The sequence below is a fragment of the Ranitomeya variabilis genome, chromosome 1, assembly GCF_051348905.1.
Source record: "Ranitomeya variabilis isolate aRanVar5 chromosome 1, aRanVar5.hap1, whole genome shotgun sequence".
NCBI classification, from domain to species: domain Eukaryota; kingdom Metazoa; phylum Chordata; class Amphibia; order Anura; family Dendrobatidae; genus Ranitomeya; species Ranitomeya variabilis.
The window spans coordinates 223,195,537-223,339,715 of NC_135232.1; the positions used below are offsets into that span (position 1 = coordinate 223,195,537).

The following is a 144,179-nucleotide window of genomic DNA, read 5'->3' on the forward strand; positions in this document are numbered from 1 at the left end:
AATCTTTTGACGTGAGATAAGCTTTTGATTTGTATAATATTTCCCTTCTTATTTATTTAACTATTCTTGGTCTTTTCCTCTCTTCTTCCAACTTTTAGCAAAATGTAACAAAAGTCCAAGACGGATTTGAAGGAGTAATCCATGATCTTGTCCTTGCCGTTTGGAAACTGGCATGTAAAACTCCCTTACACATTATTTATTCACTGCTGCAATTGGGAAAAGGCATCATGGTGCCGTGAAAGAAGCAAAGTTGCTGCGTAGTGCAGGGACTTATGTGGATGTTTATAGTACAGCAAAGATGATTGTGACTTTTGTAAGCGCTTTCCATAGGCTGTAGGTAGTGACCATTTACCTTTTTACAACAATCAGTGCATCTCAAGTAACTTTGATTCGTGGTATAGATGCCCATGTGTATGAATGATAACTAGGCCACCTTGGAATAAGTCAGAAATATGGGCCTTGCTTTGTGCTATGACCACATTCACATTGGCATCTGGTGTACCAAGGTGTAGATGATAATGGGAGAACTTAAAATAAAATGTGTGACGTTTTTCATTAAGTTTATGCTATTCTAATCAAGTGTTTGTCCAGAATCCTGTCGCTCACAATAGGTCGGAGATGTGTAGCTCCTAGCAGTTAGCGTTTCGGACTTGCCACAGTTTGAATACTATTCTCCTCCATTCTGTGATGACTATTCACAGGGTGTAAATGAAGCTTGGTTTCTCTGTATGCAAGCAATAAGTCAAGCGTCATTTACCACATGAATGGTGATGTAACGTGACAGAAGGAAGCAGTAGACTGCGTGCCATAAGGCTGAGGCAGGATGGCTATGGTGAGTGACACAGGATATGGGACGAAAAAAATCTATTTAGATGTTAAGTGGTAAGTAAGCACCTTTGAAACATAGGATGGGGTGTTGGTGCACGTAAGTTGCTTAGAAGAGATGGTTGGGAATAATGAGTAGGGTGACTGCTTTCTCTAGTAAAGTTATACTTTAGCTTTCCACATTGCAGTGTTGCGTATTGATAATCTGCGTATTAGGTCATCTACAGTTGTCCATGGTCAGGAAGGACTTGAGATCTAACTCGCTGTTCTTTCTCTCTATATTTACCATACCGGGGTGACCTGCACATTTCTGGCACCATGAACAGGTCCTTGTCACCTTTAGGGTCAAATTTTTGTTCTGTTGGCTTCCCAGACTCTCTCTAATGTGACGGAGTCATTGTTTACTTGCACACTAGTGGCAACTGATTGCTTGATATGGGCAGCAAGGTGAAAAGTTTTCACAAATCTTTTCTTCCTTCTGTAACGGCATTTCATGAAGTATTAGCTGATCTTGTGCATTGTATTTTGGTACTTTATTCTGCTAGCTCAGCATTAGTTTGACTTGGACAGTGCCCTTTTATCCTTCTTTTGACCGGTGCATTCTTACACATGGGTATTTTTGAACGGCATCTATAATATAATGATCCTATTTTTCAGATGCTTCCAAAACCAATAGCGCTTCTAAGTGTAATATTTAAGCTTTTGCAAAGCTTAAGGTGTTTTGTAGAATTAAGAGTAATGGAGCTTCAAGGTAATCGATCAGGAAACATGTCCATAGTTTTAGCTCTACTGAAATTACACAGTAAGTGTCAGGTACTCCCCTTCTCATCCCGCCCCACATTAACTTGGTGTTTTATTTGCTTGACTGGAATTTGTCTTCCAAAGGTTTGCAGTTAAGTGGCACAATAGATGTAAAGTTAGGACCATTAGATTTCACCTGTCAGTATTTGCAAAATAAGAAGTATGCAGGTTACATAGTGATCCCTAAAACCCAACATTGCTCTAAAATGAAGAAGAAGGTCATCACAGATATTGAAATAGTATGTAATTGAATCATGGCTTGTTTTTTCCAAGATGTCTGGCTGCTATACATATTTCAAACACTCACTGGTAGACATTGTTCTTTGACATTGTCATGAAGTTGACCTATCCGCCACACTCCCAGTTTAGCCATTTCGATTTCTTTATCAGTATGCAACCTTTTGTTTTACAGCTTTAAAAAACAGACTAGAGATGAATGAATCGATTTCTCAAGACCTTGATTTAACACCCACATCATTGATCTGTGGCTGTAGAACAGGAGCTCTGCGAATCGCCTTTTAACTGTCGGCATCCCCATTTCTTTTGATTAGCCAGCTAGGTGTGACTGTTCGTCACACTGCAATGTTGACATCGAGCTAGGCTGTCTGATCAAAAGAAGAGTTGGGGATGCTGGTCGGAAGGAGGTAGTTTGCGGGGCTTCTGCTCAGAGGCCACTGATTGTTGATGTGGTCCCTGGACACATGCTCCTGCTAATTTGTTAGTTCATCTTTAAAACGGGTTCAAATGAAAGCTATTCATTCACATCAGATTGACATTTACAGATTTGTTTGAGACTTGCCATTTAATGCTTGGCTTTTCTCAGATGCTCATTTGTTGTTGGGGATAAAGTGAGAAGTGAGAGAAGTCCAAATGTTGCAATGGAATTAAATATATAAAATTAGGGCAAAATCAAGGATATCGTCATAGCAGGAAAGCAGATCAGTTCTTCAATATCTTTACTTGTTCAACAGAAAAATGTAAGACTCCGATGTTAAGTACATTTTAGACATGGGGTCCAATGTACTATTGCCAGTAAAAATGGACGAGTCTTTGCTTTCTCTTTTTATGTAGTTGATAGGTCAGATTTAATACAGGTTATACACTAATATTTACAAGCATTCGTGATGACTTGATTTAGGCCCCAAAGGTGAATTGTGATTCATCTTAAATAGGTTCATCACCAAGATTTATTGATACAAAAATTTGGTTACTGCTGTCCTAGATGGGACATGGCATAACTGCTATCAAGCTGCTTATCCATCTCTCCCATCAGTACAACCTAGCGGTGAGACAGTGCTTTACAATGTCTGTACATTACATGGATAGTCCATTTGCTTGCCTAGGAATGGTGTAATTCTTGGTTTTCCCTGTAGTGGCAGGGTAAATGAAGACTTTCTACTGGATTCCTATGCAGATTACAGCTGATTAATTATGTATCCCAGCTCACCCCGTAGTTGTCCAGGCATAGGTATTTAATGACCTATTTACAAGTTAGGTCATCAACACTGGATCGGTAGGGTCCAACACCCGGTGCTCCTCACCAATCAGCTGTTTTTTTGCCTCGGTGGTGGCCATATGTAGACATTTTGCCAGCTACTGCAGTACTGTTTCTACTCAGAACTACAAACTCTTCTGCACTTTGAATGGAGCTGCATTTACTGTCTCTGTTCAAAGTGTTCACACCCAACCGGAGCAAAAAGTACTGTTTGGTTGGGGCGGAGGGAGTCAAATCCCCACCGATCTGGTACTGACAAAGAGTCTAATAATCATCAAATACCTGTGTTTGGACAACCCCTTAAGCTAAATTTAAGGAGGACCGTTTTGAAAAATGTCTTCTTAAAAGTGAATGGCCAGATTTAAAATTAACAATGGGTGAGGAATGGTGACTTGGTAAGGCTATTATCTGTCTTACAATCTCCTACTGCTGCATTAACCATGTTACTGTAAAATAAATCTAGGTGGGAAACTTCTTGACTTAAGCCCATTTGAAGACATAAACATCTCCAGGTGAAATGCATAGGGTAGGCAGCTATATAGCCAGCGATGTATTTGGCTCAGTTTAATACAAAAAGTGCTAGATTCAGCCAAATACAAGACTACTATTCTTTTTTTTGCCCTTCATGCAAATTTCAAAAGATATTCAAAATGGTTTCAAGTAAGACGGGTCCCATTTTTCAGATGCTTGGGAAAGGCGGCCAGCCTCTTCAATACAGTAAATACATTTTAGCTTTCAAAAAGTAAATGTGAATGTTTATTTTGTATAATAGAGAAATGTAAATTAAGAACCATGTGTACGTGTTTTGTCTCCTGTACATAATTTAGCAGCTTCCCTTCTTCCCAGTTTTTTTTTTTTTATTTTCTTCCTTTTTTTTTCTCCTTTAATAAATGCACTCGCCTCAACATCAAGGTCACTGTTGCCAGTGTAATATTTTTATACAGCATCTTTGAATTTCTTCCATTTGTACCTGTTTTTGCACAAGGTAGCTGTTCACCAGAAGATTAAAAAAATTTTTTTTTTTATTATTATTATTATTATTAATTCAACAAAACAGCATTAATGTTGTAACGGTTTTTGAAAATCTCGCAGGGATAATATCAGTGCATTTGTGTTAAGAGAAAAAAAAAGGAAATTTAAAATCTTTATGTGCTTGTGTGTATATAGCTATATATAAATGAAGAAAAGGTTTTCAGTGTACTTAGAAACTGCGTATCCTGTACAAGGTTTCACACAAAATCTCGAAACATTTGTTTCTTGTAGAAACAAGTTGACTTCTTTTTTTTTTTTTTTTTGCCGAATTCTTTGTATCTGAAACAAGTATGTAAATAATTTAAGCTGAATATTGTAATTTCAATTTTCTTTTTTGAGTTACAGCTTAATGCATAAGGATTTCTGTTCAATATTATGGATGTTATCCTGCCACAAAAATGCTGGCATCTGTCTACCATATTGAAAAGGAATCTGCAGCAAAGCAGCATTGTATACTGGCGTGAACGAGTAGAAGATTTTAGCTTGTGTCAAGCTTTATATAACATGTACATTCTGTATAAATTATTATTTTTTTTTTTTGTCAAGCTAGGTTTGATTTAGAAGCATTAACAAATTGAATGGAAGAAATGGAGATTCCTTCCTCCCCCTCTCACTAAAAGCATTGTGTACTTATCACATAGCAACTATAAACCATATATATTAACACGTTTGTGGCCAGAAGCCTTGCAGAGCATAAGCTTCTCACTGCAAAAGTGTTGGCCCGTGCAGTCTCGTTGTTACAGATCGGAGAGGTTTCACTCTTAAAACTGCCAGAAGCAAGGGCAAATCATCTGCAAAGCAAATCCAGCAGTTGCGTCGACAAACAAGTGAATTTTCAATATTTCATAAATATATTTTTGTTTAATTCGTCAAATATTGCCATTCTAGTATTTGTTAAAATAAAACACTATAATGAATATTTTAAAGGGGTTGTTAAAAAGAAAAAAAAATCTAATGGCACACTGCTGAAAGTTTCATGGGATTATTTTGTATATAAGGATATTTTTAATTCACAAAAATCTAAGGAAGAAATAAAAAATCAACCAAGTGACAGGTTTTGCAATAAAAGAACTTATTTTTTCATTAGCTCCATTAGCTTTTGTTTTCAGATCTCTTCTACGGAGATTTTGCGGGTTCAATAAAATTATTTTTTAAGAATGTTCTACATTTAGGGATTTTTTTGTGCATATGAAAACTGCCTTGGATATGTACTTTGTTTTTGAAGAAAGTGTTTTTTGTGGGTGTGTCTTGCCTGTATATATTTGTTCATATTTTTGTGAATTCAATACTCTGTACCATTGTATTATAGTAATTTTTATAAAGCAAACCATAAATATACTCACTTTTCTTAAAGAAAACCAAAGTCTTATTGTGTATTTGTTTTCTTGTGTACAGTTTTACCTGTATTATTGTTCTATATATATGACCCACCCACTGGAATGCATTAATAATTATGTAAGGACAATTGGTCTGGATTATGGACAGCTCAGAATAGACCATTATAGGATTGAACAGTACCTCAATAATATAGTTGCTGGTCCCTTTAAGGGTAAGGCCAAGCTAAACAACCGTGGTGCAAATCAGATCTCAAACCATCATTGACTTGATTTTCTGTCATCTGTAATTATACACTGCTTAAATGGAACTAATCTTAATGTCAATCCATTAACACAAAACGACTGTTCAAACTAAGCACAAGCACTCAGTGCACTCTTTCCCACTTAATGTTTTCTATCTACAGTACAGACCAAAAGTTTGGACACACCTTCTCATTTAAAGATTTTTCTGTATTTTCATGACTGGAAATTGTACATTCACACTGAAGGCATCAAAACTATGAATTAAGACATGTGGAATTATATACTTAACAAAAAAGTGTGAAACAACTGAAAATGTCTTTATATTCTAGGTTCTTCAAAGTAGCCACCTTTTGCTTTGATGACTGCTTTGCACACTCTTGGCATTCTCTTGATGAGCTTCAAGAGGTCGTCACCGGGAATGGTTTTCAATTCACAGGTGTGCCCTGTCAGGTTTAATAAGTGGGATTTCTTGCCTTATAAATGGGGTTGGGACCATCAGTTGTGTTGTGCAGAAGTCTGGTGGATACACAGCTCATAGTCCTACTGAATAGACTGTTAGCATTTGTATTATGGCAAGAAAAAAGCAGCTAAGTAAAGAAAAACGAGTGGCCATCATTACTTTAAGAAATGAAGGTCAGTCAGTCCGAAAAATTTGTAAAACTTTGAAAGTGCCCCCAAGTGCAGTTGCAAAAACCATCAAAGAAACTGGCTCACATAAGGACTGCCCCAGGAAAGGAAGACCAAGAGTCACCTCTGCTTCTGAGGGTAAGTTTATCCGAGTCACCAGCCTCAGAAATTGCAGGTTAACAGCAGCTCAGATTAGAGACCAGGTCAATGCCACACAGAGTTCTAGCAGCAGACACATCTCTACAACAACTGTTGAGAGGAGTCTTTGTGCTGCAGGCCTTCATGGTAAAATAGCTGCTAGGAAACCACTGCTACGGACAGGCAAACAAGCAGGCAAGACTTATTTGGGCTAAAGAACACAAGGAATGGACATTAGACCAGTGGAAATCTGTGCTTTGTTCTGATGAGTCCCAATTTGAGATCTTTGGTTCCAACCACCGTGTCTTTGTGTGACGCAGAAAAGGTGAACGGATGGACTCTACATGCGTGGTTCCCACCGTGAAGCATGGAGGAGGAGGTGTGATGGTGTGGGGGTGCTTTGCTGGTGACACTGTTGGGGATTTTTTCAAAATTAAAGGCATACTAAACCAGCATGGCTACCACAGCATCTTGCAGAGGCATGCTATTCCATCCGGTTTGTGTTTAGATGGACCATCATTTATTTTTCAACAGGACAATGACCCCAAACACCCCTCCAGGCTGTGTGAGGGCTATTTGACCAAGAAGGAGAGTGATGGGGTGCTACGCCAGATGACCTGGCCTCTACAGTCACCAGACCTGAACCCAATCGAGATTGTTTGGGGTGAGCTGGACCGCAGAGTGAAGGCAAAAGGGCCAACAAGTGCTAAGCATATCTGGGAACTCCTTCAAGATTGTTGGAAGACCATTCTCGGTGACTACCTCTTGAAGCCCATCAAGAGAATGCCAAGAGTGTGCAAGCAGTCATCAAAGCAAAAGGTGGCTACTTTGAAGAACCTAGAATATAAGATATAATTTCAGCTGTTTCACACTTTTTTGTTAAGTATATAATTCCACATGTGTTAATTCATAGTTTTGATGCCTTCAGTGTTAATGTACAATTTTCACAGTCATGAAAATACAGAAAAATCTTTAAATGAGAAGGTGTGTCCAATTTTTTGGTCTGTACTGTATTTCCACCCTCATCCGGCTCCTGTAAAGCTATAGTTGTCAACAAAGAAGATGAGGGTGGAGATAAAGGGAGACAAGTAAGTGGAAAGGTGCATTAAACTCCTCGGCCTTTTTCAAGAGTCTAACAAGTGCCAGTGCTGGGTTTGAACCGTCATTCTGTGCTGACAGATTCTCAGATTTGTGTTTCTATGCAGCGTCAATTATAAATAGATATGGAGAGTATAAGTGAAGGGTAGAACAAGAGCCACTGAGACAGGTACATGACTTGTATTTCAGACGTCCTGTACAGCTTGTGCTATCACACATCTAAGCTCTTATTACTCATCAGAGCTGTGAATCTTTTAACCCCTTTCTGCCATTGGATGTACTATTCCGTCCATGTGGGGTGGGCATTACTTCCCAAGGACGGAATAGTACGTCCAGCACGATCAGCCGCGCTCCCCCCGTGACTGACTGACTCACTATCGCAGCTGACATCCGGCACTATGTGCCAGGAGGGGTCACGGACCACCTCCGGCACACTGCGATCAAACATGATCGCAGTGTTCCGGTGGTATAGGGAAGCATCGCGCAGGGAGGGGGCTCCCTGAGAGGGCTTCCCGGAGACCCCCGGAGCAACGCGATGTGATCGCGTTGCTGCGAGGGTCTCTTACCTCCTCCCTGCAGCAGGCCCGGATCCAAGATGGCCACAGCATCCGGGTCCTGCAGGGACGTGGCTTCACAGCGCCTGCTCAGAGCAGGCGCCGGGAAGCCTGAATCTGCACCTCAGATCGCTGATCTGACACAGTGCGCAGCAAAGTGTCGGATCGGAGATCTTACACTATAACATCATGCGCCCCCCCGGGGCAATGTTATAGTGTAAAAAAAAAATATATATTCACATGTGTAAAAAAAAAAAAAATTCCCAAATTTTTTTTAAAAAAATATATATATACATTGTTCCTATAAATACATTTCTTTATCTAAATTAAAAAAAACAATAAAAGTACACATATTTAGTATCGCCGCATCCGTAACGACCCGACCTATAAAACTGTCCCACTAGTTAACCCCTTCAGTGAACACCTTAAAAAAAAAAAAAAAGAAAAACGAGCCAAAAAACAACGCTTTATTATCATACCGCCAAAGAAAAAGGAGAATAACACGCAATCAAAAAGACAGATATAAATAACCATGGTACCGCTGAAAACGTCATCTTGTCCCGCAAAAAACGAGCCGCCATACAGCGTCATCAAAGAAAAAATAAAAAAGTTATAGTCCTCAGAATAAAGCGATGCAAAAATAATTATTTTTTCTATAAAATAGTTTTTATCGTATAAAAGCACCAAAACATAAAAAAATTATATAAATGAGGTATCACTGTAATCGTACTGTCCCGAAGAATATACTCAAGCTACTTACCAGGTAGCGGTGTTTTTCAGGAGTCCATGACAGCACTAACGAGAGAGAGGATCCGCCCTTCAGGGACAGGAAACCTACAGAGATAAAAGGGCGGCACCTCTCTCCCGCATCAGTTGGATTACAGAGCATGAGAGGACCTCCATTGATTAGTAACACATAAATATCTTAACACATTTCACCTTGTGACTAAATTTTGTAGAAAATTAACCTACATGAGAATATACTTATCGTGAAGAAAACCATACCAGTAGAAAGGGAGGGAATATAGGAGTGCTGTCATGGACTCCTGAAAAACACCGCTACCTGGTAAGTAGCTTGAGTATTTATTCAGTCGTCATGACAGCACTAACGAGAGAATTACAGAGAAAAGAGTATTAGGGTGGGATTACTGCTTCCAGCACCCTTCTACCAAATGTGAGATCATTGGAGCTACCAAGATCTAATCTATAATGATTCAAGAAAGTAGACGGAGATGACCATGTGGCCGCCTTACATATGTCCTCAATTGACACCTCCGATCTCTCTGCCCAGGAAGATGCCATGGCACGAGTGGAATGAGCCTTTACGCCTTCCGGGACTTCTAGGCCACCTGCTGAATAAGCCAGAGAAATTGCCTCCCTAATCCATCTACTCAAGGTGTTTTTGGACACTAAACCCTTTTTTGACTCCCTGATAGGATATAAACAGGGAATTGTCTTTTTTCCAGGGATCTGTTAAAGAAATATATTTAAGAAGGCATCTTTTGACATCTAATGTATGGAGTTTGAGTTCCTTTGGGTTTTTAGGATTAGGACAAAAGGTAGGGAGATTTATCTCCTGGAGTCTGTGGAACCTAGATGCTACTTTTGGGAGATAGAGGGGATCCGTTCTTAATACTACTCTATCTTCTCTAATCTGCATATATGGAGTTAGTCTAGAGAGGGCCTGCAAATCACTAACTCTCCTAGCTGACGTAAGAGCAATCAAAAGAGCAGTTTTTAAGGACAGGATCTTTATAGATGCAGATTCTAAAGGCTCAAAGGGGGGTTCCGTTAACGCTGAGAGGACTAAGTTTAAGTCCCACGGGGCTAGTTTATTCTTAACGATGGGTCTTGATCTAGCGGCCGCTTTAATAAACCGAGCAATCCAATAATTTTTAGCTAACCCACAATTATACAGTGCCCCCAAGGCTGAAACTTGGACTCTGAGGGTGCTTGTAGCTAGCCCCATTTCGAGACCTTTCTGCAGGAACTCCCAAGATCTTTGGAATACTAGCTTTCTGACTGATAACCGATCCTGAGACTGAAAGGAATTTTCTCCAGATTCTTACATAAATATTTGTAGTGGAGTTTTTTCTGCTTTTTAATAGGGTATTAATAAGTCCCTCAGAAAATCCCTTTTTTCTTAATAATGACCCTTCAAATCCCACGCCGTCAGATGTAAACTGGCCACTCGTGGATGGAAGATCGGACCCTGTGAGAGGAGGTCTGGGAGTTCTGGGAGAATCCATGGTTGAGAAATGGACATTTTCCTCAACCAAGGAAACCACGGCCTCTTGGGCCAGAATGGAGCTATCAGAATCACATGAGCTCTGTCCTCCCGAATCTTTCTGAGGACTATCAGGATCAAGTTCAACGGGGGAAAGGCATAGGCTGTTTCGAAGTGCCAAGGAATCAGGAGAGCGTCCACCGCCACCGGATTGTCTCTGGGATTTAGGGAACAAAATCGACGACATTTTTTGTTTTCTTTGTTGGCGAAGAGGTCTATTTGTGGGTATCCCCAACGATGGGTGATCTGATCGAAGATGGTCTGATTGAGCACCCACTCTCCTTGCCCGAGCTTTCTGCGACTTAGAAAGTCGGCTACAACGTTGTGCTTCCCCTTTATGTGCAGTGATGTTAGTGACCGTAGATGATTCTCGGCTATCTGTAAGATACGACCCGATACCTCCATTAAGGACCTGGATCGGGTTCCCCCTTGGTGGTTAACGTAAGCTACCGTTACCTGATTGTCTGAGAATATTCTGACGTGATGGTCCTGTAAGGATATAAGGAAATATCTCAGAGCTCGTTCTACGGCCAACAACTCTTTGAGGTTAGATGACAAACTCTGTTCGGAGGGTGACCAAACCCCCTGGACCCACATCTCGCCCATATGCGCCCCCCATCCCGTGGGGCTAGCGTCTGTGGTTAATACTCGTGATATGTGGTTTATCCAGGGTACCCCCTTACGAAGGTTTGGAGCGTGTAACCACCAACGTAAGGACTGAATAGTGGCAATTGACAAGGAAAGAAAACTGTCCAAGTGACCTTCTAACCGACGAGTGTTGTACAGAACCTCCCACTGTAGGACCCTGGTGTGGTACTGGGCCCATCGTACTGCCGGGATGCACGACGTGAGTGAGCCTAACAGTGACATTGCTCCCCTCAATGTTATAACTGGATTAGCAATCACTCCAAGAATCTGTCGTTGGATCTTTTCCAACTTAACGTCAGGTAGACGGCATTCTTGTAACCTTGAGTCCAATATGAGACCCAAGAATTCTTGAATCTCTAGAGGCTGCAACCGTGACTTTTTAAAATTGATTATCCACCCCAACCTTTGCAAGGCTGCGATTACTTTGTGTAGTTGGGACGTGCAGTGTGATTCGGAGTTTCCTATTATTAATAGGTCATCGAGATATGGAACTATGAGAATATCCTGCTCATGAAGATGCGCCATAACCTCCACCATTATTTTAGTGAACACCCGAGGGGCCACCGCAACACCAAAGGGGAGTGCCCTGTATTGGAAGTGTCTTACTGATTCTCCTAAGAGGACTGCAACTCTTAGATAACACTGGTGATCTACGTGTATGGGGACGTGATAATACGCGTCTTTCAGATCCAAGACGACCATAAAGCACCCGCCAAACAATAACTTTATTGCAGACTTGACCGACTCCATTTTAAATGACGGGATCCACAAAAAACTATTTAGGCCTTTCAGGTTTATAATTGTGCGAAAAGTGTTATCTGGCTTCTTAATCAAGAAGAGGGGAGAATAGAATCCTTTACCCCTCTGTATTTCAGGAACCTCCACCAAAACGCCTTTCTGTTGGAGTTCCTGGACCTCACTCTCTAACGCCAGCTGTTCTGTGGAGGAAGAACGCAATGGTGTTACCAGAAACCTGTCGTCAGGAGTGAATCGAAAGTCAAACTTTAAACCAGACTCCACAATGTTCAAGACCCACGGGCTATTGGATATAGTACGCCATGCCGGATAGAAGGCTAGAAGCCTGCCTCCTACCCGGTCCGCCAGTCATTGTGGCTTCCTGTTGTCTCTAAAGGAGCTAAACATGTAGCCTCTACCTTTCTTTTTGTTGGCATCATATCTGGATCTTTGTCTATTTGGTCTTGTTCGATCAAACCACCTCCTATTAGTGCCTCTTCTGTAAGAAGACCTACCGAGGTAGGGAAACCGTTCCTTACTGTCTCCCGCTTTTTCTAATAATTCGTCCAGAACCGGACCGAATAGGTGTTCTCCCACACACGGGATGTTGCACAATTTGGATCTGGCCTGCATGTCTCCTTGCCAACATTTCAGCCAGATTGCTCTACGGGCTGAATTAGAGAGCGCGGCCGACCTAGCCGCCAATTTAACTGAGTCCGCTGAAGCGTCAGCAAGGTAAGCCGCAGCGCCCTGAATCATAGAGAGGGAGGATAATATTTCATCTCTCGGCGTTTTGTCCTTCAGCTGACTCTCCAGGCTATCCAACCACACCATCATAGACCGTGCCGTGCAGGTGGCAGCGATTGATGGTCTGAGAGCCCCTGCTGAAGTTTCCCAGGCCCCTTTGAGAAACACATCTGCCCTCCTGTCCAGTGGATCCTTTAAAGTACCAAGATCCTCAAACGGTAGAGAGGACTTTTTTGAAGCCTTGGCAACAGCCGCATCAAGCTTCGGGGCTTTATCCCACGTGGCCGAAGCAGACTCCTCGAACGGATACTTCCGTTTGAAGGATGGAGGAAGAGAACCTTTTCTTTCCGTTTTTTTCCATTCTCTGGAAATTAGGGCGCTAACTTTCTCCACTACCGGAAAGCATCGGCGGGATTTACGGTCCAGACCTCGGAACATGACATCCTGCATGGATCTCTCTGGTGTCGTCTGCTCAATCCCAATTGTATTATTTACCGCTTTAACTAGGCGGTCTATGCGGTCAAAAGAAAAACAAGAATGTTCGTATTCAGAACCTGAGGAGGATACTGACGAGAGAGAGACTTCCGACTTCAGATCTCCTAAGTCACTATCCTCATGTGAACTTGGGGATCCAGGGTCTGTTATTTTAGACCCCCTATGAGATTGAGATCTTGTAGAGCTTCTAATCTCCTGTCTAACAATCTGTCTTAGACTAGAAGCGAAATCTGGTGTTTCTTCCGCTATTAGACGCTGGATACACGGACCACATAGTCTCTTAACGTATTCGTCAGGGAGAGGAATACCACATTCTGCACATTCCTTGTGCTTGGATTTAGAGGACCGCTTTTTTCCCTGATGTAAAAAGAGGGAATAAGGAGGGACACCAATCACTAAGTGAACTTTCACGATGATCACTTACCCCTACAGTGTCCAAATGGTACCGAAGATTGCGGGGGGATCCTCTCCACCGAAGCAATATCCATCCGGCTCGAGGACTTTCCGGCTTTATCAGATTGATCAGCTTTACCTCCAGGACGACTACTGCCACTAGAACGTCGCTGGGTGTTCGCTGCATGGGGCTTCTCCAGGGTTAAACACTGCTGCGCAGAAGGCAACTGGTCCTGCTCCTGAGACTCCATTGTAACAATGGACATGAAGCATGAAGCAGCCATCATTGAATCCTTAAATAGCCGGCCCCCTAAAGGTACCTCCCCCTGATGGGGGACAGCCGGCCAATTCCGGTGAACTGCCTGGTACAATCTGGTGTGTGGGAGGCCCCTCCCCTTCCAAGACCCCCGCCAATGGCACCACGATCCTCGTCTGGAAGCAGCGCCGCCCGAAATATCCGAAAAATCCCCGCACGCCGACTATACAAAAGAGACCGACGGGCGCCGCCATGTTTTCCCCAGCGCGACGCACTGCGCATGCGCCGAGCGTCATTGCCTGCTGCCGAATTAAGCCCCGCCCCCCTATGTGCGTCACCTCCGGTGCGACGCTTCCTGGACGCTGAACGCAGCGCTCGTGCTGCTTAGGATGCCGGTGAAGAGGGAACGCTCCAGCGCAGTGCCGGCAGTAAGAGTACCGCTGCCGCGCTGTGTGTGTTGTTTAGACGCCGATGAGAGGGGACGCTCCAGTGTAGTGCCGGCCGTAAGAGTACCGCTGCTGCGATGTGGGTACCGTTTAGAACGCCGGTGAGAGGGGACGCCAGGGAATGGAGGGCCTCCCACAGTATACTCACGCGTACCTGGCGATGGGACACCCCTGGAGACAGCACTCCCCCTGAAGGCTGCTCCTGCCGTGCTGTTGCCTACCCCCACAGCCCTCTGTGGTGCGGCACTTCCAGTGTCGCGATCAACACCGGGGAAGGGGCCATCCCGCCTCCAGGATCGGTGAGTCGGACCTGGGTCAAAATTTCTTCGCCTTTCTTCCAAAGGCCTCTGCAGGGTCCCCTGTCAGGGACAGGAAACCAACTGATGCGGGAGAGAGGTGCCGCCCTTTTATCTCTGTAGGTTTCCTGTCCCTGAAGGGCGGATCCCCTCTCTCGTTAGTGCTGTCATGACGACTGAATAAAAAACTGCTTTATCCATTTTACCAAACGCGGAACGGTATAAACGCCTCCCCCAAAAGAAATTCATGAATAGCTGGTTTTTGGTCATTCTGCCTCTTAAAAATCGGAATAAAAAGCGATCAAAAAATGTCATGTGCCCGAAAATGTTACCAATAAAAACGTCAAATCGTCTCGCAAAAAACAAGACCTCACATGACTCTGTGGATGAAAATATGGAAAAATTATAGCTCTCAAAATGTGGTAACGCAAAAACTATTTTTTGCAATAAAAAGCGTCTTTCAGTGTGTGACGGCTGCCAATCATAAAAATCCGCTAAAAAGTAAATCAAGCCCCCCTTCATCACCCCCTTAGTTAGCGAAAAATTAAAAAATTACAAAAATGTATTTATTTCCATTTTCCCATTAGGGATAGGGTTAGGGCAAGAGTTAGGGTTGGGGCTAGGGTTAAGGCTACAGTTAGGGTTGGGGCTAAAGTTAGGGTTAGGGTTGGGGCTAAAGTTAGGGATTGGATTACATTTACAGTTGGGAATAGGGTTGGGGTTAGGGGTGTGGTTAGGGTTACTGTTGGGATTAGGGCTAGGGATGTGTTTGGATTAGGGTTTCAGTTATAATTGGGGGGTTTCCACTGTTTAGGTCCGATCTCAATTCCAGCCAATTCTGCGTTGAAAAAGTAAAACAGTGCTCCTTCGCTTCCGAGCTCTGCCGTGCGCCCAAACAGGGGTTTACCCCAACATATGGGTTATCGGCGTACTCAGGACACATTGGACAACAACTTTTGGGGTCCAATTTCTCCTATTACCCTTGGAAAAATACAAAACTGGGGGCTAAAAAATAATTTTTGTGGAAAAAAAAAGAATTTTTATTTTCACGGCTCTGCGTTATAAACTGTAGTGAAACACTTGGGGGTTCAAAGTTCTCACAACACATCTAGATAAGTTCATTGGGAGGTCTAGTTTCCAATATGGGGTCACTTGTGGGGGGTTTCTACTGTTTGGGCACATCAGTGGCTCTCCAAACGCAACATGGCATCCCATCTCAATTCTTGTCAATTTTGCATTGAAAAGTCAAACGGCGCTCCTTCCCTTCCGAGCTCTCCCATGCGCCCAAACAGTGGTTTACCCCCACATATGGGGTATCAGCGTACTCAGGACAAATTGTACAACAACCTTTGGGGTCCAATTTCTTCTCTTACCCTTGGGAAAATAAAAAATTGGGGGCGAAAAGATAATTTTTGTGAAAAAATATGATTTTTTATTTTTACGGCTCTGCATTATAAACTTCTGTGAATCACTTAATGGGTCAAAGTGCTCACCACACATCTAGATAAGTTCCTTAGAGGGTCTACTTTCCAAAATGGTGTTACTTGTGGGGGGTTTCACTGTTTAGGCACATCAGGGGCTCTCCAAACGCAACATGGCGTCCCATCTCAATTCCAGTCAATTTTGCATTGAAAAGTCAAATGGCGCTCCTTCGCTTCCGAGTTCTGCTATGCACCCAAACAGTGGTTTACCCCCACATATGGGGTATCGGCGTACTCAGGACAAATTGTACAACAACTTTTGGGGTCCATTTTCTCCTGTTATCCTTGGTAAAATAAAACAAATTGGAGCTGAAGTAAATTTTTTGTGAAAAAAAGTTAAATGTTCATTTTTATTTAAACATTCCAAATATTCCTGTGAAACACCTGAAGGGTTAATAAACTTCTTGAGTGTGGTTTTGAGCACCTTGAGGGGTGCAGTTTTTAGAATGGTGTCACACTTGGTTATTTTCTATCATATAGACCACTCAAAATGACTTCAAATGAGATGTGATCCCTAAAAAAAAATGGTGTTGTAAAAATGAGAAATTACTGGTCAACTTTTAACCCTTATAACTCCCTAACAAAAAAAAAAATTTGGTTCCAAAATTGTGCTGATGTAAAGTAGACATGTGGGAAATTATACTTATTAAGTATTTTGTGTGACATATCTCTGTGATTTAATTGCATACAAATTCAAAGTTGGAAAATTGCGAAATTTTCAACATTTTCACCAAATTTCTGTTTTTTTCACAAATAAACACAGGTAATATCAAAGAAATTTTACCACTACCATGAAGTACAATATGTCTCGAGAAAACAGTGTCAGAATCACCAGGATCCGTTGAAGCGTTCCAGAGTTATAACCTCATAAAGGGACAGTGGTCAGAATTGTAAAAATTGGCCTGGTCATTAACGAGCAAACCACCCTTGGGGGTAAAGGGGTTAAAGTACAATATGCTGCTTCAGATGAAAAAAAACAAAAAAAAAACGTCAGGAATCAGTTTATTAATATTATTTATTTTACCAGAAAAGTGGCAAATATTGTTATTCTCAATACTAAAACGGCTAACCTCAGTTGCATCTAATCGCAATTAATAAGGTTATTAATGGAAAAGTTTGTTCACTGCAGAGAAAATCAAATATGGTTGTTCAATTGAAGCAATATTTCTCAAAAGTATAACTTCTAGCTTGTTTAATCATCAATGGCCGACTGGTTGCAATTTCCTGGAATCCGCTCTAGAGCACATACTTGCTGCTCGAATGAAAAGCTAATAGACTTGTAGTCTTGATATAAATAAATAAGTAACATCTTTGTTATATACTCTTAGTGGATAATATCACATCTCACACTTTTTCTGGTCATATACTTGAAATTTCTGTTATAAAGAAGTTTTAATACCTTTCTAAAAGCATTGGGAGGTTGTACAGCTTCATAACTAATTTGTCTTGTTAAAAGGAACTTGTCAACAACGTTTTTAATGGGGCGAATATATGTAGTGATATATAAAATATATATATGTATATTCAGCAATTGAAATTGTCCTGATCCATTACTACATTTCAAATAAATCCAATCCATTCTTTTAGCCAACTATATATTATACTGCAAGTGCACTGGGAATGGCCGGTGCACTTGCACACTACAGCTCCTCTTCAGTTGTCCACGCCTCGAGAGCTTCTATCTCTGCTGCTAATCAAGCAGCCATTGACCGCGCTAGACTGCAAGAACTGAATAGCAGCCGAGGACCGCAAGTGCTCTTGCCATGTCCAGTGCACTTGCAGTCTAAATTCCATATGAGTAAAAGTACAGATTGGTATGACATGGTGACATTTACATCACTACCTCTGGTTGCCCCCCCCCCTAAAATATTGCTTATCGGTTTCCTTTAAATATAATCTAGTTTACATATAGGGTCACCTTTACAATATGATATACTGTATATGTCATGCAACTCTCCCAAAAATTCCTAGTAGAGCCAGTTATTCAATAGATCACGTGTACATAGGCTGTGTGGACCTTTAAAGTAAATTTCCACCTAGTTAAAATGCTTTTATTTTTCATAATCTACTAATATAACATATATTTTCTGTAGTCATTCACATACATAGTCTGCGCCACCCTACAGGCTTTCCATTTCCCCATTTGCAGTTAGTACTGTGAGGTTTCCTCGTGCTGCCTGATCCTGTTCAATCGCTTCAAATAGTGACTTGAAATTTCCAGCTCCAAATCCCTAAAATATAAAGTAAAGTAAAGTTGTTAGATATTGTACATGGATATATTTGTGCTGAGACTGTGTTTACACTTTTTCTCTTTCCATCGCTGCTTAAGTATTTTTGATGGCTGGGATAGCTTGGAATGTAAAGCTATTACTGCCGTCACTAGCACCAGAAACCTGATGGTAATAGGGGTAAAATGGATACAGTAGTGTGACCAGAGCCTAAGATTTAAACAATGTTTGGTATCAGTTTAATATCTGATAATATTTAATGTGCTTCAGCTTCCAAGTCACAGGTAGTCGTAGGGAAAGGGCAGTACAGCAGAGCTGACCGTTTTGTGAGAGGACAACTCCAAATGTGCTTGTTGTATTTGTAATGAGACAAGGTTCAACTCTGCTGTACTGTGTTGGCTGTAATAAGGCATAGCTCTGGAGCAGAGTAGGCAACACTAGGAGAGAAGTGCTGCTGCAAATATTTGTAATGAGACAAGGTTCACCTCTGCTGTACTGTCGGCACTCATCATCACATGCCTCTGCAGTGAGATCAGAACTGTTAGTTATTAAAAGTCTCGCACTGCTTATGCCTCCTTACTCTGTTGCCTCATTGGGGGACACAGGACCATGGGTGTTATGCTGCTGTCCACTAGGAGGTGACACTATGCATAATCTGAAAAAGATTAACTGTGGCTCCTCCTCTGCAGTATACACCCCTGGACGGAGTCAGCCTCCTCCAGTTTTTGCTTAGTATCGCATAGGAGGCACACCTAAGATTTTTTTTTTTACTCTGTTTTTTTCCGACGGATTACAGATGAAGAAAAGTGGGTCTCCTGTGAGACTCCGGCATGGCTCCTTCCTCGGCCCCCTATTACGGGGTGCCCGGTTGAAGTAGAGATGGCTATTCCCCATGTCGCTCCTTCCCCAGTCCCTCGGGTGCTGGTTCGAAGTCGAGACTCCCCCTCCTTCCCCAATTCCTTTTGGTTTCTGGGTTGAGGTCGAGGCGAGGATAAAGGCCCCTGAAGGTGACAACAGCACCCTCCCTAATCCCCCTCTGGGGGCATTAGGTTGAGACGCCTCAGGTAGGGCCTGTACAGGCAGCATTCTACAGCTCCCAGCAATGGGCCAGCACACTGCGCCTGCATCCAGGGACCCCAGCCCAGGTGCGGGCTCCTGTCGGGGCCGGGGGGAGTGCAGGCAGGCATGGCACATACAGACACAGGGCTCCCTGCGCCCCTGTCTCTGCGGCAGCACCAGCTCTATACTGCCTCAGGGGGACCCTTCACAGGGCCCCCCTCCCGCTTACAGCCCCACCGCTATCCTGCCTTTAAATCCGGGGGGGTCCGATTCAGATCTAACACTCCTCCCCCCCCCCCGGACTTCTGCGCCGGCCTGGAGCCTTTCTGGGCATCAGGCATCTAATTTAGGCCCCGGCTTCGGCCTAGACGTAGCCGCCGCCTCCTCTCCGCCCCCCGGCCCGTCCCCCAGATGACAAATATGACACTCTACAGTGTCATAAAGGGGGTGGGTCGAGACAGAAAGGGCGCGTTTTTTACACAGCTTTGCTGCCTTTTTCTCAGCTCTCCGCCCCCTTCTTCCCCTGCCTCTTCTCCTCGGCGGCCATTTTCTGCTGCAGATTAACCCTGCATCTCCCGGTCTGCAGGACCAGGCCAGCCAGTCTCCGGGGGGCACAAGACTGTGGATCTTTGGCGCTGGACCTAGGGGCATACTGGTGGGGTAAGATCACAGCTGGGTTGTTTTACTCGGCTGTGAATCCATATTACCTATAAGACTCCCCTATAGGTTTCTCTACCCCTGTAAGGTCCTTTGCATCGCAGCCCTTCTGCACTCTGTGCACTATGCCGGGCTCAAGGTCCAAGAGAACAAGGCAGGACTGCTATTATGCATTCTGTACTGCCTGCTGGACTGCTCTTCCAGGTGGCAGCATTTAACGTGCTGCCAGGACTGCATCCAGACTTCTGCGCCAGAACCCCAAGAAGCCCCTGCCAATGCCTCAGTGTCTAATGCCACGCCGGAATGGGTCACTCAGAGGTCGCAATTTATGACGCAGTCTATAGATAACCAAACCTCCACATGGCTTCAGGCTCTGCAGACTCATGCCACGGCTATGACCGCTACCCAGCAAAGGGAGAGCTTGACTCCGGAACAGAACGACCTGGCACATCCACGTCTAGGTCAGGAGGCAAGCGGACCCATAGGTCAAGTCAATCTGTGTCATCCCATAGCACACGGTCATCCCCTTCTAGGGAGAGACCATAGTTCCAAGTCATCTAGACCGTCCCCTTCCAGGGGCAGACAATGCAGATCTCCGCAGTCCCCGACCAGAGAAGGCCTCCTCCCCAGCTCACCCAGCAGGGGACGCCTCAGGATACACAGGATTTGGAAGGCATCTGTGACTCCGACTCAGACAGGGAAACGGAGGGGTCCCTGATCCCAATCCCCCCTAGCAATAAGCGCTAGTCGAGGACATAATCTCTTCCATCCATCGGGTGCTAGACATTTCTAATCTGTCACCAGAGGATTTCCTTTGAAAGACCTCTGAAGCCGCCTAAGGTTTCCTCTAACCACCCAGAGTTTAAAGCGATTCTTATAGAGCAGCTTTCACAGCCTGACAAAAAATTCGCTAATCGCAAATATCTGGAGGCAAGGTACCCTTTCCCACAGAAGGACCCCAAGGAATGGACAGATCCACCCGAAGTGGACCCCCCAGTCTCTAGACTAGCAGCACTGACTCTCCTTTCACTGCCAGATAGCTCAACCCTCAGGGACGCAGCAGACCGGCAGTTGAAATGCATGGCTCGTTCAATTTTTGAGGCGGCAGGGGCCTCCCTGGCTCCCGCGTTCGCTTCAGTTTGGGCTGCCAAGGCCATACTGGCTTGGGCCAAAAATTTTACAAGCTGGCCTCCAAGCATCTGCTCCTGAGCTGTCGGACCAAGCGGTTCAAATAGCAGTTGTAGCAGATTACATGCTTCATGCAGCTCTGTATTCAGCAAGGGGCGTAGCGGGGATAGCATCAAACGCCATCCCGATTCGGCGTATCCTCTGGCTGCGGAATGGAAAGCGGACGCAGCCTCAAAGAAGTCCCTCACACACCTCCCGTATCTCAGTGGGTGACCTTTCAGTGAAAAGTTGGACACAATGATATCAAACGCCACCGGGGGGGAAGAGTACCTCTCTCCCTCAACTGAAACCTATACGCACTTACAAGACGTGTAACAAAACCGATTCCGATCCTTTCGGAATTCCTCGGGCTGGTCCGTCTCGCGTCCAGCACAAAATCGTAACCGTTCCCCACACAGGGACAATTCATGGTCGACGCAAAGGTTGGACAAGATCTGGCAGTTAAAAGCAGGCCAGTCAAAGTCCAAAGGAGGTAAACCTCAGACTTTTTCCTCATGACTCACGGACCCCGGAAGACATCCCACCCGTAGGCGGCCGACTTTGCTCCTCCAGCAAGTCTGGATGCCTACTACAGAAGACAGGTGGGTCAGGAAACTAGTGTCTTCCGGATACAAGATAGTGTTCAACCTCCAACCCACCAAACCGAGTCTTCCTCTCTGTTCCCCCAAAACCGCCAGCTAAGGCTCGTGCCTTCCACCAAGCGGTTCCATCGCTTCTTCAAGCAGGAGTCATAGTACCGGTTCCCACGGCCGGGCGCTTCCGAGGGTTCTACTCCAATCTATTCGTAGTCCCCAACAAAGGAGGCAGCGTACGGCCCATACTGGACCTAAAACAACTCATCAAATATGTACGGGTTCGTCACTTCCGCTGGAGTCCCCTTCGGTCCTTAATTGCGTCCATGGAGAAGGGAGAATATCTCGCCTTCATAGAAATACAAGATGCATACCTGCATATACTGATTGCACCTGCTCGTCAGAGTTTTCTCAGGATCGCAATCGACCAGGACCACTACCAGTTCGTGGCTCTTCCATTCGGACTCGCCACGGCTCCCAGAGTGTTTACCAAGGTCATGGCAGCCACCATGGACATCCTCCACACCAGAGGCATAGTAGTCGTTCCATACCTGAACGATCTACTCATCAAGGCTCCTACCTTCAAGGACTGTGAGCTCAGCGTCTCAATCACAATCGACACTGAGTCGCATGGGCTGGTTAGTCAACCTACAAAGGTCATCACCAACCCTGAGTGTCTCTGACCTTCCTGGGAATGCTATACAACACCTCCAGGGGTCTAGTGCTCTTTCCTAGGCACAAGGCCCTGGCTCTCCGTCTAGGAGTTCGCACCCTCCTCCGCAAACCCCATCGATCTCTCCGGTTTGCCATGAGAGTCCTCGGCAGGATGGGGGTAGCAATAGAAGCCGTCCCATTTGCCCAGTTTCGCCTCAGGCCTCTCCAACTAGCCATCCTCAAGTCCTGGGACAAGAACCCTTTCTCTCTTGACAGGGAGTTCCGGCTAACGTCGTCAACCAAGAGGTCCCTGCACTGGTGGCTCAAGCCAACCTCGCTAGCAAAGGGGAAATCCTTTCTCACAAGTCATTGGAAAGTTCTGACCACCAATGCGAGCCTGAAGGGTTGGGGTGCAGTGCACCTACACTACAGGGCACAGGGCAAGTGGTCCCCAGTGGAAGCGACCATGCCCATCAACATCCTGGAAATTCGTGCCATCCTCCATGGCATTGAGGGCCTGTCATCACTTACTGGCAGCCTCTCACATCAGAATACAGTCGGACAATGCCACGGCTGTGGCATATGTCAATCACCAAGGGGGAACCCGCAGTACCCAGGCAATGCGAGAAGTGTCACATATCCTCCACTGGGCGGAGGACACAGGGTCGGTTCTCTCGGCGGTCCACATTCCAGGTGTGGACAACTGGGAAGCAGACTTCCTAAGCCGACAAGAAATAGACTCGGGAGAGTGGTCTATCCATCCCGAAATTTTTCGCCAGATCTGCCATCGCTGGGGGACCCCGGATGTGGACCTAATGGCATCCCACTTCAATGCCAAGGTCTCCAACTTCATGGCCAGAACACACGATCCGCGGTCGCTCGGAGCAGACGCTCTGGTTCAGGACTGGACCCAGTTCCAGCTTCTGTATATTTTTCCACCTCTCCTCCTGATATCCAGAGTGGTGAGGAAGATCAAACAAGAGGGAGTTCCAACCATCCTAATTGCACCGAACTGGCCCAGAAGTACATGGTATGCCGACATCGTACAACTTACAGCAGACACCCCCTGGTGTCTCCCCGACCGCCACGATCTTATATCACAAGACCTGTTCTACCACCAGAACTCAGGGGCTGTCAGTTTGACGGCGTGGCCCTTGAGACCTGGGTTCTATCCCAGGCAGGGCTCTTACCGGACGTCATTGGAACCATGATCAGGGCACGGAAGCCAGCCTCTGCCAACATTTATTACCGTACCTGGAAAGCTTTCTTTACCTGGTGCGAATCTCGTGGCCAGACCCCACTCCCTTACTCCCTACCCAAAGTACTTGGTTTTCTCCAATCGGTTCTGGAGACCAGGCTGTCATTGGGCTCGCTTAAGAGCCAGGTGTCAGCCCTCTCAGTGCTTTTTCAAAGGCACATTGCTACCAAGCCGCAAGTAAGGACTTTTCTTCAGGGGGTTTCCCGATTGGTTCCCCCCTACAGACGACCACTAGAAATGTGGGACCTCAACCTGGTCCTGACAGCATTGCAAGAACCACCCTTCGAACCCCTTAAAGAGGTCCCGCACCGCCTTCTCTCCCAGAAGGTGGTTTTCCTGGTGGCAATCACTTCGCTATGCAGGGTGTCTGAACTGACAGCACTCTCCTGCAGACGGCCCTTCCTGGTTTTTCACCAGGACCAGGTAGTTCTTCGTACGGTCCCATCCTTCCTTCCGAAGGTTGTGTCCAACTTCCACCTCAATGAAGAAATTTCACTACCATCCCTTTGTCCGCTTCCGGTTCATAGAGTGGAGAAGGCTCTGCATACGCTTTACCTTGTCAGGGCATTGCATATATACGTGTCTAGGACTGCGTCCTTCCGGAGGTCTGATTCTCTTTTCCGCCTTCCGGAAGGCGGCCACAAGGGTCTGCCAGCTTCCAAAGCTACCCTTGCCAGGTGGATCAAATCCACCATACAAGAGGCCTACCGCCTTAAAAATTCTCCTCTTCCAGCCGGTATTACGGCACACTCTACACGGGCGGTAGGGGCCTCCTGGGCCATTCGGCACCAGGCTTCGGCACAACAAGTGTGTAAGGCGGCCACTTGGACTAGCCTACACACGTTTACTAAACACTACAGGGTTCATACCCAGTCCTCAGCGGACGCGAGCCTGGGTAGATGTGTTCTGCAGGCGGCGGTGCCCTAAGTATAGGGGCCTGTCTGCACAATATTCGTCCATTGCTTCCCACCCAGGGACTGCTTTAGGACTTCCTATGGTCCTGTGTCCCCCAATGAGGCGACAGAGTAAAGGAGATTTTTGTGTACTCACCGTAAAATCTCTTTCTCTTAGCCTCTAATTGGGGGACACAGCTCCCACCCTGTTGCCCTTTCCGGGCCGTTGTGACTGTTGAGTTCTCATATTGTTTTCTTGAGCTCGTACATAGTTGCCTTCTTACAGGCATAATTATGTTATTCATGTTACGTTCCTCCTACTGCTTTTGCACAAAACTGGAGAAGGCTGACGCCGTCCAGGGGTGTATACTGCAGAGGAGGAGCCACAGTTAATCTTTTTCAGATTATGCATAGTGTCGCCTCCTAGTGGACAGCAGCATAACACCCATGGTCCTGTGTCCCCCAATTAGAGGCTAAGAGAAAGAGATTTTACGGTGAGTACTCAAAAATCTCCTTTTCATTTATAATAACCTCTGGGGACAGATTCTCATGCAGATCAGTATCCGGCCCACAGCTCATTTACATATAAGAAAAATGTGGATTTCTCTGGATCACAAATTTCATGGTGTCCTTTTATTCCGCTTCCTATGACCTGCGTGCGTGTATAGATGGGTTAGGAGGGTTGAACCTACTGTCAGGTTCCCTTTAAATGCTACAGCAGGATTTACCACTCTTAAAAATACTAATAAATGGGTTGCTTTATCCCTTTCAGATAAAGCTGCACTAGCAATCATCTTATCACTGCAAGTCTAGCTTCTGAAACTCTGACAATTAGCAGCTATGACTACCAGGTAAATGATTGACTCTAAAAGATTATGGTCAGCCCGACCCCCAAACATAGTGGTCCCAGCCAGCCATCTTGTGTATGAGTGTGTACTGATTTCCACCCAAGAGACGGTGCAGGGAGCTATAGAGTGAAGTAAGCGTCAATTTAAATTTCAGCCCCATATCCTATAATTTTCCCCATTGACATGAATACTGCGCCACACTGAAGGTTCATGTGTGTGGGGGCTTTGAATGCTAGACAATATAGAATGTGCATTTATACGTAGAATAAAGGGGGGATATTGTGACTTTTGTTGAATTGTGGTTTTTAGTAATATTTAGGGAATTTTCTTCATTATGATATTGCCATTGACACAGAGCAGAAGAATTGGTACTACTGGGGTGTATTTGTTCGTTTGGCTATTTCTACTACTCACCAAACTGCCATAAGTTACATACCTGATGATTATGACGTTGAATGACTTCAAGAAACAGGGTTGGTCTGTCTTGGACTGGTTTAGTAAAAATCTGCAGCAAATAGCCTTTCTCATCATAATCCACCAAGATCTTCAGTTCCTAAAAACAAGTCCTTATTGTTAATAACGAATCGCACGCGCAGTGTATTTTATCAACGTCAAATGTCTGCGAACCTCCAGCTTGTCAAGGTTTTCTTTTACTTGTATTTTTGCTGTTTGCAAATTTTCTCTCAGTGTCTGATAATAGGTGGATGGGACAGACATAAACTCCATACCCCTTTCTTTTAAGTTGGTGATCTGCAAGAGAATTTTATTAAACTGACTTATTTTTCTATCTAAACTGTACAATTTTGATAAAAAGCTGTACGACACCTACCGCACTTATGATATCTGAACTGTTTAAGGCAATGTGCTGGACTCCAGGGCCACCGTAATATTCCACATACTCCTATAGTGAGAAAACAATAATAATCATGATGATGGCATTGAACAATATTGCTTCTAGGTTTCTTCTAAGTGCAAATATGCAAATTCCCTCTCCTCCAGAAGGAAGAAAACTGTAGTCACTCTAGTGCCACCTACAGGTAGCTACCATGCAGGTTTAAAATGCAAATAACCTCTCCATCAGGAGGAAGAAAACTATTCTCTCTAGTGCCACCTGCAGGTAGCTACCATGTAGGTTTAAAGTGCAAGTATTAAATTATCTCTCCTCCAGATGGAAGAAAACACTCATCTCTCTACTGCCACGTACAGGTAGCTACCCTGTACGTCAGTGTCTCACTAATTAATATTGTAGATTGTAAGCTCTCACGAGCAGGGTCATCTTATTTTGTCTTATTTTGCTTTATTACTGTATTGTTAACGTTGTTACCTATGACTGTTGTGTTTGAAACTGTTAAACTGTAAAGTGCTGCGGAATATGTTGGCGCTATATAAATAAAGATTATTATTATTATTAATTAATGTCTACCCATTAGAAATATCAACCACAGACATCAATCTATAGACAGAGAGGTTATTAGCATATTTTTTCCAAGCAGCATTGGCCGAAGCATTCTCCACACCAGGATTTCTACAAGGACAGCCAGTACCCACCTGAAAGTTGAGACTTCCATAATCTTTCACTACTGGCTAAAGTATTGCCAATTTTAGTATTGGCCATGTTAATACAAATTAACTTTCTAATTTCTACATGCTAAATATCCTGTGTTCTTCATGTCTCCTCTGGACATATGACGCATGCAGCAATGGATCAGCCTTTATATTGCCTCCCCCTCTTCTCCCCGTGAGTGGTAAGCCATCTGCGTACGTCATTATTTTGTTTTTTTAACATTGTTCAGTCACATTGACTTTGTACCTGAATCTGAGATTTCCTCTTTCCTACAGCTGGCTCATTTATGGGCATCTTGATGGTCTCCTCATAGTTGGCAACCACAATAGAACGGAGCGCACTGAAGTCTGTGTAAAGTTGTTTGTCATCTACAGACCAAAAGCGATGGAACAACAGATTTTTCTGGTACCTACAAAGTTGTGAAAAATGTTTTGGTTGAGTGGAGTTTCTCTTTCTCAGTAAAATTAAGACAAATTTGTACCATAGATTGTTATGATTAATAATTGTTCGTTTTGCACTAGATTGTCAAAACAATTTTTATTTTTGACTATTTAATGTAGTGTGAGCTTGCTGCTCTATGCAAAAAACAAAAAAACAAAAACAGAAGGTTCAATTCATCATTTACCCAACTTTTTATGCTGTGAAATAGCTTGAAATATTGCAATTTATTTTGCTCAGGTACGAGTAGCACAAACATTTTGAGACTTTTCCGGATTTTAGGACCGTTCTACAAACTTTTTAAAAACTGGGCAGTTGGCGAAAAGGTGTGTGGTCCTGCAAAGCCAGTCTGATTCACCAAAATGTACGCGACAAAAGTGGAATCCATTTCTTCTACTTGCACACACAAGTTGAGAAATGCCCCATAATCATTAGGAAGAGCACGACTTCATCAAGACTGGTGTAGTAAATGATGAACTGGGGCCAGAGAGTGCTTCCTAATGTAATATCTTTGCAAAATTGAAATAAGGGTCAGATATTATTTGTGTTGCATGAAGCTGATGGGGTTTTCGCAGTAAAATGGGCACAATATTAAAGATCACAAACAGTATATAGTAGAGTCGTACACTCAAGAAACCAAAGGGACTTCCACAACATAGACATACCTTCTAGCCAGTTGTCTGGTTCCCACATGTATGTTCTTATTATCATACACAAAAACACAATAACGGGACCCCACAGGCGCTGCAAGGAGGGCACAAGCCGGTGCCAGGTCAAATTAAAAACTTTAATGGACCATTAAAGATTTTCATCCAACCTGGCACTGGCTTGCCTCCTTCTTTTAGCACCCATGCGAACCCGCTTTTCCTTTATTCGTATGGTCCAGCTCCATGCCTTGGGCATTGTGTGTCTGCAGGTTGGGGCAGTCCGGGGTGTTCTAATGCCTTGTCCAGTGTTGTGCGTAGTCAGCACAACCATCGAAGGTGAGCACAGTTTGCATCAGTCCAACTTATCCCACTAGTGGATTTACGCATAGAACTGTTTTCTCTATTATTTCTCCTACATGTTGTTGTTGTCAGAAAGACCAAGAAAAATGAGTTTTGATCCTACTCGCACCATTAACAAACGTCCCCCAATGTAGTCCCCTGAGCACTCTGTATTGGACACTCCCCAGCCCCACTGCATTCTGAGTGATGATCTAGTTATCTCCTGGTTGGATGCTTTAGATGGCACACATGCGCCTAAAGGGATATTCTAAATATGAAAGCTATTATCTACGGATAGGGAATAACTTGCAATCTTGAAAGTACCCATTTAGGAGCATCTTTCATGTCTGATATACACAGAGCTATGACAAACTGAATTGAGAAATAGGAGTATAAGAAAATTTTACAAATCAAGAAAATCCCTTAAGTCCATAGGTTTAGGGAGGAGCAAGTCCAACTTTAAGAAAGCACAAAGGTTGTACAAGCAATAAAAGCACTGATTGTATGATTTTATGTATGATGGCCATTTTGTTAGATATATTTACCAGTCAACAATTGACACCATTTCATTATCGGGTTGATTTCCCACCACGTGGTCAATGAAATTTAGTTTGCAGCTGGGCCTACGATATTAACAAATGACAGCAATATCAGCTGGAGACTTAGAAGAAATCTGATCAAAATCTATACACATAGATTACTATTGTTTTATCAACAGTTAGAAATAACCAGTTAAAGGGAACTGTCATTTAAAATAATGCTATCAACCTGCAGAGATGGGGTTAATCTGCAGGTTAATAGCATTTTGAAACTGCCTGGCACATGCACGGAGAGCGGGGGAAATGAACTTTATTATTGTCACCAGAATAATTTCAGTCACCACTCTGTGTATAGAGAGCGATGTCTGTAAACACGCTCCTGCACTGACTGACAGCAGGCTCAGCACTAAGGCTGGCTGTCAGTCAGTGACGGGAGCAAGATTACAGCCAACGCTCTCTATGCACAGAGCTGTGACTGAAACCATTTTGGCGCCAGCCCCATGACTCAAAGAGCAAGCCTGCCGGGAGGAGTAAAGTTCATTTCCTCAGTGACGGCTCCGAATGGTGTCAGAACGCTATTAACCTGCAGATTAACCCTATATCTGCTAGTTAATAGCATTATTTTACATGACAGGTTCCTTTTAATTCTGTGCTAAGCAAAACATATATTTTCAGGTAACTGAGACATACAAGGCTTTAGAAGGTACTGATATTCTACAAGTAATTTCCTTTTGCATAGCTTACTGTTCCTGGTCGTGTTTGGCATCAAGATCCCATAAAACGTCTAAATTAGTTATATGGATATACATTGGCTGCTTTATATAAAATCCACACATACCATTATTCCACATACTTACAGCTTCAGGAGCAGAGGATCCTTCGATAATGGGGCTTGAAACCCTGGTAAGAAGATGCCACTGTAATCCATCCTTTCCAAAAGTGTGTGAGTTGTATCTCCATACTGGGTGCAGACAGGTAAAATGTAAATGTAGGAAATGTCACAGCTTCTGACAGATTTATTTTTACCATTCTGGTAACACTTTTTTGCATTTATCAAATTTAATAATGGTTTTTCTAACACATTGATGGAATATAAATTCTTAATCTAAGATCTTCTACCTAAGAAGAAAACTTGGCAGTACAGAGCTGTAATTCCTTTTTAAATATTCTGTCCCAAACGACTTAGTTAAACCAAAATATATAAAATATTACACTGATCAAAGGGTAGGTACATACGACATTTTAATTACGACGATGATCGAGGTTTATCCAGGCAAGACACTTCATGAAAGGCCAGCCTTTTTTTTTTCTTGAAGCAGCTTTGTTGATGGTTATACCATCGTTTTTGCAGCTGCTCCAACATTGACGTCTCTTTTTTCTTTAATGTTTACTATAACTTGTGGGTGGCTAGAATGAACATGCTACTTCTTTCAACCGCTTCATGGTTTTCGAACCCTGACGAAGTTAAGAGAAGTGACAGAAGGCTGAGAACATGCACAGCAATGTCATTTTTACATTGCTGCACGTTATGTTTATTTTTTGCGACAATTTTTGAAGCAGAATCCACCAGTAAGAAAAGACATAGTGTGCACATACCCTAACGATTCTATGTGAAATTACTGTTTCTGTGACAAACATAACAAGTAGGACTACATTGCATGAGAAATTCAGAACATACAGTGAAAGTTGCAGATTTTAACAGCAATTTTTATATAATAATATTTATTCAATTTATAAAGCACACATAAAGGTTACAGCATATACAGCGAACGAAATAAGTATTGAACACGTCACCAATTTTCTAAGTAAATATATTTCAAAAGGTGCTATTGACATGAAATTCTCACCAGATGTTGGTAACAACTAGGGATGAGCGATCACTAAAATGCTCGGATGCTCGTTACTTGAACCAAGCAATTTCTAATGCTCGGATGTTCATTTTGCGCAATGAATATAATGGAAGTCAATGGGAAATCTGAACATTTTTCCGTCAGACCCCACAAGAAGGTCAAGGGAGCAGTGAAAATTTTTAAATGGATGGCAAATATGTTGAACTAGATGGTGGCCCGATTCTAACGCATCGGGTATTCTAGAATATGCATGTCCACGTAGTATATTGCCCAACCACGTAGTATATTGCCCAGCCACGTAGTATATTGCCCAGCCACGTAGTATATTGCCCAGTTATGTAGTATATTGCCCAGTGACATAGTATATTGCCCAGCCACGTAGTATATTGCCCAGTGACGTAGTATATAGCCCAGCCACGTAGTATATTGCCCAGTGATGTAGTATACAGCACAGAGCCACGTAGCATATTGCACAGCGACGTAGTATACAGCACAGAGCCACGTAGTATATTGCCCAGCCACGTAGTATATTGGCCAGTCAGGTAGTATATTGCCCAGCTACATAGTATATTGCCCAGCCACGTATGTCACAGGTTAAAAAATAAAAAATAAACATATACGGTACTCACCTTCCGAGGGCCCATTGTAGTACTGTCGCCTGTGTGCGGTGCACTCGGCAGCTTCCGGTCCCATGGTTGGTATGAGCGCAGGACCTGCGAAGATGTCGCGGTCACATGACCGTGACGTCATGGCAGGTCCTTCTCGCACAGGCACGCAGGACTTGTGATGACGTCTCGGTCACATGACTGTGACGTCATGGCAGGTCCTTCTCGCATACCATCCTTGCCACCGGAACCTGCCGCTTGCATGGAGCGGTCACCGGAGCGTCGCGAGGAGCGGGAAAGGCGGCGGAAGGTGAGTATATAATGATTTTTATTTTTTTTTATTATTTTTAACATTAGATGTTTTTACTATAGATGCTGCATAGGCAGCATCAATAGCAAAAACTTGGTCACACAGGGTTAATAGCGGCGTGAGTTACCCGCGGCATAACGCAGTCCGTTACCGCTGGCATTAACCCTGTGTGAGCAGTAGCTGCAGGGAGTATGGAGCGGGCGCCGGGCACTGACTGCAGGGGAGTAGGGAGGGACTAATCGGACTGTGGCCGTCGCTGATTGGTCGCGACAGCCATGACAGGCAGCTGGCGAGACCAATCAGCGACTTGGATTCCATGACAGACAGAGGCTGCGACCAATGAATATCCGAGACAGACAGACAGACGGAAGTACCCCTTAGACAATTATATAGTAGATGATAGAACAATATGGGGAAGACTTCTGGAAGTATCTCTGACTCCCAGATCACTGCTGAGAACAATAGTGCTACACTTTTACTCTACTTTAAGGACTGACAATAGAACATTCAAAATAAACGAGAAATTGTGGTTTACAGAGAAAAAATGTTAAGAAACATTATTTCCTGTATAATGACTTGTATATAAGGAACATTTTAAGCAGATTATAAAAAAATAATAATTTAAGTAAACAAAATATTTTTTTATTAATTTTTAATACATTTTTATTATTTTCTTGTTAAGAAAATTGGAAATTTCAGTGTATTTTATAAAGGAAGCAAGGACTGCTAAAAATTTGAAAAATTAGATGGAAGATACACCTTTTATTAGACATAAACCAGGGCCTCATACACATTTTGTTCAAGTTCAAAGCCTGCCAAAAAATACAAGCAGGGTGATCCATACACCCTTGAAGGTGCCTCATTAAAATATTGTGAACAAAGTGTAGTTGTTGTCCTTCTACACTCATAACGACTTTGCACACTGTGAAAAGCCAGGAAAAAATTATAAGGAGGGTCATCCATACATCCTTGAAGTCACCAATTGGAGTGCCTCATAAAAAAATTTACAAAGTATAGTTGATGTACTCCTACACTCATAAAGGAAAAAAGTTATAAGGAAGGTCATTCATAGACCCTTCAAGGTAACAACTGGCGGGCCTCATTCAAATATTGAAGCTTAAAAACACTTTATGTGCATCAGCATTTTCTGTAAACAGCCGAAAGCGCCTGTCTGTTTTGACCTCCCCAACGGCACTAAAATCTGCTTGGACAAGACGCTAACAGCAGGGCAGCACAACACCTCCAAGGCATAGAGGTACAACTCATGCCTAGTGTCCAGCTTTGAGGCCCTATAGTTGAAGGTTGCAGAGGAATTAGGGAGTACACTGGTTTTATCGACCAGGTATTACTTGTACCCCTGCCTCTGCTGTACCTGGTGTGTGTCTCCCTTGTCGATCCTCCTTGGTTGGGCAAGGTAGCTTGACCCCTGCCATTAGGATTGTCTGATGGGATTTTTTGCAACATATTTTCCATGATGGCCTTCTGGTATAGGACCATTTTAGTAGAGCTCCCCACCTCAGAAAGAAGAGATGCAAGGTTCTCCTTGTAGTGTGGGTCTAGCAAGGTGAACAACCAGTATTCTTTTTTTTTTTTTGGGCCAAAATGAATGTAACGCGAGGGTCATGGGAAAGGCAGCGGTACATAAAGTCGTTCATATGTGCCAAACGCCCTACTTCCCCACACTTCCCTGTCTACCCCATGATGACAACTATCCATCTACTTTTTCTCCTCCATCTCCTCATCATTCCCCTTATCAACTCATCCATGCCCACTTTTCAGTTGTTATGTGTGGAGGCTGCCCAGAATACTGACGGGCATGTTGGAGCTGGTATTCGACAACTGGCTTCTGCTGCTCCCAAAGCCTTGCCAGCATGTGCAGTGCGGAGATCCAGGACGTGATGACCTGAGCTGTAGCCGACTTGGGGAAATGGGTGCTGGCATGGCGCACCTTGTCCTGAAGCTTTGGCAAATCTGAGAAACCACTGAACCACCAAATTGAGCACGTAGGACAAGCTTCACAGCTGCCACCAGGTTGCGGCCATTATCACACACGACCGAGCCTGGTTGGAGGTTCAGCAACGAGAGTCACAGATCTGTCTGGTCTTTTATTCCTTTCCATAACTCTGCCGCTGTGTGCGGTTTGTCTCCTAAACAACTTAGCTTCAGCAGAGCCTGTTTGCCACTTTGATGACGTAGTGCTGCGGAGCTTCCAGAACAATGTGTTCTGGGATACCGAATAGGAGATGGATGATTATGAGGGGCTGCAGGAACTACTGTAGGAGGTGGAGGAAACCCTGATCGAAGTAGGGCCAGCAATCTTCGGCATTGGTAACACATGTGCTGTTCTAGGGTTGGACTAGGCCCAGGCCTTCACAATATTCACCCAGTATGCAGTCAGGGAAATGTAACGTCCCTGGCCACAAGCACTTGTCCATGTGTCAGTTAGTAGTGTACAATCTCAATAACTGCATTGGTAAGGGCACGGGTGATGTTCCTGGACACCTGCTGGTACAAGGCGGGGACTGTTGTGATTTTGCTTTTTGCTCCCTCTAGTGGTCATTAGTGATTTGACTCTGGAGCGTCTGTCTTTTCCTATATCCTCACCTGGGCCGTTAGTTCAGGGGCGTTGCTATATAAGCTCCCTGGACCTTCAGTTCAATGCCTGGCATCGTTGAAATCAGAGCTAATCTGTTGTGCTCTTGTCCTCTGATCCTGGTTCCTGTTTTTCAAGCTAAGTCTGCTTCTTTGCTTTTTGCTTTTGTTTTGTTTGGTATTTTTGTCCAGCTTGTTCCTATCTGTATCCTGACCTTTGCTGGAAGCTCTAGGGGGCTGGTGTTCTCTGTTGTGAATTTGCTTTTTGCTCCCTCTAGTGGTTACTAGTTTTTTGACTCTGGTTTTTCTGTCATTCCTTTTATCCGCACCTGGGTCGTTAGTTAGGGGTGTTGCTATATAAGCTCCCTGGACCTTCAGTTCAATGCCTGGCAACGTAGTTATCAGAGCTAGTCTGCTGTGCTCTTGTCTACTGATCCTGGTTCCAGTTATATCAGCTAAGTCTGCCTTTTGCTTTTTGCTATTTGTTTTGGTTTTGTATTTTTGTCCAGCTTGTTCCAATCTATATCCTGACCTTTGCTGGAAGCTCTAGGGGGCTGGTGTTCTCCCCCCGGACCGTTAGACGGTTCGGGGGTTCTTGAATTTCCAGTGTGGATTTTGATAGGGTTTTTGTTGACCATATAAGTTACCTTTCTTTATTCTGCTATCAGTAAGCGGGCCTCTCTGTGCTAAACCTGGTTCATTTCTGTGTTTGTCATTTCCTCTTACCTCACCGTCATTATTTGTGGGGGGCTTCTATCCAGCTTTGGGGTCCCCTTCTCTGGAGGCAAGAAAGGTCTTTGTTTTCCTCTACTAGGGGTAGCTAGATTCTCCGGCTGGCGCGTGTCATCTAGAATCAACGTAGGAATGATCCCCGGCTACTTCTAGTGTTGGCGTTAGGAGTAGATATATGGTCAACCCAGTTACCACTGCCCTATGAGCTGGATTTTTGTATTCTGCAGACTTCCACGTTCCTCTGAGACCCTCGCCATTGGGGTCATAACAGTTTGCCAGGCCAGTATTAAATGTTTAATGCATTGCAGAAGAGGGATTATAAGAAAGAAGATTCTGAGTTTTTTTTTTTTTTTTTTTCTTTCTCCTTCCCCTTTACCTCAGAGTGGCTATGCTTGCTGCAGACATGAATGTCCAGACCTTGATTACAAGTGTGGACCAGCTGGCTACTCGTGTGCAGGGCATACAAGACTATGTTATCAGAAATCCTAGGTCAGAACCTAAAATACCGATTCCTGAACTGTTTTCCGGAGACAGGTTTAAGTTTAGGAATTTCGTGAATAATTGTAAATTGTTTTTGTCCCTGAGACCCTGTTCATCAGGAGATTCTGCTCAGCAAGTAAAAATTGTTATTTCGTTCTTACGGGGCGACCCTCAGGATTGGGCTTTTTCGCTGGCGCCAGGAGATCCGGCATTGGCTGATCTTGATGCGTTTTTTCTGGCGCTCGGTTTACTTTATGAGGAACCCAATCTTGAGATTCAGGCAGAAAAGGCCTTGCTGGCTATGTCTCAGGGGCAGGACGAGGCTGAAGTGTATTGCCAAAAATTTCGGAAATGGTCCGTGCTGACACATTGGAACGAGTGTGCACTGGCCGCTAATTTTAGAAATGGCCTTTCTGAAGCCATTAAGAATGTTATGGTGGGTTTTCCCATTCCCACAGGTCTGAATGATACTATGGCACTGGCTATTCAAATTGACCGGCGGTTGCGGGAGCGCAAAACCGCAAATTCCCTCATGGTGTTGTCTGAACAGACACCTAATTCGGTGCAATGTGATAGAAAAACCGCAAATTCCCTCATGGTGTTGTCTGAACAGACACCTGATTTAATGCAATGTGATAGAATCCTGACTAGAAATGAGCGGAAAATTCATAGACGCCGGAATGGCTTGTGCTACTACTGTGGTGATTCTACACATGTTATCTCAGCATGCTCTAAACGTATAGCTAAGGTTGTTAGTCCTGTCACCGTTGGTAATTTGCAACCTAAATTTATTCTGTCTGTAACTTTGATTTGCTCACTGTCATCTTATCCTGTCATGGCGTTTGTAGATTCAGGTGCTGCCCTGAGTCTCATGGATCTCTCATTTGCTAAGCGCTGTGGATTTACTCTTGAACCATTAGAAAATCCTATTCCTCTTAGGGGTATTGATGCTACACCATTGGCAGCAAATAAACCGCAGTATTGGACTCAGGTTACCATGTGCATGACTCCTGAACACCGCGAGGTGATACGTTTCCTGGTTTTACATAAAATGCATGATTTGGTCGTTTTAGGGCTGCCATGGTTACAGACCCATAATCCAGTCCTGGACTGGAAGGCTATGTCAGTCTCAAGTTGGGGCTGTCGTGGTATTCATGAGGATTCCCTGCCTGTGTCTATTGCTTCTTCTACGCCTTCGGAAGTTCCGGAGTATTTGTCTGATTATCAGGATGTCTTCAGTGAGTCTGAGTCCAGTGCACTGCCTCCTCATAGGGACTGTGACTGTGCTATAGATTTGATCCCAGGCAGTAAATTTCCTAAGGGAAGACTGTTTAATCTGTCGGTACCTGAACATACCGCTATGCGTTCATATATCAAGGAGTCTCTGGAAAAAGGACATATTCGTCCGTCTTCTTCCCCTCTTGGTGCGGGATTCTTTTTTGTGGCAAAAAAGGACGGATCTTTGAGACCTTGTATTGATTATCGGCTTTTAAATAAGATCACTGTCAAATTTCAGTATCCTTTACCGCTGTTGTCTGACTTTTTGCCCGGATTAAGGGTGCCAAGTGGTTCACCAAGATAGACCTTCGTGGTGCGTACAACCTTGTGCGCATTAAGCAAGGTGATGAATGGAAAACCGCATTCAATACGCCCGAAGGTCATTTTGAGTACTTGGTGATGCCTTTTGGGCTCTCCAATGCGCCTTCAGTTTTTCAGTCCTTTATGCATGACATTTTCCGGAAGTATCTGGATAAATTTTTGATTGTTTATCTGGATGATATTTTGGTTTTTTCTGATAATTGGGATTCGCATGTGGAGCAGGTCAGGTTGGTCTTTAAAATTTTGCGTGAAAATTCTTTGTTTGTCAAGGGCTCAAAGTGTCTCTTTGGTGTACAGAAGGTTCCCTTTTTGGGGTTCATTTTTTCCCCTTCTGCTGTGGAGATGGACCCAGTCAAGGTCCGAGCTATTCTTGATTGGACTCAGCCCTCGTCAGTTAAGAGTCTTCAGAAGTTCTTGGGCTTCGCTAACTTCTACCGTCGTTTTATCGCTAATTTTTCTAGCATTGTGAAACCTTTGACGGATATGACCAAGAAGGGCTCCGATGTAGCTAACTGGGCTCCTGCTGCCGTGGAGGCTTTCCAGGAGTTGAAACGCCGGTTTACTTCGGCGCCTGTTTTGTGCCAGCCTGACGTCTCACTTCCCTTTCAGGTTGAGGTGGATGCTTCGGAGATTGGGGCAGGGGCCGTTTTGTCGCAGAGAGGCCCTGGTTGCTCTGTTATGAAACCTTGTGCCTTTTTCTCTAGGAAGTTTTCGCCTGCCGAGCGAAATTATGATGTGGGCAATCGGGAGTTGTTGGCCATGAAATGGGCATTTGAGGAGTGGCGTCATTGGCTCGAGGGTGCTAAGCATCGTGTGGTGGTCTTGACTGATCACAAAAATCTGATGTATCTCGAGTCTGCTAAACGCCTTAATCCGAGACAGGCCCGCTGGTCATTGTTTTTCTCCCGCTTTGATTTTGTTGTCTCGTATTTACCAGGTTCAAAGAATGTGAAGGCCGATGCTCTTTCTAGGAGCTTTGTGCCTGATGCTCCTGGAGTCGCTGATCCTGTTGGTATTCTTAAAGATGGAGTTATCTTGTCAGCTATTTCTCCGGATCTGCGACGTGTGTTGCAGAGATTTCAGGCTGATAGGCCTGAGTCTTGTCCACCTGACAGACTGTTTGTCCCGGATAAGTGGACCAGCAGAGTCATTTCCGAGGTTCATTCCTCGGTGTTGGCAGGTCACCCGGGAATTTTTGGCACCAGAGATCTGGTGGCCAGGTCCTTTTGGTGGCCTTCCTTGTCAAGGGATGTGCGGTCATTTGTGCAGTCCTGTGGGACTTGTGCTCGAGCTAAGCCTTGCTGTTCTCGTGCCAGCGGTTTGCTCTTGCCCTTGCCTGTCCCGAAGAGACCTTGGACACATATCTCCATGGATTTCATTTCTGATCTTCCGCTATCTCAGGGCATGTCCGTTATCTGGGTGATATGTGATCGCTTCTCCAAGATGGTCCATTTGGTTCCTTTGCCTAAGCTGCCTTCCTCTTCCGATCTGGTTCCTGTGTTTTTCCAGAACGTGGTTCGTTTGCACGGCATCCCTGAGAATATTGTGTCAGACAGAGGATCCCAGTTCGTTTCCAGGTTCTGGCGATCCTTTTGTAGTAGGATGGGCATTGATTTGTCGTTTTCGTCTGCTTTCCATCCTCAGACTAATGGACAGACGGAGCGAACCAATCAGACTTTGGAGGCTTATTTGAGGTGTTTTGTCTCTGCTGATCAGGACGATTGGGTGACGTTCTTGCCGTTGGCTGAGTTTGCCCTTAATAATCGGGCTAGTTCCGCCACCTTGGTTTCGCCTTTTTTCTGCAACTCTGGTTTCCATCCTCGCTTTTCTTCGGGTCATGTGGAGCCTTCTGACTGTCCTGGGGTGGATTCTGTGGTGGATAGGTTGCAGCAGATCTGGAATCATGTGGTGGACAACTTGAAGTTGTCACAGGAGAAGGCTCAGCGCTTTGCCAACCGCCGCCGCGGTGTGGGTCCCCGACTACGCGTTGGGGATTTGGTGTGGCTTTCTTCCCGCTTTGTTCCTATGAAGGTCTCCTCTCCCAAATTTAAACCTCGTTTTATTGGGCCTTACAAGATATTGGAAATCCTTAATCCTGTATCTTTTCGTCTGGATCTTCCTGTGTCGTTTGCTATTCACAATGTATTTCATAGGTCCTTGTTGCGGCGGTACATTGTGCCTGTAGTTCCTTCTGCTGAGCCTCCTGCTCCGGTGTTGGTTGAGGGCGAGTTGGAGTACGTGGTGGAGAAGATCTTGGATTCTCGCCTCTCCAGGCGGAGGCTTCAGTACCTGGTCAAGTGGAAGGGCTATGGTCAGGAGGATAATTCCTGGGTGGTCGCCTCTGATGTTCATGCGGCCGATTTAGTTCGTGCCTTTCATGCCGCTCATCCTGATCGCCCTGGTGGTCGTGGTGAGGGTTCGGTGACCCCTCACTAAGGGGGGGGGTACTGTTGTGAATTTGCTTTTTGCTCCCTCTAGTGGTTACTAGTTTTTTGACTCTGGTTTTTCTGTCATTCCTTTTATCCGCACCTGGGTCGTTAGTTAGGGGTGTTGCTATATAAGCTCCCTGGACCTTCAGTTCAATGCCTGGCAACGTAGTTATCAGAGCTAGTCTGCTGTGCTCTTGTCTACTGATCCTGGTTCCAGTTATATCAGCTAAGTCTGCCTTTTGCTTTTTGCTATTTGTTTTGGTTTTGTATTTTTGTCCAGCTTGTTCCAATCTATATCCTGACCTTTGCTGGAAGCTCTAGGGGGCTGGTGTTCTCCCCCCGGACCGTTAGACGGTTCGGGGGTTCTTGAATTTCCAGTGTGGATTTTGATAGGGTTTTTGTTGACCATATAAGTTACCTTTCTTTATTCTGCTATCAGTAAGCGGGCCTCTCTGTGCTAAACCTGGTTCATTTCTGTGTTTGTCATTTCCTCTTACCTCACCGTCATTATTTGTGGGGGGCTTCTATCCAGCTTTGGGGTCCCCTTCTCTGGAGGCAAGAAAGGTCTTTGTTTTCCTCTACTAGGGGTAGCTAGATTCTCCGGCTGGCGCGTGTCATCTAGAATCAACGTAGGAATGATCCCCGGCTACTTCTAGTGTTGGCGTTAGGAGTAGATATATGGTCAACCCAGTTACCACTGCCCTATGAGCTGGATTTTTGTATTCTGCAGACTTCCACGTTCCTCTGAGACCCTCGCCATTGGGGTCATAACAGTTCTCCCCACGGACCGTTAGACGGTTCGGGGGTTCTTGAATCTCCAGCGTGGATTTTTATAGGGTTTTTGTTGACCAGATAAGTTATCTTGCTATATTCTGCTATTAGTAAGCTGGCCTCTCTTTGCTGAACCTGGTTCATTTCTGTGTTTGTCATTTCCTCTTACCTCACCGTTATTATTTGTGGGGGGCTTGTATCTTGCTTTGGGGTCCCTTTCTCTCGAGGCAAGAGAGGTCTTTGTTTTCTTCTCCTAGGGGTAGTTAGATTCTCCGGCTGGCGCGAGTCATCCAGCGATCACCGTAGGCATGATCCCCGGCTACTTCTAGTGTTGGCGTTAGGAGTAGCTATTTGGTCAACCCAGTTACCACAGCCCTATGAGCTGGATTTTTGTATCTTGCAGACTTACACGTTCCTCTGAGACCCTGTCCACTGGGGTCATAACAGGGGACACCACATCTGGAGAAAAGTGGCAGATCGGGACCGAGTACCGAGGGTTGGTTGCCGCCATGAGTCGGTGGAAATTTTCCATGTCTACAAGCCTAAACAGCAACATTTCCACAGTAAGCACCCTATCATTTGAGCCTGTGGGTGGATGGGAACTTTCTTTTTCATTGCAAGGCCTGGGGTAGGGACAGTTGAACAATGTGCTGCGCCAATTTTTTGTCAGTGCCTGATGATTGTGCCTCCAAATGTGCAGGTGCATGGCGGGAGGCAAATGCACCAGTGTCAGACAGGGGATTGGGAAGCAACTAGCACATGGGATGAGGCAGTGGTGTCACTCGCTGGCACCAATCGTGGATCCAGGCATTCGGCCCACCAAGTCGAGTGCTTAGATGACATGCCTGATCATGCTGGTGGTGGTTAGGTTCTTGGTGGTCAGGCCCCTGATGATCATTGCATGGAACAAGTTTCAAATGACCATTTTTTTGTTTCTGAACTATCTTTAAAAAAGTCCCAGACTGGGGAACGCCTAACTCTTTGACGAAGAAATTAACGAATTTCGGTGCTCTGTGGAACACTTGCCTGCCTTCTCCCTCTGGTCCAAGTATCACCGAGCACATTTTCTCATCCCTAGTAACAACCCATCCAATCCACACAGGCAAAGAAATCAAGCCATATATGTGCATAAATTAAGTTATGTGCATTAATGAGAAATTACACAGGAAAAAGTATTGAATATGCTTACTGAAATGTATTTAATACTTTGTACAAAAGCCTTTGTTGGTGATGATCTTCAAGAAGACTCCTGTATGGAGAAACTAGTCGAATGCATTGATCAGGTGTGATTTTGTCTCATTCTTCCACACAAAGACTCTTCAAACTCCTTTTATTAACTCTGAGCTTTGGTTCCTTCCATACATTTTCTATTGGATTCAGTTCAGGTGATTGGCTGGGCCATTCCAGCAGCTTTATTTTCTTTCTCTGAACCAATTGAGAGTATCCTTGGCTGTTTGTTTTGGATCATTGTCTTGCTGAAATATCCACGCTTGTTTCATCTTAATCATCCCAGTAGATGGCAGCAGATTTTTATCAAGAATGTCTCGGTACATTTGTCCATTCATCCTTACTTCAATCACATGAAGTTTGCCAGTGCCATATGCTGAAAAACAGCACCACACCATGATGTTCAGACATCCAAACTTCTCTGTTGGTATGGCATTTTTGGGGTGATATGCAGTGCCTTTTGGCCTCCAAACAAGGTGTGAATTATGGCATGTAAAGAGTTCAATTTTGGTCTCCTCTGACCAGACTATATTATCCCAGTATTTCTCAGGCTTGTCTAAGTGTTGTTGAGCAAACTTTAAAAGCACTTGAACATGCTTTCTGTTCAGCAATGGAGTCTTGCTTGGTGAGTGTGTATACAGGCCATAGAGATTAAGCGCATTGCTTATTATTTTATTTGAAACAATTGTACCTGCTGATTCCAGGTCTTTCTGTAGCTCTCCACAGGTGGACATTGGCTCTTGAACAACTCTTCTGATAAATCTTTTCACTTTTCTGTCTGAAATCTAGCGAGGAGCACCTGGCCGTGGCCAGTTTATGGTGAAATGATGTTTTCTCCACTTCTGGATTATGGCCACAACAATGCTTACTGGAACCTTCAGTAGGTTAGAAATTCTTCTGTAGCCAATGCCATCAGTATGTTTTGCAACAATAAGTTTGCAAAGGTCTTGAGATAGCTGACTGGTTTTAGCCATCATGAGATGTTTCTTGTGTGGCACCTTAGTAATGAGATACCTTTTTATAGCTCATCAGTTGTTGAACCAGCTGATATAATTTTTCACTAAGTGGCAGGATTGTTTTCAAATTACTGACAGATTTCAACTGGTGTCATGACTTCTCATAGCTTTTTGGACCTCTCTCATTTCATGTGTTCAAATCCTTTTTCCTGTGTAATTTCTCATTATTTCACATAACTTAATGTATGGACATCTAAGGTTTGATATATTTGCCTGTGTGGTTTGGATGGGTTGTAACTTGTTACCTGACATCTGGTGGGAATTTCATGTCAATAGCACCTTTAGAAATATATTTACTTAGAAAATTGGTGTTCAATACTTATTTCACGTGCTGTAACTTTAATAATATTGCTACAGCTAATAAGAAAATAATAGAAAAGTGAGAATAAAAGAACTAAGGAAAGCAGAATCTTATCTTACATCCAATGTTAATCAAAACAAATTAGCGCTGACAAAAGCATGTAGATACAGTACATGTATGTAAGTGAAAGTTCAAAATGCTCCTAAAAGTCATGGATCAAAATTAAGTTTAAATTTAATAACCATTTATTCATTTTCTAGTTTTTTTTTAATTGAATTGAATTTAAAAAAATTACAGTATAAATCAGATCTACCAATTCCAAAAACTATTATTTTTTTTTTCAAAATTACAAATCTCACATAATTTGTACAATTCTCATTTGGTAGGAACACCCTCTAATATCTGGGTGTTCATATCTTGCCGCAATGTGTCCTTACAATTCATAATGTATTTTAACATTCTTATTTCAAAAACTGATCTAGTCTCAGCCTGGCTTTTTAATGGAAGTAAAACTGATGTCACTGGCTTTCATCATGTCCTCTAAACAAGGTAACCATACCATTGAGTCAAATTCTGCCCAAAGGTCACAGTATACCACAAGAATGGGCCCTGTTTTATTGGGTTACACCAAATATAATTTATGTGAATGAAATGGAACATAAATACTGTATAATATCCTTTCCATTCTACTTAAGGGCCCAAATATTACAATATACTCACTTGCCCCTTCTCCCCATGTCCACTAAATGTGCAAATTAGGGCATAAGATAAAAGAGGAGACACATACAAAAAAGCAAAAGGGGCCCAGATAATCCATACTGCTGCCCTGGTACATAAATACAAACACAATTAAATAAAAACAGATTGAAGATATAATTACTGTCTGAATGACTGCAAATTTGACTCTTCCATATTTATCTTCCTCGATCCAGGGCTCCTTTACTATTACTGCACCCCTTTCTCTGGCTTTCTGATAAAATAAAAACAAATTCTGTAAATTATTAATTCAATTACTTAAAACTAAATGTGTACACTGGTTGATCCTACACTTTACATGAATGCTCATTAATAGGGGGTGATGAACGGCTGAATAACTGTTTGTATGAATGTTTGTTTGCAATCAGGAAAGATATATATCTTGGTACCGTGTTAGCCAGTAGATAAAAAAATTTTTTTAGAATTGAGAGTCCTCAGTGGTTGATACCTTTTAATGGCTAACTGAAAAGATGGTAACAAATTGCAAGCTTTCGAGACTACACAGGTCTCTTCATCAGGCATAGACTAATACAAATTCTGAAGAATCACATATTTATGCACAACATAGCACAGAAAAACAACCAACCATGGATAAGACAGGTGGCATGAAGCAGAATTAAGGTACCGTCACACTAGGTGATATCGCCAGCGATCCGTGACGTTGCAGCGACCTGGATAGCGATATCGCTGTATTTGACACGCAGCAGCGATCTGGATCCCGCTGTGAAATTGCTGGTCGCTGCTAGAAGGTCTGCACTTTATTTGGTCGCTAGGTCGCCGTGTATCGCCGTGTTTGACAGCAAAAGCAAGGATACCAGCGATATTTTACACTGGTAACCAGGGTAAACATCGGGTTACTAAGCGCAGGGCCGCGCTTAGTAACCCGATGTTTACCCTGGTTACCAGCGTAAAAGTTAAAAAAACAAACAGCACATACTCACCAGCGCGTCCCCCAGCCTCTGCTTCCTGACACTGACTGAGCGCCGGCCCTAAACTGAAAGTGAAAGCACAGCGGTGACGTCACCGCTGTGCTGTTAGGGCCGGAGCTCAGTCAGTGTCAGGAAGCAGAGGCTGGGGGACGCGCTGGTGAGTATGTGCTGTTTGTTTTTTTAACTTTTACGCTGGTAACCAGGGTAAACATCGGGTTACTAAGCGCGGCCCTGCGCTTAGCAACCCGATGCTTACCCTGGTTACCCGGGGACCTCGGCATCGTTGGTCGCTGGAGAGCGGTCTGTGTGACAGCTCTCCAGCGACCAAACAGCGACGCTGCAGCGATCGGCATCGCTGTCGCTATCGCTGCAGCGTCGCTTAATGTGACGGTACCTTTACCATGAGTGATAAACAGTTATGTCCATAAATGTTGGGCCAGTTCTTAGATAAGGAATGTTTTATTGTCCTCTGATTGGGGTCTCTGTTGTGATGACCCCTCATAGTCTGAGGGGCAAGTTCCTTAGTTGATGTAAAAAGACATAAATCCATGCAACACATTCATTCCACCACTAAGACAGTCAAAGGTTGTCATCAGTTTATATTCCCAAACTCTTCTGTCTCTCTGAGTTTTAAAGTTACCCTTTAACACAAGTAATTTCATGTCCATAATGCTATGATTTGGGAGACAAAAATGTATTGCCACAGGTAGATCCATTCTTTTTTCTCTTATTGTATGGCGGTGAGAATTCATTCTTGTTCGAAGCTTTTGCCCTGTCTCCCCCACATACAGACCCCCAGTTGGACATCTAGTACAAATAATTAAGTACACCACATTAGAAGTGACGCAGCTGAAAGTACCTGGTATCTTGTAGTCCTGATGTGAGTTGGGGATCTTTATCTTGTCCGTGGTCATTATAAATGGACAGGTTTTACATTTTTTCTGATTGCAGGGAAAGGTACCTGCAGCTGTTCGAGAGGACAGGAAGCTCTTGACAATGATGCTTCTTAGATTTGGGGTCTGCCTAAAACTCAGCAGTGGGGGGTCTGGAAAAATGGATTGTAATCGGGCATCTTTTTGTAGTAAAGGTTGTAATTTCCGTGCAGCTCCCCTTAGCATCTCCAGATTTGGATTGTAGGTAACTACTAGACTACTAGATGTACCCGGTTATTTTCTTCTTTAGCTTTGTAATGTAGCAGGTGATTCCTTGATATTCTGGTGGCTCTTGTAATCTGGTTTTCAATCTGATTCAAAAAGGTCTTTCTGAGGCGATCAAGGTGTTCACCCCTATCCATTGGATTGGAACATATAAGATTGTATCTGATGGCTTGGCTGTAGACAATGGAGTTTTTTATGTGTTTTGGATGGAAACTGTCCCATTTAAGGTATGTTGGACTGTCGATTGGCTTCTGCTACAGAGATGTCTCTATTTTATTGTTCTGCAGCTTAATGATGGTGTCCAAAAAGTTAATTTCAGTACAGGAGTGTTATGATCCTTAGTGGTTGAGGATCACAAATTACTCCAGCTAGGTAACAAACATAGGACAAGCTCTAGGGAGGTGGCAAACTGGACTGACCGCAAATCTGAACCTATCCAAACACACTAGAAGTGAACGTGCCTAAAATTCTAGACGTCTCGAGCCAGCCTGAGGAACTAACTACCCCTAGAGAGAGAGAAAGACCTCACTTGCCTCCAGAGAAATAATCCCCAAAGATAAAGAAGCCCCCAACAAATAATAACGGTGAGGTAAGAGGAAGGCACATACACAGGGGTGAAAGCAGATTCAGCAAATGAGGCCCACTAATACTAGATAGCAGAAAATAGAAAAGGGGTCTGTGCGGTCAGTAAAAAACCCTTACAAAATATCCACACTGAGATTTCCAGAACCCCCGCACCAACTAACGGTGTGGGGGGGAGAACATCAGTCCCCTAGAGCAACCAGCAAGCGAGGAAATCACATTTTAGCAAGCTGGACAAGAAACATGATGAATGCTGATAATCAAAAATGAACAAACAAAAACTTAGCTTGTCTTGGAGAGACTGGGAGCAAGGTAGTCACAAGGAATCTGAAGAGCACTGAATACATTGATAGCAGGCAAGGAACTGAGTATCCAGGTGAGCTAAATAGGAAACCAGCCAAGGATAACTAACCAGCTGATGCTGCCAACCTGCAGAAAGACAACACTACACAGTACCGCTTGTGACCACTAGAGGGATCCCAAAAACAGAGTTCACAACAGTATCCCCCCCTTGAGGAGGGGTCACCGAACCCTCATCAAGACCCCCAGGGCAATCAGGATGAGCCGCGTGGAAGGCACGAACCAAATCGGCTGCATGAACATCAGAGGCGACAACCCAGGAATTATCTTCCTGACCATAGCCCTTCCACTTAACCAAATACTGAAGCCTCCGTCTGGAGATACGAGAATCCAAAATCTTCTCCACCACGTACTCCAATTCGCCCTCGACCAGCACCGGAGCAGGAGGCTCAACAGAAGGAACCACAGGTACCACATACCTCCACAACAAAGACCTATGGAACACATTATGAATGGCAAACGATGCTGGGAGATCCAAACGAAAAGACACCGGTTTAAGGATTTCCAAGATCTTATAAGGACCGATGAAGCGAGGCTTGAATTTAGGAGAGGAGACCTTCATAGGAACATACCGAGAAGACAGCCACACCAAATCCCCAACACGAAGTCGGGGACCCACACCGCGGCGGCGGTTGGCAAAGCGCTGAGCCTTCTCCTGTGACAACCTCAAATTGTCCACCACATGGTTCCAAATCTGCTGCAACCTATCCACTACAGAATCCACCCCAGGACAGTCAGAAGGCTCAACCTGACCCGAGGAAAAACGAGGATGGAAACCAGAATTGCAGAAAAAAGGCGAAACCAAAGTAGCAGAACTAGCCCGATTATTAAGGGCAAACTCGGCCAATGGCAAAAAAGTCACCCAATCATCCTGATCAGCAGAAACAAAACATCTCAAATAAGTTTCCAACGTCTGATTAGTTCGCTCGGTTTGGCCATTAGTCTGAGGATGGAAGGCCGACGAAAAAGACAAATCAATGCCCATCTTAGCACAAAAAGTCCGCCAAAACCTGGACACAAACTGGGATCCTCTATCAGACACAATATTTTCAGGAATACCGTGCAAGCGAACCACATTCTGAAAAAATAGAGGAACCAAATCGGAGGAAGAAGGCAACTTAGGCAAGGGCACCAAATGGACCATCTTGGAAAAACGATCACACACCACCCAGATGACAGACATTTTCTGAGATACTGGAAGATCCGAAATAAAATCCATGGAAATGTGCGTCCAAGGCCTCTTCGGAACAGGCAGAGGCAAAAGCAAACCGCTGGCACGAGAACAGCAAGGCTGTTGTGAATTAGACTTTTTGGCTCCCTCTTGTGGTTACTAGTGATATGACTCTGGGATTGTCTTTCCTCAGTTTGGCACCCACCTGGGTCGTTAGTCCAGGGGTGTTGCTATATAAACTTCCTGGATCCTTAGTCCAGTGCCTGGCATCGTTGTAATCAGATCCTTTCTGTTTGCTCCTGTCTGCTGGTCCTGGTTCGTGCATAATTAAGCTAAGTCCTGCTTCTTTGTTTTTTGGTTATTTGCTTTGCTCTTATTTTTGTCCAGCTTGTACTAAATGTGATTCCTGACTTTGCTGGAAGCTACAGGGGGCTGGTGTTCTCCCCCCGGGCCGTTAGACGGTTCGGGGGTTCTTGAATATCCAGCGTGGATATTTTGATAGGGTTTTTGCTGACCATATAAGTCATCTTACTATATTCTGCTATTAGCTAGTGGGCCTCTCTTTGCTAAATACCTAGCTCATTCTTACGTTTGTCTTTTCCTCTTACCTCACCGTTATTATTTGTTGGGGGCTTGTATCCAACTTTTGGGGTCTTTTCTCTGGAGGCAAGAAAGGTCTTTCTTTTCCCTTCTAGGGTTAGTTAGTTCTCCGGCTGGCGCGAGACGTCTAGAACCAACGTAGGCACGTTCCCCGGCTGCTGCTATTTGTGGTGCTAGGATTAGATATATGGTCAGCTCAGTTACCACTGCCCTATGAGCTGGTTTTTTGTGTTTGCAGACTTAGTAATTATTTCTGAGACCCTCTGCCATTGGGGTCATAACAGTATGCCAGGCCAACATTGAATGTTTAATGCATTGCAGAAGTGGGATAATAAGAAAGGAAATTCTGAGGTTTTTTTTTTTTTTTTTTCCTCTCTTCCTCCCCTTTACCTCTGAGTGGCTTGTGCTTGCTGCAGACATGAATGTCCAGACCTTGATTACAAGTGTGGACCAGCTTGCTGCTCGTGTGCAGGGTATACAAGATTTTGTTACCAGTAGTCCAATGTCTGAACCTAAAATACCTATTCCTGAACTGTTCTCTGGAGACCGATTTAAGTTTAGGAATTTCAGGAATAATTGTAAATTGTTTCTATCTCTGAGACCCCGTTCATCTGGAGATTCAGCTCAGCAAGTTAAAATTGTTATCTCTTTTTTACGGGGCGACCCTCAGGATTGGGCTTTCTCGCTAGCGCCAGGAGATCCGGCATTGGCAAATATTGATGCGTTTTTTCTGGCGCTCGGATTGCTTTACGAGGAACCCAATCTTGAAGTTCAGGCAGAAAAAGCCTTGCTGGCTATTTCTCAGGGCCAGGATGAAGCTGAAGTGTATTGCCAAAAATTTCGGAAATGGTCCGTGCTTACTCAGTGGAATGAGTGTGCTCTGGCCGCAAATTTCAGAAATGGCCTTTCTGAAGCCATTAAGAATGTGATGGTGGGTTTCCCCATTCCTACAAGTCTGAATGATTCCATGGCGCTGGCTATTCAAATTGACCGGCGTTTGCGGGAGCGCAAAACCGCTAATCCTCTGGTGGTGTTGTCTGAACAAACACCTGATTTAATGCAATGTGATAGAATTCAGACTAGAAATGAGCGGAAAAATCATAGACGTCAGAATGGGTTGTGTTTTTACTGTGGTGATTCTACACATGTTATATCAGCATGCTGTAAACGCCTAACCAAGGTTGTCAGTCCTGTCGCCATTGGTAATTTGCAACCAAAATTTATTTTGTCTGTGACTTTAATTTGCTCATTGTCTTCTTACCCTGTTATGGCGTTTGTGGATTCAGGTGCTGCCCTGAGTCTTATGGATTTGACATTTGCCAAGCGCTGTGGTTTTGTTCTTGAACCGTTGGTAAATCCTATTCCTCTTAGAGGTATTGATGCTACGCCATTGGCGGAAAATAAACCGCAGTTTTGGACGCAGGTAACCATGTGCATGACTCCTGAACATCGGGAGGTGATTCGTTTTCTTGTTCTGTGTAAAATGCATGATTTGGTCGTTTTGGGTCTGCCATGGTTACAGACCCACAATCCAGTCTTGGATTGGAAGGCAATGTCTGTGTCAAGTTGGGGCTGTCAGGGAATTCATGCTGATTCCCCGCCGGTGTCTATTGCTTCCTCTACTCCTTCGGAAGTTCCTGAGTATTTGTCTGATTATCAGGATGTATTCAGCGAGTCCAGGTCCAGTGCTCTGCCTCCTCATAGGGACTGTGACTGCGCCATAGATTTGATTCCAGGTAGTAAATTTCCTAAGGGAAGACTATTTAATCTGTCTGTACCTGAGCATGCCGCAATGCGTTCGTATATCAAGGAGTCTCTGGAGAAGGGGCATATCCGTCCATCCTCTTCCCCTCTTGGTGCGGGATTCTTTTTTGTGGCCAAGAAGGATGGATCTTTGAGACCTTGTATTGACTATCGGCTTCTGAATAAAATCACTGTTAAATTTCAGTATCCTTTGCCTCTGTTGTCGGACTTGTTTGCCCGGATTAAAGGTGCCAAGTGGTTCACCAAGATAGATCTTCGTGGTGCGTACAACCTTGTGCGCATTAAGCAAGGAGATGAATGGAAGACAGCATTTAATACGCCCGAAGGTCATTTTGAGTACTTGGTGATGCCTTTTGGGCTCTCTAATGCTCCCTCAGTGTTTCAGTCCTTTATGCATGATATTTTCCGGAAGTATCTGGATAAATTTATGATTGTTTATCTGGATGATATTCTGGTTTTCTCTGAAGATTGGGACTCACATGTGGAGCAGGTCAGGATGGTGTTTCAGGTTTTGCGTGAGAATGCTTTGTTTGTTAAGGGCTCAAAGTGTCTCTTTGGAGTACAGAAGGTTCCCTTTTTGGTGTTTATTTTTCCCCCTTCTGCTGTGGAGATGGACCCAGTCAAGGTCCGAGCTATTCATGATTGGACTCAGCCCACGTCAGTTAAGAGTCTTCAGAAGTTCTTGGGTTTTGCTAACTTCTACCGTCGTTTTATCGCTAATTTTTCTAGCGTTGTTAAACCTTTGACGGATATGACCAAGAAAGGTTCTGATGTTGCTAACTGGGCTCCTGCAGCCGTGGAGGCGTTCCAAGAGTTGAAGCGCCGGTTTACTTCGGCGCCTGTTTTGTGCCAGCCTGATGACTCACTTCCCTTTCAGGTCGAAGTGGATGCTTCTGAGATTGGGGCAGGGGCCGTTTTGTCGCAGAGAGGCCCTGGTTGCTCGGTAATGAGACCATGTGCTTTCTTCTCTAGGAAGTTTTCGCCTGCTGAGCGGAATTATGATGTTGGCAATCGGGAGTTGCTGGCCATGAAGTGGGCATTTGAGGAGTGGCGTCATTGGCTCGAGGGTGCTAAGCATCGTGTGGTGGTCTTGACTGATCACAAAAATTTGATGTATCTCGAGTCTGCTAAACGCCTGAATCCTAGACAGGCCCGCTGGTCATTGTTTTTCTCCCGTTTTGACTTTGTGGTCTCGTATTTACCAGGTTCAAAGAATGTGAAGGCTGATGCTCTTTCAAGGAGCTTTGTGCCTGACTCTCCTGGAGTCGCAGAACCAGTTGGTATTCTTAAAGAGGGAGTTATCTTGTCGGCCATTTCTCCTGATTTGCGACGTGTGTTGCAGAGATTTCAGGCTGGTAGACCTGACTCTTGTCCACCTGACAGACTGTTTGTTCCTGATAAGTGGACCAGCAGAGTCATTTCCGAGGTTCATTCCTCGGTGTTGGCAGGGCATCCGGGAATTTTTGGCACCAGAGATCTGGTGCCTAGGTCCTTTTGGTGGCCTTCCTTGTCACGGGATGTGCGGTCATTTGTGCAGTCCTGTGGGACTTGTGCTCGAGCTAAGCCTTGCTGTTCTCGTGCCAGCGGGTTGCTCTTGCCCTTGCCTGTCCCGAAGAGGCCTTGGACACACATTTCCATGGATTTCATTTCAGATCTCCCGGTGTCTCAGGGCATGTCTGTCATCTGGGTGGTATGTGATCGCTTTTCTAAAATGGTCCATTTGGTGCCTTTGCCTAAGCTGCCTTCCTCTTCCGATCTGGTTCCTGTGTTCTTTCAGAATGTGGTTCGTTTACACGGCATTCCTGAGAATATTGTGTCTGACAGAGGATCCCAGTTTGTTTCCAGGTTCTGGCGATCCTTTTGTGCTAGGATGGGCATTGATTTGTCGTTTTCGTCTGCCTTTCATCCTCAGACTAATGGACAAACGGAGCGAACTAATCAGACTCTGGAGGCTTATTTGAGGTGTTTTGTTTCGGCAGATCAGGATGATTGGGTGACCTTCTTTCCGTTGGCTGAGTTTGCCCTTAATAATCGGGCTAGTTCTGCTACTTTGGTTTCGCCATTTTTCTGCAACTCTGGTTTCCATCCTCGTTTTTCCTCGGGACATGTGGAGCCTTCTGACTGTCCTGGGGTAGATTCTGTGGTGGATAGGTTGCAGCAGATCTGGAATCATGTGGTGGACAACTTAAAGTTGTCACAGGAGAAGGCTCAGCGTTTTGCCAACTGCCGCCGCGGTGTGGGTCCCCGACTTCGTGTTGGGGATTTGGTATGGCTGTCTTCTCGATTTGTTCCTATGAAGGTCTCCTCTCCTAAATTTAAACCTCGCTTCATCGGTCCTTACAAGATATTGGAAATCCTTAATCCTGTGTCCTTTCGCTTGGATCTTCCGGTGTCGTTTGCCATTCACAACGTGTTCCATAGGTCTTTGTTGCGGCGGTACGTTGTACCTGTGGTTCCTTCTGTTGAGCCTCCTGCTCCGGTGTTGGTTGAGGGCGAGTTGGAGTACGTGGTGGAGAAGATCTTGGATTCTCGTCTCTCCAGACGGAGGCTTCAGTATCTGGTCAAGTGGAAGGGCTATGGTCAGGAGGATAATTCCTGGGTGGTTGCTTCTGATGTGCATGCGGCCGATTTAGTTCGTGCCTTTCACGCTGCTCATCCTGATCGCCCTGGTGGTCTTGGTGAGGGTTCGGTGACCCCTCCTTAAGGGGGGGGTACTGTTGTGAATTAGACTTTTTGGCTCCCTCTTGTGGTTACTAGTGATATGACTCTGGGATTGTCTTTCCTCAGTTTGGCACCCACCTGGGTCGTTAGTCCAGGGGTGTTGCTATATAAACTTCCTGGATCCTTAGTCCAGTGCCTGGCATCGTTGTAATCAGATCCTTTCTGTTTGCTCCTGTCTGCTGGTCCTGGTTTGTGCATAATTAAGCTAAGTCCTGCTTCTTTGTTTTTTGGTTATTTGCTTTGCTCTTATTTTTGTCCAGCTTGTACTAAATGTGATTCCTGACTTTGCTGGAAGCTCTAGGGGGCTGGTGTTCTCCCCCCGGGCCGTTAGACGGTTCGGGGGTTCTTGAATATCCAGCGTGGATATTTTGATAGGGTTTTTGCTGACCATATAAGTCATCTTACTATATTCTGCTATTAGCTAGTGGGCCTCTCTTTGCTAAATACCTAGCTCATTCTTACGTTTGTCTTTTCCTCTTACCTCACCGTTATTATTTGTTGGGGGCTTGTATCCAACTTTTGGGGTCTTTTCTCTGGAGGCAAGAAAGGTCTTTCTTTTCCCTTCTAGGGTTAGTTAGTTCTCCGGCTGGCGCGAGACGTCTAGAACCAACGTAGGCACGTTCCCCGGCTGCTGCTATTTGTGGTGCTAGGATTAGATATATGGTCAGCTCAGTTACCACTGCCCTATGAGCTGGTTTTTTGTGTTTGCAGACTTAGTAATTATTTCTGAGACCCTCTGCCATTGGGGTCATAACACAAGGCTTAGCCCGAGCACAAATCCCACAAGACTGCACAAAGGAACGCACATCCTGCGACAAGGAAGGCCACCAGAATGACCTAGCCACCAAATCTCTGGTACCAAAAATCCCAGGATGACCCGCCAACACCGAAGAATGGACCTCGGAAATAACTCTGCTGGTCCATCTATCCGGGACAAACAGTCTCTCTGGTGGACAACGGTCAGGTCTATCCGCCTGAAATTTCTGCAGCACTCGTCGCAAATCTGGGGAAATAGCAGACAAAATCACTCCCTCTCTGAGAATACCAGCCGGCTCAGAAACTCCCGGAGAGTCAGGCACAAAACTCCTAGAAAGTGCATCAGCTTTCACGTTCTTCGAACCAGGCAGGTATGAGACCACGAAGTTGAAACGGGAGAAAAACAACGACCAACGAGCCTGTCTAGGATTCAGGCGCTTGGCAGATTCAAGATAAATCAGATTTTTGTGATCAGTCAAGACCACCACACGATGTTTAGCTCCTTCGAGCCAATGTCGCCACTCCTCAAATGCCCACTTCATAGCCAACAACTCCCGATTACCAACATCATAATTCCGCTCGGCAGGCGAACACTTTCTTGAAAAGAAAGCACATGGCTTCATCACAGAGCCATCAGAGCTTCTCTGAGACAAAACAGCCCCTGCTCCAATCTCAGAAGCATCAACCTCGACCTGGAAGGGGAGAGAGACATCTAGCTGACATAAGACTGGAGCTGAAGAAAACCGGTGCTTCAGCTCCCGAAAGGCCTCCACGGCCGCAGGAGACCAATTAGTCACATCAGAACCCTTCTTGGTCAAATCCATCAAAGGTTTAACCATGCTAGAAAAATTAGCGATGAAACGACGGTAAAAATTAGCAAAACCCAAGAACTTCTGAAGACTCTTAACAGACATGGGCTGAGTCCAGTCATGAATAGCCTGGACCTTGACTGGGTCCATCTCCACAGTAGAAGGAGAAAAAATAAAACCCAAAAAGGAGACCTTCTGTACTCCGAAGAGACATTTTGAGCCCTTCACAAATAAAGCATTAGCACGCAAGACCTGAAACACCATCCTGACCTGCTTCACATGGGACTCCCAATCATCAGAAAAGACCAAAATGTCATCCAGATAAACAATCATAAATTTATCCAGATATTCTCGGAAGATGTCATGCATGAAGGACTGAAACACAGAAGGAGCATTAGAAAGTCCAAAAGGCATCACCAAGTACTCAAAATGGCCTTCGGGCGTATTAAATGCTGTTTTCCATTCATCTCCCTGCTTAATGCGCACAAGGTTATACGCACCACGGAGATCTATCTTGGTGAACCAACTGGCACCCTTAATCCGAGCAAACAAATCAGACAATAGTGGCAAAGGATACTGAAATTTGACTGTGATTTTATTCAGAAGACGATAATCTATACAAGGTCTCAAAGAACCATCCTTCTTGGCCACAAAAAAAAATCCTGCACCAAGAGGGGAAGAGGATGGGCGAATATGTCCCTTCTCCAAAGACTCCTTTATATAACTCCGCATTACGGCATGCTCTGGTATAGACAAATTAAAAAGTCGTCCCTTAGGTAATTTACTACCAGGAATTAAATTTATAGCACAGTCACAATCCCTATGAGGGGGCAGGGCACTGGACCTGGGCTCATCAAATACATCCTGGTAGTCAGACAAAAACTCAGGGACCTCAGAAGGAGTGGAAGAAGCAATAGACACCAACGGAGTATCGCCATGAATTCCCTGACAACCCCAACTTGACACAGACATAGCTTTCCAATCTAAAACTGGATTATGAGCCTGCAGCCATGGCAGACCCAAAACGACAACATCATGCAAATTATACAAAACAAGAAAGCGAATCACCTCCTGATGTACGGGAGTCATGCACATGGTCATTTGCGTCCAATACTGAGGCTTATTCTCAGCCAATGGCGTAGCATCAATTCACCTCAGAGGAATAGGAAATTCCAAAGGCTCCAGGACAAAACCACAGCGCCTGGCAAACGACAAATCCATCAGATTCAGGGCAGCACCCGAATCCACAAAAGCCATAACCGGGTAGGACGACAAAGAACAAATCAAAGTAACAGACAAAATAAATTTAGGCTGTATAGTACCAATGGTGACAGGTTTAGCGAATTTTTTTAAGCGTTTAGAGCATGCTGAGATAACATGAGTAGAATCACCACAGTAAAAGCACAACCCATTTTGACGTCTATGACTTTGTCGCTCAATTCTGGTCAGAGTTCGGTCACATTGCATAGACTCAGGTCTCTGTTCAGAAAATACCGCCAAAGGATGAGCAGATTTGCGCTCCCGCAAACGCCGATCAACCTGAATGGCTAAAGCCATAGAATCACTCAGACTTGTAGGGGTGGGAAACCCCACCATAACATTCTTAACGGCCTCAGAAAGACCTTCTCTGAAATTTGCAGCCAGGGCACACTCATTCCATTGAGTAAGCACCGACCATTTCCGAAATTTTTGACAATACACCTCTGCTTCATCCTGACCTTGAGAGATAGCCAGCAACGCTTCTTCTGCCTGATTCTCAAGATTAGGCTCCTCATAAAGCAGTCCAAGAGCCAGAAAAAATGCATCTACATTAAAGGGAACCTGTCACCCCGTTTTTTCGGTATGAGATAAAAATACTGTTAAATAGGGCCTGAGCTGTGCATTACAATAGTGTATTTTGTGGACCCCGATTCCCCACCTATGCTGCCGAAATACGTTACCAAAGTAGTCGTTTTCGCCTGTCAATCAGGCTGGTCTGGTCAAAAGGGCGTGGTGTCTTCCCCCAGATTTTGCTTAGTTTTCCGTTGGTGGCGTAGTGGTGTGCGCATGCCCAAGGTCCCGAATCCTCTGCCAGGGGATTGAAAAGAGCGCGATGTTCGTTATTTCATTGGTGATCGGTGGGCGCGGCCATCTTCCTTTGGCCGCGCGTGCGCAGAAGCGGCGCTCTGCTGGCCGCGGCTTCAGGAAAATGGCCGCGGGATGCCGCGCGTGCGCAGATGGATATCGCGGCGGCCATTTTCCTGAAGCCGAGATGCGAACTCTGCTTCAGGAAAATGGCCGCCGCGATATCCATCTGCGCACGCGCGGCATCCCGCGGCCATTTTCCTGAAGCCGCGGCCAGCAGAGCGCCGCTTCTGCGCACGTGCGGCCAAAGGAAGATGGCCGCGCCCACCGATCACCAATGAAATAACGAACATCGCGCTCTTTTCAATCCCCTGGCAGAGGATTCGGGACCTTGGGCATGCGCACACCACTACGCCACCAACGGAAAACTAAGCAAAATCTGGGGTAGACACCACGCCCTTTTGACCAGACTAGCCTGATTGACAGGTGAAAACGACTACTTTGGTAACGTATTTCGGCAGCATAGGTGGGGAATCGGGGTCCACAAACTACACTATTGTAATGCACAGCTCAGGCCCTATTTAACAGTATTTTTATCTCATACGGAAAAAACGGGGTGACAGGTTCCCTTTAAGCAATGCAGGATCTCCTGGCGCCAGAGAGAAAGCCCAATCTTGAGGGTCGCCACGCAACAAGGAGATAACAATTTTAACTTGCTGAGCGGAATCACCAGAGGAACGAGGTCTCAGAGATAGAAATAACTTACAATTATTCTTAAAATTTAGAAACCTAGATCTATCTCCAGAAAACAACTCAGGAATGGGTATCTTTGGTTCTGACATAGGGCTATGAATAACAAAATCCTGAATACTTTGCACCCGTGCAGTAAGATGATCCACACTAGAAGTCAGAGTCTGAACATTCATGTCTGCAGCTGAGCTCAAAACCACCCAGAGTTCAAGGGGATGAAAGAAGCTAAACAGACTGCAGCAAAGGAAAAGCGGGAGGAGAAAAAAAAAATGTACTCAGGTCTTCTTTTTATCCCACTTCTGCGATGCATTAAACACTTTTTGGCCTGCTATACTGTTATGATCCTTAGTGGTTGAGGATCACAAATTACTCCAGCTAGGTAACAAACATAGGACAAGCTCTAGGAAGGTGGCAAACTGGACTGACCGCAAATCTGAACCTATCCAAACACACTAGAAGTAGCCGGTGAACGTGCCTAAAATTCTAGACGTCTCGAGCCAGCCTGAGGAACTAACTACCCCTAGAGAGAGAGAAAGACCTCACTTGCCTCCAGAGAAATAATCCCCAAAGATAAAGAAGCCCCCAGCAAATAATAACGGTGAGGTAAGAGGAAGGCACATACACAGGGGTGAAAGCAGATTCAGCAAATGAGGCCCACTAATACTAGATAGCAGAAAATAGAAAAGGGGTCTGTGCGGTCAGTAAAAAACCCTTACAAAATATCCACACTGAGATTTCCAGAACCCCCGCACCAACTAACGGTGTGGGGGGGAGAACCTCAGTCCCCTAGAGCAACCAGCAAGCGAGGAAATCACATTTTAGCAAGCTGGACAAGAAACATGATGAATGCTGATAATCAAAAATGAACAAACAAAAACTTAGCTTGTCTTGGAGAGACTGGGAGCAAGGTAGTCACAAGGAATCTGAAGAGCACTGAATACATTGATAGCAGGCAAGGAACTGAGTATCCAGGTGAGCTAAATAGGAAACCAGCCAAGGATAACGAACCAGCTGATGCTGCCAACCTGCAGAAAGACAACACTACACAGTACCGCTTGTGACCACTAGAGGGAGCCCAAAAACAGAGTTCACAACACAGGAGTAGTTGAGTGTCAAATTGATGGTAGGGTAAAATTGATTAAACTGTTCATGGAACATCTTTAGCTGTAGTTCAGACTCTGTCCAGATGATTAAAATGTCATCAATGTAGCGGTAGTACTCCAGAGGCCTGATGGAACATGAGGATAAAAAGTCGCTTTCAAGCTTGGCCATGAAAAGATTTGCATACTGTGGGGCCATTTTACTTCCCATTGCTGTGCCAGTCTCCTGTAGATAGATCTTCTTGTCAAATTCAAAGTAATTGTGGGTGAGGATGAATTTTATAAGTTTCACCACAGAATTTGCATCAGTCCCTGTGTTTTCCAGGAAGAATTTGCAGGCATTTAATCCATCCTGGTGTGGGATATTGGAGTACAAAGATTCCACATCCATGGTGGCCAGGATGGTTCCTTCTGGTAGAGGACCTATTGCTGATAGTTTATTCAATAGGTCAGTTGTGTTCTGAATGAAGCTGGGTGTATCCTTTACCAGGGGTTTAAGAATACCCTCTACCCATCCAGATACCGGCTCAGTAAGGGTGCCCACACATGAGATAATTGGTCTTCCTGGATTTCCAGATTTGTGGATTTTGGGAAGCATGTAGAATGTCCCTGTTCTTGGACTTTCTGGTATCAGGTCATTGGCTCTTATGGATTCGTCAGGCAGACAAGATACCAACTTGTTTAGTTCCTTGTAGTTGTCCTGTGTAGGATCCGACTCCCAATTTTTTGTAGTAGCGTGTGTCCATAAGTTGTCTGTTTGCTTCCTTCATATAGTCTGATGTGTTCATCATGACTATTGCACCACCCTTGTCAGCAGGTTTGATGATAATTTCTTTGTTGGTTTTCAGAGACTGTATGGCCTTTCTCTCCTGGGCACTGATGTCGGATGCTTGTCTCCTGTTAGTATCTATGATGGTGGATTTTATCAAATGTCTGAAGGAGTCTATATATTTATTTAAGTGAGGGTTGCGTCCAGGTGGAGGTGTCCAGTTTGACCTCATCTTTGTTGTTAGGATCCCTTTTACTTCAGTCCAGGTGGGTTCTGAATCTTCTGTAACATTGAAATATTCCCTCAGGCGCAGTCTCCTGAAAAACTGTTCCATATCACTGCAGAGTTCAGTTTTATCCAGGGCCTTAGTAGGACAAATTATTTGTACTAAATGTCCAACTGGGGGTCTGTATGTGGGGGAGACAGGGCAAAAGCTTAGAACAAGAATGAATTCTCACCGCCATACAATAAGAGAAAAAAGAATGGATCTACCTGTGGCAATACATTTTTGTCTCCCAAATCATAGCATTATGGACATGAAATTACTTGTGTTAAAGGGTAACTTTAAAACTCAGAGAGACAGAAGAGTCTGGGAATATAAACTGATGACGACCTTTGACTGTCTTAGTGGTGGAATGAATGTGTCGCATGGATTTATGTCTTTTTACATCAACTAAGGAACTTGCCCCTCAGACTATGAGGGGTCATCACAACAGAGACCCCAATCAGAGGACAATAAAACATTCCTTATCTAAGAACTGGCCCAACATTTATGGACATAACTGTTTATCACTCATGGTAATTCTGCTTCATGCCACCTGTCTTAGCCATGGTTTTTTTTTTTGGTTTTTTTTCTGTGCTATTTTGTGCATAAATATGTGATTCTTCAGAATTTGTATTAGTCTATGCCTGATGAAGAGACCTTTGTAGTCTCGAAAGCTTGCAATTTGTTACCATCTTTTCAGTTAGCCATTAAAAGGTATCAACCACTGAGGACTCTCAATTCTAAATGTTTGCAATCATTCATTCATTCATTGTTTGAACAATTTACATGTTAGGAGAAATTCACCGCACACTCTTAAGGTACCGTCACACTAAGCGACGCTGCAGCGATAGCGACAGCAATGCCGATCGCTGCAGCGTCGCTGTGTGGTCGCTGGAGAGCTGTCACACAGACCGCTCTCCAGCGACCAGCGATGCCGAGGTCCCCGGGTAACCAGGGTAAACATCGGGTTGCTAAGCGCAGGGCCGCGCTTAGTAACCCGATGTTTACCCTGGTTACCAGCGTAAAAGTTAAAAAAACAAACAGTACATGCTCACCTGCGCGTCCCCCAGCCTCTGCATCCTGACGCTGACTGAGCTCCGGCCCTAACAGCAGAGCGGTGACGTCACCGCTGTTGCTTTCACTTTCAGTTTAGGGCCGGCGCTTTAGTGTCAGGAAGCAGAGGCTGGGGGACGCGCAGGTGAGTATGTACTGTTTGTTTTTTTAACTTTTACGCTGGTAACCAGGGTAAACATCGGGTTACTAAGCGCGGCCCTGCGCTTAGTAACCCGATGTTTACCCTGGTTACCAGTGTAAAATATCGCTGGTATCGTCGCTTTTGCTGTCAAACACGGCGATACACGGCGACCTAGCGACCAAATAATGTGCAGACCTTCTAGCAGCGACCAGCAATTTCACAGCGGGATCCAGATCGCTGCTGCGTGTCAAATACAGCGATATCGCCATCCAGGTCGCTGCAACGTCACGGATTGCTGGCGATATCGCCTAGTGTGACGGTACCTTTAGATCGGGTGATGCAAAGTAGGATTATTATCTGTGAAAGCAGACATATGCAAAAAAAGGTGTGAGATAGGCGACAAGGTTACATAGGACGTTTTCGACCCGTCCAGGCTCTTTATCACAGTGTCGCTGTGATAACTGGGCTCCATGAGGCGCTCCTGCACCTAAGGTTGCTGCATATGGCAACAAACCCGTGATTTCAGATTTTGCTGCGGATTGTAGATCAATAGATAAATATGCAACTCCCGAGAAGGAGAGTAAGAAAAAAACATAAAAACAATAACATTCTATACTCCCTTATTAGCCCTTCCATGTCTCCCCTGCCCACTCCTCTGCCAGTCTTTGTGTAACCCATCCTATCTGACTGCTATCTTGCCCTACTTGACTACAGTCAATCACATACTGCAGACAGTCATGTCTGATGACAGATCATCTCAGGAGGCCGGCTTGGCCGACTGGCAGAGGACCAGCCAAGGGAGCCTGAGAAGTGCCACAGAAGACAAGTATTTGGGACACTGCGGCTTACGCCGCTGTCCCCTGACTGCTGCGCCTTCCCCTGTGTAAAAAGCAGATCTCCCATTCTGTGGCCAAATGGAATATGGGGTTAACTCCCCGCAGAGGGGGCGGGGCTTATCCCCTGCTTCTGGCGCCCGGAAGTGCTGATAGCACATCCGATCCCTGGACCCGGACCTGTTTGGGCTGCCGGATCATGGACCCGCTGGAACATGCGGTGAGGGATAGGATTGGCAGGGAAGGAAGCGCTTGGTTAGCAGCTTTGCTGACTGGAAGCGACTCCTTCCTTACTATGGTGCAGGCGGTGCCGCCGGAGGGTCGGCGCTTTCGCAGAGCCACCCGGCCTCCGGCACGGCTGAGCCCGCCATTATATTCAAACAAGGGCGCGCGCAATTCGCGTGCGCGCGCTTCTTCTGACTCGGGCGCCAGGCGCGTTAGTACGGCGGGAAGCAGCGTCGTACCTCAGGTGGGGGAGGCTCAGGGATCGGCGCTGCGCGGCACGTTTAGTTGTACAGCCCCTGCTGCCCCAGTTACTGTAAGAAGGAGTGCAGGTCTGCAAGTGCCTGCTTTAGTATCTGGCACTGCAATCTTACTTGGAGACAGCATGGGGGGAGCCCTGGGAACGTCTGCTTCCTCACAGGATGCAGGCTCTGCAGAAAAGGAGACTGAGGCTCCGCAGGGGGGCATCCCACCACTTTCTAGGAACAGGGGGGAAGTTATGGCCAATACTGACAGGAGCAGGGATACGGCAGCTCCAGTGCAGCCAAATGTGGGTTCACCTCACATAATATCAGCGCCCGGACAGCATAGCGCATACTCCCAGTCTAATATAGGGGGAGAGTCACAGTTTCCATCCTACCCACTCATCTTTAGTACCCCGTATTCGCAAATACCAGGCGGGCAAATAACTCCCTTTCAGGCGGCGGTAGTCGAACATCAGAACGCCTCAGCGTCGCTATCGCTGATGGCAACCGGTGTTCGTCCCCCAATTCAGGGTGCTGGCACACCGGCTCTGGATAACAGACAGAGTGCGGGTATCCGCTCCGCGCGCAGATCATCATCGTCATCATCGTCATCCCCCAGAGGGCACCGCAGAAATAGACATAGGAAGCGCGGTCGTTCTGACAGCAAGCGGCGTTCGTATCGATCCAGGTCCAGCCGGCGCAGTAGGCGGTCTAGAGCGTCGCGTTGGCGCTCGCCTTCGTCATCCGGTAGTTCTTCAAGCAGGTCGCATAGGCAGGAGTCTTCTCGTCGTAGGTCCATACATCTCACGGAACGTCAAGGTTCGATGACTCCCGTGGCACGGGACACAAGCCGTACGGATGTCGGTGCACCAATTGGTGAGTACCCCTTTGTTGGGGCTTGGGGGGGGAGAGAACCAACACCATCCTTTCAGATACAGTAGCCAATGCGGCCACAGGGAATAGGATTTATGTTAATCCAAAAATACTGCAACCGTCAGGATCGTGCAGGCAGCCCCTCCCTCCTCGCCCGGACGTTTATAAGGATGGTCTGTTTTGTGGTGTCCCTCCGTTAGGGGCTCACTTGGACAGCGTCATCAAGGAACAAATTTGGGCCAATGAGTTCGTCGATATATGGTCCCTGGTTTCCACGGACCAACATTCAATTGATAGAGAGAGACGTTTGGGTGATAAGACATACGAACGGAAGCAAAAAGTTGCAAAAACCATTAATAACTGGTTGCAAGCTTTTGCGGTCCTAGGATGTGTTATGGGGGAGAAGCACCCCGAGAGGTGCTCTGAGCTTTTTATATACTTAGATAGCATCGATAATTCATATAAGGCTCACGGGGGATCAGCATGGTGGAAATATGATGAAGATTTCCGCCGTCGCTTGTCCGTCAATCCCCAATTAGGCTGGGGTGTGAAAGCCACGGATCCGTGGCTTCGCCTGATGATGGCCCCCCCCAAAAAAATGACTCAATCCTTTCATGGGTCCGCTGCCGGGTCCAATAGCAACACGGCAGCAGCATCTATTCGTAGGCCAGGTTCATGCTGGTTATTTAATGAAGGACACTGTAAGTTCTATGGGCTCTGCAAATATAGGCACGAGTGTTCAACGTGCGGTGGACCCCACTCCGTGGCAAAATGCACACGGCCGTCCCAAAAAACTAACCCCGGGAAAAACCCCTCTACAGGTGAGGTTACCGACGCCAGTGAGCGTAGAAAGAATGGGGCCGTGGCTGGACAAATACCCCAATAAGTCGGCAGAGGCAGGCAAGTACCGGCTGATTCATCACCTGTCCTACCCCAAGGGGATGTCGGTTAACGATGGCATACCCAGTGAGGATTCAGCCGTTAATTATATTTCCTTCGACAAGGCAGTGGATTTAGTCAGAAACGCCGGTCCGGGGGCCCTTATGGCCACGTCGGACATAGAATCCGCTTTCCGTCTACTTCCGGTTCACCCGGATTGCTACCACTTACTGGGAGCCAAATTTGAGGATGTTTACTACTACGACACATGTCTCCCCATGGGGTGCTCACTTTCCTGTTTTTATTTTGAATTATTCAGCACGTTTTTAGAATGGGCTGCTCGCGAGATCACCCGGCTAACTGCCATTACTCATTACCTTGATGATTTTTGATAGTTGGCCCAGCTGATTCAGACGCCTGTTCCTCAGCGCTGGCCCAATTCAAAGATGCCATGACATATTTTGGGGTCCCACTTTCCCCCGAGAAGACGATAGGGCCAGTATCAGTGATCACATTCCTTGGTATTGAAATCGACACGGTCGCCATGGAATTTAGATTGCCGAAAGACAAAATCGACAAATTGCTGGATCTCATTAATGGGTGCATTTCGGTTGGCAAAGTCACATTGACGCAAATGCAGTCACTTCTTGGCTCATTAAATTTTGCATGCAGGATCATGCCAGCGGGCAGGATATTTTCTCGCAGATTGATGATTGCCACGAGAGGAGTGAAACAACGTCATCACAGAATCAGGATAACAGCCCAGTTACGTTCTGATTTAAACACATGGAAGATGTTTCTCAGCAATTACAATGGTAGGACTTGCTTTCAGGAGGTAGAGTGTTCAAATGATGATATTGGTTTGTTTTTTGCAGCGTCAGGCCACACGGGTTTCAGTGTTCGTTTCGGCAGCCAAATATGCTCTGCACTATGGCCTGCTTCCTGGATTGCCAGGAAGTGTAATGTTGACCCAACCTTGATTGACCTTTTCCCTGTTGCGGTGGCCATGGAAATATGGGGCCCACTATTGGCCAACAAGCGAATCCGTTTACACCTTGAAACCGTTGGCGGGGCGCATGCCATCAACTACCTAGCATCTCCTTCACTTTTGGTTTTAGACCTGATTAGATTCATAGTTTTAAAATGTTTAATGTTTAATGTTTGGTTCAAAGCTAATACATTACCCAATAACAATGTGACTGTTCCAGAGTTAGTAACTGGGATTTATTCACAGGACCTACAGGATTTGCGTCTTCAGGAACGTTTGGACGAGGTGGATTGCCCACGTTCGATCTGGAATGTCCTGGGGACCTGATGCCGCTAATACGCTCATCGGTAGCTCCGTCGACCTGGAGAGCCTATGGTAAGGCGTGGGAGGAGTGGTGTCTTTTAGCAGACGGAAAGCCGGTGGGTTCTTCGGATGATGTGCGGATGCAGGTGACCATGGCATTTCTATCCAAAATACATGCCAAGGGAGTATCGGGTGCGGTTGCGCGCAATCGTGTGTCTGCGTTAGCCTTCCATTTTAAATTGCGTGGGTGGTCAGATTCCACGAAACATTTTTTAGTCAGTCAGCTACTAAAAGGTTGGCGCCGAGTGGATAAGCACTGTGACAACAGGCGTCCTATCTCCTTTGACTTGCTTGTTAGCTTGGTTAAGTCCGCGGTATCAGTTTGCGATTCTAACTATGAAGCTGCACTCACATCAGCGGCTTTTGGCCTGGCGTTTTTGGGGCTATGCGGGTCAGTGAGATCTTACCCACGGCCTTAAATAAACCGGGTGGACTGAGGCAAGATGATGTTTTTAATTTGTGACGATGGTCTCAGGATCAGAATATGTAAATCTAAAACTGATCAGGAGGGCAGGGGGATTTGGTTCCCAATATTTGCCATCAACAAGGATGTTTGCCCATTAACGTTAATTAAGAACTTCATGCGGGTGAGAAGGGATGGTGATCAATTTTTCATGCATGAGAATGGCCTTCCTCTAGTGTCGGGTCAATTTTTAGCCATATTGAGACGCGCGTTGTCGTTTTTGAGAATGCCCGCGGCAGAATTTGGGACTCATTCTTTTTGAATAGGTGCAGCAACTGAAGCCTCCAGGGCGGGTTTATTTGTTTCAGAGATTCAAAGGGTGGGTAGATTGAAATCCCGTTGTTTTGCTAGATATATCAGGTCTGACTTATTGTTATAAAATTTTGGTTTTGTTTGTCAAAACAATAATAGAAGCAGCTTCAGGGATAAATCGGAGAAGTTATCGTTAGTGTTTGATTATTGTACGTTGATTAATTGTATTCTTTAATTCCTAGATGGAGTGTGACCCAGCGTCTGGATTGTGGGTCACTCATATATCTATTGGGCAGCTCGTCGTGCTGAATTGTGCCCAGGAGGGCGATCCTTGGGTTTTGATGATGTCGACGTGATATGGCGTGGTATGAGAGGTCTGACGTGGTCTCAAGTGCTGCCGGAGGTCGTTCACATTGCACAGGTGTTTTCATCTCCCGCCATTGTGGTTATCCATGCCGGAGGAAATGACCTGGCTTCGTCTCCACTTGCCGAGCTGCTTACGCTTATCAGATCTGATATGGACAAATTCCCGAGTTTTTTCCCGCTGATGCGACTAGTCTGGTCTGAGGTTATCCCACGACTGGTGTGGCGGGGTGCCAGGGAATTGGATGCTATGGAGAGATCCAGACGTACTTTGAACCAGAGGATATCGTGCTTCGTGAGATTTAAGAATGGTGTAGTGGTAAGGCACCACCGTCTGGAGGGAGACAATTCCGGTTTTCTTCTTCCAGACGGAGTTCATTTGAACGCGGCGGCTTTGGATATTTTCCTCAATGGGCTTCGTGAAGGCGTGGTACAGGCTATGCATTCGTTGGGGGGGTCGTAGCTCTCTGTATTCGCTCCTCCTTGGCGGAAGGGTGGAGTTTTGTTGGTGGTGAAGATACCTGCCCGGGAGTCCGGAAGGCAGTTAATCTCCCTACACCCAAATTTTTTGGCAGATATTGCCTGTTTTTATAAGCTGCGACCAAATATTTTACCCAAAGTTAAAAGATGGAAATTTTATGCTTATATTTCCCAATAAAAGTTTTCAAGTTTGATAATTTGTTTGTGTCACTTAATGGGAGAAAACGGTTATGGGTCGTAGCAGTCTTTGGGACACGGCGGCTTACGCCGCTGTCCCCTGACTGCTGCGCCTTCCCCTGTGTAAAAAGCAGATCTCCCATTCTGTGGCCAAATGGAATATGGGGTTAACTCCCCGCAGAGGGGGCGGGGCTTATCCCCTGCTTCTGGCGCCCGGAAGTGCTGATAGCACATCCGATCCCTGGACCCGGACCTGTTTTCCGCCCTCCCTCCCCTTTTTGTTATGGTTTGTTTCAGTCGCAGCTGCGGAAGGGTGGAGTTTTGTTGGTGGTGAAGATACCTGCCCGGGAGTCCGGAAGGCAGTTAATCTCCCTACACCCAAATTTGTTGGCAGATATTGCCTGTTTTTATAAGCTGCGACCAAATATTTTACCCAAAGTTAAAAGATGGAAATTTTATGCTTATATTTCCCAATAAAAGTTTTCAAGTTTGATAATTTGTTTGTGTCACTTAATGGGAGAAAACGGTTATGGGTCGTAGCAGTCTAGTGTTTTTCATTATTTTGAACTATGACCATAGCTAATCCACGGACAAATAGGCGCCATAATCCACTAAATTTTCTGCAGATTTGTTGCTGTGGATGTGCCTGCAGCTTCTGGGAGAATGTCAGCAGAAACGTTCCTCAACAACGTACCTTAACAAGAAAATCACAGTCTTCAACTTCAAATGCTACGTCTTTCACACCATCACCATGCTTCTGTAAATGGGCTCCAAATTCTGTACAAGAAAAGAGTGATTAATATATAATGAGAACTAAGCTGTGATTGGATGCTATGGACAGGTAAGCCAATTTTCTGATTGACAGTCTTGATAAATTAGGCCCAATTTGGGTCGACACTAAAGCAGAACTATATCATGATTTTTCTGAAAATTTGCTCTAGAGAAAATGCTTATAAAGAAAAACATTTATGGGCAATTCATTTAGACTGGTTTGCGCATGCCAGGCTCAGTAAAGGGCTTGCTGGAGTACGATGTGCTGAATTTGTTAAGAGGCACATGGCACTTAATGAATTCGGGACATGTTCTCAGTGGCGTGTGCCTCTGTGCGCCTTGTCCAAAATGCTATACCAGTCACACCAAACAAACCAAATGTAGGTTGTAGTGTTGCCCAGCACAAACATCAATTTCTCTGCTTAAACCTAATGTTGATTGCTTAGGGCTCGGTCACACAAGCGAATAAATCAGACGAGTGCAATCCGATAAAAAATCGGATTACATTCGGACCAATATTAATCAATGAGGAAGTGCAGATCTGCGATTATTTTCACATGCCGATTCAGATTGGATCGCAAACACCCACAGACTTGTAGGTGTGTGGGAAACATCGGACTGCACTCGGATGGCATCCGAGTGCAGTGTGATTACTGGGGATGCTGGAAATGCAATGGAGGAGATGGAGAAATTACTTTCTTTGTCTTCTCAGCATCCGTGCTGCGATTCTCTGATGTGAAAGGATCGGAGCACAGAGCACTGACACTCGGCTCACGGTCGCAGCAGAGCTGGAGCCGAGTGTCATTAGCATATTACATCTGATATTCTCGCATCGGATGCCATACTGTACTTCAGCACACATGACAATGTAGCTAGCTGTCCAGAATCCTTCATGTTACTGAGTGGTATAATGGCATTATAAGATATGTTAGGAACTGAAATACCATTGGTGCAATCTGTGTAGCCGTATAGGGGCGAGGGGGCCCATCTCCTCAAAAGCAGGTGGGATTGTGCATTATGAGGAGCTATCAGACTGCAGATGGCCCATATACTGTTCTAGCACAGGGGCCCTCTTCGGTCTGTGTCCACCAGTGATATAGGTGATTCTTCTTGAATCAAGTTACAAACTACATGTACAACCCTGGCAAAAATTATGGAATCGGAAAATTGGAGGATGTTCATTCAGTTGTTTAATTTTGTAGAAAAAAAGCAGATCACAGACATGGCACAAAACGAAAGTCATTTCAAATGACAACGTTCTGGCTTTAAGAAGCACTAAAAGAAATCAAGAACAAAAAAATGTGGTAGTCAGTAATGTTTACTTAATTTAAGCAAGCATAGCAATGTTGCAAAAGATGTTGGTTGTTCACAGTCAGCTGTGTCCAAAATCTGGACCAAATACAAACAACATGGGAAGGTTGTTAAAGGCAAACATACTGGTAGACCAAGGAAGACATCAAAGCGTCAAGACCGGAAACTTAAAGCAATATGTCTCCAAAACAGAAAATGCACAACAAAACAAATGAGGAACGAATGGGTGGAAACTGGAGTCAACGTCTGTGACCGAACTGTAAGAAACCACCTAAAGGAAATGGGATTTACATACAGAAAAGCTAAACTAAAGCCATCATTAACACCTAAGCAGTAAAAAACAAGGTTACAATGGGCTAAGGAAAAGCAATCGTGGACTGTGGATGACTGGATGAAAGTCATATTCAGTGATGAATCGCGAATCTGCATTGGGCAAGGTGATGATGCTGGAACTTTTGTTTGGTGCTGTTCCAATGAGATTTTTAAGGATGACTGCCTGAAGAAAACATGCAAATTTCCACAGTCACTGATTATATGGGGCTGCATGTCAGGTAAAGGCACTGGGGAGATGACTGTCATTATATCTTTAATAAATGCACAAGTTTATGTTGATATTTTGGACACTTTTCTTATCCCATCAATCGAAAGGATGTTTGGGGATGATGAAATCAATTTTCAAGATGATAATGCATCCTGCCATAGAGCAAAAACTGTGAAAACATTCCTTGAAAAAAAAACACATACGGCCAATGTCATGGTCTGCAAATAGTCCAGATCTCAATCCAATTGAAAATCTTTGGTGGAAGTTGAAGAAAATGGTCCATGACAAGGCTCCAACCTGCAAAGCTGATCTGGCAACAGCAATCAGAGAAAGTTGGAGACAGATTGATGAAGAGTACTGTTTGTCACTCATTAAGTCCATGCCTCAGAGACTGCAAGCTGTTACAAAAGCCAGAGGTGGTGCAACAAAATACTAGTGATGTGTTGGAGTGTTTTTTTGTTTGTTTGTTTTTCATGATTCCATATCTTTTATCTCAGAATTGAGTGATTCCATAATTTTTTTCCCTATGCTTGGTTAAAAAAGTAACCAATACTGACTACCACATTTTTTTATCTTGATTTCTTTTAGTGTTTTATTAAAGCCAGGACGTTGCCATTTGAAATGACTTTAGTTTTGTGCCATGTCTGTTATCTGTTTTTTTTTCTACAAAATTAAACAACTGAATGAACATCCTCCAAGGCCGGTGATTCCATAATTTTTGCCAGGGGTTTTATATTATATGTGAAAGTGGATCAAAATACTGTACCTTCATTTCCAGGAGTAAGTGGTGACACAAAGAGGAATATTATCTGCAAAGAAAGATTACATATACTGTACATAATCATGCTCTAACAAACAGGCAAAATATCTAGTTATTAATATTATACATGTCTGTGAGCTACCTACCTTGTCTTGTTTCACAACATGGGTAACTAGCTCCCTGCTGCCAGTCTCCAGACCCCTGTATGCCAATTGCTCAAAGCCCATTTTATTGCAGTAAAAAGAGGCGGCCTAAAGTGATGACAAACAATGTAAATGCATCTTGTACTAAAAAGAAATGTATGATAAAATTCAATCAAGCATTTAAAGCACAAAGCAATTCACCAATGGGGTAAAGCAGAGGCGTAGCTCGGGTTTTGGGTTGGGGGCATATAACCCTGATTACAGCTATGGTGGCACAGCATAATTGTAGGTATAGGGGAAACTCAGCAGATGACTGTGATGTTTCTAAAACAACTATACAAAGACCAACACTGATATTACCGCCATATGGTGACCATATAGTAGTAGATACCGGTCCCGCAGAACACGTAAGAGATTACAGTAGTTACAGATAGTGACCTACAGCTGACAATTTTTCTGGTGGAGTCACTCAGTTTTCCAGTCTTTTCCATCTGGCTCAAACGGACATGACAACTTCTCTAGCCACGACTCTGTAGCAGAAATTACAACAAAGACACATTTATTCACATTTCCTGCACTGTCCCCATCTATTCCCAACCTGCACAAACTCCTCATCCTGATGATACCCCAATGCTGCTGCCGTATGTGTCCCTATTACTGCACCTGCTGTGTGGTACTGTGTGCCCTCAAAATGGTAATACAACCCTCTAGAATATAATGCCGTGTGCAAGTGCCCTAGAAAACAGTGTTCACATTTTGCCTCCAAGAAAGTAATAATGTCCTGTGAGCCTCTTAGTAGCCCACAAACTGTTTGATGGCTCCAACACTCTATGATGGCCCACATACTATACAAAGAGCCCACATTATCTCCCACACTGTATGATGGCCTCCCTCACTGTAATCCCCACACTGTATGATGGTCCCCACAGGCCTCCATATGGTATAATGCATTCCCCATAGGCCTCCATATGGTATAATGTATTCCCCATAGGCCTCTATATAGTTTAATATACCCCCACAGACCTCTATATAGTATAATGCACCGCCATAGGCCTCCATAAAGTATAATGTACTCCTCATAGACAGACTCTATATAGTGTAATGCACACCCATAGGCAGACTCTATATAGCATAATGCACTCCCTATAGACATATTCTATTTAGTATAATGCACTCTCTATAGGCAGACTCTATATACTATAATGCACACCCTATAGACAGACTCTGTATAGTATAATGTACTCCATAGGATGACTCTATATAGTATAAAGCACCCTCATAGGCAGACTCTATATAGTATAATGCACCCCCATAGGCCTCCATACAGTATAATGCACTCCCCATAGGCAGACTCTATATAGTATAATGCACTCCCCATAAGCAGACTCTATATAGTATAATGCACCCCATAACAAAAATAAATACAATACTCACCTCTCCTGAACAATCAGTCCATCCTCATATAGTATCATGCTATCAGCAGCATATCTGCAGTTTTCACCGGGTGATATGCTGCTGAGAACAATGATTTCTATGCTGGCATAAACAATCCAATCAGTCGAACAGAGAATGTAATGCAGCCTCCGTAGAATGTAATGCTGCCCCATAAAATGTAATGCAATCCCCATAAAATGTAATTCAGCCCCATAAAATGTAATGCAACCCCCCATAAAATGTAATTCAGCCCCATATAATGTAATGCTGCCTCCATAGAATGTAATACAGCCCCCATAGAAGGTAATGAAGCCTCCATAGAATTTAATGCAACCCCCATAAATAAATACAATACTCACCTCTTCTCTTTCCCCACTGCAGCGCATTTCCTCACCTCAGCAGCTTCACTGCCCAACACAGTGTGGTGCGCGATGACGTCATCGCTCCAACACTCAACTCCCTGTTGCCACTGCGTCAGAGGCAGAGGAGGATAAATGGGAGAGGGAACGTCACGTGACGCTCTCTCCTCCATTATTGCTTTCAACTGTATCGGCATCTATGATGCCGATACAGTTGAATGCGTGATGTCAGGGAATGCTTGCACTGGGACCCCATGACTCACGGGCCCCATAGTGCCCGCATGGTCTACTGCTATTAGCAGCACACCACTGGGCTTGGGGGCCCCTGGGATAGTGAGGGCCCTAGGCAGATGCCTATTCTGCCTGCCCCTAACTCTGGCCCTGGTCATCATGTTTATATAAAGCTGCTTTGCTTTTGATACTTCATAGCATTTGGCTTTGACAAAAGTTATTAATACAGTTGTGCAAATTACATACATATTTAGTACATTTCAACAGCACAAATGCACTTGCGGATATTCTGCATCTAAAGCAAGTCTATGAGAAAATCCACACCTAAAAATCGCGGAATGATGTGTTTTACCAAAAAGCTCTATCCTGATCTCATTTGTCCACAAGATGCTTTCCCAGCCTTTCTCACATACATTTTGGCAAACTGCAGTCTAGCTTTTTTTATGTCTCTGAGCAGGCCCAGACTGGCAATCTACCAAGGTCGGCAGATCTCCGTGGCCCGGTGGCTCTGAACTACAAAATATTTCACAGTTTTAGACAGATTATCTCTGCACAGGTATTCAAGAAGAAACAATCACCGTATTATCCTCTGTACTTTATAATGCATAAAATATAACCTTTATTAATTTATTAATAATAAAGTGTGACCTGAACCACAAATGAAAAAAGAACCACCATCACCCTTTAAAATTAGAAACCAGATGTGTGCTACACTTTTCCTGCCTTGTCATGGAGGTGGGCACCCTTATACCTGCGCATTGGCACCCCCTCTCGTCGAGAGCGGAGTGCCACTTTGCGTAGGTTTATAGGGCGCCAACCCCGTTGACAGGCAGGGCACATCTAGGGTTAATTTGCCCCTCCCTTTTTTCCTGCCAATACACGCTAAGAACATATGCACATAATCTATATTTCAGTGCAATATCAACGATTGGACTAACACCCATATAAATTTATTGTATCATAGATATTTTTTGGCCTATAGGCCAGAGATTATACCATTTTCACATTTAGTCTTGTTTTTTCTTTCCACCTTGATCCCAATAGGGCAATATAGGGTCAGAAGGGTCAGCCATTGACGAGCGGGGGAGCCACTGTGCAGGTATAAGGGTGCCAACCTCAGCGGCAAGGCAGGAAAAGTGTAGCAATTGTTTAGGTTCAGGCACACCCCTGGTTTCTAATTTTAAAGGGTGATTGTGGTTCTTTTTTTCATTTGTGGCTCACGTTTTATTATTAATATTAGTAAGGGTTATAGTTTATGCATTATAAAAAACAGTGGATAGTACGGTGATTGTCTCTGAACTACAAAGTGGGCTGCCAACCCTTTAAAACTTCTGACTAAAGGCCTTGTGGGTGTGCGCTGACAAGGGCCGCAGAGGCCAGTGGCAGTGAATATACATGGCTGTGGTCCTCGGTAGTGCAGGCACGCGGCTCTGGTCCTAGTTACTGCAGGCGCGTGGCTGCAGCCCTCGTCAGTGTGTTCAAGCAGGAGAGGGCGCACACAGGGCCTTTAGTCAGAACGGATGCTGGCCTGTACTAGCGTCAGAGAACATGCTCTACTCACCAATACCAGGGATCAGTTCCTCAGCACCTCCGATGCTTGACAGTGGACCCGCTTCACCTTCAGTGGACCTATATACACAGCAGTCGCAGTATCACCTATATATTGAATATAGAGCAGTTACCGTATCACATACTGCGACTGCTATATATACATTATGTATGTGATACTGCAACTGCTGTATATACAATATATAGATGATACTGCGACTGCTGTTTATACATTATGTATCATCTATATATTTGGAAGTCAGTAGTATGGGGGTGTGGTTTCTGTCCATGCATAGGCTGCGGTTATTTGAAATTGTGTATGATATTTTATCTTGCGGCAATCAATTGGAGCTATGCATATCTACTATATAATTGTCTAAGGGTCACTTCCGTCTGTCTGTCCTTCTGTCTGTCTGTCACGGATATTCATTGGTCACGGCCTCTGTCTGTCATGGAATCCAAGTCGCTGATTGGTCGTGGCAAAATGCCCACGACCAATGCCACGACCAATCAACGACGGGCACAGTCAGGTGGCAAAATGGCCGCTCTTTCCTCCCCTCAGTCAGTGCCCGCTCCATACTCTCCTCCAGTCAGCCCTCACACAGGGTTAATGCCAGCATTACCGGAGCGCGGTGTAACGCACTCCGGTTACACAGCTATTAACCCTGTTTGACCAAATTTTTACTATTGATTCTGCATATGTGAAGAAACCGCAGGTAAAGAAGGATGCAGGGACAAAAAGGAGCCAGAAAGCAAATAACGTTTTTAACTTTCCTTTAACTTCCAACCCAACAAAGATAACAACAGTTTTCCACGCAGGGAACTTAAGTACAAGATCACAATTTCACAGTAAATCCTATCTACTATATAGGCGCCCTGAACTATACCCGCGGAACGCGACAGCGCCTCACTAGTGACCCCCTAACAAGAAAAAGTCAACAAAGTTCACTTATTAGCGCTGTTTCAGCGATGCAGTCCTGATGGTGAAGCTCCGTCAGCGACGCAGTCCTGATGGCGGGGGAAGGAGGTGTCCTCCGTCGACGGGCCCAGGTGTAAATTTGAGACCAGAATGTCTGTTGCGGTGCTGCGTCACCCCCTGCAGGCGGACGTTGATCCGGGGTAATAGTTTCCAAGTCCAAAGAGGAGTCTTTTCGAGGAGAATTAGCGGAGTAATCCGTATCAGTGACAGCTGAGACAAACCCAGGAGGGACCGGAGCACTTTCTGGCAAGATACTCCCGGGGAGCGCGGTAATACTGTCTCTGAGATGATCAGCGCTACCCCTCTGCTTTGGGGGTCGCTGGCGACGGACCCGCCGCTTTCTGGGGGCTCTGGTAATTGCCCGCAACGTCTGCTGCACGTTCTCCCTCTGCTTCCAGCAAGTCTCACTGCGGCCTGCACACACGCGACAACTGCGCTGCAGTTCCCTCTCCTCAGAGTTCTCCCGCGCTTCTCTGCCCCTGCTTTCGCGCGCTTTCCTTTTTATCCGTCCCTCTCCCTGCGTCACTCTGTCTCCTGTCACCTCAGCCTGGCTTCTCCTACGCCCTTCAAATCCGTCCCCCGGAACCCCGACTCCCGGCAACAATGGTTCCACTCGTCTGTACGGCTCGCCAGATCCCCGTCCCCTACATATGCAGCATCAATAGTAAAAAGATCTAATGTTACAAATAAGAATAATAAAAAAAAAGGTTATTCTCACCCTCCGACGGCGCGGCTGTCCTCGGCAGTGCAAGCGGCAGGTACCGGTGCCAAGGATGCTATGTGAGAAGGACCTGCCATGACGTCACGGTAATGTGACAGCGACGTCATCACAGGTCCTGCGCTCATACCAACCCTGGGACCGGAAGCTGCCGCGTGCACCGCACACAGGGCCAGGACTTCAAGGGGCCTTCGGAAGGTGAGTATATGTTTATTTTTTATTTTAAGTCTTTTTTAACCACGCATATAGTGCCCACATTGCTATATACTACGTGGGCTGTGTTACATACTGCGTGGGCTCTGTTATATACTACATCTCTGTGCTATATACTAACGTGGCTATGTTATATACTGAGTGGCTGCTATATACTGCGTGGGCTGTGTTATATATTACGTGGCCAGTGTTATGTACTGCGGGGGGCTGTGCTATATACTTCGTGGCTGATATGTACTGCGTGGGCTGTGCTATATATTACGTGGCCAGTGTTATATACTGTGGGGGCTGTGCTATATACTGCGTGGGCTGTGCTATATATTACGTGGCCAGTGTTATATACTACGTCGCCTGTGTTATATACTGTGTGGCTGCTATATACTGCGTGGGCTGTGTTATATAGTATGTGGGCTGTGTTATATACTGCGTGGCCACTGTTATATACTGTGTGGCCTGTATTAACACAGCGGGTATTCTACAATATTTATGTATGTATATAGCAGCCACATAGTATACAGCACAGGCCACGTAGTATTTGTCTGCTATATACTACATGGCTCCCATATACTACGTGGCCTGTGCTATATACTATGTGGCTGCTATATACATATATACATATTCTAGAATACCCGATGCGTTAGAATCGGGCCACCATCTAGTATATATTATAATGATAGTTTATACCTGTTGCTAGATTAACTGTATAAATATTTGTGGACAGAGGCAGAGAATTAATATTCATATATACACTATAAGTAAGTCCCTTGCCTGGATGAATGCGTCGCTTAATATGTATCACACCATGTAAGCATGCTTTTCTATTCCCCTTTTCCCCTATCGGTGCTATGCATTTTAAAGATTGTATTTCGTAATAAAATTTGTATTAATTTGATAAATTTGGCCTTTTGATCATCCTTTTTTGCTTTTGGTTCTGTGAGACAGTTGATGATAGGTCTTGTAATTCCTATAGACACATGGAGAGGGTAAATTATAGGTAAATAATTCATACCATATGTCCTTGTCATACTTGTTATATTTGATCACCTACAGTACAGACCAAAAGTTTGGACACACCTTCTCATTTAAAAATTTTCTGGATTTTCATGACTATGAAAATTGTACATTCACACTGAAGGCATCAAAACTATGAATTAACACGTGGAATTATATACTTAACAAAAAAGTGTGAAACAACTGAAAATATGTCTTATATTCTAGGTTCTTCAAAGTAGCTACCTTTTGCTTTGATGACTGCTTTGCACACTCTTGGCATTCTCTTGATGAGCTTCTACAGGTAGTCGCCGGGAATGGTCTTCCAACAATCTTGAAGGAGTTCCCAGAGATGCTTAGCACTTGTTGGCACTTCTGCCTTCACTCGGTGGTCCAGCTCACCCCAAACCATCTCGATTGGGTTCAGGTCTGGCGTAGCACCCCATCACTCTCCTTCTTAGTCAAATAGCCCTTACACAGCCTGGAGGTGTGTTTGGGGTCACTGTCCTGTTGAAAAATAAATGATGGTCCAACTAAACGCCAACCAGATGGAATAGCATGTCGCTGCAAGATGCTGTGGTAGCCATGCTAGTTCAGTATGCCTTCAATTTTGAATAAATCTCCAACAGTGTCACCAGCAAAGCACCCCCACACCATCACACCTCCTCCTCCATGCTTCACGGTGGGAACCAGGCATGTAGAGTCCATCCATTCACCTTTTCTGCGTCGCACAAAGACACGGTGGTTGGAACCCAAGATCTCAAATTTGGACACATCAGACCAAAGCACAGATTTCCACTGGTCTAATGTCCATTCCTTGTGTTCTTTAGCCCAAACAAGTCTCTTCTGCTTGTTGCCTGTCCTTAGCAGTGGTTTTCTAGCGGCTATTTTACCATGAAGGCCTGCTGCACAAAGTCTCCTCTTAACAGTTGTTGTAGAGATATGTCTGCTGCTAGAACTCCGTGTGGCATTGACCTGGTCTCTAATCTGAGCTGCTGTTAACCTGCGATTTCTGAGGCTAGTGACTCGGATAAACTTATCCTCAGAAGCAGAGGTGACTCTTGGTCTTCCTTTCCTGGGGCGGTCCTCATGTGAGCCAGTTTCTTTGTAGCGCTTGATGGTTTTTGCCACTGCACTTGGGGACACTTTCAAAGTTTTCCCAATTTTTCGGACTGACTGACCTTCATTTCTTAAAGTAATGATGGCCACTCGTTTTTCTTTACTTAGCTGCTTTTTTCTTGCCATAATACAAATTCTAACAGTCTATTCAGTAGGACTATCAGCTGTGTATCCAGCCGACTTCTGCACAACACAACTGATGGTCCCAATCCAAATTATAAGGCAAGAAATCCCACTTATTAAACTTGACAGGGCACATGTGTGAAGTGAAAACCATTCCCGGTGACTACCTCTTGAAGCTCATCAAGAGAATGCCAAGAGTGTGCAAAGCAGTCATCAAAGCAAAAGGTGGCTACTTTGAAGAACCTAGAATATAAGAAATAATTTCAGTTGTTTCACACTTTTTTGTTAAGTATATAATGCCACGTGTTAATTCATAGTTTTGATGCTTTCAGTGTGAATGTACTATTTTCATAGTCATGAAAATACAGAAAAATCTTTAAATGAGAAGGTTTGTCCAAACTTTTGGTCTTGTTAGAGTCATGTCGGTCTGGTAGTCGGGGGCAGGTATATCTCGCCCAGGTATTTGTCCTATGTGAATTAAGCCGCTCAGTATCTTCAGGATACCGAGGGGTTAAGAAGTGCAGGAATAAAGGCTGACCAGCTGGAGGTTTCAGGTGTCAGCCTGGGGCACACAGAATGCCTGTCTGTGTGAGACAAACGTGAGTGGGAGCTGTGCTCATGCACTGTGTAATGTTAGCTGGGTGGGAGAAGCCCCCCAGTTGTTAGATAGGAACGTATTTGTATAGTTAGCGCCGGACAGGCAAGGATTTATTTTTATGTTTTGTTTTCTGTATTTGCTTTCACTTTAATAAACCTGACCTGAGGTCAGTCTACTTGGAAACCTGCTGTCGCCTCAGAGTTTAATGCACAAACCACGTGACCTTTGACCCCAGCAAAGGCGACCCCGGAGTGTTTTGTTACATTGTGGTGGAGAACGCGGGCACTCCGTGGCACAGGCGACAGTATGGAAGACGTGGTGAAAGCCCCAGTACAGTCCGCTGCCGTACAGCAGGAAGCTAACCGCTTGATGGCCGCACAGCTGAAGGAGTTGGTGGACGTGACAACTGCAGACCGCCAGCTTCTCCAACAGGTGGCTGTCATGAATCCCAATGGCTAGGGATAGCACAGGACAAGCAAAGTACAAATATATTACGGACGAGCTCTAGGGTGATGGAACCTGGGCTGACCGCTGCCCTACGCCTGACAAACGCAACTAGAGATAGCCAGGGAGCGTGCCTACGTTGGTTCTAGACGCCACGCACCAGCCTAAGAGCTAACTAGCACTGCAGAGAAAATAAAGACCTCACTTGCCTCCAGCGGAATGAACCCCAAAAGATATAGTTGCCCCCCACATGTATTGACGGTGAAATGAGAGGAAGGCACACACATAGAGATGATATATATAGTTTTAGCAAATTGAGGCCCGCTGTAAACTAGAAAGCAGAACGATACAAAAGGGGACTGAGCGGTCAGCAAAAAACCCTAATCAAAAAACCATCCTGAGATTACAAGAACCCATGTGCCAACTCATGGCACATGGGGAGAACCTCAGTCCACTAGAGCTACCAGCTAGCATAGAGACATAATAAGCAAGCTGGACAAAAAAACCAAACAACTGAAAATCAGCACTTAGCTTATCCTGAAAGATCTGGGAGCAGGTAGGCAGGAACCAAACAGAGCACATCTGAATACATTGATAGCCGGCAAGGGAAATGACAGAAAGGCCAGGTAAAATAGGAAACACCCAGCCACTGATGGACAGGTGGAAACCAAAGGCCGCAACCCACCAAAGTCACCCAGTACCAGCAGTAACCACCAGAGGGAGCCCACAAACAGAATCCACAACAGTACCCCCCCCTTGAGGAGGGGTCACCGAACCCTCACGAGAACCCCCAGGGCGATCAGGGTGAGCTCTATGGAAGGCGCGGACCAAATCAGTCGCATGAACATCGGAGGCGACCACCCAGGAATTATCCTCCTGACCATAACCCTTCCACTTAACCAAATACTGGAGTTTGCGTCTGGAAACACGAGAATCCAAGATCTTCTCAACAACATACTCCAATTCTCCCTCCACCAGCACCGGAGCAGGAGGCTCAACCGAAGGAACAACGGGCACCTCATACCTCCGCAACAACGACCGATGGAACACATTATGAATAGCAAACGATGCCGGGAGATCCAAACGAAAAGACACAGGGTTAAGAATCTCCGAGATCCTATAAGGACCGATGAACCGAGGCTTGAACTTAGGAGAAGAGACCTTCATAGGGACAAAACGAGAAGACAACCACACCAAATCCCCAACAAGAAGTCGGGGACCCACGCGGCGACGGCGATTAGCAAACTGCTGAGTCTTCTCCTGAGATAACTTCAAATTGTCCACCACCTGATTCCAAATCTGATGTAGCCTGTCCACCACCACGTCCACTCCAGGACAATCCGAAGGCTCCACCTGACCAGAGGAAAAACGAGGATGAAACCCCGAATTACAAAAAAAAGGAGAGACCAACGTGGCCGAACAAGCCCGATTATTAAGAGCAAATTCGGCCAGTGGCAAAAAAGCAACCTAGTCATCTTGATCAGCAGAAACAAAACACCTCAAATAAGTTTCCAAGGTCTGATTAGTTCGCTCCGTCTGGCCATTCGTCTGAGGATGGAATGCAGACGAGAAAGACAAATCAATGCCCATCTTGGCACAAAACGTCCGCCAAAATCTAGACACAAACTGGGATCCCCTGTCAGAAACGATATTCTCCGGAATCCCATGCAAACGAACCACGTTCTGAAAAAATAAAGGGACCAACTCAGAGGAGGAAGGCAACTTAGGCAAGGGCACCAAATGAACCATCTTAGAAAAGCGGTCACACACAACCCAGATAACGGACATTTTCTGTGAAACCGGGAGATCAGAAATAAAATCCATGGAAATGTGCGTCCAAGGCCTCTTCGGGATGGGCAAGGATAACAACAACCCACTGGCCCGAGAACAGCAAGGCTTAGCTCGAGCACACACTTCACAAGACTGCACAAAGGTACGCACATCCCTAGACAAGGAAGGCCACCAAAAAGACCTGGCCACCAAGTCTCTAGTACCAAATATTCCAGGATGACCAGCCAACACAGAAGAATGGACCTCGGAGATGACTCTACTGGTCCAATCATCCGGAACAAACAGTCTTTCTGGTGGACAACGATCCGGTTTATCCACCTGAAACTCCTGCAATGCACGTCGCAAGTCTGGGGATACGGCGGACAATATTACCCCATCCCTAAGGATACCAGTAGGCCCAGAGTCTCCAGGAGAGTCAGGCACAAAATTCCTGGAAAGAGCATCTGCCTTCACATTCTTTGAACCTGGCAGGTATGAAACCACGAAATTGAAACGAGAAAAAAACAACGACCAACGAGCCTGTCTAGGATTCAAACGCCTGGCAGACTCAAGGTAAATGAGATTCTTGTGATCAGTCAAGACCACCACACGATGTTTAGCACCCTCAAGCCAATGACGCCACTCCTCAAATGCCCACTTCATGGCCAAAAGCTCCCGATTACCCACATCATAATTGCGCTCGGCGGGCGAGAATTTTCTAGAGAAGAATGCACATGGCTTCATCACCGAGCCATTAGAACTTCTCTGTGACAAAACCGCCCCCGCTCCAATCTCGGAAGCATCAACCTCAACCTGAAAAGGAAGTGAAACATCTGGTTGACACAACACAGGAGCAGAAGAAAACCGGCGCTTAAGTTCCTGAAAGGCCTCCACGGCCGCAGGAGACCAATCAGCAACATCAGCACCCTTTTTAGTCAAATCAGTCAAAGGTTTAACAATACTGGAAAAATTAGCAATGAACCGACGATAAAAATTAGCAAACCCCAAGAACTTCTGAAGGCTCTTAACAGATGTAGGTTGTGTCCAGTCACAAATCGCCTGAACCTTGACGGGATCCATCTCAATAGTAGAAGGAGAAAAAATGTACCCCAAAAAAGAAATCTTCTGGACTCCGAAGAGACACTTTGAGCCCTTCACAAACAGAGAATTGGCCCGCAGAACCTGAAACACCTTCCTGACCTGTAGAACATGAGACTCCCAGTCATCAGAAAACACCAAAATATCATCCAAATACACAATCATAAACTTATCCAGATATTCACGGAAAATATTGTGCATAAAGGACTGAAAGACTGACGGAGCATTGGAGAGTCCAAAAGGCATTACCAAATACTCAAAATGGCCCTCAGGCGTATTAAATGCGGTTTTCCACTCATCACCCTGTTTTATCCGCACCAGATTATACGCACCGCGAAGATCTATCTTAGTGAACCACCTAGCCCCCTTAATGCGAGCAAACAAATCAGTCAATAATGGCAATGGATACTGATACTTGACTGTAATCTTATTCAGAAGGCGATAATCTATACAAGGCCTCAGGGAACCATCTTTTTTTGCCACAAAAAAAAACCTGCTCCCAGAGGGGACGAAGATGGACGAATATGTCCCTTTTCCAAGGACTCCTTAATATAATTCCGCATAGCAGTATGCTCTGGCAGTGACAGATTAAATAAACGACCCTTAGGGAACTTACTGCCAGGAATCAATTCTATAGCACAGTCACAATCTCTATGCGGAGGGAGCGAATTGAGCTTAGGCTCCTCAAAAACATCCCTATAGTCAGACAAAAACGCAGGGATCTCAGAAGGAGTAGATGAAGCGATTGAAATCGGAGGTGCATCATCATGAACCCCCTGACATCCCCAGCTTAACACAGACATTGTTTTCCAGTCCAGGACAGGATTATGAGTTTGTAACCATGGCAGACCAAGCACTAGTACATCATGTAAATTATAAAGTACAAGGAAGCGAATCACCTCCTGATGAACGGGAGTCATGCGCATGGTCACTTGTGTCCAATACTGCGGTTTATTCATAGCCAATGGTGTAGAGTCAATTCCCTTCAGAGGAATAGGAACTTCCAGAGGTTCCAGACTAAAACCGCAGCGTTTAGCAAATGACCAATCCATAAGACTCAGGGCAGCGCCCGAATCCACATAGGCATCGACGGAAATGGAAGACAGTGAAAAAATCAGAGTCACAGACAAAATGAACTTAGGCTGCAGAGTACCAATGGCAAAAGATTTATCAACCCTTTTTGTGCGTTTAGAGCATGCTGATATAACATGAGCTGAATCACCACAATAGAAACACAATCCATTTTTCCGCCTATAATTTTGCCGTTCACTTCTGGACTGAATTCTATCACATTGCATAGTCTCAGGTGCCTGTTCAGAAGACACCGCCAACTGGTGCACGGGTTTGCGCTCCCGTAAACGCCGATCAATCTGAATGGCCATAGCCATAGACTCATTCAGACCTGTAGGCGTAGGGAACCCCACCATAATATCCTTAATGGCCTCAGAAAGACCATTTCTGAAGTTTGCAGCCAGGGCGCACTCATTCCACTGAGTAAGCACCGACTATTTCCGAAACTTCTGACAATATATCTCCGCTTCATCATGCCCCTGAGAGAGGGCTAATAAAGCCTTTTCAGCCTGAATCTCCAGGTTAGGTTCTTCATAGAGCAATCCCAATGCCAGAAAAAACGCATCCACACTGAGCAATGCAGGATCCCCTGGTGCCAATGCAAATGCCCAATTCTGAGGGTCGCCCCGCAGGAAAGATATTACAATCTTGACCTGTTGAGCAGGGTCTCCAGAGGAGCGAGATTTTAAAGAAAGAAACAATTTACAATTGTTCCTGAAATTCAGGAAGGTAGATCTATCTCCAGAAAAGAACTCTGGAATAGGAATTCTAGGTTCAGACATGGGAGTGTGAACAACAAAATCCTGTATGTTTTGAACTTTTGCCGCGAGATTACTCAGGCTGGAAGCCAAACTCTGGACATCCATGTTAAACAGCTAAGATCAGAGCCATTCAAGGGTTAAGAGGAGGTAAGAAGCAGCTAGACAGCAATTAAGGGCTAGGCAGCAAAACTCTGAAGGGAAAAAAAAAAAAACATTTCCCTTAAACACTTCTCTATCTCCTGCTTCAGCCCAAACAATTAACACTTTGTAGGCCGGCTATACTGTCATGAATCCCAATGGCTAGGGATAGCACAGGACAAGCAAAGTACAAATATATTACGGACGAGCTCTAGGGTGATGGAACCTGGGCTGACCGCTGCCCTACGCCTGACAAACGCAACTAGAGATAGCCAGGGAGCGTGCCTACGTTGGTTCTAGATGCCACGCACCAGCCTAAGAGCTAACTAGCACTGCAGAGAAAATAAAGACCTCACTTGCCTCCAGCGGAATGAACCCCAAAAGATATAGTTGCCCCCCACATGTATTGACGGTGAAATGAGAGGAAGGCACACACATAGAGATGATATATATAGTTTTAGCAAATTGAGGCCTGCTGTAAACTAGAAAGCAGAACGATACAAAAGGGGACTGAGCGGTCAGCAAAAAACCCTAATCAAAAAACCATCCTGAGATTACAAGAACCCATGTGCCAACTCATGGCACATGGGGAGAACCTCAGTCCACTAGAGCTACCAGCTAGCATACAGACATAATAAGCAAGCTGGACAAAAAAACCAAACAACTGAAAATCAGCACTTAGCTTATCCTGAAAGATCTGGGAGCAGGTAGGCAGGAACCAAACAGAGCACATCTGAATACATTGATAGCCGGCAAGGGAAATGACAGAAAGGCCAGGTAAAATAGGAAACACCCAGCCACTGATGGACAGGTGGAAACCAAAGGCCGCAACCCACCAAAGTCACCCAGTACCAGCAGTAACCACCAGAGGGAGCCCACAAACAGAATCCACAACAGGTGGCGCAGCACTTGGTGAGCATGCCTGAGGCTAACCCGGAAGCAGAGTCCAGGAGAATCCATGTGAGTCGGTACTGGCAAAAGCTGACCGCAGAAGATGACGTCGAGGCGTACCTGACAACGTTTGAGCGGACAGCGTTGAGAGAGAAGTGGCCGAAGGAACGATGGGCCGATCTAATTGCTCCGTTTCTCTCCGGTGAGGCCCAAAAAGCTTACCATGACTTGGACCCGGAAGTCGCATAGGACTTTAAGAGGCTGAAAGCTGAGGTCCTGGCCCGGCTGGGTGTGACGACGGCTGTCCGTGCACAGAGGGTACATCAGTGGACCTATCAGCCAGATAAACCGCCGCGATCGCAGATGTTCGACCTGATCTACTTGATAAAGAAATGGCTGCAACCCGAGGTACTGACAACTCCGGAGATAATCCAGCGGATCGTTCTGGACAAGTACCTGAGAGTACTACCACCGGCACTGAAAAAGTGGGTGAGCCAAGGAAATCCCGCGACAGCGGATCAATTGGTGGACTTGGTGGAGCGTTATTCCGTGGCGGAAGGACTTCCTGATGATACCGCTACTACCCGAACTGTACCTCCTCCTCGTGGAACCGGTAAGACTGTTCCAGGGACTGCGGGGGAAAGAAAATTGCCAAAAACTGTGGGGGAGGAACACGGGACTGCTCGCACCCCGAGATCAAGGGTGTCGGACTCTGGTTTCAATAGGGGGCCTGTTAGGTGTTTCCGTTGCCATGAGAAGGGCCATGTTTCTGCTAACTGTCCTGTTACCACTGAACCCATGCAGTGCGACGTTACGGACTCTAAGAAACGCATGTCTTTTGTTACACGGCTAGTAAGTGTGAATGCGGGTCAAAATGATACAGCGAAACACCTGCGTGAATTGTCTGTAGATGGGAAAAATGTTGTGGCATTGCTAGACTCTGGAAGTGTGGTGACTCTGGTGAAAGCCAGTCTGGTGGCACTTCCATCTGGTCCGTCTGATAAATTTTCTGTAACGTGTGTGCATGGTGACACCTGCTCATATCCTACAGCGGTCATATGTATCTCCACTCCCTATGGGTCTGTGCAACACAAAGTGGGACTCGTTCCCGCATTGTTACATGATATAATCCTGGGCAGGGATTTTCCTCATTTCTGGCATTTGTGGGAGAATCAGTTGCTCCTTCACGGTAGCTGTAACCATGAATCTTCCCCCATGCCATCTGGAGGACCCGAGTTCCTAGACGAGACCCCACAAGAAGATGTTGCTGGGGAGGTTATTGAATCTAACCTTCAGTTCCCCTTCTCAGTTATGGCGGGGGAAACTGAGGAAACTGAGGAAACTCAGCGAGAGCCGGAGGCAGACAGCCATCCAGCACCCTGCCTACCCGATTTGGGAGTTCAGTTGGATGACTTCCACAGCAAACAAATGAAAGATCCTACCCTGACTCAGGCTAGGAAAAATGTAAAAGTGATCGATAGCGTACCCGTAGAACCTGACACTAGGCTAGCGTACCTGTACATGGTTCTTGAGAATGATTTACTCTACCAGGTAGAAAAAAAAGGGGAAGACACTGTGCAACAGTTAGTGGTACCCAAACCTTATCGGCGGAAGGTACTGGACCTGGCCCACGGACATATAATGGGGGGACATCTGGGGGTACAAAAAACCACAGAAAGGATATTGCATTGTTTTGTGTGGCCCGGAATTCACAATGATGTGCGTAACTATTGTGAGTCCTGTCCAGAGTGCCAAATCTCGGCACCTAAACCTCGGTTCTGTAGCCCTTTGGTACCCCTCCCTATTATTGGGGTCCCGTTTGAGAGAATTGGGATGGATTTGGTTGGGACCCTTCCCCGGTCCGCACGTGGGCATTAGCATATCCTCGTCATCATGGACTATGCCACTCGTTACCCCGAAGCCATCCCTTTGCGTAACACTGCTACCAAAACGATCGCCAAAGAGTTGGTACAAGTGTTTAGTCGGGTGGGATGTTGTGAATTTGCTTTTTGCTCCCTCTAGTGGTTACTAGTTTTTTGACTCTGGTTTTTCTGTCATTCCTTTTATCCGCACCTGGGTCGTTAGTTAGGGGTGTTGCTATATAAGCTCCCTGGACCTTCAGTTCTATGCCTGGCAACGTAGTTATCAGAGCTAGTCTGCTGTGCTCTTGTCTACTGATCCTGGTTCCAGTTATATCAGCTAAGTCTGCCTTTTGCTTTTTGCTATTTGTTTTGGTTTTGTATTTTTGTCCAGCTTGTTCCAAATCTATATCCTGACCTTTGCTGGAAGCTCTAGGGGGCTGGTGTTCTCCCCCCGGACCGTTAGACGGTTCGGGGGTTCTTGAATTTCCAGTGTGGATTTTGATAGGGTTTTTGTTGACCATATAAGTTACCTTTCTTTATTCTGCTATCAGCAAGCGGGCCTCTCTGTGCTAAACCTGATTCATTTCTGTGTTTGTCATTTCCTCTTACCTCACCGTCATTATTTGTGGGGGGCTTCTATCCAGCTTTGGGGTCCCCTTCTCTGGAGGCAAGAAAGGTCTTTGTTTTCCTCTACTAGGGGTAGCTAGATTCTCCGGCTGGCGCGTGTCATCTAGAATCAACGTAGGAATGATCCCCGGCTACTTCTAGTGTTGGCGTTAGGAGTAGATATATGGTCAACCCAGTTACCACTGCCCTATGAGCTGGATTTTTGTATTCTGCAGACTTCCACGTTCCTCTGAGACCCTCGCCATTGGGGTCATAACAGTTTGCCAGGCTAGTATTAAATGTTTAATGCATTGCAGAAGAGGGATTATAAGAAAGAAGATTCTGAGTTTTTTTTTTTTTTCTTCTTCCCCTTTACCTCAGAGTGGCTATGCTTGCTGCAAACATGAATGTCCAGACCTTGATTACAAGTGTGGACCAGCTGGCTACTCGTGTGCAGGGCATACAAGACTATGTTATCAGAAATCCTAGGTCAGAACCTAAAATACCGATTCCTGAACTGTTTTCCGGAGACAGGTTTAAGTTTAGGAATTTCGTGAATAATTGTAAATTATTTTTGTCCCTGAGACCCTGTTCATCTGGAGATTCTGCTCAGCAAGTAAAAATTGTTATTTCGTTCTTACGGGGCGACCCTCAGGATTGGGCTTTTTCGCTGGCGCCAGGAGATCCGGCATTGGCTGATCTTGATGCGTTTTTTCTGGCGCTCGGTTTACTTTATGAGGAACCCAATCTTGAGATTCAGGCAGAAAAGGCCTTGCTGGCTATGTCTCAGGGGCAGGACGAGGCTGAAGTGTATTGCCAAAAATTTCGGAAATGGTCCGTGCTGACACATTGGAACGAGTGTGCACTGGCCGCTAATTTTAGAAATGGCCTTTCTGAAGCCATTAAGAATGTTATGGTGGGTTTTCCCATTCCCACAGGTCTGAATGATACTATGGCACTGGCGATTCAAATTGACCGGCGGTTGCGGGAGCGCAAAACCGCAAATTCCCTCATGGTGTTGTCTGAACAGACACCTAATTCGGTGCAATGTGATAGAAAAACCGCAAATTCCCTCATGGTGTTGTCTGAACAGACACCTGATTTAATGCAATGTGATAGAATCCTGACTAGAAATGAGCGGAAAATTCATAGACGCCGGAATGGCTTGTGCTACTACTGTGGTGATTCTACACATGTTATCTCAGCATGCTCTAAACGTATAGCTAAGGTTGTTAGTCCTGTCACCGTTGGTAATTTGCAACCTAAATTTATTCTGTCTGTAACTTTGATTTGCTCACTGTCATCTTATCCTGTCATGGCGTTTGTAGATTCAGGTGCTGCCCTGAGTCTCATGGATCTCTCATTTGCTAAGCGCTGTGGTTTTACTCTTGAACCATTAGAAAATCCTATTCCTCTTAGGGGTATTGATGCTACACCATTGGCAGCAAATAAACCGCAGTATTGGACACAGGTTACCATGTGCATGACTCCTGAACACCGCGAGGTGATACGTTTCCTGGTTTTACATAAAATGCATGATTTGGTTGTTTTAGGGCTGCCATGGTTACAGACCCATAATCCAGTCCTGGACTGGAAGGCTATGTCAGTCTCAAGTTGGGGCTGTCGTGGTATTCATGGGGATTCCCTGCCTGTGTCTATTGCTTCTTCTACGCCTTCGGAAGTTCCGGAGTATTTGTCTGATTATCAGGATGTCTTCAGTGAGTCTGAGTCCAGTGCACTGCCTCCTCATAGGGACTGTGACTGTGCTATAGATTTGATCCCAGGCAGTAAGTTTCCTAAGGGAAGACTGTTTAATCTGTCGGTACCTGAACATACCGCTATGCGTTCATATATCAAGGAGTCTCTGGAGAAAGGACATATTCGTCCGTCTTCTTCCCCTCTTGGTGCGGGATTCTTTTTTGTGGCAAAAAAGGACGGATCTTTGAGACCTTGTATTGATTATCGGCTTTTAAATAAGATCACTGTCAAATTTCAGTATCCTTTACCGCTGTTGTCTGACTTGTTTGCCCGGATTAAGGGTGCCAAGTGGTTCACCAAGATAGACCTTCGTGGTGCGTACAACCTTGTGCGCATTAAGCAAGGTGATGAATGGAAAACCGCATTCAATACGCCCGAAGGTCATTTTGAGTACTTGGTGATGCCTTTTGGGCTCTCCAATGCGCCTTCAGTTTTTCAGTCCTTTATGCATGACATTTTCCGGAAGTATCTGGATAAATTTTTGATTGTTTATCTGGATGATATTTTGTTTTTTTCTGATAATTGGGATTCGCATGTGGAGCAGGTCAGGTTGGTCTTTAAAATTTTGCGTGAAAATTCTTTGTTTGTCAAGGGCTCAAAGTGTCTCTTTGGTGTACAGAAGGTTCCCTTTTTGGGGTTCATTTTTTCCCCTTCTGCTGTGGAGATGGACCCAGTCAAGGTCCGAGCTATTCTTGATTGGACTCAGCCCTCGTCAGTTAAGAGTCTTCAGAAGTTCTTGGGCTTCGCTAACTTCTACCGTCGTTTTATTGCTAATTTTTCTAGCATTGTGAAACCTTTGACGGATATGACCAAGAAGGGCTCCGATGTAGCTAACTGGGCTCCTGCTGCCGTGGAGGCTTTCCAGGAGTTGAAACGCCGGTTTACTTCGGCGCCTGTTTTGTGCCAGCCTGACGTCTCACTTCCCTTTCAGGTTGAGGTGGATGCTTCGGAGATTGGGGCAGGGGCCGTTTTGTCGCAGAGAGGCCCTGGTTGCTCTGTTATGAAACCTTGTGCCTTTTTCTCTAGGAAGTTTTCGCCTGCCGAGCGAAATTATGATGTGGGCAATCGGGAGTTGTTGGCCATGAAATGGGCATTTGAGGAGTGGCGTCATTGGCTCGAGGGTGCTAAGCATCGTGTGGTGGTCTTGACTGATCACAAAAATCTGATGTATCTCGAGTCTGCTAAACGCCTTAATCCGAGACAGGCCCGCTGGTCATTGTTTTTCTCCCGCTTTGATTTTGTTGTCTCGTATTTACCAGGTTCAAAGAATGTGAAGGCCGATGCTCTTTCTAGGAGCTTTGTGCCTGATGCTCCTGGAGTCGCTGATCCTGTTGGTATTCTTAAAGATGGAGTTATCTTGTCAGCTATTTCTCCGGATCTGCGACGTGTGTTGCAGAGATTTCAGGCTGATAGGCCTGAGTCTTGTCCACCTGACAGACTGTTTGTCCCGGATAAGTGGACCAGCAGAGTCATTTCCGAGGTTCATTCCTCGGTGTTGGCAGGTCACCCGGGAATTTTTGGCACCAGAGATCTGGTGGCCAGGTCCTTTTGGTGGACTTCCTTGTCAAGGGATGTGCGGTCATTTGTGCAGTCCTGTGGGACTTGTGCTCGAGCTAAGCCTTGCTGTTCTCGTGCCAGCGGTTTGCTCTTGCCCTTGCCTGTCCCGAAGAGACCTTGGACACATATCTCCATGGATTTCATTTCTGATCTTCCGCTATCTCAGGGCATGTCCGTTATCTGGGTGATATGTGATCGCTTCTCCAAGATGGTCCATTTGGTTCCTTTGCCTAAGCTGCCTTCCTCTTCCGATCTGGTTCCTGTGTTTTTCCAGAACGTGGTTCGTTTGCACGGCATCCCTGAGAATATTGTGTCAGACAGAGGATCCCAGTTCGTTTCCAGGTTCTGGCGATCCTTTTATAGTAGGATGGGCATTGATTTGTCGTTTTCGTCTGCTTTCCATCCTCAGACTAATGGACAGACGGAGCGAACCAATCAGACTTTGGAGGCTTATTTGAGGTGTTTTGTCTCTGCTGATCAGGACGATTGGGTGACATTCTTGCCGTTGGCTGAGTTTGCCCTTAATAATCGGGCTAGTTCCGCCACCTTGGTTTCGCCTTTTTTCTGCAACTCTGGTTTCCATCCTCGCTTTTCTTCGGGTCATGTGGAGCCTTCTGACTGTCCTGGGGTGGACTCTCTGGTGGATAGGTTGCAGCAGATCTGGAATCATGTGGTGGACAACTTGAAGTTGTCACAGGAGAAGGCTCAGCGCTTTGCCAACCGCCGCCGCGGTGTGGGTCCCCGACTACGTGTTGGGGATTTGGTATGGCTTTCTTCCCGCTTTGTTCCTATGAAGGTCTCCTCTCCCAAATTTAAACCTCGTTTTATTGGGCCTTACAAGATATTGGAAATCCTTAATCCTGTATCTTTTCGTCTGGATCTTCCTGTGTCGTTTGCTATTCACAATGTATTTCATAGGTCCTTGTTGCGGCGGTACATTGTGCCTGTAGTTCCTTCTGCTGAGCCTCCTGCTCCGGTGTTGGTTGAGGGCGAGTTGGAGTACGTGGTGGAGAAGATCTTGGATTCTCGCCTCTCCAGGCGGAGGCTTCAGTACCTGGTCAAGTGGAAGGGCTATGGTCAGGAGGATAATTCCTGGGTGGTCGCCTCTGATGTTCATGCGGCCGATTTAGTTCGTGCCTTTCATGCCGCTCATCCTGATCGCCCTGGTGGTCGTGGTGAGGGTTCGGTGACCCCTCACTAAGGGGGGGGTACTGTTGTGAATTTGCTTTTTGCTCCCTCTAGTGGTTACTAGTTTTTTGACTCTGGTTTTTCTGTCATTCCTTTTATCCGCACCTGGGTCGTTAGTTAGGGGTGTTGCTATATAAGCTCCCTGGACCTTCAGTTCTATGCCTGGCAACGTAGTTATCAGAGCTAGTCTGCTGTGCTCTTGTCTACTGATCCTGGTTCCAGTTATATCAGCTAAGTCTGCCTTTTGCTTTTTGCTATTTGTTTTGGTTTTGTATTTTTGTCCAGCTTGTTCCAAATCTATATCCTGACCTTTGCTGGAAGCTCTAGGGGGCTGGTGTTCTCCCCCCGGACCGTTAGACGGTTCGGGGGTTCTTGAATTTCCAGTGTGGATTTTGATAGGGTTTTTGTTGACCATATAAGTTACCTTTCTTTATTCTGCTATCAGCAAGCGGGCCTCTCTGTGCTAAACCTGATTCATTTCTGTGTTTGTCATTTCCTCTTACCTCACCGTCATTATTTGTGAGGGGCTTCTATCCAGCTTTGGGGTCCCCTTCTCTGGAGGCAAGAAAGGTCTTTGTTTTCCTCTACTAGGGGTAGCTAGATTCTCCGGCTGGCGCGTGTCATCTAGAATCAACGTAGGAATGATCCCCGGCTACTTCTAGTGTTGGCGTTAGGAGTAGATATATGGTCAACCCAGTTACCACTGCCCTATGAGCTGGATTTTTGTATTCTGCAGACTTCCACGTTCCTCTGAGACCCTCGCCATTAGGGTCATAACAGTGGGAATTCCAAAACAGATACTCACCGACCAGGGGACTCCCTTTATGTCAAGGGTGATGAAGGAGCTCTGCAGGCTCTTACAAATAGACCAGTTGCGTACGTCTGTCTATCACCCTCAAACAGATGGCCTGGTTGAGCGGTTCAATAAAACCTTAAAACAGATGCTCCGGAAGGCGATAGACAAAGATGGGAAGAACTGGGATTACTTGTTACCCTATTTGCTGTTTGCCATTAGGGAAGTTCCCCAGTCTTCCACAGGATTCTCGCCTTTCGAGCTATTATATGCCCGTCGTCCCCGTGGACTGTTGGACGTCGCAAAAGAAACCTGGGAAGGTCAAGTCACTCCCTTTAAAACGGTGATAGACCATGTAACGCAAATGCAGGACCGGATTGCTGCTGTCATGCCCCTTGTTAGGGAACATATGTTACAGGCCCAGGGAGCCCAGAGGCAAAGTTATGATAGAGGCGCCAAGGTCCGTACGTTTGCACCCAGGGATAGGGTGTTGATCCTAATCCCTACGGTGGATAGTAAATTTCTGGCAAAATGGCAGGGCCCCTTTGAGGTCATGGAACGAGTTGGAGAAGTGAACTATAAAGTGCACCAGCCTGGTAAGAGAAAACCAGAGCAGATTTATCATGTGAATCTGATAAAACCCTGGAAAGACCGCGCTGCCCTAACAGCGGATCTGCCCCGTCCGGTTTGCTCACCTACCATACCGGAGGTGCAGATTGCCGAGACTCTCTCTGAACGACAAAAATCTGAGGTTAAGCAGTTTTTGTTACAGAACCAACAGTTTTTCTCGGAAAAACCTGGCCAGACTAGGCTAGTGAAACATGAGATTGTCACAGAGCCTGGTGTCACAGTTCATGTGAAGCCATACCGGATTCCGGAAGCACGCCGTGAAGCCATCTCCCGGGAGGTGAAGGCCATGTTGGACTTAGGAGTCGTTGAAGAGTCGCACAGAGCCTGGTCCAGTCCAATCGTGTTGATACCTAAGCCGGATGGCTCCATACGGTTTTGTAATGACTTTCGGAAACTGAATGCGGTTTCTAAATTTGATGCCTACCCTATGCCCCGGGTCGATGAGTTGATCGATCGGCTGGGTAAAGCCCGATATATTACGACCCTGGATCTAACAAAGGGGTACTGGCAGATCCCTCTGGCCGAGGCGGCCAGAGAGAAGACGGCATTTGCTACACCGGAAGGGCTGTTCCAGTATATCTACATGCCGTTTGGACTTCACGGAGCTCCAGCAACGTTCCAGAGATTGATGGATCGAGTCTTGAGGCCCCACAGGCAGTACGCTTCTGCCTACCTAGACGACATCATAATTTACAGCGTGGACTGGGAAGCTCACCTCCGGAAGGTACAGGCGGTGATTGATGACCTGAGAGACGCAGGCTTAACGGCGAATCCTAAGAAATGTCACATCGGCCTTGAAGAAGCCCGATACTTGGGCTACGTGATTGGCAGAGGAGTGGTTAAACCCCAGATCGACAAAATACAGGCAATTCAGGGCTGGCCGCAACCAGTGAACAAGAAACAAGTTCAAGCTTTCCTGGGCATTGCCGGCTATTATCGCCGGTTCATACCCAACTTTGCGGCCATGGCTACCCCCTTGACGGATCTTACCAAAGGGAGGGATTCCGTCATGGTAAAATGGTCCTCAGCGGCTGAAGAGGCCTTCCACAGTCTGAAACGGGCTTTGTGCTCTCAGCCCGTACTAGTGACTCCTGATTTCAGCAGCGAGTTTGTAGTGCAAACGGATGCTTCTGATACTGGTATCGGAGCTGTACTTTCCCAGGTAAGGGACGGAGTCGAACACCAGGTCCTCTACCTCAGTCGGAAACTGAATGTACATGAGCAGAGGTATGCCGTGATTGAAAAAGAGTGCCTAGCCATCAAATGGGCTCTCGACTCCCTCAAATATTACCTGGCAGGTAGGAAGTTTAGGCTGGTCACGGACCATGCCCCTCTCAAGTGGATGCATCTCCACAAGGACCGTAATAGTCGGGTAACCCGGTGGTTCCTTGCTCTGCAGGCTTACTCGTTCACGGTGGAGCACCGCCCCGGGGTGCAGATGGGGAACGCTGATGCCCTGTCCCGAGTACACTGTTTCGAGAGTATTCTTGCTCGACCTGAGTGGTCGGAGCAGGGGGGGAGGATATGTAAGAGTCATGTCGGTCTGGTAGTCGGGGGCAGGTATATCTCGCCCAGGTATTTGTCCTATGTGAATTAAGCCGCTCAGTATCTTCAGGATACCGAGGGGTTAATAAGTGCAGGAATAAAGGCTGACCAGCTGGAGGTTTCAGGTGTCAGCCTGGGGCACACAGAATGCCTGTCTGTGTGAGACAAACGTGAGTGGGAGCTGTGCTCATGCACTGTGTAATGTTAGCTGGGTGGGAGAAGCCCCCCAGTTGTTAGATAGGAACGTATTTGTATAGTTAGCGCCGGACAGGCAAGGATTTATTTTTATGTTTTGTTTTCTGTATTTGCTTTCACTTTAATAAACCTGACCTGAGGTCAGTCTACTTGGAAACCTGCTGTCGCCTCAGAGTTTAATGCACAAACCACGTGACCTTTGACCCCAGCAAAGGCGATCCCGGAGTGTTTTGTTACAGTCTGTACTGTATATATTGTATATACAGCTTTCACAGTATCACCTATAAATTGTTTATACAGCAGTTGCAGTATCACATGTATAATGTATATAGGTGATACTGCAACTGCTGGGGAACAAGCCAAGGAAAATTATAATAGAACCACGTCACGACTTATGCATTTATCACCCACTTCTGGTGTTGGTTTACAAATACTGATGTAAAATACTGACTAAATATTGAACAAGTGAATGTGGCCTTATTCTGTATATACAGTGCCTTGTGAAAGTATTCGGCTCCCTGGATCTTTTCAACCTTTTCCCTCATATCATGCTTCAAACATAAAGATGCCAAATGTAAATTTTTGGTGAAGAATCAACAACAAGTGGAACACAATTGTGAAGTTGAACGAAATTTATTGGTTATTTTAAATTTTTGTGGAAATTCAAAAACTGAAAAGTGGGGAGTGCAATATTAATCGGCCCCTTTAACTTAATACTTTGTTGCGCCATCTTTTGCTGCGATTTTGCTGCTTGGGGTATGTCTCTATCAGTTTTATACATCGTGAGACTGAAATTCTTGCCCATTCTTCCTTGGCAAACAGCTCGAGCTCAGTGAGGTTTGATGGAGATCGTTTGTGAACAGCAGTTTTCAGCTCTTTCCACAGATTCTCGATTGGATTGAGGTCTGGACTTTGACTTGGCCATTCTAACACCTGGATACGTTTATTTGTGAACATTCCATTGTAGATTTTGCTTTATGTTTGGGATCATTGTCTTGTTGGAAGACAAATCTCCGTCCCAGTCTCAGGTCTTTTGCAGACTCCAGCAGGTTTTCTTCAAGAATGGTCCTGTATTTGGCTCCATCCATCTTCCCATCAATTTTAACCATCTTCCCTGTCCCTGCTGAAGAAAAGCAGGCCCAAACCATGATGCTGCCACCACCATGTTTGACAGTGGGGATGGTGTGTTCGGGGTGATGAGCTGTGTTGCCTTTACTCCAAACATATCGTTTGGCATTATTGCCAAAAAGTTCGATTTTGGTTTCATCTGACCAGAGCACCTTCTTCCACATGTTTGGTGTGTCTCCTAGGTGGCTTGTTGCAAACAATAAATGACACTTTTTATGGATATCTTTGAGAAATGGCTTTCTTCTTGCCACTCTTCCATAAAGGCCAGATTTGTGCAGTGTACGACTGATAGTTGTCCTATGGACAGACTGTCTCACCTCAGCTGTAGATCTCTGCAGTTCTTCCAGAGTTATCATGGGCCTCTTGGCTGCATCTCTGATCAGTCTTCTCCTTGTTTGAGATGAAAGTTTAGAGGGACAGCCAGGTCTTGGTAGATTTGCAGTGGTATAATACTCCTTCCATTTCAATATGATCTTGCACAGTGCTCCTTGAAATGTTTAAAGTTTTGGAAATCATTTTGTATCCAAATCCGGCTTTAAACCTCTCCACAACAGTATCACGGACCTGCCTGTTGTCAGGGCCGGTTTTAGGCAAAGTGGGGCCCTAGGCAAAAGTTTAAAATGGGGCCCCAAATGCTAACATATTGCACCAACAGAAACATTTTGGTTGTAGCTACATGCGCTGATTTCAGGCCACTAAACGAGCGTGATCAACAATATTGAAGTCATTCGCCACTTGTTTCTAGCCTCTTTACACTGGCTGGGGAGAGAATGATCACTAGTAAATCAATCTGTCCCCATACAGTATCATCTTAGCAGAATATCTGCAGTTTTAACTGGGCGATGTGCTGATGAGAACAATGATTTTTGTTCCGGCATATACTGTACATACATACACCGTACATACACACAGATACACATACCGTACATACACAGACATACACCTTACATGCATACACACATACAGTTATATACACTGATAGTATACACATACCGTACATACATATACCATACATACACACAAATACACATACATACACCGTACGTACACACAGATACACATACATATACCATCATACATACACATACCGTACATGCACACATGCATATACCGTACATTCACACAAATGCCGTACACATATACCGTACATACACACAGATACACACATATACCGTACATACACAGATACAGTTATATACATATAGTACAAACATACCGTACATACATATAAAATACACCCAAATGCACATACCGTACATACATACATATACCGTACATGCATACACACACATATACCGAACATACAGATACACATACACGTACCGTACATACACACATACAGTATATACACATAGTATACACATACCGTACACACATATACATATACTGTATGTACATGCACATAAACATACATATATACCATATATCCATACAAATTTATTTCACATACACCGATACACACATACTGTACATGCATACACACACAGCCATACAACTATACCATACATACACACATATACTGTACATACACACACACACACACAGATAGAAACATACACATAGATACACACAGATGCGCACATACATATACAAGCATATACATACACACATACTAATCTTGTATAGGTGATCAGATGAGCCCTGCAGGTCAGTTCAGCTGGAGAAGGCTGCAGACCCCACTGTGGGGGATGGGGCACAGAGCAGACAGCACCTGATGATAAATTCCCAGTAAGGGAGGAAAAGACTCAAATTCAAAAAGTTCCATGACTAAAATTATAAAGAGATAAGTTATAAAGAGCACTATAACTGCACATTACTTTTCAGGTCACTTCACAGCATACATTTTGCTGCCGTGCTGTCCCTGCAGTGAGCTCCTCCCCCATCTCTTCTCTGTGAGGAGACGCTGCAGCCTGCTCTGAACAGAACAGTGGAGGGAGCAGAAGACCCCCTGTAAGTCCTGCTCTTCCTCCACTGCTGTCCCTATGTGCTGTGCAGCCAGGGCCCCTGACTGTAGGCGAGTACTCACGAGTGGGACGCTCCATGCAGGGGGACAGACGGCAGCCAGTGAGCGCTCTCCTCAGTCTGGTCACTGTGAGGTAAGGAAAGCGTTCATTGGCCAGCGTCTTTCCTTGCATGACACGCCCCCTTTTTGATCTCCTGCACTTCGCGCCCCGCTCTCTCCCCGACACTCGGTGTTCCATGATTACAGGAGGGAGTGAGAGGGGCCCGACCCTGCATGATACCGGGCCTGCCTGCAGGGGCCCCCCTCCACCTCTGGGCCCTGGAGCAGTGCCATCAACAGTATGTCTGCCCCTGGCTGGGGGCCCCTAGGGCAGCGGGGGCCCCAGGCAGCTGCCTAGTCTGCCTGCCCCTAACGCCGGCCCTGCCTGTTGTGTTCCTTGGTCTTCATGATACTCTCTGTGCTTCAAACAGAACCCTGAGACTATCACAGAGCAGGTGCATTTATACGGAGACTTGATTACACACAGGTGGATTATATTTATCATCATTAGGCATTTAGGACAATATTGGATCATTCAGAGATCCACAATGAACTTCTGGAGTGAGCTTGCTGCACTGAAAGTAAAGGGGCCGAATAATATTGCATGCCCCACTTTTCAGTTTTTGAATTTCCCCCAAAAATTAAAATACCCAATAAATTTCGTTCAACTTCACAATTGTGTTCCACTTGTTGTTGATTCTTCACCAAAAATTTACATTTGGTATCTTTATGTTTGAAGCATGATATGTGGGAAAAGGTTGAAAAGTTCCAGGGAGCCAAATACTTTCGCAAGGCACTGTATATGCTGCACAGTACCACGTCTCCTGTCCCATATATATATATATATATATATATATATATATATATATATATATATATATATATATATATATATATATATATATACACTGTACAGTACCACTTCTCCTGTCCTATTGTTAGAGAGGTGACATTGGACTTTGGGAGGGTCAATATTGGTTTATTATTTTCAATATTCCTATGGGAAAACAAAACTAAATATAGGAAAACCCATTTAAATAGATTAACCCAAGTATCTCCTAACCTGAAAACTATCCAGTCGCTGGGGGTCCGACCGCTGGGGCTCCCATGATCCTGAAAACTGGCTCTCTAAAGGGCTCCATGTAAAAGGTGCTGTGGTCAATTAAGCGCACTGCGGTGCCATTCACATGTGGCTCTTCAAATAACTCCTTTAAGAGGAGTGTAGAGGAGCACGACCAAGCATAATAATCCACTGATTAAGGGTGAGGAGTGTTATAGTATGTGGGTTAGTCTGATTTGTGTGGTAGGGCTGCTATTTTGTCCTAGTCCGGCCCTGTGTCTGAGTCAGTAGTGGGGTTCCCCTGAGTCTCCTGCCATAGCATTTAATTTCATTTAAATGTTGTCAGATAGTTTGTGCTGACATTGATGCACCCTGAGCCTGCAGGACAGCTCGAATATCTTTTATACTTGATTGAGGCTGCTTATCTACCATCCGGACTATCCTGTGTTGCAACCTTTTTTCAATTTTTCTCTGTCATCCTCATCCATGGCGATTAGCTACAGTACCATGGGTTACAAACTGCTTTATTATGCTGTGCACAGTGGACAAAGGAACATCAAGAACTCTAGAAATGGACTTATAACCTTGAGATTGTTGGTATTTTTCAACAATTTTGGTTCTCAAGTTCTCAGACAGTTCTCCTCTCCTCTTTTTTGTTCTCCATGCTTAGTGTGGCACACACAGATACACATTGGAAAGATTGAGTCAACCTCTTCCCTTTTTATCTGGATTCAGGTGTGAATTTCATATTACCCACACCGGTTACTTGCTACAGGTGAGTTTGATCGAGCATCACATGCTTGAAACAAAGTTGTTTACCCACAATTTTGGAAAGGTGGCAACAATTTTCTCCTGCTCATATTGGCATGTTGTGTGAAATTATGTTGGATTACCTTTTTTCTCTGTTTTTTTTGTGTTGTTCCAATACACACAAAGGAAATAAACATGTGTATAACAAAACATGTGTAATTGCAGTAATTTTCAGGGACAAATACTTAATTTTCTGAAACAATTTCAGGGGTGCCAACATTTTTGGCCATAACTATATATATATATATATATATATATATATATATATATATATATATATATATATATATATATATATATATATATATATATATATATATATATATATATATATATATACACTGACATATACATTGCTAAAATATTCATAGATCTGTAGACTGGAAAGCAAAATTCTATTTATATTTTACCATTTTTATATTTAATAAAATTAAATAAAAATGCCAAGGACATTGGATGAGATAATTGTGACTTAGTTATCAGTCTTAATTTTATTGATAGTTTGAATCAGGGCTCTGCAATCCGGATCTTCTTGCAAATATCTAATGTGTCAGCCTTAGAGAGCAACATCTTTACATACTGTTACAAACACATAACCTGACCTGGGCCATATAATGCAAATAAGTCACAACCACTCATCCACTTGTCTTCCTTAAAAACTGCATTGTGAAGACTCAGTGTTTGTCACATCTTTCTATGTCGCTTGTCCTTATGAAACCTATGTGACACATCTCACAGACTTCCAGAGAAGGATCTGAATATGTTCCTAGTGGAAGCACCAGATGTGGTACACATCATAAGTGGAAACAGATTCTGGAGGCACAGACCCTCCCCTCCATGAACCAATCACACAATGCAGTTACAATTGGGCTGCACCCTGGGGAAAATTCTTTCATCTTAAGATTAACTCATATGGTGCCACCTACCTGTTTTGCATTGCTCACCCACAGCGTAATTGAGTGAAAACTGAGAAATCGTCCTCGTTCATGCTGAATGAATGAATGAATGAATAAATAAATATACTTCATGTTTGTATTTTCAAAAATATTATGATAAAAGAAGACTTTTTTTTAGCAATTGAAGCTCTTAATAATTATATGTACTTGAGAAATTAAGTAGCAGAATAATCTGACAAATGTAACTCGCACAGGTAGTGTATTTAGCTTGTTACACTTCCATACAATGACACGTAGAAAGAGTCGATACATTATCATGACTTATTAGGTCTGAACTGAAGGTCCAACAGAATTAATACAAAATGATTACCCCTAAGAATATGACCCCATGAGACAGATCTATTGCAGCTTTAGGCGGCAATGTCATATATATTTTTAGGGTTTCCATAAATCCATGCACATGCAGCAGAAACATGCATTTTTAATTTTCCTACACACATGTAGATCACAATATTGAATATTGTGTCACATAGAGATCAGAACTACATGAACTAAAGTCTCCTATGCATTATCCTCTAGTTATGATGAAGTAGCATTATAAGCACATACATCATGCTTTATCTGCTATTTTATGCTTTATATATGCAGTGTCAATAATCTTAGGTATACAAAAAGTGACCAGACTGTCATTTAATACACAATAGCTTTCTAAATGGATTTAATTACTAATCTTTACTAATACATGTTGGTAATAATGTAATACAAATACCTGTTCTCCTTTGTCAGTATATGATGTCTAGAAAAAAAAGACCGATACAAAGATTGTTGTTAAGTATGACTGATAGTTGATCATATTCTAACTATAATATATAAATACATGGATGCATTCTTATTAAATATATTAATTCTAATTCCCCAATATAAACCATTATATGAGAAAATGAAAACTTACCATGGTTCGCAGATTGATTTCTACCAGTGAAAAATACTAATATGCCAGGAGTCAGATGCCAGAGACACCTCATATAAGACTTGGGAGCTAGGACATCCCATGTGTGCTCCTCCTTAGCCTTTGTAATAGGAGGAAACATAATCTTTGCACATGATGCGTCTATTGCGTAATATCTGCTAACTGTGAAATAACAGACAAATAAGAGCATAACATGCATAATGGTAATAATTAAAGCATTATATTTATATAATGATTAAAATATGGGCGAATGAACGCAAATAGACATGCATTTACAACAATAACTGGTTGAACTGTAATGATGCAAGTAAGAAATGTAGCTATGTATGAGCATTCATACACTGCTCAAAAAAATAAAGGAAACACTTAAACAACAGAATATAACTGCAAGTAAATCAAACTTCTGTGAAATCTGTCCACTTAGGAAGCAACACTGTTTGACAATCAATTTCACATGCTGTTGTGCAAATGGAATAGACAACAGATGGAAATTATTGGCATTTATCAAGACACCCTCAATAAAGGAGTGGTTCTACAGGTGGGGACCACAGACCACAACTCAGTACCAATGCTTTCTGGCTGATGTTTTGGTCACTTTTGAATGTTGGTTGTGCTTTCACACTCGTGGTAGCATGAGACGGACTTTACAACCCACACAAGTGGCTCAGGTAGTGCAGCTCATCCAGGATGGCACATCAATGTGAGCTGTGGCAAGGTTTGCTGTGTCTATCAGTGTAGTGTCCAGAGGCTGGAGGTGCTACCAGGAGACAGGCCAGTACACCTGGAGGCATGGAGGGGGCCGTAGGGGGCAACAACCCAGCAGCAGTACAGCTACCTCAGCCTTTGTGCAAGGAGGAACAGGAGGAGCACTGCCAGAGCCCTGCAAAATGACGTCCAGCAGGCCACAAATGTGTATGTGTCTGCTCAAACAGTTAGAAACCGACTCCATGAGGATGGTCTGAGTACCCGACGTCCACAGATGGGGGTTGTGCTCACAGCCCAACACCGTGCAGGACGATTGGCATTTGCCACAGAATGCCAGGATTGGCAAATTTGCCACTGGCGCCCTGTGCTCTTCACAGATGAAAACTGGTTCACACTGAGCACATGTGACAGATGTGACAGAGTCTGGAAATGCTGTGGAGAGCGATCTGCTGCCTGCAACATCCTTCAGCATGGCTGGTTTGGCAGTGGGTCAGTAATGGTGTGGGGTGGCATTTCTTTGGAGTGCCACACGGCCCTCCATGTGCTCGCAAGAGGTAGCCTGATTGCCAACAGGTACCGTGATGAGATCCTCAGACCCCTTGTGAGACCATATGCTGGTGCGGTTGGCCCTGGGTTTCACCTAATGCAGGACAATGCCAGACCTCATGTGGCTGGAGTGTGTCAGCAGTTCCTGCAAGATGAAGGAATTGAAGCTATGGACTGGCCCGCCCGTTCCCCAGACCTGAATCCGATTGAACACATCTGGGACATCATGTCTTGCACCATCCACCAACGTCACATTGCACCACAGACTGTCCAGGAGTTGGTGGATGCTTTAGTCAAGGTCTGGGAGGAGATTTCTCAGGAGACCATCTGCCGATTCATCAGGAGCATGCCCAGGCATTGTAGGGAGGTCATACAGGCACATGGAGGCAACACATATACAACTGAACATCATTTCCTTGTCTTGAGACATTTCCACTGTAGTTGGATCAGCCTATAATTTGATTTTCCACTTTGATTTTGAGTATCATTCCAAATCCAGACCTCCATTGGATATTCATTTTTAATTAACATTGATCATTTTTATGTTTTATTGTTCTCAACACATTCCACTATGTAATGAATGAAGATTTGCAACTGAAATATTTTATTCAGTGATATCTAGGATGTGGTATTTTAGTGTTCCCTTTATTTTTTGAGCAGTGTATATAGCGCCAATATACACTTCTCAACATTGAAATAGCAACACCAAGAAAGAAATGTCATGGAGTTAAGGAAATCACAGGATAGACAGACATGTTAATTGTCACAAAACCGCTGTTCACTGTGTCCTCGGGACGTAGTGTGTTACAGCTCAGCCACCCAATAGATGGCAGAGCTGTACTGAACTGTCACTATTGTGAATGGGATAGCCCATCTGCCCAATCAGGACTGGAGCGTGCTTACTATCCTTATGCTAATTAGGGATGTCCAGTCGCCCAAGTCAAGGGCTGGGGCATGCTGGGCTGTCTCCCATTCAATTTTAGGATTGCCAAGCGGCCTAATCACAGACTGGGCCTGCTGGGCTTCCTCCAGGTGTCACCCTTTCAGGGTGATCACCTGTCTATTTAGCTGGCTGGCAATGATCAGACCATTGTCAGTCATAGCTTGGTGGAGGGCATGCCTTGCGCTTTGGTGTTCTGCTGATCTTTTGCTACCTGACCTCGGACTTTGCCTTTGACTACTTGTTTGCCTAGCACCTTTCTCTCTATACGCACCGTTTTGGACTGCCAACTTCAGACTGTCACCTGTTTACTCTGTTGTCTTGCCCCTCTGTCTTTGACTCTTGGTATTTGACCCCCAACTTCTTGACTCATCTGTCTCACGGCTTGTTCATGAGAAGTGACGATAGCCAACATCACATTAATGATAAGGAAATGATGAAAAAATGGAAACAAAATTTTCAAAATGTCTCAATGTATTCATTTCCCAGTATTAGTACCACCACGTATTGGCATGCCATCAATAAGGTTATTAAAGGAAACCTGTCATCAAGTTTATATTAAAAAGCACTGCAAAGCTGATTACATCCATATTTTTATTTTTATAAATCTGTGTTTATACTATAGAGAAATTTATTGTTGAATTGCTTTGCAAATGTGATGACAGTGCAGTGGTCACTAGCGCAATCTGCATAGTTTGCAGATCACATCAGACAAACATTTCCGTGGCGGTCTTTCTAGTGAAGAAGACTGACAGTGTAATGCAAACTATGAGAATCACACCAGACACTGACAGTCTTCTTCATCAGGACCTTGCTGTGCATGCACTGCTCCAGGGAATTAGGGCACTTGCACAAGGTTTCTGGCGGAAGAGGCAGGTCACTGAGAGAGGAGGGACGGGAAAATCACTGACAGGAGACAGACGGGCGGGGAATACAGAAGAGAGGCAGCAGAGCTGTCAATCCTGTGCTCAGCGACTGCACTTTTGGCTCATTTGCATGACAATTCAACAATATATTTATCTAAAACATAAACCCAGATTTCTAAAATAAAGGTATGGATCTAATAAGCATTACAGCACCTTTACACAGATGGCATTAGTTTGGGGTTTAACCCCTTCACACCCGGAGCTTTTTTGTTTTTTCGTTTTCATTTTTCGCTCCCCTCCTTCCCAGAGCCATAACTTTTTTAATTTTCCGTCAATATGGCCATGTGAGGGCTTATTTTTTGCGGGACGAGATGTAGTTTTGAATGATACCATTGGTTTTTCCATGCCATGTAACAGAAAACGGGAAAAAAATTCCAAGTGTGATGAAATTGCAAAAAAAAGTGCAATCTCACACTTGTTTTTTGTTTGGCATTTTTGCTCGGTTCACCAAATGCTAAAACTAACCTGCCATTATGATTCTCCAAGTCATTATGAGTTCATAGACATCAAACATGTCTAGGTTCTCTTTTATCTAAGTGGTAAAAAAAAATTCCAAAGTTTCCTAAAAAAAAAAAATAAAAAAAAAATTGCGCCATTTTCCGATACCCGTAGCTTCTCCATTTTTCCGGGACGGGACTATAGACTGAACCGCGTATACAGATGGCAGGACAGTTCAAGGCGCATTACTACACGTCATCCTCCACATACTTCTTCCGACTTCTCCACCTCCGGCTCTGACCAGGAGCAAGGACTAACCTCTGCTACCGCAGTTCCTTTTTTAGGTCAACGCAGCCGCCCCAACTACAGACGAAAACGCGACGGGGACAGAAACACAAGAAGGGACCAGGACTCGGGGCGCATCACCCGTTCCAAGGTATGGACAATTTGGTAGTTAATATTTCATCAATAACATTGAGCCCTTCCGAACATTGTTTACTACAGAAGGGGCTGTCATTCTGCCCCTCTTACCGTTGTCGGACGTTTGATCTTGAGATGGATTTACAACGTTTTTTCAGGTTGATTAGACTTAAGGCACATTTTTCCTCCATCCCTTCTTCTGGACCTAGTCCCCCAGTTACCACTAACCCCAAATGCCTTTCAGCTATTAGTTTGGGTCTACGCAGTAAAAGTTCATTTCGTCCACCCCATACCTCACATGCGGTTGAAACCTTTGTGATATTTGTACATAATTCCTTTCAAACATTGCGACATGACATTGAAAGAGGGGCCCTGTTTTATCCATCCAATCTTACATTGGAGGAACGGCATGCTCTAATGGCCCTGCAAAATGATAACTCCATAATTATAAAACCGGCGGATAAAGGGGGTGCTTTGGTGGTGATGGACAAATCTCTCTATCTGGCAGAAATCACGCGACAATTAAGTGACCGGTCAGTCTACTGTCCCCTAAATAAGGACCCCTCTTATAACATTAGACACGAAATCGAGGTGATCCTTCATAGATATTCCTCCCTTGGTGTCCTAGACCAAAAAACCTGCGATTTCCTTACCAACCATAACCCCATCACTCCAGTGTTTTACACCCTCCCCAAAATTCACAAAAATCTACAAAATCCCCCAGGGAGACCGATCGTGGCATCGACCGACTCCATCCTGTCACCATTAGCATTATACTTAGAAAAAATTCTAACCCCTCTGATCAAACAGACACCATCTTTTTTACTCGATACCAACGCTTTTCTGGACACCATACGCCAAATCGGCTCCATCCCTACTGATGCCCTACTTGTCACTCTGGACGTAAAAGATCTCTATACCTCCATCCCCCATCTAGAGGGTATAGCTTCCACACAGAGACTCCTGTCTACTACAAACATGGATCCGGACCAGATCCAGATGTGTGTTGACCTCCTCACACTGGTACTTACCTCTAACTACTTCCGTTTCCAAGATGATTTTTTCCTACAGATACGCGGGACCGCAATGGACTCTAATGTGGCGCCCCCCTATGCTAACGCCTATATGGCAGACTTCGAAGCAACTATCATATATGACAATGACCTATTTCGTAACCACGTAATTGTGTGGAAACGCTATATAGATGACGTCTTTTGCATCTGGGGGGGCACATTAGAGTCCCTCTTGCTTTTTCTGGGCTTCCTTAATCTCTCCTGGCCAGGCATTTCCTTCACCATGGGACATGACCAACAACGGGTCAACTTCCTAGACACCTTGGTTATTAAAGATTCCAATGGCACCCTTACCACGGATCTCTATATCAAACAGACTGACCGTAATAGTCTTCTTCACTTCCAGAGTTTACATCCTCCTGCCACAAAAAAATCTATCCCCAAGTCACAATTTCATCGAGTACAGCGCATTGTATCTGACCCTGCCACTCGGGACCTACGCCTAGTGGAAATGACAGACAAATTTCTTACAAGGGGTTATCCTTCCACCCTGTTGAATGAGGCTAAGGTGCCCTCTAATAGAGCCCAACGCAATAATTCCAAACGTATACCGTTTGTACATACATTCCATCCTTTCGCGTACATCATCCACAAGGATATCCGTAAAAATTGGTCTCTTTTGTCTACTGCTCATCCGGACGTCCCGGAGTTCGGACAACCCTTCCTCCCATGCTTCAAGCGACCACGCAATATTAAAGACAACCTTGTAAAGGCCGACACTGGCCCTAAACTTCCCCATGAGAAGCAGAGTTTTCTACACAGACCCAAAGTAGGGACCTTCCCGTGCTTACACTGTGCCCAGTGTAACAATGTCCTCAAAGGGGAGAAATTTATACATCCCCTATCGGGCAAAGAGTTCAAAGTACAAGGTTTCTTTACTTGCGACTCGTCTTTTGTCGTCTATCTTATCAAGTGCCCATGTGGCCTGCTGTACGTGGGGGAGACGTCCCAACCCATTAGAGACAGAATTTCCAAACATAAAAGTACTATCAGATGTAAGAATCTTCTTCTCCCTATGCCGCATCATTTCATCACCAAGGGACATAATATCTCCCAGCTGAGATACCAAATTATTGAACACGTGCCACCCCCACGCAGGGGTGGTAACAGGATTCTTACTTTGAGAAAACGTGAGGCCTTCTGGATTCACACTCTTGACACCATGAGTCCAAGGGGCCTGAATAGGGAATATGAAATATCAGCATTTATTTAACGTGCTCTCTCCTTTGTTGTCATTTTGGTTATTTGTCATATTTATTAGGTGCTCTCTTTACATGCTTAATGCTTGTTGTGTTTGCATACTAATATATTGTTCTGTTCTCTACTAGAGCCGCTTATATTAATATGATTGGAAGTCACCAGCACGAATTTCCTCCTGCACGTCTACAGCATTGGGCACAGCTACTCCTCTGGATAGTAGTTTGCACCTAGTTTCACCTTAGCAGACTATGGGCACTTCTTTTGCTATACATGGTTCACATTTCTCCATAGAAGTGTATGCTCCGCCCACCCTCTTGCCCACATCTGCTCCCTGCAACACCCCTCTCACTTTGTCCCCACCATACATCCCATGTCACCTGTTCCCCTAGCTGCTTTCATATTCCCATCTATTTGCGGTTGCCAGCCTCCAGCCAGGTTTTATTTTAGTTCGCTCCCCATCTACAACATTGCTTTTTTTTTTTTTTTTTTTTTTCCCCCTCTCAGTAGCGATATGTCACTCCCGGCCAGGGCTCCTCACTCATTGGTTTGCTGGCTAAGGTGTCCCGCCCCTTCCCTTCTTAAACTCCATTTGGAGTCTACATCCCCAGACTAGCGGTGGACTCCGCGTCTGGTGGCATGCACGCCTACACCTCGCTCTCCTAAAGGTAATTTAACCTCTCCTCGCACGGTTAATGCGTTTACCTCCATTTCACCCACTTACTACTATTATTTTAAATTTCTACAGCACTTCTCTCTGCATACCTCAGCTGTGGTGTAAGTAGCATATCCATCTATATTTCTCCCTCAGTTGTCCTTTGTTTAACCCTCTGGTTACCCCGTTACTTTCCACAGCCCCCAGCATAGAATTTGTGTGGCCCACTGACTTCCGGCCCCATTCATCACATGTATTCCGTATACGGTATGTTCTCTAGTTACCTTATACCACGTGGACACGTATCTAACATTTGTCCTGCACTTCCTCTCTTCCTTAGGCTACTTTCACATTTGCGTTTGGAGCCGCTGCGGAGGGCTGTGGACTTCCTCCGTGAAGCCCCGCCCTCCGCCGCTAGCTCCGCCTACTTCTGCATGCGGCCGGCTTGCGACCTGGGTACCTATATTTAACATTAGGTACGCAGGTCGTGCCGCAGTATGCGGATGCTGCCGCATGCGTCGTTTTGCATGCAGAAGTAGGCGGAGCTAGCGGCGGAGGGCGGGGCTTCACGGAGGAAGTCCACAGCCCTCCGCAGCGGCTCCAAACGCAAATGTGAAAGTAGCCTTACACCTATATTTGATTGTGCTCGGATTTTGGCTTATATTCTCTGCCAGATTCACTTCCGCTGAGTATCATGTATGATTACATTGTATTTGACCGATTGTTTCTCCTTTTTGTAAATACTTTGGTTATTTTGTTTTTTGTATTTATTTGCACTTTTTACATTTTGTAGTAACTGAAGAAGGTTCATGTTGAACCGAAACGTTTTGAGTATACTGCAAAATAAATTCTTCTGTTCCAAGCATCCTAAGTTGAGTGCTAAGTTTTATGTTGATTATGAGTTCATAGACATCAAACATGTCTAGGTTCTCTTTTATCTAAGTGGTAAAAAAAAATTCCAAAGTTTGCTAAAAAAAAAATAAAAAAAAAATTGCGCCATTTTCCGATACCCGTAGCGTCTCCATTTTTCGTGATCTGGGGTCGGGTGAGGGCTTATTTTTTTGCGTGCTCAGCTGGCGTTTTTAATGATACCATTTTGGTGCAGATACGTTCTTTTGATTGCCCGTTATTGCATTTTAATGCAATGTTGCGGCGACCAAAAAAACGTAATTTTGGCGTTTTGATTTTTTTTCTCGCTACACCATTTAGCGATCAGGTTAATCCTTTGTTTTTATTGATGGATCAGGCTCGGCGATACCAAATATCTTTAGGTTTGATTTTTTTATTGTTTTATTTTGATTGGGGCGAAAGGGGGGTGATTTGAACTTTTATATATTTTTTATTTTATTTATATTTTTAAACACTTTTTTTTTTACATTATGGCATGCTTCAATAGCCTCCATAGGAGGCTAGAAGCATGCACTACACGATCGCCTCTGCTACATAGAGGTGAAGCACAGATCACCTCTATGTAGCAGAAATGCAGGGTTGCTTTGAACGCCGACCACAGGGTGGCGCTCAAAGCAATCGGCCATCAACAACCATAGAGGTCTCAAGGAGACCTCTGGTTGTTATGGCAATGCACCGGTGACCCCCGATCATGTGACGGGGGTCAGCGGTGCGAGCACTTCCGGCCGGGAGCGCTAGTTAAATGCCGCTGTCAGTGTTTGACAGCGGCATTTAACTAGTTAATGGGCGCGGGCGGATCGCGATTCCGCTCGCACTCATTGCGCGCACATGTCAGCTGTACAAAACAGCTGACATGTCGCGGCTTTGAGGTGGGCTCACGGCCGGAGCCCACCTCAAAGCGGGGGTTCTGCCAGTTGATGTACTATTCCGTCAGCTGGCAGAAAGGGGTTAAAATCCTGATGACAGGTTCTTCTAATGGTTGCCTGAGGAACCCTGATTGCACTTGGGAAAGCAAATCATCAAGATCTGTTGCTGGCGGCTCACTGTAATGAACGAAACACATTCTCACAGATAACGGAAAAGGGGAGACTTACTACAGGGAGAATCCACTTCCACATCCAACGGGTCCCTGTAGAGACTAGAAAGACCCGAGCCGTGCAACTCAAAAACACCACCTTATCTCCCGAAAAGGCCATTGAGGGGTTTCTTGTACCTCCTTAGAAACCAAAGGGGAGGCCGCAGCACACTACCAACAAGAGGAGTGGAAAGCATGCAGAAAGATACGAAAACCCAGGGTGAGAAAATTAAAAGACATTCATATAGGGTAGAGAGGGAAAGCTAAGGAGAGCCAAAAGGAAACGGAACAAGTATAACCTCCTAGAAACCTAAAGAGGTGAAAGGAAGCAAAGCGGAACTGGGAAGGAAAAAAACAGACCAGGAATTAAACTGGTGTTTACCATACAAGGTAAACCCCTTAGCTCAGGGATGTAAAACTCAAAGACACAATGGACCAAAATTAAAAGCTTGGACAACGTTGTGGGGCCACCTTGATATTTATTTTTAAAAAAAGTTCACAATTGAGGAAGTTTTCATTATCATCAAATATAATGATGAACTTTTTCATATGGAAACAAACTTAAAGAGGTTGTCCCACGAACAAGAACATTTGAATTAATATATCTTAGAATAAAATGTTGGAATAATATAATAAGCTAATTTAAATATGTAATAAAAAAGGATAAGTAAATTAGAATAATACAGATAATAAAGTATAATGCAAACAAAAGTTCCCCAAGCACAGTATGATACCCCCACAGTGAACTCCTCCACATGCACAGTATGATGACCCTACTGTACCCCCCCTTGTTCAATCGCCCAACAAAAATTATACTCCATAAGTATAATGGGCCCCATATAGTGCTCCATATAGTATAATGGGCCCCACATAAAAAATAAATACTCACCTATGCACATACCCCATTACTCCGGTCTCTTTATGGTGTTGTAGGGGTTTCACTCACTCAGGTGCGATGGCTGACACTCAGGATGCAGGTTCCAACAAAAGTTCAAAGGTTTATTGTTCCATAAACCAGTTAGCATAAACAGAAAACAAATAGCCTTTAGCTCAGGCAAATGAAAGAACAAGTGTCCATTCCTTCAGGCTCAGTCCTGGAGCCTTAACACACCCTGGAGGCTAGCACCTCCACACATATATCCTGTGTTAAGCATTAGCCTGTCTTATATAGAGCTAACCACACCCAGTAACCCATCACATGATTAGCCATGTGGTCTGACATCACCACAGGTCTTGAAACACATATATATATACATGGTTATATACAACAAAGAAATACTCCGGGCTACATTACAGCAACAAGGCACTTATGTGGCACATACCTCCCGTCGACTACACACCCTTTAGCCATGCTACATACCTCCCCCCTCTGCCTAAAGCCGTGGGGCTTGGCACTTTCCCCCACTAAACAAGGGATTCTTGATAGGGCATCCGCATTACCGTGCAGCTTTCCGGCCCTATGTTCCACATGGAAACTGAAGTCCTGCGTGGCTAAGAACCAACGGGTGACCCTAGCATTTCTACCCTTTGTTTCCCTCATCCATCTAAGTGGGGCATGGTCAGATATTAGTCTGAATTTACGACCCAGCAGATAGTACCGTAACGTGTCCACCACCCACTTTATGGCCAAACACTCTTTTTCCACGACTGAGTAGTTCTTCTCAGATGAGGACAGCTTTCTACTCAGATAGAGAACAGGATGCTCCTCCCCATGTAGCTCTTGGGAAAGGACTGCGCCTACCCCAACATCTGAGGCATCTGTCTGAAGAATAAATTCTTTATGGTCTCTTCGGACCATTTAACCATCACCGATTTTGTCCCCTTTAGCAGATCAGTCAGAGGCGCAGCCACTGTGGCGAAGTTTGGGATGAACCTCCTGTAGTATCCCACGATTCCCAGAAAGGCTTTAACTTGCTTTTTGGAGAGTGGTTTCGGCCATGTTTGGATTGCCTCCACTTTCCTGATTTGGGGCTTTATTTCTCCACGACCCACTATATAGCCTAGGTATTTAGCTTCTTCCTTACCCAAGGCACACTTCTTCGGGTTTATTGTAAACCCCGCCTCTCTTAGAGCATCAAACACCGCTTGGACTTTCTCCAGATGACTCTCCCAGTCCGGGCTAAAGATGACGATATCATCTAGGTACGCAGCAGCGTAGGCCTTATGGGGTGCAAGGACTCTATCCATAGCCCTCTGGAAGGTCGCCGGAGCTCCCTGTAGGCCAAACGGCATCCAGACATACTGGAAGCATCCTGTTGTGAATTCAGTTCTCGGGCTCCCTCCTGTGGTCATGAGTGGTATTGTGTGAGTTCTGTTCTTGGGCTCCCTCTGGTGGCCTTTAGCGCTTACTGCGGGTCTGTAACTGGAATCCAGCTGCCTCATTTTCTGCTAGTCTGGCCTCTATTTAACTCCACCTGGACCTTCACTTTTTGCCTGCTGTCGTTGTATTCAGTACTGGTTCTGATCTCTCTTGACTTTCCTTGTGACCTGTCTCCTCCTGAGAAGCTAAGTCTTGCTAGTTCATCTTTGCTCATTATTTCCTTGAAAATGTTTCTCTGTATATGATGAGTTCTGCCCAGCTTGCTTATATGTAATATTTTTGCTTGCTGGAAGTTCTGGGGTGCAGAGTTGCGCCCCTCACATCGTGAGTCGGTGTGGGGGTTCTTGTAATCTCTGCGTGGATTATTTTTGATAGCGTTTTATACTGACCGCACAGATCCCTTGCTATCTTCTGACTATTTAGTGTTAGCGGGCCTCATTTGCTGAGTTCATTTTTTTTTTCCTCTGCAGTGTGTCTAGCCTCTCTCCTCCCCTTAATCTCTGGGTGGTTCAGAATTCAGCTGCAGACATGGACATTCGGAGTCTGTCCTCTAGTCTGGATCATCTCACTGCAAGGGTACAAGGTATCCAGGATTATGTAGTTCACAGTCCTATGTCAGAGCCTAAAATACCAATTCCTGAGTTATTCTCTGGAGATAGATCTAGGTTTTTGAATTTCAAAAATAATTGCAAATTATTCCTTTCTCTGAGACCTCGTTCCTCTGGTGACCCTGTTCAGCAAGTTAAAATTATTATTTCTTTGTTACGTGGTGACCCTCAAGATTGGGCATTCTCTCTGCCGCCAGGAGATCCTGCATTACTAAATGTGGATGCGTTTTTTCTGGCGCTTGGATTGCTTTATGAGGAACCTAATCTAATAGACCAGGCAGAAAAGGTTTTGCTGGCTCTCTCTCAGGGTCTGGATGAAGCAGAGGTTTACTGTCAGAAGTTTAGGAAATGGTCGGTGCTCACTCAGTGGAATGAGTGTGCCCTGGCAGCAATTTTCAGAAAAGGTCTTTCTGAAGCCGTTAAGGATGTTATGGTGGGGTTCCCCACGCCTGCGGGTCTGAATGAGTCAATGTCATTGGCCATTCAGATTGATCGGCTCTTACGGGAGCGCAAACCTGTGCACCATCTGGCGGTATTTTCTGAGCAGAAGCCTGAGTCTATGCAATGTGACAGGATTCTGACCAGAATTGAACGGCAGAATCACAGACGTCAGAATGGGTTGTGCTTTTACTGTGGTGATTCTACTCATGTTATCTCTGATTGTTCCAAGCGCACAAATAGGTTCGCTAAATCTGTCACCATTGGTACTGTACAGCCCAAATTCATTTTGTCTGTTACTTTGATTTGCTCCCTGTCATCCTACTCAGTTATGGCTTTTGTGGATTCAGGTGCTGCCCTGAATTTGATGGATTTGTCATTTGCCAGGCGCTGTGGTTTTATCTTGGAGCCTTTGCAATTTCCTATTCCACTAAAGGGAATTGATGCTACGCCATTGGCCAAGAATAAGCCTCAGTACTGGACTCAAGTGACCATGTGCATGACTCCTGCACATCAGGAGGTGATTCGTTTTCTTGTGTTACATAATTTGCATGACGTTGTCGTGTTGGGTCTCCATGGCTGCAGGCTCATAATCCAGTCCTGGATTGGAAAGCAATGTCTGTGTCAACTTGGGGTTGCCAGGGGATTCATGGCGATGCTCCTTTGGTGTCAATTGCTTCTTCTACTCCTTCTGAAGTCCCTGAATTTCTGTCGGACTACCAGGATGTATTTGATGAGCCCAAATCCAGTGCCCTACCTCCTCATAGGGATTGTGATTGTGCTATAAATTTGATTCCTGGTAGTAAGTTCCCTAAGGGACGACTTTTCAATTTATCTGTACCAGAACATACCGCTATGCGGAGTTATATAAAGGAGTCTCTGGAGAAGGGGCATATTCGCCCGTCCTCGTCCCCTTTGGGTGCGGGGTTCTTTTTTGTGGCCAAGAAGGATGGTTCTCTGAGACCTTGTATAGATTATCGCCTTCTAAATAACATCACGGTCAAATTTCAGTATCCTTTGCCATTGCTGTCTGATCTGTTTGCTCGGATTAAGGGGGCTAGTTGGTTCACCAAGATAGATCTTCGAGGAGCTTATAATCTTGTGCGTATAAAACAGGGCGATGAATGGAAAACGGCATTTAATACGCCCGAAGGCCATTTTGAGTACTTGGTGATGCCTTTTGGGCTCTCTAATGCCCCTTCCGTGTTTCAGTCCTTCATGCACGACATCTTCCGAGAGTATCTGGATAGATTTATGATTGTGTACCTGGATGATATTTTGGTATTTTCTGACGATTGGGAATCCCATGTGAAGCAGGTCAGGATGGTTTTTCAGGTCCTGCGTGCCAATGCCTTATTTGTGAAGGGCTCTAAATGTCTCTTCGGAGTCCAGAAGGTTTCCTTTTTGGGCTTTATTTTTTCTCCTTCCACTATTGAGATGGATCCAGTTAAGGTCCAGGCTATTTATGACTGGACTCAACCTACATCAGTGAAGAGTCTTCAGAAGTTCTTGGGCTTTGCTAATTTTTACCGTCGCTTCATCACTAATTTCTCTAGTGTGGTTAAGCCTTTGACGGATTTGACCAAGAAGGGTTCTGATGTGACCAATTGGTCTCCTGCGGCCGTGGAGGCCTTTCAGGAGCTGAAACGTCGGTTTTCTTCGGCTCCTGTCTTGCGTCAGCCGGATGTCTCTCTCCCTTTCCAGGTCGAGGTTGATGCCTCTGAGATAGGAGCAGGGGCTGTCTTGTCGCAGAAAAACTCTGATGGCTCTATGATGAGGCCACGTGCTTTCTTTTCAAGAAAGTTTTCGCCTGCCGAGCGGAATTATGATGTTGGTAATCGGGAGTTGTTGGCAATTAAGTGGGCATTTGAGGAGTGGCGACATTGGCTTGAGGGGGCCAAACATCGTGTGGTGGTCTTGACGGATCACAAGAATTTGACTTATCTCGAGTCTGCCAAACGGTTAAATCCTAGACAGGCTCGATGGTCGCTGTTTTTCTCCCGTTTCAATTTTGTGGTTTCATACCTTCCAGGTTCGAAGAACGTGAAGGCTGATGCCCTTTCTAGGAGTTTTGTGCCTGACTCTCCGGGAGTTTCTGAACCGGCTGGTATCCTCAGAGAGGAGGTGATTCTGTCTGCCATCTCCCCTGATTTGCGGCGGGTGCTGCAGGAATTTCAGGCCAATAAACCTGACCGTTGTCCACCGGAGAGACTGTTTGTCCCGGATAGATGGACCAGTAGAGTTATTTCCGAGGTTCATTCTTCGGTGTTGGCGGGTCACCCTGGAATTTTTGGTACCAGGGATTTGGTGGCTAGGTCCTTTTGGTGGCCGTCCTTGTCGCGGGATGTGCGTTCCTTTGTGCAGTCCTGTGGGATTTGTGCTCGGGCCAAGCCTTGCTGTTCTCGTGCCAGTGGTTTGCTTTTGCCTTTGCCTGTCCCAAAGAGGCCTTGGACGCATATTTCCATGGATTTTATTTCGGATCTTCCAGTCTCTCAGAGGATGTCTGTCATCTGGGTGGTTTGTGATCGTTTTTCTAAAATGGTCCATTTGGTGCCCTTGCCTAAGCTGCCTTCCTCCTCCGATTTGGTGCCGCTGTTTTTTCAGAATGTGGTTCGTTTGCATGGGATCCCGGAGAACATTGTCTGACAGAGGATCCCAGTTTGTGTCCAGATTTTGGCGGTCCATTTGTGCTAAGATGGGCATTGATTTGTCGTTTTCGTCGGCCTTCCATCCTCAGACGAATGGCCAAACTGAACGAACTAATCAGACCTTGGAAACTTATCTGAGATGTTTTGTTTCGGCTGATCAGGATGATTGGGTGACCTTTTTGCCATTGGCTGAGTTCGCCCTCAATAATCGGGCTAGTTCTGCTACTTTGGTTTCACATTTTTTTTGCAATTCTGGTTTTCATCCTCGTTTTTCCTCAGGTCAGGTTGAGCCTTCGGACTGTCCTGGGGTGGATTCTGTGGTGTATAGGTTGCAACAGATTTGGAACCACGTAGTGGACAATTTGACGTTGTCACATGAGAAGGCTCAGCGCTTTGCTAACCGCCGTCGCTGTGTGGGTCCCCGACTTCGTTTGGGGAATTTGGTATGGCTGTCTTCTCGTTTCGTTCCTATGAAGGTTTCCTCTCCTAAGTTCAAGCCTCGTTTCATCGGTCCTTATAAGATTTTAGAAATCCTTAACCCTGTGTCATTTCGTTTGGACCTCCCAGCATCGTTTGCCATTCATAATGTGTTCCATAGGTCATTATTGCGGAGGTATGTGGTGCCTGTGGTTCCTTCTGTTGATCCTCCTGCTCCGGTGTTGGTCGAGGGAGAATTGGAGTATGTGGTGGAGAAGATCTTGGATTCTCGTATTTCGAGACGGAAGCTTCAGTACTTGGTTAAGTGGAAGGGCTATGGTCAGGAGGATAATTCCTGGGTTGTCGCCTCTGATGTCCATGCGGCTGATTTGGTTCATGCCTTTCATCTGGCTCGTCCGGATCGGCCTGGGGGCTCTGGTGAGGGTTCGGTGACCCCTCCTCAAGGGGGGGTACTGTTGTGAATTCAGTTCTCGGGCTCCCTCCTGTGGTCATGAGTGGTATTGTGTGAGTTCTGTTCTTGGGCTCCCTCTGGTGGCCTTTAGCGCTTACTGCGGGTCTGTAACTGGAATCCAGCTGCCTCATTTTCTGCTAGTCTGGCCTCTATTTAACTCCACCTGGACCTTCACTTTTTGCCTGCTGTCGTTGTACTCAGTACTGGTTCTGATCTCTCTGGACTTTCCTTGTGACCTGTCTCCTCCTGAGAAGCTAAGTCTTGCTAGTTCATCTTTGCTCATTATTTCCTTGAAAATGTTTCTCTGTATATGATGAGTTCTGTCCAGCTTGCTTATATGTAATATTTTTGCTCGCTGGAAGTTCTGGGGTGCAGAGTTGCGCCCCTCACATCGTGAGTCGGTGTGGGGGTTCTTGTAATCTCTGCGTGGATTATTTTTGATAGCGTTTTATACTGACCGCACAGATCCCTTGCTATCTTATGACTATTTAGTGTTAGCGGGCCTCATTTGCTAAAAACCTGTTTTCATTTCTACGTTTGTGTTTTCCCCTTAACTCACCGTTATTATTTGTGGGGGGCTGTCTAAACTTTGGGGTGATTTCTCTGAGGCAAGTGAGGCTTTGCTTTCTCTCTAGGGGTAGCTAGTTTCTCAGGCTGTGAAGAGGCGTCTAGGATTTTAGGTAACGCTCCACGGCTGCCTATAGTGTGTATTGATAGGATCAGGGTTGCGGTTAGTATAGCTCCCACATCCCCAGAGCTTGTCCTAAGGATTTCTGTTACTTAGCAGGTCAGTTTGCGATCCTTGCCACCAGGATCATAACAGCATCCATCAGGTGTCGAAAAGGCCGTCTTCTCCTTGGCTTCCTGTGCCATGGGGATCTGCCAATACCCCTTTGTCAAACCCAAGGTGGATATATATCTGGCGTGCCCAAGCCTTTCGATGAGCTCATCAACGCGGGGCATGGGATAAGCGTCAAACTTGGGAGACCTCATTCAACTTCCGATAGTCGTTGCAAAACCTCCACTCCCCATCAGGTTTTGGGACCAGGACAATTGGGCTCGACCAACCGCTCTTGGATTCCTCAATGACTCCAAGCTTCAACATATGCTCCACTTCCTTGGAGATAACTTCTCGACGAGCCTCAGGAATACGATAGGGCTTCACGTTCACCCGCACATGTGGCTCTGTTAGGACCTCACGCTCTATGACCTTCATGTGTCCTGGCAACTCTGAAAACAGGTCCCTGTTTTTCTGGAGTAACTCCCGGCACTGCTGTTTCTGGGTCTTCGATAGCGTCTCTGCTATAGTGACCGCTCCAACCTCACCTTCTGGGTTGCTTAACAACGATGGAGTTACTGTCGGCTCTCTATCTTGCCATGGCTTGATGAGGTTGACATGGTATACTTGGAATGGTTTCCGTCTTCCTGGTTGGTGAATTTTATAATTTACTTCACCAAGTTTCTCGACAACCTCATATGGCCCTTGCCATTTGGCCAAGAACTTGTTCTCCACAGTCGGAACTAACACAAGAACTCGGTCTCCCGGATTGAACTGCCTCACTCTTGCAGACCGGTTGTAGACTCTGGCCTGAGCTTCTTGTGCCTGGAGGAGGTGTTCTTTCACAATAGGCATCACCTTTGCAATCCTCTGCTGCATCAGGGCCACATGCTCAATGACGCTTCTGTGGGGCGTGACTTCGACTTCCCAGGTTTCCTTGGCTATATCCAGGAGTCCTCGCGGATGTTGGCCATATAGAAGCTCAAACGGTGAGAACCCTGTGGAGGCCTGTGGAACTTCACGAATGGAAAACATCAGATAGGGTAAGAGACAATCCCAGTCTCTACCGTCTTTCTCTATAGCTTTTCTCAGCATGCTCTTCAGTGTCTTGTTAAATCTCTCAACAAGGCCATCTGACTGGGGATGGTACACCGAGGTCCTCAACTGGGAGATTTTCAGGGCTTTGCATAACTCCCTCATCACTTTGCTCATGAAAGGTGTCCCCTGGTCAGTCAGGATCTCCTTCGGCAGACCTGTCCGGGAAAAGACATGGACCAACTCGCGGGCTATACTCTTCGAGGAAGAATTTCTCAGAGGAATTGCCTCAGGATAGCGTGTGGCATAGTCCAGGATGACTAATATATACTGATGGCCCCGGGCTGATTTAACTAAGGGACCGACCAAGTCCATGGCAATTCTCTCGAACGGCACCTCAATAATGGGCAGGGGCACAAGGGGGTTCCGGAAATGAGGAGTGGGAGCAGTTAGCTGACATGTAGGGCAGGACCTGCAGTAGTTCACTATTTTCCGGTGACACCCAGGCCAATAGAACCTCTGCACAACCCGTTCCTGCGTTTTTTCCACCCCTAGGTGTCCACCCAAGATGTGTGAATGGGCCATGTCCAACACCTTCCGTCTATATGGACCCGGCACTACCAACTGCTCTACCAACTCCTCCCTTATTTTCGTGACCCGGTACAACAACTCCCCACTCATCAGAAAATGGGGAAATCTTGTGTCTGCCCCCGGCTCCTGTACCACCCTGTCAATAACTGTGACATTATTAAAGGCTTCCCTCAGAGTGGGGTCCCTATGTTGGGCAGTCCCAAAATTTTCACCGGTTACCTCTAACTCCAGAATGTCAGATGCAGGGGACAGTTCCTCCTCATCCCCAACCAGAACACAAAAAGGAAACCTGTCTGACTCCGGGTGTGGCGACACCCTTCCAGGGTTCATTGGTTCCCTACTCTTGCTAGGGAGCTCAGAACCTTTTCCCCACAAATCCCAAAACAAACAGAAATCCCGGCCAATAATTATAGGGTGCAACAAGTCCTGCACGACGCCGACTATGTGGGACTCAGTGCCACATGCCGTTTCAATGTCCACCCTGGCCAAAGGGTAGTCCTTTGCATCACCATGTATGCACCGCACTCCGACCTTCTTTCCCGGGAGCAGGTGGAGAGGAAAAGTGGCCCTCACCAGGGTCACTAGGCTCCCCGAGACTAACAGTGCCGTTACTGCTCGACCGTTCACCTTTACGGGACACGCTTGAGGTCCCTCGTTGGGCGGGGAGTTCACACTGCAGGCTGTATACGCATAGTATGAACAACGGCGTCCCATGCTGCAGTCCATCTGCTCATTGGTCTGGGAACAATGGGCAGCTATATGTCCTGGCCCGTGGCACCTCCAGCAAATAATATCACCCGTAGGGACCTTGGGCACCACCTCCCCCGCCCTTTGTGATCTTGGACGCGCCACCCCTTTTTGGGACTCAGCACCTTTCTGGGACCCCAGTACGGCATGGGCTGCCTCCCAAAGGAGCCTTCCATCCCTTTTTATCTCTCGACCAGTCCGATCAGTTCGTCGGCATTCTGGGGATCACCCTGGGCAACCCAAGTCTGTATGGACCTTGGGAGGGAATGCACAAACCGATCCATCATCACCCGTTCTACCATCTGTGCAGGAGTAGAGGACTCTGGCTGTAGCCATTTCTGGACCAGGTGCAACAGGTCAAACATTTGGGAGCGAGGCGGTTTGTCCCGGTGATAGGCCCAGCAGTGAACTCGCTGTGCCCTAACAGTGTCACCCCCAAACGTGCGAGAACCTCGGCTTTCAATTTGTAATACTCCTTGGCATCCTGCAAGGTCAAATCATAGTATGCCTTCTGAGGTTCCCCTGTCAGGTGTTATGATCCTTAGTGGCTGAGGAGCATGAATAGACCAGCAAGTGAATAAACTAAGGACAAGCTCTAGGGAGATGGTAACTGGACTGATCGCAAATCTGAACCTATCTAACACAACTAGAGGTAGCCAGTGAACGTGCCTAAAAAATTCCTAGACGTCTCGAGCCAGCCTGAGGAACTAGCTACCCCTAAAGAGAAAGAAAGACCTCGCTTGCCTCCAGAGAAATAATCCCCAAAGATATAGAAGCCCCCAACAAATATTAACGGTGAAGTAAGAAGAAGGCACATACGTAGGGATGAAATCAGATTCAGCAAAAGAGGCCCACTAGTACTAGAAAGCAGAAAATAGAGCAGGGGTCTATGCGATCAATAAAAAACCCTTACAAAATATCCATCCTGAGATTTCAAGAACCCACGCACCAACTAATGGTGTGTGGGGAGAAACTCAGTCCACTAGAGCATCCAGCAAGCGAGGGAATCACATTTTAGCAAGCTGGACAAGAAAACATGATAAACACTGCTGATCAAAAAAAGAGCAAACAAAACTTAGCTTGTCCTGGATGGACTGGGAGCAAGGTAGTCAGAAGGAATCTGAGTAGCACTGATTACATCGACAGCCGGCAACAAGTGGAAGTAAAACAGAGCTATATAGGAACTTCCCAGAGGATAAAGAACCAGCTGATAGCCAGAGACCAGCAGGATAACAAACAAAGCCACCAGGGGGAGCCCAAAGCAAAAGTCACACCATACCACCAGTGACCACAAGAGGGAGCCTGAAAACAGAGTTCACAACAGTACCCCCCCCTTAAGGAGGGGTCACCGAACCCTCATGAAAACACCCAGGGCGATCAGGATGAGCCACATGGAAGGCACGAACCAAATCGGCCGCATGAACATCAGAGGCGACAACCCAAGAATTATCCTCCTGACCATAGCCCTTCCACTTGACCAAATACTGGAGCCTCCGTCTAGAAACACGAGAATCCAAGATCTTCTCCACCACGTATTCCAATTCTCCCTCAACCAGCACCGGGGCAGGAGGCTCAACCGGAGGAACCACAGGTACCACATACCTCCGCAACAACGAGCGATGGAACACATTATGAATAGCAAATGATGCCGGGAGGTCCAGACGGAATGACACAGGGCCAAGGACTTCCAGAATCTTATAAGGACCGATAAACCGAGGCTTGAACTTAGGAGAGGAGACCTTCATAGGAACGAAGCGAGAAGACAACCACACCAAGTCCCCAACGCGAAGTCGGGGACCCACACAGCGACGGCGGTTGGCAAAGAGCTGAGCCTTCTCTTGTGACAACTTCAAATTGTCCACCACATGATTCCAAATCTGATGCAACCTATCCACCACAACATCCACTCCAGGACAGTCAGAAGGCTCCACCTGACCCGAGGAAAAACGAGGATGAAACCCCGAATTACAAAAAAAAGGAGAAACCAAAGTAGCAGAACTAGCCCGATTATTAAGGGCAAACTCGGCCAACGGCAAAAAAGTAACCCAGTCGTCCTGGTCAGCAGAAACAAAACATCTTAAATAAATCTCCAAGGTCTGATTAGTTTGCTCGGTTTGGCCATTCGTCTGAGGATGGAAGGCCGACGAAAAAGACAATTCAATGCCCAACTTAGCACAAAAGGTCCGCCAAAATCTAGACACAAACTGGGATCCTCTGTCAGAAACAATGTTCTCAGGAATCCCGTGCAAACGAACCACATTTTGAAAAAACAGTGGAACCAACTCGGAGGAGGAAGGCAACTTAGGCAAGGGCACCAAATGGACCATCTTAGAAAAACGATCACACACCACCCAGATGACAGACATTCTCTGAGAGACAGGGAGATCTGAAATAAAATCCATGGAAATGTGCGTCCAAGGCCTCTTCGGGACAGGCAAAGGTAACAGCAAACCACTGGCACGAGAACAGCACGGCTTCGCCCGAGCACAAATTCCACAAGACTGCACAAAGGAACGCACATCCCGCGACAAGGAAGGCCACCAAAAAGACCTGGCCACCAAGTCTCTGGTACCAAATATTCCAGGATGGCCCGCCAACACCGAAGAATGAACCTCGGAGATAACTCTGTTGGTCCATCTATCCGGGACAAACAGTCTCTCCGGTGGACAGCGGTCAGGTCTATCCGCCTGAAACTCTTGTAGCACACGTCGCAAATCTGGGGAGATGGCAGACAAAATCACCCCTTCTCTAAGGATACCAGCCGGCTCTGAATCTCCAGGAGAGTCAGGCACAAAACTCCTAGAAAGAGCATCAGCCTTCACATTCTTCGAACCCGGCAGGTACGAGACCATGAAATCAAAACGAGAGAAAAACAACGACCAACGAGCCTGTCTGGGATTCAACCGCTTGGCCGACTCGAGATAAATCAAATTCTTGTGATCAGTCAAGACCACCACACGATGTTTAGCTCCCTCGAGCCAATGTCGCCACTCCTCAAATGCCCACTTCATAGCCAACAGCTCCCGATTACCGACATCATAATTCCGCTCGGCAGGCGAAAACTTTCTTGAAAAGAAAGCACATGGCTTCATCACAGAGCCATCGGGGCTTCTCTGCGACAAAACAGCCCCCGCTCCAATCTCGGAAGCATCAACCTCCACCTGGAAGGGAAGTGAGACATCTGGCTGACATAAGACCAGAGCCGAAGAAAACCGACGCTTCAGCTCCCGAAAGGCCTCCACAGCCGCAGAAGACCAATTAGTCACATCAGAACCCTTCTTGGTCAAATCCGTCAAAGGCTTAACAACACCAGAAAAATTAGCTATGAAGCGACGGTAAAAATTAGCAAAACCCAAGAACTTCTGAAGACTCTTAACAGATGTAGGCTGCGTCCAGTCATGAATAGCCTGAACCTTGACTGGGTCCATCTCAATAGTAGAAGGAGAAAAAATGAAACCCCAAAAATAAATCTTCTCGACTCCAAAAAGACATTTTGAGCCCTTCACAAATAAAGCATTGTCACGCAGGACCTGAAAGACCATCCTGACCTGCTTAACGTGAGACTCCCAATCATCCGAAAAAAAAACAGAATATCATCCAGATACACAATCATAAACTTATCCAGATATTCACGGAAGATGTCATGCATAAAGGACTGAAAGACTGAAGGAGCATTAGAAAGTCCAAAAGGCATCACCAAGTACTCAAAATGGCCTTCAGGCGTATTAAATGCAGTTTTCCATTCATCACCCTGTTTTATATGCACAAGGTTATACGCACCACGAAGATCTATCTTGGTGAACCAACTAGACCCCCTAATGCGAGCAAACAAATCAGTTAACAATGGCAAAGGATACTGAAATTTGACCGTGATTTTATTCAAAAGGCGATAATCAATACAGGGTCTCAGGGAACCATCCTTTTTAGCCACAAAAAAGAATCCTGCACCAAGAGGGGATGAGGACGGGCGAATATGTCCCTTCTCTAAAGACTCCTTTATATAACTCCGCATGGCAGCATGCTCCGGCACAGATAAATTGAAAAGTCGTCCCTTAGGAAACTTACTACCAGGAATCAAATTTATAGCACAATCACAGTCCCTATGAGGAGGTAGAGAATTGAGTTTGGGCTCCTCAAATACATCCTGGTAGTCTGACAAAAACGTAGGGACTTCAGAAGGAGTGGACGAAGCAATTGACACCACAGGAGCGTCACCATGAATTCCCTGACAACCCCAACTTGACACCGACATTGCTTTCCAATCCAGGACTGGATTATGAGTCTGCAACCATGGTAGACCCAACACGACGACATCATGCAAATTATGCAGTACAAGAAAGCGAATCACCTCCTGATGAACAGGAGTCATGCACATGGTCACTTGTGTCCAGTACTGAGGTCTATTCGTAGCCAATGGTGTAGAATCAATTCCCCTTAGTGGAATAGGGAATTTTAAAGGCTCCAAATCAAAACCACAGCGCCTGGCAAATGACAAATCCATCAGGCTCAGGGCAGCACCTGAATCTACAAAAGCCATAACCGGGTAAGATGACAGGGAACAAATCAGGGTAACAGACAAAATGAACTTAGGCTGTAAAGTACCAATGGTGACAGATTTATCAACCTTTTTTTTGCGCTTAGAGCATGCTGAGATAACATGAGCTGAGTCACCACAATAAAAGCACAACCCATTTTGCCGTCTATAATTTTGCCGTTCACTTCTGGTCAGAATTCTGTCACATTGCATAGATTCAGGTGTCTGTTCAGAAGACACCGCCAAATGGTGCACAGGTTTGCGCTCCCGCAAACGCCGATTAATCTGAATGGCCAGAGTCATTGACTCATTCAGACCTGCAGGCGTAGGGAACCCCACCATGACATTCTTAATGGCTTCAGAAAGACCTTCTCTGAAATTTGCAGCCAGGGCACACTCATTCCACTGACTAAGCACCGACCATTTCCGAAATTTCTGGCAGTACACCTCTGCTTCATCTTGCCCCTGCGAGAGGGCCAATAACGTTTTTTCAGCCTGGTTCTCAAGATTAGGTTCCTCATAGAGCAATCCAAGGGCTAGAAAAAACGCATCTACACTAAGCAATGCAGGATCCCCTGGCGCCAATGCGAAGGCCCAATCTTGAGGGTCACCACGCAAAAAGGAAATGATAATCTTAACTTGCTGAACGGCATCACCAGAGGAACGAGGTTTCAAAGAAAGAAACAACTTACAATTGTTCCTAAAATTCAGGAACCTAGATCTATCTCCAGAAAACAACTCCGGAATAGGTATTCTAGGCTCTGACATAGGACTGTGAACAACAAAATCCTGAATACTTTGAACCCTAGCAGCAAGATGATCCAGACTGGAAGCCAAGCTCTGGACATCCATGTGTTGTGAATTTGCTTTTTGGCTCCCTCTAGTGGTTACTAGTGATTTGACTCTGGGTATGTCAGTCATCCCTTGTATGCTCACCTGGGCCGTTAGTTCAGGGGTGTTGCTATATAAGCTCCCTGGACCTTCAGTTCAATGCCTGGCAACGTTGTAATCAGAGCTAATCTGTTGTGCTCTTGTCTACTGATCCTGGTTCCTGCTAGATTAAGCTAAGTCTGCTTTCTTGCTTTTTGCTATTTGTTTTTGTTTGCATTTTTGTCCAGCTTGTACATAATCTGTATCCTAACCTTGCTGGAAGCTCTAGGGAGGCTGGAGTTCTCCCCCCGGGCCGTTAGACGGTTCGGGGGTTCTTGAATTTCCAGTGTGGAATTTTGATAGGGTTTTCGTTGACCATATAAGTTATCTTAGTACATTCTGCTATTAGTAAGTGGGCCTCTCTTTGCTAAACCTAGTTCATCTCTGTGTTTGTCATTTCCTCTTACCTCACCGTTATTATTTGTGGGGGGCTTGTATCCAACTTTTGTAGTCTATTATCTGGAGGCAAGAGAGGTCTTTGTTTTCCTCTTCTAGGGGTAGTTAGTCCTCCGGCTGGCGCGAGACATCTAGCGACCAACGTAGGCATGTTCCCCGGCTACTTCTAGTGTTGGCGTTAGGAGTAGATATATGGTCAACCCAGTTACCACTGCCCTATGAGCTGGATTTTTGTACTTCGCAGACTTACTTGTTCCTCTGAGACCCTCGCCATTGGGGTCATAACAGTTTGCCAGGCCAGTATTAAATGTTAAATGCATTGCAGAAGCGGGATTATAAGAAAGAAAATTCTGAGGTTTTTTTTTATTTTTCTCATTTTTTTTTTTTCTTTTCCCCTTTACCTCTGAGTGGCTTGTGTTTGCTGCAGACATGAATGTCCAGACCTTGATTACAGGTGTGGACCAGCTTACTGCTCGTGTGCAGGGCATACAAGATTATGTTACCAGAAATCCTATGTCAGAACCTAAGATACCGATTCCTGAACTGTTTTCCGGAGACCGATTTAAATTTAGAAATTTCAGGAATAATTGTAAATTGTTTTTGTCCCTGAGACCCTGTTCATCTGGAGACTCTGCTCAGCAAGTGAAAATTGTTATTTCTTTTTTACGGGGCGACCCTCAGGATTGGGCCTTCTCGCTGGCGCCAGGAGATCCGGCATTGGCTGATATTGATGCGTTTTTTCTGGCGCTCGGTTTGCTTTATGAGGAACCCAATCTTGAGATTCAGGCAGAAAAAGCCTTGCTGGCTATGTCTCAGGGCCAGGACGAGGCTGAAGTGTATTGCCAAAAATTTCGGAAATGGTCCGTGCTGACCCAGTGGAACGAGTGTGCATTGGCTGCAAATTTCAGAAATGGTCTTTCTGAAGCCATTAAGAATGTGATGGTGGGTTTTCCCATTCCCACAGGTCTGAATGATTCCATGGCCCTGGCAATTCAAATCGACCGGCGTTTGCGGGAGCGCAAAACCGCAAATTCCCTCATGGTGTTGTCTGAACAGGCACCTGATTTAATGCAATGTGATAGAATCCTGACTAGAAATGAGCGGAAAATTCATAGACGCCAGAATGGCTTGTGTTACTACTGTGGTGATTCTACACATGTTATCTCAGCATGCTCTAAACGTCTTACTAGGGTTGTTAGTCCTGTCGCCATTGGTAATTTGCAACCTAAATTTATTCTATCTGTAACTTTGATTTGCTCACTGTCATTCTCAAGGCTTCTTTTCTCCTGCTTCTGCCATGCAATTAACACTTTATGGGCCGGCTGTACTGTTATGATGCTTAGTGGCTGAGGATCACGAATAGACCAGCAAGTGAATAAACTAAGGACAAGCTCTAGGGAGATGGTAACTGGACTGATCGCAAATCTGAACCTATCCAACACAACTAGAGGTAGCCAGTGAACGTGCCTAAAAAATTCCTAGACGTCTCGAGCCAGCCTGAGGAACTAGCTACCCCTAAAGAGAAAGAAAGACCTCGCTTGCCTCCAGAGAAATAATCCCCAAAGATATAGAAGCCCCCAACAAATATTAACGGTGAAGTAAGAAGAAGGCACATACGTAGGGATGAAATCAGATTCAGCAAAAGAGGCCCACTAGTACTAGAAAGCAGAAAATAGAGCAGGGGTCTATGCGATCAATAAAAAACCCTTACAAAATATCCATCCTGAGATTTCAAGAACCCACGCACCAACTAATGGTGTGTGGGGAGAAACTCAGTCCACTAGAGCATCCAGCAAGCGAGGGAATCACATTTTAGCAAGCTGGACAAGAAAACATGATAAACACTGCTGATCAAAAAAAGAGCAAACAAAACTTAGCTTGTCCTGGATGGACTGGGAGCAAGGTAGTCAGAAGGAATCTGAGTAGCACTGATTACATCGACAGCCGGCAACAAGTGGAAGTAAAACAGAGCTATATAGGAACCTCCCAGAGGATAACGAACCAGCTGATAGCCAGAGACCAGCAGGATAACTGTTGTGAATTGACTTTTTGGCTCCCTCTTGTGGTCACTAGTGGTATGACTCTGGGATTGTCTTTCTTCAGTTTGGAACTCACCTGGGTCGTTAGTCCAGGGGTGTGGCTATATTAACTTCCTGGATCCTTAGTCCAGTGCCTGGCATCGTTGTAATCAGATCCTTCTGTTGCTCCTGTCTGCTGTCCTGGCTCTTGCAAAATTAAGCTAAGTCCTGCTTCTTTGTTTTTTCAGTTATTTGCTTTGCTCCTAATTTTGTCCAGCTTGTACTAAATGTGATTTCTGACCTTTCTGGAAGCTCTAGGGGGCTGGTGTTCTCCCCCCGGCCGTTAGTCGGTTCGGGGGTTCTTGAATATCCAGCGTGGATATTTTAATAGGGTTTTTGCTGACCATATAAGTCATCTTACTATATTCTGCTATTAGCTAGTGGGCCTCTCTTTGCTAAATTCCTAGCTCATGCTTATGTTTGTCTTTTCCTCTTACCTCACCGTTATTATTTGTTGGGGGCTTGTATCCAACTTTTGGGGTCTTTTCTCTGGAGGCAAGAAAGGTCTTTCTTTTCCCTTCTAGGGTTAGTTAGTTCTCCGGCTGGCGCGAGACGTCTAGAACCAACGTAGGCACGTTCCCCGGCTGCTTCTATTTGTGGTGCTAGGATTAGATATATGGTCAGCCCAGTTACCACTGCCCTATGAGCTGTTTTTTTGTGTTTGCAGACTTGGTATTTATTCCTGAGACCCTCTGCCATTGGGGTCATAACAGTATGCCAGGCCAAACATTGAATGTTTAATGCATTGCAGAAGTGGGATTATAAGAAAGGAAATTCTGAGTTTGTTTTTTTTTTTTTTTTTTTTCTTCCTCTCTTCCTCCCCTTTACCTCTGAATGGCTTGAGCTTGCTGCAGACATGAATATCCAGACCTTGATTACAAGTATGGACCAGCTTGCTGCGCGTGTGCAAAGCATACAAGATTTTGTTACCAGTAGTCCTATGTCTGAACCTAAAATACCTATTCCTGAACTGTTTTCTGGAGACCGATTTAAGTTTAGGAATTTCAGGGATAATTGTAAATTGTTTCTATCTCTGAGACCCCGTTCATCTGGAGACTCAGCTCAGCAAGTTAAAATTGTTATCTCTTTTTTACGGGGCGACCCTCAGGATTGGGCCTTCTTGCTAGCGCCAGGAGATCCGGCATTGGCAAATATTGATGCGTTTTTTCTGGCGCTCGGATTGCTTTACGAGGAACCCAATCTTGAGGTTCAGGCAGAAAAAGCCTTGCTGGCTATTTCTCAGGGCCAGGATGAAGCTGAAGTGTATTGCCAAAAATTTCGGAAATGGTCCGTGCTTACTCAGTGGAATGAGTGTGCTCTGGCCGCAAACTTCAGAAATGGCCTTTCTGAAGCCATTAAGAATGTGATGGTGGGTTTCTCCATTCCTACAAGTCTGAATGATTCCATGGCGCTGGCTATTCAAATTGACCGGCGTTTGCGGGAGCGCAAAACCGCTAATCCTCTGGTGGTGTTGTCTAAACAAACACCTGATTTGATGCAATGTGATAGAATTCAGACCAGAAATGAGCGGAAAAATCATAGACGTCAGAATGGGTTGTGTTTTTACTGTGGTGATTCTACACATGCTATATCAGCATGCTCTAAACGCCTAACAAGGGTTGTTAGTCCTGTCGCCATTGGTAATTTGCAACCTAAATTTATTTTGTCTGTAACTTTAATTTGCTCATTGTCCTCTTACCCTGTTATGGCGTTTGTGGATTCAGGTGCTGCCCTGAGTCTTATGGATCTGTCATTTGCCAAGCGCTGTGGTTTTGTTCTTGAGCCGTTGGTTAATCCTATCCCTCTGAGGGGTATTGATGCTACGCCATTGGCGGAAAATAAACCGCAGTTTTGGACACAGGTAACCATGTGCATGACTCCTGAACATCGGGAGGTGATTCGTTTTCTTGTTCTGCATAAAATGCATGATTTGGTCGTTTTGGGTTTGCCATGGTTACAGACTCATAATCCAGTCTTGGATTGGAAGGCAATGTCTGTGTCAAGTTGGGGCTGTCAGGGTAGTCATGGTGATTCCCCGCCGGTGTCTATTGCTTCCTCTACTCCTTCGGAAGTTCCTGAGTATTTGTCTGATTATCAGGATGTGTTCAGCGAATCCAGGTCCAGTGTTCTGCCTCCTCATAGGGACTGTGACTGTGCCATAGATTTGATCCCAGGTAGCAAATTTCCTAAGGGAAGACTATTTAATCTGTCTGTACCTGAGCATACCGCAATGCGTTCGTATATCAAGGAATCTCTGGAGAAGGGGCATATCCGTCCTTCCTCTTCCCCTCTTGGTGCGGGATTCTTTTTTGCGGCCAAGAAGGACGGATCTTTGAGACCTTGTATTGACTATCGGCTTTTGAATAAAATCACTGTTAAATTTCAGTATCCTTTGCCTCTGTCAGACTTGTTTGCCCGAATTAAAGGTGCCAAGTGGTTCACCAAGATAGATCTTCGTGGTGCGTACAACCTTGTGCGCATTAAGCGAGGAGATGAATGGAAAACCGCGTTTAATACGCCCGAAGGTCATTTTGAGTACTTGGTGATGCCTTTTGGGCTCTCTAATGCTCCTTCAGTGTTTCAGTCCTTTATGCATGATATTTTCCGGAAGTATCTGGATAAATTTATGATCGTTTATCTGGATGATATTCTGTTTTTTTCTGATGACTGGGACTCGCATGTGGAGCAGGTCAGGATGGTGTTTCAGGTTTTGCGTGAGAATGCTTTATTTGTTAAGGGCTCAAAGTGTCTCTTTGGTGTACAGAGGGTTCCCTTTTTGGGGTTTATTTTTTCCCCTTCTGCTGTGGAGATGGACCCAGTCAAGGTCCGAGCTATTCATGATTGGACTCAACCCTCGTCAGTTAAGAGTCTTCAGAAGTTCTTGGGTTTTGCTAACTTCTACCGTCGTTTTATCGCAAATTTTTCTAGCGTTGTTAAACCATTGACGGATATGACCAAGAAAGGCTCTGATGTAGCTAACTGGGCTCCTGCTGCCGTGGAGGCTTTCCAGGAGTTGAAACGCCGGTTTACTTCGGCGCCTGTTTTGTGCCAACCTGACACCTCACTTCCCTTTCAGGTGGAGGTGGATGCTTCGGAGATTGGGGCAGGGGCCGTTTTGTCGCAGAGAGGCCCTGGTTGCTCTACTATGAGACCTTGTGCCTTTTTCTCCAGGAAGTTTTCGCCGGCAGAGCGAAATTATGATGTGGGCAATCGGGAGTTGTTGGCCATGAAGTGGGCATTTGAGGAGTGGCGTCATTGGCTCGAGGGTGCTAAGCATCGTGTGGTGGTCTTGACTGATCACAAAAATCTGATGTATCTCGAGTCTGCTAAACGCCTGAATCCCAGACAGGCCCGCTGGTCATTGTTTTTCTCCCGTTTTGACTTTGTGGTCTCGTATTTACCAGGTTCTAAGAATGTGAAGGTCGATGCTCTGTCTAGGAGCTTTGTGCCTGATGCTCCTGGAGTCGCTGAACCTGTGGGTATTCTTAAGGAAGGAGTTATCTTGTCAGCTATTTCTCCTGATCTGCGGCGTGTGTTGCAGAGATTTCAGGCTGGTAGGCCTGACTCTTGTCCATCTGACAGATTGTTTGTGCCTGCTAAATGGACCAGCAGAGTCATTTCCGAGGTTCATTCCTCAGTGTTGGCAGGGCACCCGGGAATTTTTGGCACCAGAGATCTGGTGGCCAGGTCCTTTTGGTGGCCTTCCTTGTCAAGGGATGTGCGGTCATTTGTGCAGTCCTGTGGAACTTGTGCTCGAGCTAAGCCTTGCTGTTCTCGTGCCAGCGGGTTGCTCTTGCCCTTGCCTGTCCCGAAGAGACCTTGGACACACATCTCTATGGATTTCATTTCTGATCTTCCGGTGTCTCAGGGCATGTCTGTCATCTGGGTGATATGTGATCGTTTCTCCAAGATGGTCCATTTGGTTCCTTTGCCTAAGCTGCCCTCCTCTTCTGATCTGGTTCCTGTGTTCTTCCAGAACGTGGTTCGTTTGCACGGCATTCCTGAGAATATTGTGTCGGACAGAGGATCCCAGTTTGTTTCCAGGTTCTGGCGATCCTTTTGTGGTAGGATGGGCATTGATTTGTCGTTTTCGTCCGCTTTTCATCCCCAGACTAACGGACAAACGGAGCGAACTAATCAGACTCTGGAGGCTTATTTGAGGTGTTTTGTCTCTTCTGATCAGGATGATTGGGTGACCTTCTTGCCGTTGGCTGAATTTGCCCTTAATAATCGGGCTAGTTTCACCACCTTGGTTTCGCCATTTTACTGCAACTCTGGTTTCCATCCTCGTTTTTCCTCGGGACATGTGGAGCCTTCTGACTGTCCTGGGGTAGATTCCGTGGTGAATAGGTTGCAGCAGATCTGGAATCATGTGGTGGAAAACTTGAAGTTGTCACAGGAGAAGGCTCAGCGTTTTGCCAACCGCCGCCGCGGTGTGGGTCCCCGACTTCGCGTTGGGGATTTGGTATGGCTGTCTTCTCGATTTGTTCCTATGAAGGTCTCCTCTCCCAAATTTAAGCCTCGCTTCATTGGTCCTTACAAGATATTGGAAATCCTTAATCCTGTATCCTTTCGCCTGGATCTTCCGGTGTCGTTTGCCATTCACAACGTATTTCATAGGTCCTTGTTGCGGCGGTACGTTGTGCCTGTGGTCCCTTCTGCGGAGCCTCCTGCTCCGGTGTTGGTTGAGGGCGAGTTGGAGTACGTGGTGGAGAAGATCTTAGATTCTCGTCTCTCCAGGCGGAGGCTTCAGTACTTGGTCAAGTGGAAGGGCTATGGTCAGGAGGATAATTCCTGGGTGGTCGCCTCTGATGTGCATGCGGCCGATTTGGTTCGTGCCTTTCACGCCGCTCATCCTGATCGCCCTGGTGGTCTTGGTGAGGGTTCGGTGACCCCTCACTAAGGGGGGGGTACTGTTGTGAATTTGCTTTTTGGCTCCCTCTAGTGGTTACTAGTGATTTGACTCTGGGTATGTCAGTCATCCCTTGTATGCTCACCTGGGCCGTTAGTTCAGGGGTGTTGCTATATAAGCTCCCTGGACCTTCAGTTCAATGCCTGGCAACGTTGTAATCAGAGCTAATCTGTTGTGCTCTTGTCTACTGATCCTGGTTCCTGCTAGATTAAGCTAAGTCTGCTTTCTTGCTTTTTGCTATTTGTTTTTGTTTGCATTTTTGTCCAGCTTGTACATAATCTGTATCCTAACCTTGCTGGAAGCTCTAGGGAGGCTGGAGTTCTCCCCCCGGGCCGTTAGACGGTTCGGGGGTTCTTGAATTTCCAGTGTGGAATTTTGATAGGGTTTTCGTTGACCATATAAGTTATCTTACTACATTCTTCTATTAGTAAGTGGGCCTCTCTTTGCTAAACCTAGTTCATCTCTGTGTTTGTCATTTCCTCTTACCTCACCGTTATTATTTGTGGGGGGCTTGTATCCAACTTTTGTGGTCTATTATCTGGAGGCAAGAGAGGTCTTTGTTTTCCTCTTCTAGGGGTAGTTAGTCCTCCGGTTGGCGCGAGACATCTAGCGACCAACGTAGGCATGTTCCCCGGCTACTTCTAGTGTTGGCGTTAGGAGTAGATATATGGTCAACCCAGTTACCACTGCCCTATGAGCTGGATTTTTGTACTTCGCAGACTTACTTGTTCCTCTGAGACCCTCGCAATTGGGGTCATAACACCATGTCAGCAGCTGAACTCAGAGCCACACCAAGATTAAGAGGAGGAGAGAAGCTAGCCACAGCAGCTAGACACACGGCAACAACAACAACAACAACAAAAAATTCTCAAGGCTTCTTTTCTCCTGCTTCTGCCATGCAATTAACACTTTATGGGCCGGCTGTACTGTTATGATGCTTAGTGGCTGAGGATCACGAATAGACCAGCAAGTGAATAAACTAAGGACAAGCTCTAGGGAGATGGTAACTGGACTGATCGCAAATCTGAACCTATCCAACACAACTAGAGGTAGCCAGTGAACGTGCCTAAAAAATTCCTAGACGTCTCGAGCCAGCCTGAGGAACTAGCTACCCCTAAAGAGAAAGAAAGACCTCGCTTGCCTCCAGAGAAATAATCCCCAAAGATATAGAAGCCCCCAACAAATATTAACGGTGAAGTAAGAAGAAGGCACATACGTAGGGATGAAATCAGATTCAGCAAAAGAGGCCCACTAGTACTAGAAAGCAGAAAATAGAGCAGGGGTCTATGCGATCAATAAAAAACCCTTACAAAATATCCATCCTGAGATTTCAAGAACCCACGCACCAACTAATGGTGTGTGGGGAGAAACTCAGTCCACTAGAGCATCCAGCAAGCGAGGGAATCACATTTTAGCAAGCTGGACAAGAAAACATGATAAACACTGCTGATCAAAAAAAGAGCAAACAAAACTTAGCTTGTCCTGGATGGACTGGGAGCAAGGTAGTCAGAAGGAATCTGAGTAGCACTGATTACATCGACAGCCGGCAACAAGTGGAAGTAAAACAGAGCTATATAGGAACCTCCCAGAGGATAACGAACCAGCTGATAGCCAGAGACCAGCAGGATAACTGTTGTGAATTGACTTTTTGGCTCCCTCTTGTGGTCACTAGTGGTATGACTCTGGGATTGTCTTTCTTCAGTTTGGAACTCACCTGGGTCGTTAGTCCAGGGGTGTGGCTATATTAACTTCCTGGATCCTTAGTCCAGTGCCTGGCATCGTTGTAATCAGATCCTTCTGTTGCTCCTGTCTGCTGTCCTGGCTCTTGCAAAATTAAGCTAAGTCCTGCTTCTTTGTTTTTTCAGTTATTTGCTTTGCTCCTAATTTTGTCCAGCTTGTACTAAATGTGATTTCTGACCTTTCTGGAAGCTCTAGGGGGCTGGTGTTCTCCCCCCGGCCGTTAGTCGGTTCGGGGGTTCTTGAATATCCAGCGTGGATATTTTAATAGGGTTTTTGCTGACCATATAAGTCATCTTACTATATTCTGCTATTAGCTAGTGGGCCTCTCTTTGCTAAATTCCTAGCTCATGCTTATGTTTGTCTTTTCCTCTTACCTCACCGTTATTATTTGTTGGGGGCTTGTATCCAACTTTTGGGGTCTTTTCTCTGGAGGCAAGAAAGGTCTTTCTTTTCCCTTCTAGGGTTAGTTAGTTCTCCGGCTGGCGCGAGACGTCTAGAACCAACGTAGGCACGTTCCCCGGCTGCTTCTATTTGTGGTGCTAGGATTAGATATATGGTCAGCCCAGTTACCACTGCCCTATGAGCTGTTTTTTTGTGTTTGCAGACTTGGTATTTATTCCTGAGACCCTCTGCCATTGGGGTCATAACAGTATGCCAGGCCAAACATTGAATGTTTAATGCATTGCAGAAGTGGGATTATAAGAAAGGAAATTCTGAGTTTGTTTTTTTTTTTTTTTTTTTTCTTCCTCTCTTCCTCCCCTTTACCTCTGAATGGCTTGAGCTTGCTGCAGACATGAATATCCAGACCTTGATTACAAGTATGGACCAGCTTGCTGCGCGTGTGCAAAGCATACAAGATTTTGTTACCAGTAGTCCTATGTCTGAACCTAAAATACCTATTCCTGAACTGTTTTCTGGAGACCGATTTAAGTTTAGGAATTTCAGGGATAATTGTAAATTGTTTCTATCTCTGAGACCCCGTTCATCTGGAGACTCAGCTCAGCAAGTTAAAATTGTTATCTCTTTTTTACGGGGCGACCCTCAGGATTGGGCCTTCTTGCTAGCGCCAGGAGATCCGGCATTGGCAAATATTGATGCGTTTTTTCTGGCGCTCGGATTGCTTTACGAGGAACCCAATCTTGAGGTTCAGGCAGAAAAAGCCTTGCTGGCTATTTCTCAGGGCCAGGATGAAGCTGAAGTGTATTGCCAAAAATTTCGGAAATGGTCCGTGCTTACTCAGTGGAATGAGTGTGCTCTGGCCGCAAACTTCAGAAATGGCCTTTCTGAAGCCATTAAGAATGTGATGGTGGGTTTCTCCATTCCTACAAGTCTGAATGATTCCATGGCGCTGGCTATTCAAATTGACCGGCGTTTGCGGGAGCGCAAAACCGCTAATCCTCTGGTGGTGTTGTCTAAACAAACACCTGATTTGATGCAATGTGATAGAATTCAGACCAGAAATGAGCGGAAAAATCATAGACGTCAGAATGGGTTGTGTTTTTACTGTGGTGATTCTACACATGCTATATCAGCATGCTCTAAACGCCTAACAAGGGTTGTTAGTCCTGTCGCCATTGGTAATTTGCAACCTAAATTTATTTTGTCTGTAACTTTAATTTGCTCATTGTCCTCTTACCCTGTTATGGCGTTTGTGGATTCAGGTGCTGCCCTGAGTCTTATGGATCTGTCATTTGCCAAGCGCTGTGGTTTTGTTCTTGAGCCGTTGGTTAATCCTATCCCTCTGAGGGGTATTGATGCTACGCCATTGGCGGAAAATAAACCGCAGTTTTGGACACAGGTAACCATGTGCATGACTCCTGAACATCGGGAGGTGATTCGTTTTCTTGTTCTGCATAAAATGCATGATTTGGTCGTTTTGGGTTTGCCATGGTTACAGACTCATAATCCAGTCTTGGATTGGAAGGCAATGTCTGTGTCAAGTTGGGGCTGTCAGGGTAGTCATGGTGATTCCCCGCCGGTGTCTATTGCTTCCTCTACTCCTTCGGAAGTTCCTGAGTATTTGTCTGATTATCAGGATGTGTTCAGCGAATCCAGGTCCAGTGTTCTGCCTCCTCATAGGGACTGTGACTGTGCCATAGATTTGATCCCAGGTAGCAAATTTCCTAAGGGAAGACTATTTAATCTGTCTGTACCTGAGCATACCGCAATGCGTTCGTATATCAAGGAATCTCTGGAGAAGGGGCATATCCGTCCTTCCTCTTCCCCTCTTGGTGCGGGATTCTTTTTTGCGGCCAAGAAGGACGGATCTTTGAGACCTTGTATTGACTATCGGCTTTTGAATAAAATCACTGTTAAATTTCAGTATCCTTTGCCTCTGTTGTCAGACTTGTTTGCCCGAATTAAAGGTGCCAAGTGGTTCACCAAGATAGATCTTCGTGGTGCGTACAACCTTGTGCGCATTAAGCGAGGAGATGAATGGAAAACCGCGTTTAATACGCCCGAAGGTCATTTTGAGTACTTGGTGATGCCTTTTGGGCTCTCTAATGCTCCTTCAGTGTTTCAGTCCTTTATGCATGATATTTTCCGGAAGTATCTGGATAAATTTATGATCGTTTATCTGGATGATATTCTGTTTTTTTCTGATGACTGGGACTCGCATGTGGAGCAGGTCAGGATGGTGTTTCAGGTTTTGCGTGAGAATGCTTTATTTGTTAAGGGCTCAAAGTGTCTCTTTGGAGTACAGAAGGTTCCCTTTTTGGGGTTTATTTTTTCCCCTTCTGCAGTGGAGATGGACCCAGTCAAGGTCCGTGCTATTCATGATTGGACTCAACCCACGTCAGTTAAGAGTCTTCAGAAGTTCTTGGGTTTTGCTAACTTCTACCGTCATTTTATTGCTAATTTTTCTAGCATTGCTAAACCTTTGACGGATATGACCAAGAAAGGTTCTGATGTTGCTAACTGGGCTCCTGCAGCCGTGGAGGCTTTCCAGGAGTTGAAGCGCCGGTTTACTTCGGCGCCTGTTTTGTGCCAGCCTGATGTCTCACTTCCCTTTCAGGTTGAAGTGGATGCTTCTGAGATTGGGGCAGGGGCCGTTTTGTCGCAGAGAGGCCCTGGTTGCTCTGTGATGAGACCTTGTGCCTTTTTCTCGAGGAAGTTTTCGCCTGCTGAGCGGAATTATGATGTTGGCAATCGGGAGTTGTTGGCCATGAAGTGGGCATTTGAGGAGTGGCGTCATTGGCTCGAGGGTGCTAAGCATCGTGTGGTGGTCTTGACTGATCACAAAAATCTGATGTATCTCGAGTCTGCTAAACGCCTGAATCCTAGACAGGCCCGCTGGTAATTGTTTTTCTCCCGTTTTGACTTTGTGGTCTCGTGTTTACCAGGTTCAAAGAATGTGAAGGCTGATGCTCTTTCAAGGAGCTTTGTGCCTGACTCTCCGGGAGTCACAGAACCAGTTGGTATTCTTAAAGAGGGAGTTATCTTGTCAGCCATTTCTCCAGATTTGCGACGTGTGTTGCAGAGATTTCAGGCTGGTAGACCTGACTCTTGTCCACCTGACAGACTGTTTGTTCCTGATAAGTGGACCAGCAGAGTCATTTCCGAGGTTCATTCCTCGGTGTTGGCAGGGCATCCGGGAATTTTTGGCACCAGAGATCTGGTGGCTAGGTCCTTTTGGTGGCCTTTCTTGTCACGGGATGTGCGGTCGTTTGTGCAGTCCTGTGGGACTTGTGCTCGAGCTAAGCCTTGCTGTTCGCGTGCCAGCGGGTTGCTCTTGCCCTTGCCTGTCCCGAAGAGGCCTTGGACACACATTTCCATGGATTTCATTTCAGATCTTCCGGTGTCTCAGGGCATGTCTGTCATCTGGGTGGTATGTGATCGCTTTTCTAAGATGGTCCATTTGGTACCTTTGCCTAAGCTGCCTTCCTCTTCCGATCTGGTTCCTGTGTTCTTTCAGAATGTGGTTCGTTTACACGGCATTCCTGAGAATATTGTGTCCGACAGAGGATCCCAGTTTGTTTCCAGGTTCTGGCGATCCTTTTGTGCTAGGATGGGCATTGAGTTGTCGTTTTCGTCTGCCTTTCATCCTCAGACTAATGGATAAACGGAGCGAACTAATCAGACTCTGGAGGCTTATTTGAGGTGTTTTGTTTCTGCGGATCAGGATGATTGGGTGACCTTCTTGCCCTTAATAATCGGGCTAGTTCCGCTACATTGGTTTCGCCAGTTTTCTGCAACTCTGGTTTCCATCCTCGTTTTTCCTCGGGACATGTGGAGCCTTCTGACTGTCCTGGGGTAGATTCTGTGGTGGATAGGTTGCAGCAGATCTGGAATCATGTGGTGGACAACTTAAAGTTGTCACAAGAGAAAGCTCAGCGTTTTGCCAACCGCCGCCGCGGTGTGGGTCCCCGACTTCGTGTTGGGGATTTGGTATGGCTGTCTTCTCGATTTGTTCCTATGAAGGTCTCCTCTCCTAAATTTAAGCCTCGCTTCATCGGTCCTTACAAGATATTGGAAATCCTTAATCCTGTGTCCTTTCGCTTGGATCTTCCGGTGTCGTTTGCCATTCACAACGTGTTCCATAGGTCCTTGTTGCGGCGGTACGTTGTACCTGTGGTTCCTTCTGTTGAGCCTCCTGCTCCGGTGTTGGTTGAGGGCGAGTTGGAGTACGTGGTGGAGAAGATCTTGGATTCTCATCTCTCCAGGCGGAGGCTTCAGTATCTGGTCAAGTGGAAGGGCTATGGTCAGGAGGATAATTCCTGGGTGGTTGCCTCTGATGTGCATGCGGCCGATTTAGTTCGTGCCTTTCACGCTGCTCATCCTGATCGCCCTGGTGGTCTTGGTGAGGGTTCGGTGACCCCTCCTTAAGGGGGGGGTACTGTTGTGAATTGACTTTTTGGCTCCCTCTTGTGGTCACTAGTGGTATGACTCTAGTATGTCTTTCTTCAGTTTGGAACTCACCTGGGTCGTTAGTCCAGGGGTGTCGCTATATTAACTTCCTGGATCCTTAGTCCAGTGTCTGGCATCGTTGTAATCAGATCCTTCTGTTGCTCCTGTCTGCTGTCCTGGCTCTTGCAAAATTAAGCTAAGTCCTGCTTCTTTGTTTTTTCAGTTATTTGTGTTGTGAAATTGGATTTTGGGCTCCCCCGGTGGCCACTGGTGGAATTGAACTGGTGTGCATCATCCCCTCTGTTCACCTGTTTCCATCAGGATGTGGGAGTCGCTATTTAACCTTGCTCCTCTGTCACTTCCATGCCGGTCAACATTGTAATCAGAAGCCTTTCTGTGCATGTTCCTGCTACTAGACAACTCCCAGCTAAGTTGGACTTTTGTCCTCGTTTGTTTTTGCATTTTGTTCCAGTTCACAGCTGTAGTTTCGCTTCTGTGTCTGGAAAGCTCTTGTGATCTGAAATTGCCACTCTGATGTTATGAGTTAATACTAGAGTCTTAAAGTAATTTCAGGATGGTATTTTGATAGGGTTTTCAGCTGACCATGAAAGTGCCCTTTCTGTCTTCCTGCTATCTAGTAAGCGGACCTCAATTTTGCTAAACCTATTTTCATACTACGTTTGTCATTTCATCTAAAATCACCGCCAATATATGTGGGGGCCTCTGTCTGCCTATCGGGGAAATTTCTCTAGAGGTGAGCCAGGACTATATTTTCCTCTGCCAGGATTAGTTAGTCCTCCGGCCGGCGCTGGGCGTCTAGGGATAAAAACGTAGGCAACGCTACCCGGCTACTGTTAGTTGTGCGGCAGGTTTAGTTCATGGTCAGTTTAGTTTCCATCCTTCCAAGAGCTAGGACTTATGTTTGCTGGGCTATGTTCTCTTGCCATTGAGAACCATAACAGTTTGACCGGCCAGAAAGGGTTAAATTAATTGACAGAGAAAGGAGAGAAAAGAGAAGTCTGCTGAAGATTTTTTTTTTTTTTTTTTCCCTTCAGTTCTAGTGTGCTTGTATTGAATCTCTTGCAAGTCTGCCTTTGTTGCAGCCTTTCTCTCTCTCTCTCTCCTTCTAATCCTGGAATGGCTCTGTGTTCACCTGTTTAAAATGGATATTCAGAGTTTAGTTGCAGGTTTGAATAATCTCACCACGAAAGTTCAAAATTTACAAGATTTTGTTGTTCATGTTCCTATATCTGAACCTAGAATTCCTTTGCCTGAATTTTTCTCGGGGAATAGATCTTGCTTTCAAAATTTCAAAAATAATTGCAAGTTGTTTTTGTCCCTGAAATCTCGCTCTGCTGGAGATCCTGCTCAGCAGGTCAGGATTGTGATTTCCTTGCTCCGGGGCGACCCTCAGGATTGGGCTTTTGCATTGGCTCCAGGGGATCCTGCGTTGCTAAATGTGGATGCGTTTTTTCTGGCCTTGGGGTTGCTTTATGAGGAACCTCAGTTAGAGCTTCAGGCGGAAAAGGCCTTGATGTCCCTATCTCAGGGGCAAGACGAAGCTGAAATATACTGCCAGAAATTCCGTAAATGGGCTGTGCTTACTCAGTGGAATGAGTGCGCCCTGGCGGCGAATTTCAGAGAGGGTCTCTCTGATGCCATTAAGGATGTTATGGTGGGGTTCCCTGTGCCTGCGGGTCTGAATGAGTCCATGACAATGGCTATCCAGATCGATAGGCGTCTGCGGGAGCGCAAACCTGTGCACCATTTGGCGGTGTCTACTGAGAAGACGCCAGAGAATATGCAATGTGATAGAATTCTGTCCAGAAGTGAACGGCAGAATTTAAGACGAAAAAATGGGTTGTGCTTCTATTGCGGTGACTCAACTCATGTTATATCAGCATGCTCTAAGCGTACTAAGAAGCTTGATAAGTCTGTTTCAATTGGCACTTTACAGTCTAAGTTTATTCTATCTGTGACCCTGATTTGTTCTTTATCATCTATTACCGCGGATGCCTATGTCGACTCTGGCGCCGCTTTGAGTCTTATGGATTGGTCCTTTGCCAAACGCTGTGGGTATGATTTGGAGCCTCTTGAAACTCCTATACCCCTGAAGGGGATTGACTCCACCCCATTGGCTAGTAATAAACCACAATACTGGACACAAGTAACTATGCGGATTAATCCGGATCATCAGGAGATTATTCGCTTTCTTGTGCTGTATAACCTACATGATGTGTTGGTGCTTGGATTGCCATGGCTGCAATCTCATAACCCAGTCCTTGACTGGAAAGCTATGTCTGTGTTAAGCTGGGGATGTAAGGGGACGCATGGGGACGTACCTGTGGTTTCCATTTCATCATCTATTCCCTCTGAGATTCCTGAATTCTTGACTGAATATCGTGACGTTTTTGAAGAACCTAAGCTTGGTTCATTACCTCCGCACCGGGAGTGCGATTGTGCCATAGATTTGATTCCGGGTAGTAAATACCCTAAGGGTCGTTTATTTAATCTGTCTGTGCCTGAACATGCTGCTATGCGAGAATATATAAAGGAGTCCTTGGAAAAGGGACATATTCGTCCTTCGTCATCTCCCTTAGGAGCCGGTTTTTTCTTTGTGGGTAAGAAAGATGGCTCTTTGAGACCGTGTATTGATTATCGGCTTTTGAATAAAATCACGGTTAAATATCAATATCCGTTGCCACTGCTGACTGATTTGTTTGCTCGCATAAAGGGGGCCAAGTGGTTCTCTAAGATAGATCTCCGTGGGGCGTATAATTTGGTGCGAATTAAGCAGGGGGATGAGTGGAAGACCGCATTTAATACGCCCGAGGGCCACTTTGAGTATTTGGTGATGCCTTTTGGTCTTTCAAATGCCCCTTCAGTCTTTCAGTCCTTTATGCATGACATTTTCCGTGATTATTTGGATAAATTTATGATTGTGTATCTGGATGATATTTTGATTTTTTCGGATGACTGGGACTCTCATGTCCAGCAGGTCAGGAGGGTTTTTCAGGTTTTGCGGTCTAATTCCTTGTGTGTGAAGGGTTCTAAGTGCGTTTTTGGGGTTCAAAAGATTTCCTTTTTGGGATATATTTTTTCCCCCTCTTCCATCGAGATGGATCCTGTCAAGGTTCAGGCTATTTGTGATTGGACGCAACCCTCTTCTCTTAAGAGTCTTCAGAAATTTTTGGGCTTTGCTAACTTTTATCGTCGATTTATTGCTGGTTTTTCTGATGTTGTTAAACCATTGACTGATTTGACTAAGAAGGGTGCTGATGTTGCTGATTGGTCCCCTGCTGCTGTGGAGGCCTTTCGGGAGCTTAAGCGCCGCTTTTCTTCCGCCCCTGTGTTGCGTCAGCCTGATGTTGCTCTTCCTTTTCAGGTTGAGGTCGACGCTTCTGAAATCGGAGCTGGGGCAGTTTTGTCGCAGAGAAGTTCCGATTGTTCCGTGATGAGACCTTGTGCCTTTTTCTCGCGTAAATTTTCGCCCGCCGAGCGGAATTATGATGTTGGGAATCGGGAGCTTTTGGCCATGAAGTGGGCTTTTGAGGAGTGGCGTCATTGGCTTGAGGGGGCTAGACATCAGGTGGTGGTATTGACTGACCACAAAAATCTAATTTATCTTGAGTCCGCCAGACGCCTGAATCCTAGACAGGCGCGCTGGTCGTTGTTTTTCTCTCGGTTTAATTTTGTGGTGTCCTACCTGCCGGGTTCTAAGAATGTTAAGGCGGATGCCCTTTCTAGGAGTTTTGAGCCTGACTCCCCTGGTAACTCTGAACCTACAGGTATCCTTAAGGATGGAGTGATATTGTCTGCCGTTTCTCCAGACCTGCGGCGGGCCTTGCAGGAGTTTCAGGCGGATAGACCTGATCGTTGCCCACCTGGTAGACTGTTTGTTCCTGATGATTGGACCAGTAAAGTCATTTTTGAGGTTCATTCTTCTGCGTTGACAGGTCATCCTGGAATCTTTGGTACCAGGGATTTGGTGGCAAGGTCCTTCTGGTGGCCTTCCCTGTCTCGAGATGTGCGAGGCTTTGTGCAGTCTTGTGACGTTTGTGCTCGGGCCAAGCCTTGTTGTTCTCGGGCAAGTGGATTGTTGTTGCCCTTGCCTATCCCGAAGAGGCCCTGGACGCACATCTCGATGGATTTTATTTCGGATCTTCCTGTTTCTCA

General features: G+C 45.4%; 2 protein-coding genes across 2 annotated transcripts; both read right to left on the reverse strand.

The window, feature by feature from the left end:
* Positions 1-6,700: 6,700 nt before the first annotated feature.
* Positions 6,701-11,624, reverse strand: LOC143793998 (uncharacterized). The gene is made up of 3 exons (XM_077280910.1): positions 10,894-11,624; positions 10,474-10,815; positions 6,701-6,709 (listed from the first exon to the last, which is right to left on the reverse strand). Exons 1-3 carry the CDS (start codon positions 11,620-11,622, stop codon positions 6,701-6,703), a joined length of 1,080 nt encoding a protein of 359 aa, XP_077137025.1. The 5' UTR covers positions 11,623-11,624.
* A 5,307-nt stretch (positions 11,625-16,931) lies between these two features.
* HPD (4-hydroxyphenylpyruvate dioxygenase) lies at positions 16,932-101,722 on the reverse strand. Its single transcript, XM_077293128.1, has 14 exons — positions 101,610-101,722; positions 101,427-101,453; positions 100,688-100,750; positions 70,146-70,250; positions 70,006-70,048; positions 67,311-67,393; positions 43,611-43,700; positions 29,676-29,779; positions 28,825-28,902; positions 27,102-27,264; positions 26,121-26,192; positions 25,919-26,041; positions 25,728-25,844; positions 16,932-18,165 (listed from the first exon to the last, which is right to left on the reverse strand). Exons 1-14 carry the CDS (start codon positions 101,610-101,612, stop codon positions 18,055-18,057), a joined length of 1,182 nt encoding a protein of 393 aa, XP_077149243.1. The 5' UTR covers positions 101,613-101,722; the 3' UTR covers positions 16,932-18,054.
* Between the last annotated feature and the right edge of the window lie 42,457 nt (positions 101,723-144,179).

Coding starts and splice junctions, on each gene's coding strand:
- HPD (XM_077293128.1), bottom strand. Junction 100,751..101,426: donor ATACTGACAAAGGAGAACAG/GTATTTGTATTA, acceptor TCATTCATTCAG/CATGAACGAGGACGATTTCT. Junction 26,042..26,120: donor GTTCAGATATCATAAGTGCG/GTAGGTGTCGTA, acceptor ATTCTCTTGCAG/ATCACCAACTTAAAAGAAAG.
- LOC143793998 (XM_077280910.1), bottom strand. CDS start 11,622: ATGGTGGAGGTTATGGCGCATCTTCATGAGCAGGATATTCTCATAGTT. Junction 10,816..10,893: donor GAATATTCTCAGACAATCAG/GTAACGGTAGCT, acceptor CGTATCTTACAG/ATAGCCGAGAATCATCTACG.